This window comes from Homo sapiens, chromosome 2 (assembly GCF_000001405.40).
Source record: "Homo sapiens chromosome 2, GRCh38.p14 Primary Assembly".
NCBI classification, from domain to species: domain Eukaryota; kingdom Metazoa; phylum Chordata; class Mammalia; order Primates; family Hominidae; genus Homo; species Homo sapiens.
The window spans coordinates 219946145-220066236 of record NC_000002.12 but is presented as its reverse complement, the minus strand read 5'-3'; the positions used below and the strand labels follow the sequence as shown (position 1 = coordinate 220066236).

General features: G+C 40.9%; 1 long non-coding RNA gene across 4 annotated transcripts, besides 3 other annotated features; it reads right to left on the bottom strand.

Annotated features, from left to right (window-relative positions):
• Nucleotides 1-31043: 31043 nt before the first annotated feature.
• Nucleotides 31044-118395, bottom strand: LOC105373891 (uncharacterized). 4 transcript variants are annotated; one of them, XR_001739888.2, is made up of 5 exons: nt 118093-118395; nt 52268-52467; nt 41448-41604; nt 34847-34940; nt 31044-31275 (listed from the first exon to the last, which is right to left on the bottom strand). It is a non-coding gene; the product is annotated as an uncharacterized LOC105373891 (long non-coding RNA). The 4 variants fall into 4 exon arrangements; XR_923928.3 differs by lacking the exon at nt 118093-118395 and adding an exon at nt 105454-105577; XR_923930.3 differs by lacking the exons at nt 34847-34940; nt 118093-118395 and adding an exon at nt 105454-105577.
• Nucleotides 96655-97854: an enhancer, noted in NCBI's record as "P300/CBP strongly-dependent group 1 enhancer chr2:220833104-220834303 (GRCh37/hg19 assembly coordinates)". NCBI's record gives its function as "activates an origin of replication core promoter dependent on BRD2, BRD4, P300/CBP, MED14 and CDK7 cofactors, with strong dependence on P300/CBP, by STARR-seq in HCT116 cells {active_cell/tissue: HCT116}" and the evidence as "EXISTENCE:reporter gene assay evidence [ECO:0000049][PMID:35650434]".
• Nucleotides 100244-100909: an enhancer, noted in NCBI's record as "OCT4-NANOG-H3K27ac hESC enhancer chr2:220830049-220830714 (GRCh37/hg19 assembly coordinates)". NCBI's record gives its function as "activates a minimal SCP1, AML or CMV promoter by ChIP-STARR-seq in naive and primed H9 embryonic stem cells {active_cell/tissue: H9 hESC(naive and primed)}" and the evidence as "EXISTENCE:reporter gene assay evidence [ECO:0000049][PMID:30033119]".
• Nucleotides 100910-101575: an enhancer, noted in NCBI's record as "OCT4-NANOG-H3K27ac-H3K4me1 hESC enhancer chr2:220829383-220830048 (GRCh37/hg19 assembly coordinates)". NCBI's record gives its function as "activates a minimal SCP1, AML or CMV promoter by ChIP-STARR-seq in primed H9 embryonic stem cells {active_cell/tissue: H9 hESC(primed)}" and the evidence as "EXISTENCE:reporter gene assay evidence [ECO:0000049][PMID:30033119]".
• Nucleotides 118396-120092: the final 1697 nt, after the last annotated feature.

The following is a 120092-nucleotide window of genomic DNA, read 5'->3' as shown; positions in this document are numbered from 1 at the left end:
AGTGGTCTCTAGGCATTTGGGTGCACCAGGCAGCCCAAAAATTGGGGGGTCACTTCAGATTGATATTCTTTAAATCCAGTATTTATTTAGTGGGGTAGAGAAGGCATTAGAAAGGAGTGTTTCATTTTTGAAGTTCCATTTGGAGGTACTGCCTACTTCTCTGGTTAAGTGTAATAACCTGAATTAATTGACAGGCTGTTTCCAATTTTCCAGTGACGTCTTAACACTTCTGAGCAATTGCCCAGCAGACCTGCCCCTTAATTGGGCTCCTGAGTGATTTTCCCTGTTGAGGGAGTGCCAGGGTGTAAACAGACAAACCAGACACACCCCCAGATTTTGACCCATCCCTCCTCTTCCCCACCTGGAAAGAGGATCTCCTTTCAGGACTAAGAACCTTTAATATCTAGTAATGACTTACACTTCAACGCAACCAAGTGTGGGATCACATCCTACGTTTCTAATGACTCACTTTGGGAAAGGAGGAATGATAAGGCAAAGAGAAATAAAATCTGCATGACTGGGGGAGAAATATTTCCAACAGAAATGTCTATTAAATTAATATACAATCTCATGAGAATGCTGGTGCAATTCAATATTGAGCTGAGGAAGTGACAAGAAAGTGTTTTACTGATGAGGCAACCTGTCTCTGGGAGCTTTCTCCAGGTTGCCTGCTGTTTTGATTCTACTTCTACTCTTCAGTCTTCTGACTGGACAGTTTCTTCTCAGATATTGTGTATGTGCATACGTGTGTGATTATATATATATATATATATATATATATATATATATATATATATATATATTATGTATATATATGTGTGTGCATACATGTGTGTGCCTGGGCATGTGTGCATGTTTGAATTGCAGTTTGCAAAACCACAAGATATTTTAGTATTTCATTTTCCTGGATTGTACAAACCATAAATTCATGTGACAGTGTTTCCAATTCAAGGCTAAATCATATTGAAGGAACAAAAACATTATACATTTTTTTCAGGTGTTTACATCTGATCAGAAGTACCGAAATGGTACAAAATCATTGTAGTGAAAAACATTTTTGTGACAGAACACAAAGACCCAGGAGGTAGAGAAAAACAACTTTAATTTAGAAAACCCACAATGTCTAGACCTGTTCTGTAATATATAATACTTTGAGTCATTCTGTGTAGTTCCTTAGTATTGCAAAACTAAATGGATATTTCTTCCTGAGACTAAAAATATACATATAATTAATAAAATTTAATTCTTTACCCTTCCTCTCTCTCAAAAAAATAAATTACCTGACCTTCAAAACACGTCTGTGTCTAACTTTGTTAAGGGTTGCCTTTGTGTTTTCTTATAGCAGGAGACTGGTGGTTTAGTCCAAGCTGTCACTCAAACTCTGTGGGTTAAAAGGTCTCCATTTATTTATCTTGGTGCTCATATTAACCAGTTAAACGGTCGAATAGCAGTCAACGACTGGGAAAAACAGATATTTGAGAAGCAAAACATCTGGTACTTGGAAAATTACAGAAGTTCTTTGGTGGAATTTATTATTAACCAATTATTGACTAAGCATAAGAAGTTGCATATTTTCCTACCTTTGAAAATAATAAATCATGTGAAGTGACACACATCGTTTACAAATAGTTGGTAAAAATTGTTCTGCAGACCTATCAAAAAAAGAGGCCTCAGGGAGCTTTTATTTTCCGACTACTGACATCCTGGGATGTGAAGCTGACATGTTACCTGCCCTTCCCCCAAAACACACACACACAGACAAGGCAAGAGAAAAGCTGAAATGTAGAACTGGGCTTGGTGACATGAAGTTGCAGTGACTCTATGGAGAAGGAAGGAGCTGTCTACACTTTAATGAGGCCAGAATCTACTCTTTAAAAGCAAATGCACCAGCTGCCCACTCAGCATGGGTCACCTTCCCGGCTTCCTCACATCTGTCAGTAACACTACCAGTCTCCGAAGCAAGAAATCCGTCATCATCGGCCACTCTCGGCCTCCAACCCTACACGCAATCTGTGACCAAGCCCTGTCATCTCCACTCAGAGCCTCTCCATTCACCCTTCCTGGACCACAGGGAAGAGTTGTTTTAAGTATAAACAAACACAAGGGAATGCCGTTGTCAGGACATCCTGCCGGTATCACCACCCTGGTCCCAGCCTTCTATTCTGCCAGTGAAGACACAGGCCACCGAGACAGGATTTGTTCTGGGGATGAATGGAGGGCACGCAACCCCACTGACACCTTGATTTCAGACCTCACGCCTCCAAAACTGTGAGAGAATAAATGTCCGTTGTTTTAAGCCACCTACTTTGTGGTAATGTGTCACAGCAGCCACAAGAAACTAATACAAGGGCAGAGAGAATTATCTGGATCATTCACAGTTTGCCTAAAATAGGTGATTGAGACACAATTAGCTTGAAGATCTAAGTCATCTCCATATTTACCTTGTTCTCCTCTTTACTTTGGATATGTACAGGGATATGTAATAGTCTCTGAGCTATTAATACTAATGATGGTCATTATTTTTATAATTTTATCTATCATTTATTAGGTGCCAAGCTCTGGTGGCTTACAGCAATTATCTCAGTCTGTTTCCTACATCAGGCAGATCTCATTATCAACCCCATCCATTGAAGACCTTAGCCCATAACAAAAAAGTAACCTGGAAATAAATCCATTTATTCCTCTAGATATTTACATAGCTCTTTCTGCTGAAAGCATCTAACCTACGCAAATTCTAGATTTCTGTTCATCTATTCCTCACACCATGGCAACTGGGAGCTCCATAGGTCTCTTGAACTGTATTTTTCTGTAGACTCTGTTCTTGCTTTTGATCTTCACTGAGGAAACACACGGGCTTCTCCAAGGATAGCCTAGCCCCTGGATCACATGCTGTTCCTGCAACAGAGCCCCACAGCTCAGCACCAAGCAATCACTTTCTTTCCTGGGGCCTCTCTCCAAAAACCGATCAGAGGAGATGTCTGATGAAGGATGCCCATACCATCCTTGTGTGCTCCCTGGACATTCCTGCAAATGGCACTGTTGTGACAGGAAATGACAAACAGATGCCCCTCGACCCTTGCTGCCCCCAAGGTGACTGATCACTAGGTCAGCACGTGGCCTTTGCATTTGAGCAGAGCCGAAGCCCAGGCTTTTTAATTGGTGGTGTCGTAAGTTACAGCTGCGATTGATTAGAGACAGATTCTCTTCAAATAAAGCTTTTCTTTTGTTGTTGTTTTTGTTGTTCTTAACCCGAAGTCATGCAGAGGGGAAAAATGGAAACTTATTCAAGTGCCAGGTAGGGAAACAAAGTATCTTTTGTGATTAAATAACAATAAGAGATTGCATTTATAGCTCAGAAGAATGACATATCCAGTAAACTTCCAGAAGGAAACTGGAGTAGAAACCTGTACTCTATCACAAACATTTGCTGTGATCTTTAATGCCAGACTTCAAAACCAAGTTTCTCTCTTATTTTTCCCGCCAAAATTTTACTAAAACAACAAGATTAATTGCACTGTGCTTTTTTCTCCTCTTTAGTTTTTCCTTGGGTAAGGAAGACACTTTGGTGAGAAACAAAACAAACCTGTAATGTACCAGGCCTGGTTTACGACAAACCTACTAGACTGGTACAACAAACGAGCCTGCCAGCTTCCAAGAAGTTATCTTAGGAGACCAAACACTTAACACTTACTCCAGCAATGCCAGGACTTTATTCAAAAGTTCTTGGCATTTCTCTTTGGAGAATTCCTTCAAAGTCTGTTTCTGAACCAACCACATGAAAAGCTGGAGCAGTGCATCATACTCAACCTCAGACTTAGGTCCAAAAATGGCATTGTTGTGTTGGCAGTTCTTTGTACTCAACAGACCAGTGCTTCTCTGCAGAGGTCGGGGGAGGGTGATTTTGCCCCCACCAGAGGACATCAGTCAGTGTCTGGAGACATATTTGATTGTCGCAACTAGGAAGTGAGGTGCTACTGGCATCTGGCGGTAGAGGCCAAGGATGCTGCTGTGCACAGGACAGTCCTCCACGATGAAGAATTATCCAGCCAAAAATGTCAGTAGTACCACGATTGAGAAACCCCACACCAGACTCAGCTGCAATTGACTTCAGGACAGTGAGATCCTCCCTCTGAAGATTGAGATGTTATTAGGAAGAATTTCTTGAGTCTTTTGATAGGATTTCATCAGTTAACAACATATTGAACAAAAGCAACATCATTAGGAAAAAAAAATTGGTTTCCCCAAAGGAAAATTTTGAAGAGGAACAACTCATTTGATCTCTCTGCTCACTCAGGTGGTTACCAAGAGAGCTGCATGTGCTCAGGGATGCCTTCCTGAGATGCTCCAGTTACACTGTCTCCCAGGCTACAGGTTCTTAGCTTTCTTTTTGAAGCTGCTAAATCTCTTCTCAAAATGCAATTGTGGTTATGTGAAGTTCAATATTAAAAACAAAAAAAATTATAGCGTTTCTCTACTTGCAGAAAGGGTAGACAGGAAGGGCTGGAACCTTCCTTGTTCATGGCCACCCGTAACCATCTCTGCCCCTCCCCATTGTACCCCGTTCCTAGGACCCTGCGAGTGTTACTTTGAAGACCACTGTCCAGCAACCGAGCTGTGAAGGCGCAGAACAGTGTGTATCAGGAGAATTCATGCGGTGGTGTGCTGATCCACTTCATGACACCACGTTCTGACCCTTGGGCCCTAAAATATATTCCCTTGGAAATGTTTCTGTCAAGTCAATTTATCTACTAGGTTCTGAGGAGCAACAGCATTGGCTGTCTTTCCTTGAGGACTCCTATTCTAACTAATTAGAAAATCACTTATGCGAATAACACATAAGTATAATTTATAAAGCAATAGAAGTAACCACAAAGCAGGTGATTTTTTAAAATCTATCATTTTAGCATGCCTTAGGCACTTTTCTGCCCTCCCGACACCTACCTTCAGTGTGCTGAAAATAATGCTATGCTTATAAAGCAAAAATTAGAAATGTTGATTCTAATTTGCCATTTGGACTCTAGGAAATAGGATGGCTTAAGGCCAGATTGCATTCTACACTCCTAACTACATGGGATGCTAATCTTTGTTCCAAATAGTCAAAAGCAGCATCAGCTGAAATAATGTAACTGAATTGTAAAAAGTGTTTGGATTAAAACTCCATAACATTGATAAGGAAATGTGTCAGTCCATTTAGTCTGCTATAACAAACTACCTTAGATTTGGTAATTTATAAACATAAAATTTGTTCTTTTTATAGTTCTAAAGGCTGGGAAGCCCAAGATCAAGGCACCAGTATCATCTTAGAAAAATGAGACATTCAGGGAACTTCCTAGCAGAAATTGAAATAAAAACCTATGCTCTATCATAAACATTTGCTATGATCTTTAATGCCAGACTTCAAAACCAAGTTTCTCCCCTATTTGGTGTCTAGTGAAAGCCTATTTCTCATAGAAGGAATATTCTCACTTTGTGCTTACATGGTGGAAGGGGCAAACAAGGTCCCTGGAGCCTCCTTTATAAGGGCACTCAGCCCATTCATGAGGGTTCTGCACTCATGACCTAATCACCTTCTACACGCCCCATTTCTTAATACGATTGCACTGGAGTAGGTGTCAACATATGAATTTGGGGGGGACACAAATCTATAGACCATAACAAAGGAAGAAAAAGAGAAAATTATCCCCAAATACACCAGAGACCACCCAAACTGGGCATCATCTAGGTGGGAATCTCTTAAAATGCTATTTTCTGCTTGAGATGAAAGGCCCTAATTCTGCCTGCGATCATCAGCCTTCAAGAAGCGTGCTCCACCCTCTTGATAGTCACACTTTTGTGTAGTCCCTCCCACACTGCTCCAGGGCTGAGTCTATGTGACCAATAGCATACGGCAAAAGTAGTGATATGAGACTTCCGAGTTTCCATGTTGTAAACTGACCTATGGAAAGGCCCACATGCTGAGGGGCTGATGGGAGGCCCCCAGCCAACAGCCAGGAGCCTGTGAAAACTGAGGCCTGCCAACAACCATGGGAATTAACTAGAAGAGGATCCTCCCTCAGTTGAGCCTTTAGATGAGACTACAGGCCCAGCCAACAACATGGCAGCTCACAAGACACCCTGAGTCAAAACCTACCCAACTGCATCACTTTTGGATTAATATCCCTCAGACACTGTGTGAAATAATAGACGTTTGCTATTTTAAATGGATGAGCTGTTATGTAACAATAGATAATTAATATTCTGCCTCAACCATATCCTCAGGCCTAAGAGAGATGGATTATGAAGGAAGAGTTTTATAAGATATCTAAAAGTAGGATCAAACTAAGGGAAAGATGATCAGAATTGGGTAGAGAGGGCAGTGAGAAATAGCCACTGTGATAACTCTGTAACTACCAGGACCAGCTCGTTATTTTTATTATCTCCTATTTCCATGAAGTAATCAACACATAAACAAAAAGAGCCTGTGAACTTTCACTAGGACAACAACCAGGACTGAACAGAAAAAAATGGACTTCTTCTCTGTAGCCAAGGTTCTAGGGGTAGAAGAATCCCAAGAGAAGGAAGCAGACAGACTCTGGGACCTTCCACATGGAAGAAGAGGAGAAAACGTGGAAGCGCTTTAAGTCTGAAATAGGGGCTGAGAGCTTAACTCCTTGAAGCATTCATTGAACAAACATTAACTGAGTATCTATTATATTTAGTGTGCCAGACACTGTGAGAGCTGCAGAGCAGAATGTTATTCAGGTGGAGGTGTGCATCAGATGCCACGGGAGACTAGTGAAGAGACAATTACATTGTAATCAAGAAGGAGGAGTCAAAAAAGCCTTTCAAGGCCAGGTGCAGTGGCTCACACCTGTAATCCTAGCACTTTGGGAGGCTGAGGCAAGCGGATTGCCTGAGCTCAGGAATTCGAGACCAGCCTGGGCAACACGGTGAAACCCCATCTCTACTAAAATACAAAAGAAATTAGCTGGGCGTGGCAGTGTGCACCTGTAGCCCTAGCTACAGGTGCTGAGGAGGCTGAGGCAGGAAAATTGCTCAAACCCAGGAGCCAGAGGTTGCAGTGAGCAGAGATCATGCCATTGCACTGCAGCCTGGGCAACAGAGCAAGACTCTGTCTCTACAAAAAAAAAAAAAAAAAAAAAAGGCTTTCAGGAGTAGTGGAGAGTTGTGAGTTTTGATGAACTAGTGAACCAGAAGGAAAACTAGAAGAAAAATATTCCTGGAAAATGCAACATGCACAATGACACAGAGGGCAAAACATCATGACAAGCTAGGAGAATTGCAGATAATGCAGGATAGTTGGAGGGAAGAATACATTCAGGAGGCTTGTAGAAAATGAGGATATAAAGAGGTCACTAGGGCAAAATCACAAAGGTATTTATGGATAAAAGTATTGAGTTTCAACTTGGAAATTAAAATCTATGGTTAACCATTGAAAAGCTGTAAGCATGCGTGCATTCACTCATTCAACAAATATTAATGGAGCATCCCCCTGAGCAAGACCTTATACTGGCATAGCACTAGGGATACCTCAGTGGACAAGATAGATGTGGTCCCTGCCCTTGTTGCACTTACAGTTCAGAAGAAAAAATATGCAACTGAATTCATATTTTAGCAGATATGATCCCTTTAGTAGTTTTGTAGGGAATGGGCAGGCATGGGAAGGGGAGGGAAGAATGAAGGTTTTTCAGATGCATTTCCAAAACCATCCTCATAGTCTATCCTTCCCTCTGGCCTCACCTGTCTTCACATTTACCAAAGACACTCTAAAAATTCCATTTCTAGGATACCAACTTTATATGTGCCAAGCAAGGATCTTTCAAACCTATCCTGTTTAAGCTCCTTTCTATTTTCTCCATGGCAAGAAAGACTCACCAAATGTCAGAATTGAAAGAGACCCTAGAGACTCTGATCCAAGCATGTACGAATATGGAAACTGAGGGCCAGAAAGAGCAACGAGCACCTGCAAGCTCCCAAGGATGGTTGCAGCAGAGCCGGCAGGAACTCAACTCTCCCGTGTTCCATTCCAGTGCTTTTTTCACCGCACCTCACTAATGCCATCATCCTTGGACTGCTATGCTTCAGCAGCCGGCAAGAGCAGCATGCAAAAAAAGCCGGGAGCATGGCAGAGATTTGAGCCTCACTGAAACGTGATGGCTTCATTCGGCAGCCATCCAAGGTCCCAGTGAAGGCTGTTTTCCTCCACTCAATTAGACAGAGGACTGGGGGAAGATCAGGCTAGGAAATTCTCTGGGGTCTCATCTGTTAATTGAAGTCACTGTCAGATTTTCCACAGTATGACAGATGATCAAAGATTTCTTCTCCTTTTCTTTATTGCCCTCTTATTTCAAGGCAACATTAGGCCAAATTACAAGTAAGAAATAGTACAATCTATTTTAAAATGGAAATAAAACAGTCAAAGGGGAACGGAAGGGCCTAATCACAGATATTTTCAAAGTCTGATGCCAAGGAGCATCCATTTTTCAAGGGGGAAGAGAATTTCATTTTGGATGATTCTGTGGAATTGTGTGAGCTCCATATTGGCCCAGTCTGTCTCAGCCATGTGCCAATCCCCTGCTGTTTCAATACGTGCAAGGTCTCAGGTCCTTTGGGCACTGGACGCATCAGTGATCAGCAAATTAACAGCCTGTGTCTATATTGACATTCATGTTCTCAACTTAATGGTTAATTTATTTAATGAACCGCTTCTGTCCTCATTAAAAGTGTAGGATGTCAAAAGTGTATTGGACTAGGCAATATGATAAATAGATAGGGAGGGGTCCTCATTCTCAGGGTGAATTGTTTGCATTTCATTCATTCCATGAACATTTACTTCTGAGTGCCTATTATGTGAGTGCCTGGTCCCGGGGTAGGTCTGGGGCCTCCAGCTGAAAGGTGCTCCCTCCACCCAAAAAGAGCTAAGCAATGGTTAATATCAACCAGTTTACAATCACCCAACAATTAGGTGAGTGCCCTGAAACTCTCTGAGCTGAAAGAAGATTGCTGAATAAAGTTACCATCAGACTGAAGACAGAAGTGTCAGCCTAAGCACAAATCTATAAATTTCCTGATTGTTGATAGGTAGTACTCCCAAATAATAGGCGGGGGAAAAAAAAAACTCATCCAACAGGAATAAAACCAAGAATTGCCCATTCCGAATAAAAAGGGCAACAAAAGTTCTATCCAAAACAAGCAGAACTCAAACCAACAATTATCTCTAGGTGAGATTTTCTAATCACTAAAATCATGAAGAAATATCTTTCCTTCCTCCTTTGTGCTGACAAGGCATCAGCTTCTTAGGGCACTGATTGCTTTCTGCCTTTCACTATAGCTATTTGTAGATATGTCTATCTCCCCTACTCCATGGTAAGTTCTTGAGGACTCTGAGTTCCCGGTGGCTAAACCACTGCCGGGTCATGTTGATTTCTCAATTCATGTTAGATGCATTGCAGTGAAATTCCAAAATGAGGGATATGTTTTTTGTCATAGATAGCCCATCCCTCTCCCCTTACTCAAGACCATCAATATATAGAGAAGTGGTTAAAAGCACAGATCCTGGAGTCCAGCTGTCTGTGTCTAGATCCTGGCTAGCACTTACTGGCTATGTGACCTTGGGATAAGTTATTAATACATACTGTATGCCAGTTTTCTCATATACAAAATGAGGATAGAAACATTACTGCCTCACATTGTTGTGAGGTCCGAATGTTTTAACATATGGAAAATAATTTGGGTGGGGAGGGGGGAACAAAGTAGGGAAATCTTGCAAAATTTGTCCTCCCCAGGGGCAAAAAATGTCACTGGAAAACTGCTTCCTATTATAAGTGGATTTGCTATTTCCAGAAAGTTGCCCATTTTAGGGTCTGAGTCACATTTTAGCTGAATCTCAGTCCCAAACTTAAGAAGTTTTCCCTTAATTCTTCTTTTTATTAAAGAGAAGCTCTAACAAAGACTAAGCATGTGTTATATAGCTCAGTGGTTCATACCTTTAAAAAATGAGAATTAAATGAAAACTGACAGCCTCAATAATATTTCAAGTCTCTCATTAATCTACTCTATACCCTTTTAAGTATGTGTTACATGGAAGAGACCGTGAGCCCCATGGAAGTAGAAATCTTATTTTTAAAATCTTTGATGTCATATCACTTAATACAGCATCAGATGTATAGTAAGTGCTCAATAAATATTTCATGAATAAATAGCTCATTTTATTTTGGGTCACATTTTTTATGTATTTCCTTGATATAAATAAAGCTACAAATTACATTAATACATATATACGTGTGTGTGTGTATTAGTCCACTGCTGATAAAGACATACCCAAAACTGGGAAGAAAAAGAGGTTTAATTAGACTTACAGTTCCACATGGCTGGGGAAGCCTCAGAATCATGGCAGGGGGCGAAAGGCACTTCTTACATGGTGGTGGCAAGAGAAAATGAGGAAGATGCAAAAGCGGAAACCCCTGATAAACTCATCATATCTCATGAGACTTATTCACCACCACGAGAACAGTATGGGGGAACCGCCCCCATGATTCAAATTATCTCCCACCGGGTCCCTCCCACAACATGTGCGAATTATGGGAATAAAATTCAAGAAGAAATTTGGGTGAGGACACATAACCAAACCATACCATTCTACCCCTAGCCCCTCCAAATCTCATGTCCTCACATTTCAAAAGCAATCATGCCTTCCCAACAGTCCCCCAGAGTCTTAACTCATTTCAGCATTAACCTAAAAGTCCACAGTCCAAAGTCTCGTCTGAGACAAGGCAAGTCCCTTCCACCTATGAGCCTGTAAAATCAAAAGCAAGCTAGTTACTTCCTAGATACAATGGGGGTACAGATATTGGGTAAATACAGCCATTCCAAATGGGAGAAAGTGGCCAAAACAAAGTGGTTACAGGGCCCATGCAAGTCCAAAATCCAGTGGAGAAGTCAAATTTTAAAGCTCCAAAATGATCTCCTTTGACTCTATGTCTCACATCCAGGTCACGCTGAGCTAGACAGGACTCTAGGTCCAAATCTACCTGTAACAGGAAGCAACTTTCCAGGGACATATTTGCCCCTGGGTAGGACAAAGAGCTACAGATTTTATTTTCTAATTTATGCAATGATTTCAAAACACCAAATCATAAATTGTGTACCTAACATTTATAATGGTTATTTCTAGTTCAAATGACACTGGTAATTCCAAATAAAATGCATCAGGGAGGAAATGCCCCTAAATGCCATATACAGCGACATAGTCACAGGAAAGAGATCAAGCAACATAGTTTCATCAGACTTATCCCCCACCCGGCTTTAGAACCAAAGTGTTCCTGGCTTCTTTGTAGCTTCACTGGGAAATGTAGAAAATTCCCTTCTCATTCTCTCTTGTAGCCCCCATTGGTGGTAAAAAGCAAATCACATGAGATGATTTATCTTTATGAAAGTAACAAAAACTAATTCAAATATTGTTCCCTTTACTTCCATTTTCTGTCTTCTTTGTGGTGTTACCTTTGGTAACCCAGATGCTAAACAAGACTGTTAATAAAGTAAAAAACGATTGTATGCAGATTAGGTCCAATAGGTTTCCAAACTCTGTTAACTTATATGAGGGGAAAATTTTGAAAGAATTCTGAGTGGCAAAATACTATATGTAGTATAACCAGTGATAAACACAGATCTTAATAAAGAGCTACCATTTACAATCTTTTCCTTCAATATTTTAGGAATAAGAGAATAATTTTTGCAAGAAGCTAAAGAGAAAAGTTTAAATTCAGGACATTTTAGATAACCAGGAAGACTAACCGTGTCTAGATTACAAGAGAGAGAGAACTCCCTTACTTGAAAAATGCAATTAAGAAAAAGGGATGTTAATGAGAATGGTTCTAGGAGAATCAGAAAGTGGGAAATAAAGTCTTTTTGCTAGTTTAACATTAAGATCATGTTTTAGCTTCATTATGCTAAAGAACACATGAAAATTATATGATTTGTTTGTATTTTCTGTAAGGCCAATTTTCTTCAGTTTGTATCACATTTTTTTTAAGTAAGCATATCATATTTTTGTCCAATGTTTAGCTTAGGGACTCACACTAATGTCATCAGTGGAAATGCAGGCTAGACTGCTCAGAACATATGCAACTCCACTGCCCCCTGATGCCAATATACTAAAATTGCAGGGGCAGATCTTTAAAGCAAAAATTCCTCTAAGGAGACTTTAAATTTGCATAACAAAAACTGCCTTGTAATTTCACAAAAAATACACTTTGACATTAATGCAAATGAGAAAAATGTAATGATTTTTAAAAGCTAATTAAAAGGCTAAAGGAGGCAAAATTTTTCAGTCTTGATAAAATTAGCAATATAAAATTTTTACATGACTTCACCTCATTGTTATATTATTATACTGTAAAATTTGGTGTTCTCTTTCTCCTTTTGTAAAAATACTTCCAGAGATTTGAACAACTTCTTAAATGGTGGCTTACACAATTGCATTGGTCAGGTTACTGGTACAGCTGCTGTGAGAAAGAAACCCAAAATCATAATGACGCATATAAGATAGAATTTTTTTTTTCCTCATTTAAAAAAACAAAGAGCCAGGCATGATGGCTTACACTGGAACCCCAACACTTTGGGAGGCCAAGGCAGGTGGATTGTTTGAGCGCAGGAGTTGGAGACTAGTTCCCGTCTTTACAATAAATACAATAATTAGCCAGGCGTGGTGGCACGCACCTGCAGTCCCAGCCACTTGGGAGGCTGAGGTGGGAGGATTGCTTGAGCCCAGGAGGTTGAGGCAGCAGTGAGCCATGATCATGCCCCATTGCACTCCAGCCTAGGTGGCAGAGCGAGACTCTGTCTTCGCAGAAATAAAATTAAATAAATTAAATATAACTTTTTAAAAGTAAATAATAAGAAAACAAGGTATGAATATTTGATAATATTAAATAATAACTTTATTTTCTTAAATGGGATAATGGCATGGTAGTTATGTTTTGTTTTGTTTTGTTTTAAGTCCTTAAATTTTAGAGAAGACTGAGAGGAGTGGGGGTGATTAGGTAAGACTGCCAAGGGCTGCTAGGATTCCTTCACAATTATCAGAGATATCTTGTTGATCATTCTCCTTTCCAAGGAGCACTCCTGCTTCCACCAGCACATCCTATAACATACTGCAAAAATGAAAAATAGGAGAAAGGAAAAACACATTCTTTGCCTATAAGGACTTGATCTAGAAGTTGTACACATTACTTCTACTCACTTCTTAACTGCCCAAGATTTTAGCCCCATGGTCATATCCAGAGAAATGTGATGGACACATCTTGCAAATGAAGTCTTTAAGAGGGTGACCATGTACACAAGTAAAAATTCTGTTAGTGTGTAATTCTATTACAAAAATTAAGGGAAAGCTGGTGGCCTCAGTAATATTTTGATTCTTTCCTTTACTCTAGATGCTTGTAAATAGGTATTACTTTGAAGGAAGACTAGTAAACTGTTCCAGAGCAGAGAGGGCCAAAGGGATATGAAAACTGAATGCAACACACACTCTAAAGGACATTATTAGAACAACTGGCAAAATCTGAGTAAGGTTTACAGATCAACTGATTGTATTGCATTAATATTAATTTTATAACTTTGATTGTACTGTGGTTGTGTAAGAGAATGTTCTTATTTTTAGGAAATACATCCTGAGGAATTCACAAGTAAAGAACCATCTGCCTGCAACTTTTTCTTAATTTGTCAAAAAATATAGACAGAAAAAGCAAGAGAGAGAAAACAAAAGCGGTAAAATGTTAACACTGGGGGACTCTGGATTAAAGGCATCTGAAAAAACTTTGTACTATTCTTGCAACTTTGCTCTTCAGTCTGAAAGTATGTCAAAATAAAAAGTTAAAAACAGTACTACCTTAATTCTGACTCAAATTAACTCATTAGATCTTTTTTAAGGTGGTTCATTTACAGTTTAGCCATTATATAACACCTTGGTTGAACTCAAATTTCAGAAAATTGAGTAGACTTAGTTGCCATATTTGGTCTAACTTACCCTCCCACCCACCATCTTACAATGAAGAGGGTTATAATGGAGAAATGATTTGCAGCATTACAAATGGTGAGAGGAAGGCCACACAGGCACAGCTAAAGTAGGCAGGAATCCAGAGGAGGCAACGAGGAGAATTCCTGGACCAGAAGCAAGGGCAGACACTCTACCCCAGCTTCTCCTTCTGCCAGATTTGGGGAAAAAGCAGAATTCTTGTCCATTTATGCTCAGGCTCACATTGCCATGACAGTAGCAATCTGTGCACTTCCATTTCGGGGATGCATAGGAACCTCAGATCCTCCCAGTTCTTAAACCAAATTTGGCATCAGCCAAGGCTTTATCCTTGTCAGAGCAGACAAAGCTGTTCTGATGCCCAGATGTCCCTGTGTGATACCTCCACCTCCAGCCTGCAGTATTGCAGAAAGTCAGTCTTCCCACACAATCTTCAAAGAGTAAGAACCCTAAAACCGTCTGCTCCATAAAGCTTTTTTCTGATGGAGAGATGCTCCTTGCTTTGATCTATCACAAGCAGACTGCCTACAGACTCTTCGCCTTCCCCTAATGGTGATATCTACTTTTAGCATGGGACAAAAATACACATCTAACTCCAGGGTCCTGACAGTCAACAACAACTGCTGATTGGTTATACTTCAATTTTGTTTTAAGCACCAAGCTCCTCCTTCGATGCTTAGATTGTGACATATTTTTCCAAGCGCCCACCTTCACCCCAGTGGTTGAATAGCTCTTAGTAGCACCTCCCAAACGGGACACTTCAAGGGCAGAGCCCAGGTCCAGGGGTGAGTGGAGACTCTGCCACCATTCAGCTGGTTATGTCATGCCAACTTGAAAGCAGGGAGCAAACGTCCTCCCCAGGAGCTCACCAGGCTTTGCAGCAAGGAGCTTCTCTTTTGCTGAAGTTACTCAAAAACAAAACCGTAGGGAGAAACCCTGTTGGGGAAGCAGAGGGGGGCCCTTCTCCCTCTTTATGGCTTGCTGTACTCAAAAGAAACGGGAACTTATTCAATGTTTTTAATATGTACAGCTAGTAATCATGGCCTGCACTTGCCAGATAGCATTCACATCTTCTCCCTTTGGATTTGAAAAACACATACAGATGCTTCTCAACTTACATCCCATTAAACCCAACATAAGTTGAAAATATCATAAGCTAAAAATGCATGTAATACACTTCACCTAATGAACATTATAGCTTAGCCTAGCCCACCTTAAGTATGCTCAGAATGCTTACATTAGCCCACAGTTAGGCAAAATCATCCAACACAAAACCTATTTTATGACAAAGTGTTGAGTACCTCATGTAATTTATTGAATACAATACTGAAAGTGAAAAACAGAATGGCTGCATGAGTACTGGGAATGCTTCACAGGGGTGAGTAAAACGCTATCTCCTCCCCATGTCTTCTAAAAGTGTTGGATAACTAGATAAGTTCAAATGATATTCAGCATCATCACAGACCTGTAATCTATAAAATGCCAAATCATCTTGGGAGAACAAAGGAAATGTTGCATGCTCTAACCCTGAAGGTAGTTTATTCCTACTTGTTTTAAATCCTATTGCTCTACTCTAATTGGATTCATGAGTTCTATAATGCCTTATAATAGCTACACAGAAGCAATGACCTAGATTCTACTCAACCTTTCTCAAGCCAGGAACTCAGAATCCAACACCCGAAGGTTGGCCTGTTTTAACTGAACAGACTATTTCAAGTGGCTCTGATCAGAAGCTACAATGCATTTGAGGCTATGGCTATTTTCTTGCCACTAAATTTGCCTGTGTACCTGTCAAATGTTCCTTTTCTCTGCATGACCACTGATCTGATGAGGGAAAAAAAAAACTGCCTTAGCAAAAAGTATGTGTTTCATTTCCTGATCTTGGCAGCTCTAAGCTCCTCAAGACTCTTGGAGCCACCACTGAGCAAATCTTTTCCCTCCACCAGTGATAAATTTGTTGCAAAGGAGAAGGAAAATTGCATGACACTTGTAAATAAACAGCTTCTGAAATCAATGAAGACAGAGAATTACTTTTGTTCCTAATTTATTTTTCCTCCTTCACAGAAAGCTGCCAGTAACCCTGGCCTGACTCTAACACCTCTCAGGACTGATTCTCCCTCTACCTTCATTGAAAGGCTGAATACCATATATCCCTGGAACTCACTGGTGAAGGAGGGCTTGGAAATGCCACATCCACACTCTTGAGCTCAAGTCCATTGAGACTGGCATATTCTAAATCACAGGAAGAAGTACTCCTTTGTGAGCTTGTGGTTTGCCTAACCTTCTGCTAACTGGTTTTTACAGGCTTTTAGGAGACTAACATATTGGGTATGGAATCACCAGTCTACAAAGTCAGACCACAGAGGGCTTATTCTACCCTGTTTCACTTATTTGCATGCAGTTTGCACCTTGAGCAAGGAACACAGCAGCATGCCTAGAAGCCTCCATGGCACTAGAGAGGCTGAGGACTCAGTCCTTGCTGGAATCATTTAATATTTACTCAGGGTTTATCTATACAGCATAATGACTGATCCCAAGGGCCCTGGTTTGAATCCCAACTGTGCCACTTATTAGTTGTGTGACCTTGAACAAGATAATTCACTTCTTTGTGCATCAATTTTTCTCATCCATAAAAGGAAATTACTTTATAGAGCTGTGAGAATTCAAAGAGCTCAAATGCATACAAGTCTTAGAACAGAGCCTGGCACATAGAAGACTCTCAATAAATGTTAGCTTTGTTGTTATAAGCTCCTCTTAATAGCTATCAGCTGTTTTCATTAATTTTGGCCATGTCTACGGGACCTGAAAAAACCTAAGTGAAAGGTTCACTCATATTGGCTACTACCTTAGGCCATCCCAAATGGAGCAAGGACATAGGTCAATTAAGAGCTGGAGAAAGGGGTGATTCTAAATGCCAACTCAGAGCCTCTGACACTGATCAGATTTACAATGTTATTGTTACCACCCACGCATTCATCATTATTTTCTCTATGGTGACACCAATCATAATTGGAGGATTTGGTAACTGGCTAGTCCCTCTGATAATTGGTGCACGCAATATGGCATTTCCCCAGATAAATAATATGAGCTTCTGACTCCTCCCCACCATTTTCCTACTCCTACTTGCATCCTCAATAGTAGAAGCTGGTGCTGGGACCAGCTGAACAGTTTATCCCTCTTTAGCAGGGAACCTAATACATGCAGGAGCCTCCTGTGGATCTAACCATCTTCTCACTCCACTTGGCAGGTGTTTCTTCTATTTTAGGGGCCATTAACTTTATTACTACGATTATTAATATAAAACCCCCAGCTTTATCCCAATATCAAACACCCCTTTCTTCTGATCAGTCCTCATTACCATAGTCCTTCTACTCCTCTCTCTTCCTGTCAGGGGTTATCTCCCACCCCCAACACTCCAGTAGACTTTCAAGCAATGGCAGCTGGTATAATACCCATCACCACTGTTCCATCTTCTCCTTTTACCCCTGTCTCCTAGGTCATTTCTTCCATTCTTATTCTTCTAAATTCTTACCTTTTTAGCATTCTTTCTTTAATACCTATAGAGGTGGTAGGGCTTTGGGCTTCATGAGTGGCACTGCTTAGCAACACTAGACTGGGATTGCTGACCCTAAACAGTACATGAAAAGTTCATAAGATTCGTGCTCTTCACAGCTCAAATGTCTGTCTGGCTCTCCCCACTGCCACACAGACTCTGTAGGATTCGTGCAGAACATGCCAAGGGGGAAATTCTTCAGATGTGATGGGTTGATATTTTGAAAAAATATTTACAAAGGAAACTTAAAGTAGTTTCCGAGTTGTTGTTTTTTTTTTTAATAAATCCCTATTATCTCAGCCCTTGTTTTCCTGTTTCTTGGAGCAATGCAAGAGCATAAGCCAGAAATGGCAAGACTGGCTTTCGGTAACACTTCTAACATTGACTTAGCATGTGACCTCAGACTAGTACATTTCAGGATTCTCATCTATTTAAAATACAGATAAAAATGTCTGAGTTTATCTCATTGGGTGTTACGAGGGTCCAGTGAGATGATATATATGAAAGTGTTTTAAAAACTGTACAATTTTTTACAACTATAAAATGATATCATTATTTATGACATACTTGATGATGAGTCCTGGAAAGGATAGAGTAGAGATCGTGTCTGAGAAGTAGAAAGGCTGGAATTTTAGTTCCAAATCTGCCACAAATTGACCTGATAACTTTGGGCAAATAACTTTCTCTTTCAGGTCCTGGGTTTTCTCATCTGGAAAACGAGTGGATTGGACTAGCTGAGCTCTAGGTTCCCTCCCAGAAGAATAGTCTATGAATCCAAGCCAAAGAAAAAGAAGGAAACTAATTAAGTTCAAGCGACATATTTTTAAAAAGATTACATTTTAAAATAATAATAAAGAAGATGCAGAAATGCAGATATGGCTTATGATCATGACATTCTCTCCACAAATCCATATATGTCCTCATAGCCTGATTTGCCATTAACAAGTAGTTTTTGCAATGCATTATCTCAAGAAGGAGATTTTAAGATAAATGATTTATGGGCAAAGAATCCTCATTGCAAATGGACTAATCATAGAAGTCTGCCTGCCTGTGCCTATGTACATGCATGTACACATGTACCCACACACACACAATTCATTGATACAGAGGCCGACTCTAGTAAAGGTTACTTTGATGTCCGGGAAGCAACGCCTCTACAAATACTCATTTCTTATTCAAGAGAGTAAGATGAACTTCCAAAAGTCAATGGCTATTTGGTGACCAAGAAGACAGCTCACCTGACCTGGTTATGGCTTGTGTCCTGTGTTGATACCTTCTTGACTTTGACACTATAATCAGTCATAAGTCCCAATATCTTATCCACTGATGTTCTTCCAAACTGAGATGTTTTTCTAGCAGTTTTGCTTTTCTTAGGAAATGCCTAAGATTACTCTTCACCAAGTCTCTCAGCATCCACATCTTTCTTGTGTCACGTCTGTTGGTTGAGGTTGAAAGCTGTTAACTTTTACATGTATAAATTCTTTGTCTCCTATATATCAGTCATCTGCTCACAATTCTGTTTAAATTTCTTTTTAATTGAACTGTAGACATAAATTAAACCTTCAGTTTGTTATTTTAATAGTAATTGTAACAATTAACCCATAATTGTTTTTATCGCTAACATAATTATTAAATAATAACTGGTGTGTTCATTAACATAATAAGTCTCATTAATTGCATGCCATCTCGCAGTGAGATTAACCTATGAAGATCAGGCAGAAAACAGAATGTAAGCAGAATCAGAGACTCTCCTCAGAGCTGTCTGGGAAATTTTTGAAAAAGTTAGGCTTCAGAAGGTAGAGGCAGAGTGTTGAGAGGGCAGGGGGTGCTGCCGTGTCAAGAGTAACAATATCAAACAAAGCAATAAGTGTACAAAGCAGGGTTATTGTGTAATTTTGAAAGATGAGTGTCTTAGGGAAATAATACTAACAAAGAATTTTAGGAATGATTACAAAATAAAGGCCTTGGTCTTCAGAATGAGAGAAAATTCTCTCCCTCTCAGCTACATATGCCCTAGGATCCACATTGATTGGTTTACTGATAACGCCCTGGTGCTGTGTCTTAATCTCTTCAGCTGCTATAACAAAATGCCTTAGACTGGGTAATTTACAAACAATAGAAATTTACTGCTCACAGTTCTGGAGAATGGGAAATCCAAAGTCAAGGTAGCAGCAGATTCAGTGTCTGCTGGGGGCTGCACTCTGCTTCCAAGATGGCTCTTCCTTGCTGCGTCCTCGCTTGGTGGAAGAAGCAAGTGGGCTCCCTCAAGCCTCTTTTACAAGTGCAGGCATCCTATTCACAAGCGCTCCATGCTTCTCATCTAATCACCTCCTAAAGGCTCCATCTTTTAGTTCTATCTCATTGGAGATTAAGTTCCAGCACATGAATTTGCAGGGGGACACCAACATTCAGAGCATAACATGCTGATACTATATGTGCTGAGGTTAAATCAGCAACTACTTACCTTTTTGTGTTTTCATTCTTGACTGTTTTCCTTCCCATCTTTATTTCTACTCATTGTTAACTTACCTGCCTACTCACCCTGCCACAACTCCCATTTGCCTGCAAAATTTCTCTATCTCAGCCCACCATCTTTCTTTTGGACTTCTTTTGCGTTTCATTTTCCTGCCTATTGGTGGTCATGCTTACATCAATAACACATACATTAATGTGTCAGTTTGTCCATTTGATGATAGGATTGAACTTGCCATTTGCACACCATGCCCCTTATTTTCACCCTGCAACTGAGTTGCAACATTTCAGTTCTTGAGACTCTCTCTCTCTCCTCTCTCTTTTTTTCTTTTATTTTTCTTTTCTTCTTCTTTTTTTTTTTTTTTTTTTTGTTGTGAGACAGGATCTCACTCTGTTGCCTAGGCTGGAGTGCAGTAGCCCGAACTTGGCTCACTGCAACCTCCACCTCCTGGGCTTAAGTGATCCTCCTGCCTCAGCCTCCTGAGCAGCTGGGACAACAGGTGCACACCACCATGCCTAGCTAATTTTTGTATTTTTTGTAGAGACAGGGTTTCACCGTGTTGCCCAGGCTGGTCTTGAACTCCTAGGCTCAAGCGACCCACCTGCCTCAGCCTCCTAAAGTTCTGGGATTACAAGTGAGAGCTACTGTGCCCGCCCCTGACTCTGTTAAGGAAGTACATATCTGCGTTCTCTGAAAGATGCTAGGCTTGGGGTTAAACATGATGGGACCTGAATCTTCCTGTGACCAATCCTGATCAAGAGATGTCAGAGGCTCCTCAGGGCATACAGAATAAGTTCCAAACTCCTCAGCCTGTCCTTCAGAGCTCTCTACAGGTCATTGTTAAACTATCTTGTATCCACCTATACCACCCATCTAGGGTAGTCACTTGTTCTCCTGAAAGGTCGGACAGTGGATTAAATTGACATTGCACTATTTTAATTATTTTGTGTGTGTGTTTCTAGAAGTTCTATTTTATCCTTTTCCAAATCTGTTGGTCATTTTGAATGGTCTCCTGTTTTTACTCATACTTTTGACTTACTCTTTTATTTCTTTAAATTTATAAAACATGGCTATTTTATATTCTATATCTGATAGTTCCTTTGTCTGAACCCTGTGTAAGACCACTTCTGCTGTTTGTTATCTGTTCTGACTTCACTCATGGTTTCTTAGTTCCTCATGTGTTTTGTTATTTGTGTGTATATCCATGTGTGAGTTCATGCCTATTGGAACTTTATGTGTGGGAATTATATAAGCCACATGTTGGGTGGTTTATTCCTCCAGAGAGGATAGGTATTTGCTACTGCCAGGTACCTAGGGGCACTATCAACTTGAAACTACTTTAAACTAAATTCTTGGATCACCCTTATACTTTGTGTGCATCCAGGCCCCAAATCTGCATAAGGGCTAGTTTGTGTTATGAATTATCAGGGGAAGATTTTTTCCTTATTCTGAACCAAAGGCCAAGATAGCAAGTTTCTTTCTTATCTCTCCTTGTGTGCCTTTATTTTCTAGGTCAGCCTTTCAGTAACGATGTTGTCCTTCAGGATGTTGTCCTGGTGTTACTGTGAGGGACTGACAATCCAACTCCCTGCTGTGCATTAGCCCAGGGCACTGTCTCCTGTTTCCCCAAGTGATCACCAGGGATCAGAAAATTCCCTTAAGCCAACTGCCAACTTTGGTGCACACTCAGCCATCTGGGCTTGTGTTTCTACCTTGTTTGATGCCTCTGAAAATTACCCTTAATTTTTTCCAGTTCAGCCATGCATTTAAAGAGTGGTTTATTTCTATTTCATGAGGCTGTTTTTTAGCAGGATTTCAAGATGTCAAATTCACATTATTGCAAAAACCAGAAGACCTGCAATTTATAATCTTTTTCAGCACTGTTTCTTGCCCTTAGAACCTTGACATAACTATAGTCATCTTGCTGCCGAAATGAACAACAACAAAACATTCTAGCACTGTGCTTCCATAACACCCCAGAACCAAGGAACTCTAATTCTCACTTCAGTGCTCTAGACCAGAGATCACTAACTTTTTCCATAAAGTGGCAGATAGTAAATATCTTTTGCTTTTAGGCCATATGGTCTCTGTCACAATGACTCAACTCCACCACGATAGTGCAAATCAGCCATAAACAAAACATAAACACATGCGCATAGGTGTGTTTCAATAAAACTTTATTTTTGAATGCTGGAATTGGATTTCATATATTTTTTTACATGTCATGAAACACTATTCTTTAAATTTTTTTTAACCATTTAAAAATATAAAAAAAACATTTTTAGCTCATGAGTCATACAAAAGCAGGCAGCAGGCTGGAATGTGGCATGTGGTTCATAGTTTACAGACCCCTGCTCCAGACTGTTCTCAACTGGGGGTACAAATTAGGGCCATTTATGTAGCTTTTATAAAACAGAAACGCTCAGGCCCCAATTAAGACCTACTAAGTGAAAATTGCTCCTGATAGAGCCCAAGGTTGTATGTGTATGTTTCTTGGTTTCCATAAATAAATCTGATGAGCACCCTTAATTCTGACAGGGTGCTCAAGATTCTGCTCTTGCTTGACGTTCTCAAGGATTTTCACACAATAGTCTACTGTTCACAGTCACCTCATTTTTTTTACTCCAAAGTAGGCCACATAATTGCCTAGTCAAAGGAGCCTACCACAATGCAAATATGTAAATTTTTTATATGTAAATGAAAGTGACTGATTCCAATAGCTTTTGATATATTTCTTATGAAAAATGCCTAAAGCTTGCATGCACACACACACACACACACATACACTTAATGTCTGATAAAGAAGTCATCACAAGGCAAAAAGGAACTCAGTCAGCAAAATAGTTTTGTAATTTGGAAACAAAACTGATGTATACCTATATCTCACACCATACACTAAAATAAATACCAGGTGGCACCAAAGAGTAAAAGGTAAAAGAATTAAGTCATCAAAAGAACCTAAAAGGTAACTGAATAGAATATTTGTCAAACCTCTAGAGTAAAGAGAAATTTCTAAGTTTAAGAGATTAGAAAAAGCCACAAAGAAAGCTACATGGATTTAACTGCATAAAAAGTGCAAATCTCTGAACATAATAAGATAAAATAACTAAAATAAAGAGGTTAATTGAGAAATAAATTTGCATGGTGAAGGAAGTACAACTCATTGACAAAACATGGGGGGAAAGAATCTGAATAATAATCAAAGTAATACGAGTTAATCCCAAATACCATTTTGTGATCTATCAAGTTAGCAAAAGGTTTTCAGATAGAAAAAAAGACCCATGCTGGCTAGGGAGTAGCCAGCATATTGTATATTCGCAGTCTGGAAAGGGAGGAAAAATAGATTTAGATAAGGATTTCAAATCTAACTCTAACTCTGTAACCTGTCCAAAAAAACTGGAAGCAACCTATAGGTCTAAAAGAGAGGATTGGTTATGGGAACTATAATATAGCCACTTAATAACAGATTATGAGGCCCTTAAATATTATGTTTACAAATACCATAAAATAACATGGGCAAAGGTTACAATATATTAGGTGAAAGGAGTAGGATATAAAATTATGTAAATACTGTGGTTACAATTAAATAAAACTTAAATAAATCTATTCATAAGGGGGAAAGGTGAAAAGAAATACACAAAGATATTAACTATGTGTGGGTAGTGTATGTTGGTAAGTTTTTTTTTCAGATTCTGTTTAATAAGACCACATTATAGTTACAATTTTTAAAATACACTTTTAGAAAAAGAAATCGTTGTGTGAGAATCAGAGTGTAACAGACTAGCCTGCAGGAAATGGTAATGTTTCGAAGCCATATTCTGAAATCTCACTATAAAAACCCTGATTAAAGTGAATAGTTCATGTGGCAAAATCCCAGAGTACAAAGCTGAGAAATAAGTATCAACTCTGCCCCGCGCTTTCTTTACATTTGTTATATCATTAGGACTATAAAGTAAATAGCTACTGTTCTCACTGATAACTAAGTAAAGCCTAATTGTGTGGTTTTAGTCTCAATTAAAATTGCTGAAATTGTGGAAGTCTCTCTAACACTCTCACAGATAAATAACACTATAAATGCACAGCCTTTAAAGTGCTTCAGATTGGGACTGGGAACTATTTAAGATTTCCTTAGCTTCCTGGAAATCTCTGCACATAGATCTTCGGTTTTAGGTATTTTCATGACACTAAAATTTACCCTTCTGCTTTGTCTGACCTTCACATAATTTCCCTATTTGTTAAAGGACATTTGAATTTCAAGACAACATACAATTCTTTAAATGACAATAGCATGCAATTTCAGCATCCAACCCACATCTGCCACAAGCCTTTTGTCTTCAATCAAGTTCGGAAGAATCTGCTTGAGTTCACAGTGCTTTCTAGGAGGAATTGGCAAATCATAAACAAGATCTCCCTCGAGAAATTCTCCGTGGACCCTCATTCCCACCCCCACTCTTTTGTGCTTCAGTGCTTTCGAACCTGTCTGCTAGAATGTGGGAGAATCATCTGCCTGCAAGTGAAGGCAGCATTTTTCACAGAAACATGCACGGTCTGGTTTCCTTGTTCCTGCCGCCAATGCCAGAGCGAAGCCTCCTCCTCGTTAAGTAATGTCTGCCTTTGAGGGGATTGCTTTTCTCCAGGTGGTCGAGATGGAAACTGCCTTCACACACAGACTGATAAACACTGTGTTACAAATCTCATGTGGAGTCACAGTCAACTCTTCCTGGAGACCCTGTTTTAGGGCTTTGCAAAGTGAAGGACCGTCCATTACAGCCGGGCATTTATGCCTTCAAAATGCTCATTTCTTCTTATGAGACAATAAAATACTTCCTGCAGCAACAGCAGGTGAGCACAGAAAGCATCTTAAATATCTGACCTGAAGTGCTAAAGATGCTTAATAATCTTTAAAGTTACCAACAATATTGTTTCCTCCTGTTACCAGGATGTTGTAAAATGTCCTAATTAGTCTTTATGATAATGCCAACACCTCCACAGCACATAAAAAGGACTTTTAATTTTTAAAAGGACAACTCTGGTTGGTTTGATTTTTATCTCTAATTGGCCTATAATGTCTATATCCCTCTGGCACTCCAGACAGGCAAACATTAATTTAACAAGAAACTCATACACCACGGGAGACCAGAGAATCGGGTCTGGAAAAGAAGGTTCCAGTGTTCAGGACACAGAATTGGCTCCACTCTCTTTTACCTCCTAGAAGGTGCTAAACAAGCTTGTCTGCTGCTCAAAGGGGGACCTTCTAAGGCAGCAGCTTCCCAAGGACATTCTAAGGACCTCAGCCAAGTCTCTGCTGTGGCAGGACCAGGATTTGGCAAATCCCAGCGACCCAACCCAGGAAAAGCCCCACAGGAGACCCAGAAGGAGCAAGGCAATGGACCAAGCTGAGAAACTGAGGCTAGGAGAAAAGAGGAGAGGTTGGTACAGCCCTTGTTCTGTACCAAGGGCTCTGTGGTCTTAGACGGGTCACTTATCCTCCCTGGGCTTGCTTTCTCAGCAATAAAACAAAAAGGATTACCTAAAAAGAATATCCAAAGTGCTTTCCAGCTTTCACACGCCAAGATTTACTAGTAAGTGCGGCTCTGCCAATAGCACAGATGATGAGCCCAGGTTCTCCGGCAGTGGTAACACAGAGACAGGCTCAGGCCACTGGGAACCAGTAACCCTCCTGCAACATACAACACCAAACACTGTCACAGCCCAGCTCCGCACTGCCCAGGACATTCTAGAGCAGCCCAGAACAGAAGCCAAGTGAAGGTTGGGCACACTACAGGTTTCAGGATTGATTCTCCCCAGCCTCTGCCTAAAGAAATATATTCTGGATTTCAGGAGATTCCGCTGAATGATCCTGATTATGTTGCTCCTGAAGTGGGAAGCTATAACAGTAGACCCTCCTGAGTCAAAGAAGCATCACCTTTGCAATGAAGGATAGAAAATCTTCTGTGTGTTAAAAATTGCTTTTTCAAGTCACTCCTCCAGATATATCTGAGGGTTGATATGTGTTTGGGAGGCCTCAAGGGTTTTTGTTGCAATGGAGCCATAGCAGGAGGTCACCACATACTGACCCCAGATGATTCCAGTTGTTGACTAATGAGGCTCAACTGGCTGCCCCACTTCCACCCCACCCCCTTTCAAGCCCCATTCTCCTCAATGAGCTGCTGGCAAAGAAAGCAGGAGCTGAATTGAATAACATTGCTGTTGAGAGGCTTTTTTCTTCTAAAACCAAGAAAACCATGACAATCTTTTATTTATATATCCAATGCTTCGATTTAAAAGCAATAAGTGCAGTGGTGCTGCCATTTCCCTAGCCACCCTCTCTCATAATGGCATCATTGCCAAGCATCATGCTCAGCTCATCAGCAAGTCCAAGGAGGGCAGGAATAAGCCCAGGGAAGTTGCTGTCTTACAGGCTGGCTACTCAAAATGAAAGGTGCTCAAGCTTGATGTTCTGCCATTGAGAGAGTGGACTCCTGGTCAGTCTCTCCAAGTATCCGTTAAATCAATCATGCTGTTAAACACATTAACACCACACACATACATATTTTTAACTCCAGTACTGTGAAGTCTGAAACAAAACACAAATAAGGTAAGGAAACTTCGAGCCAATTTTTTACTCAAACCGCAACAAGGCCTCCACTCAACTGTTCATCTGTTCTACTCCATTGATATTTCTCCCCTCATTCTCTTAGCCTCAGTCCTAATTAATTACAAGGTAGGAGGAAGATAGAAAAATGCCTTACAGCAGTAGTCAAGGCTAAAATTTTGGTTTGTATAAACTTTGAATAACACTCAAACTTAACCTTTTCCTGCTGAACGTTACTTGTTTTTTTCTTCCTTTTCAGGCCATCTGGTACCCATCAATTCTAAATTCACTTTCTTATGTTCTGTACAGGGTGGGATCTAATCACTACTTTAAAATAGAATTTAGGATATGTTGATTTGACTTCCTCTCAGCCACAAAGCTTGGAGAGAAACAATATTTCTCATACAGAAATGCTGACGTCTTAAAGTGGTAGGATCATTACAGTCCTCTGTGAAAATAAATCAGATTACGTGCTACCTGTGGGGTTATGTAGGAATCCTTAAATTATGAAAGACCAATTTGCATAACCATTGTCCACTAACCTTTAAGTCACCTTGGAGGAGAATTGCAAAGAATGATATGCTCACTTTCCATCCTGGCTCGGTGGGGTAGCATGGTATACTGGGTAGATTGGGGCTTTGGAGAATCACAGATCTGGATTTATTTCCCACCTCTACCATTTACTATGTGCTGTTAGTCAAGTCGCGGAGCCTCAATTTCTTTACTCATAAAATGGGAGTAATAATAACTTGTAGGGTTTTTGTGAGGGGTAAAAAGATGTAATTAGATAGATATAGACATATAAAACAGCACAAAATAGAAGAAAATCAATAAATGATACTATTATTATTATTATTATCAAAGGCAAAATAAAAACAAAGTAAAAGCATACTCATCTAAGAATGTAATGATATTTAGGATTTATCCAAGAGCTTGGTAGTGATATAAACAACTTCCATAAGGAAACCTCATATTAAACTGATCTATTTGCTCACCTTTCCAGAACACAGAGCTGCCTCTCACATCTTCCCAATACAGATCTCAGAGAGAAAGAAAGAAATCAACTTATCCACAAATTCCTGTATCATCCTTAGGAAATGGGCAACAAATGTGCAGCCCCCATGAGCATGACTGTCTAAAGATCTACAAGTCAAATATTCACAGACATAGCCCTGCTGGTCATTACTAGTAGGACTTAAATTTGCCCAGTTTCCTCTTTAGTAACACCCTGTTACAACTCAACTGCCTCTTCCACTCCTTCTGGTATGGTATCTCCATCTGACTGGCCCAGCCTTGGCCATGGATCCCAGACTGGTGCTCAGTTTGATCCTCTCCATAGCACTCCCCACTCCATAGTCTAATCCTGCCAGCAGACTTTATGTCAGTCAACAACTGGTTAGGAATAGGACTCTATGTCTTATAATACAAGCATGCTCATCTAAAATTTTCCATAGGACCCTGCTGGGCAACTGCTAGAGTTTATCTGCAGTTATCCTTGCAGTATTAAAATCTGAGACTCTCCTGAAACTTATAGGGCCACTAAGTCCTTCGGGGACCCCAAGAATCTGCTCTATGAATGGCCACCTCCTCTGACAGCCCATGGCTGGATCAGACTGTCCCGTCTGTCTTCTTGAGATGTTTCATCAACAGAGCCTGATGACAGCATGTGACAAGACTAGCTCACCAACAACAGTCCTGGAAGATTTATCTTACAAAAAGAAACAAAACAGGGCTAAGTGGGAAAACATCCCTGCCTAGAAAGACATATGCAAGGTTGAGGGATGGAGTGGCTGGGCTTGGAAATGAGAAGAGATGCTTCAAACTTCCATTAATATCATCTCCAATGAGGCAGATGTAGCAAAGAGCAGACAGAAATCAAGGCAGAGGACAAGGAGTATAGGTGAAGATGTGACCCTTCTTGAGTAGAAGCAGACTACCTATGCTGCAGAGGTATCACAGACCCAAATCAAGAGGCAGGAACACCTACAAAAGCTGGGTGTTGCCACACCCCTCTGATGCCTGCCTCACTTACCAACTCTAGAACTATAGCAGCTGCATCAGACAGATGGGTACTTTCCCTCTTGGATGCTATTGCATTCAGGATTCTTCTACCAAACTGCTTCCCAGGAGTATAAAAAGAATCCTCCACCTGAACAATAGTAAGCAATACAGCTGATGATTCTTATGGAGCAGCTTTTACAGAAAGCACATTTCAGTGTGTGTAAAACAAGTAAATAATACCTATTTTCAGTGGTAGCTTTTTAATTTAGCCTTATTCTTGGGATGTGTTTAGAATTCTTTCCAAATCATCCAGAATTATAATTACTTCAGAGTCAAAACCTCCTTGGGATTGCTTTGGACCTTAAGCCAACTTAGAATCAAAAACCTCTATTGCTTTTCCCAACTGCCAGCTGTGGTTGTTTCAGTCTAGGAAATTGTGATTTTCCTCTTTTACAGCTTAATTCTGAGATATCACAACTTTCAGCCACAGAATTCTACTTTCCTTCTGTATACTTTAAATAAAAAGGAAACAAAAAAAGTTATGCCAGAATTCTCTACAAAGCTTTGTTGGGATTTTTCTGTCTAAAGGGTGTTTTCCATTTTGTGTGATTTTTTTTTTTTTTTTTTGGAAGGAATGAAAGACCACTTTCCCATGTCATCTCGCTTTTACCATTGCTCCATCATCACCCATTTTGGGTTTTTTTTTTTCTGTCTGGGCTCTTATTTAAGGCATTTTGTATACAATAGTACTCTCAGCAAGGGTTAGCAATTTTCAACTTTTTAAGGTGCACAGTAAGGAGTCTGTTCTGAAAGACAAGAAGTGGATACATTGAGTTGCCTACCCCACCAATTTCTCCCTCTCTTTCCATCCTTTCAGAACTCAAATTTGTTCAAGTGTCTACATGACTCAGAGAAAGGCAACTTCACCCAAAACTCCAGGGGGTAGATCCTGATTTGTTCTTATGCAAGCATGGTAATCATATTCTCCTTTGCCAAATGTTGGTCTATAAATGAGCATATGTCCCAAAATTCTGACCAATGAGACATGAAAGGAAATCTACTTTGAGCTTCAAGGAAAAGCTTCTCATTTCTAAAAAGGAAACACTGGAAGAGGTGTGCCCTCTTCTTCTTTGGGAGAACTTCTACATCCCATTTTCATACCTAGAACTACTAGACTAATAGTATGAGGATGAAATCAACATACAGAAGAGAACAGGGCCACAAAAAGAGAAGTGAAGCCTAGGCCCTGATGAACTGAACCTGTAGCCCATACCCAATCTCTAGGGTCTTCTTAGGTGAGATAATACATTTTTCTATGGTTAGTCCAGACCGAATGGAGATTTTTCTCTTCCTTGCAGCCAAAAACGCCCTAATAGCTACAAGGCCCTATAGCAAATAGAAAAGTTTAGCAAAGGCTTTAGAACACAGATTTAACTTGGTTGCGTATCTCTCTCCTTGTCCTAACACACAGTCTGATTGCTGTCAGAAGTGTCTGTAATGTGATGAGAAGATGTATGGGTAGAAGTGCTTAGTTTGCACTAAACTCTTAACATTGCAATTATATTAAATGTTTGACGGCTTTAGTGAACGACTCTGTGAAACTGGTATGTTGTAGAATTGGAATGAATCTTTTTTTTAAGGCAAAATCGGTGGAGTTTGAAGTCCCAGTGGCTGAAAAAGTCCTAAGAGATAAACCTGGAAGCAACAGTAATGATTTCCAAGGGAAGTAGACCATGGAACAGAAGTATCTCTTGTTCAGGACTAGAAGGTTAGTGATGAATAACTACATAAAATCATAAAATGTGGAGAGAAAAAGAATGTTATTTTGTGAGGATATAGGACTCATGGAAAAATACACGGTGGAACCAGGAATTGGGTTCAGTGACAGCCATGTTTCCTAGGGCTTTATATATTCCTGTTTGTGACTCACATCTGGCCCTTTTTCAGGGCCTGAATTTTTCCTTAGGATTTTGTTTTTTTTTTTTTTCCGAGATGGAGTCTTGCTCTGTCGCCCAGGCTGGAGTGCAGTGGTGCGATCTCTGCTCACCGCAAGCTCCGCCTCCCGGGTTCACGCCATTCTCCTGTCTCAGCCTCCCAAGTAGCTGGGACTACAGGCACCCGCCACCACACCCGGCTAATTTTTTGTATTTTTAATAGAGACGGGGTTTCATCGTGTTAGCCAGGATGGTATCGATCTCCTGACCTCGTGATCCACCCACCTCAGCCTACCAAAGTGCTGGGATTACAGGCATGAGCCACTGCGCCCGGCCAGGATTTTAAAATTAGGAGTAGGATCTGAATTTTACTAGAAATTTACCTGAATCCTCTTAAGCTCTGGCACCACTTTCACGTGTGCGTCTAATAATAATAATTAACATTTATGTAGAATTTATGCTTTTCAAAACACTTTCACTTTTATTATCTCTCTCGATCATCCCCATATCCCTATGAGATAAAATTGTTACCTTCATTTAATCAATGAGTAAACTGGAGGAAGATAAATTAAATAAGTTGCCCAAGATCATACAGCTAGCAAATAGAAGAGATGAGTACCAGTGTCTTCCAACTTCAAGTTCAAAGTTTCCACTTCACTCTGGCCCTTCCTGCTTCCTCATTCCTGTAGGCTGTAACAAATTTGAAGTTATGCTACTGATCAGCAGCAGTTGGTTTGAAAATAAGAAATCTTTGTATTCAAATGTAAACATGAATATTTGAAAATTGCTAATGTGGGCCAAATGTTGGACTCAAAATGATTGCCAACCTCTTTTGTGCACACAAGCTCCCTTAAACCATTTGTTTTCATGTAACATTTAGCTTAAGATGTAATACACAATACACATATAGTGTTTCCCATGTACAATGTTTTCCAGCTTCTAATTCACTTTAGGCCATCAAAAGAGAACATAAAATAACTCCAGAGCTTTAGACTTTTGCTATTACATTGTGGAGAGGGAAAGGAAAGAGTGGGAAGAGTTTTTACAACTGAAAAAATCCAGATTTCTTATTAGTCATGGTCTAAAAATGACAAACCCCTGCCTATTCAGCAGCCTTCCCCCACTCTACCTTCCAGCCCACAGGCTGCAGCTGGCAGAGCCTACTGCAGATCTCATTTTTCTGCCTGGCAATTCATCTATAGACCTGAGCAGGGAACCCATTTTTGCACAAGCTGGACCAGTCCCCGTGGCCTTGGGGACACAGTACCACCCAGGAAGGTGGGAATGAAGCATGCTAGAGTATCCAGCTACAGTTCCAGCCCCCAGCCATGGCACCTGGCCACCCACGGCCCAGCAAGAAATGGAGCCAATACCAAGATCTCACCACATATGCAAGCCCCCTTCCCCTACCAAGAGCACACGGGTAAGCTAAACAAGGTCACCCTGAATACTGCCCTGCACTTCCCGTCCCCCGGAGGCTTTGTTTATTCAAGTTGATGGCAGTCAGGAGAGGCTGGTGAATGAGGTGATGAAGGTTACCTTCCCATCATTGCTGGCAGAAAACAGGGCAGCCACAACTTATAGTTCAAAAGGAAAGGAATGTGTGATTTCTGAGAGGCTGGAAGGGGTCCCTTGCTCCCAAATGTATTTCTCGAACAAAACCTCCAATACAGGCAGCCCAGGATGTCTTTGAAAGAGTTACCTCCTTCCTCTGTTTCCCTCTTTTACTCTGAATTCCTCATCACATGGCCCCTGTTACAAAATGTACTTCCCTTTACAAGAACACAAGTCCAAGTCCTCTCCACAACCCCCAACTCTACCTCCCCTGTTCACAAAACCCACACATTTTCCCCGAGGCACAGAATAACAATCATTCATGAATTTAAACCCCCAACAGAGGCCTGGGCTCCAGATGCAAACAGCTCAGAGCAACATAGTTCAAACTTGTTTATACCCTTTTCCCAGGAGGACAGATACTTTCCATCCAATCAAGGTTCTAGGCCTTGGCTTCAAGGACAAGCACCAAAGAATTGGTTTATGTTTCCACTTCTATTGTGTCTTAAACTGGGGTTCTTGGAAATAGGCCCTGAGATGGAAAGTTGTCTTCTGAAGGTTTACTGGGGAGTGCTGTCAGGATGTAGGGAAGTGAGGAAGGCAGGATCATGCAGAGGAAAAAACTGACCCACAATGTGGTTGCAACACAGATTTCAGACTATCCAGTGGGAGACTCTGATGCTGGGATGGCCCCTGAGAGTTGTCCCAAATTGAGATAAGAGGCCAGGCCTTTTATACCCACATTAGCCAGCTATTGGCCATCAGCTGTCTTGTAGGAAGGGGTGCACACCTTGGATGAGGCAGCTCTCTGGAACTGCAAAGCAATTTCCACTGAGGGACAGAGCCGTGAGCCATTATCAGCAAATATTCCCAGGAGCTAGGAATGGATCCATCTATTCTAAAGAGGGATCTGAATGGAGCAGAACAGTATCAGTTGCAGCCTACCCCTTACAAATTCAGATCCACTCGCTTTTTATAGCAAAGCCTGCCCCCATCATAGGAACAGTTTTTCCAATATTCTGGTTGATCTTGTTTTCAGAAAAAAAAAAAAAAAAAAACTTATAAGACAAAGACTTACAAAAGAAAATTCTTGCTGTTACAGTTGGTCTCAAGGCTGCAACCGATACTTATCATTCTCTTCCACCACATTTATTCTAGATTCCTTTCACTCTTGGCTAGAACTTCTGTTAGTCCAAATGGTGTATCTGGTGGGATGACCCAGACCTTTCTTTCTGGGGGTTCCTAGCTCCTGATTCTCATGTCATTCTCAGGCAGTAGTGGCTTCACTTTTGTTATTATTTTTTTAATTAAAGCCAAGTAAGTTATCCCAGCAAATCACATAGGAGTCAAATATTTTCTTCCTCACCCTCTGTTTATAGCAATAGCCTTCCCTTTTCCTAAAAATGAGGATCAATTACTCGTAACAGAATGGAATTTCTTTCCTTGGCTGCTGGTCTCTTGGCACAAGGAGCCCAAAGTGACTAGGTAGCAGCCACAGTTTAAAGGTCAAAGGGCCACAGCCAGTGGCAGAAGCATCCTTCCTCTGAGAACCAGGACTTCCAGACCCACAGAGCCTACAGTGGTGGGAAAGGAAAGGAGCAATTCCCCAAGTGAGTCATCAAGGGTGATGGTGAGGGACCATTACTACTTCTCCCATGGTTTCCAGACCTATGCATTCTACCTATTGAAAAACACCATACAATGGCCATTGGGTGTCCCACTCCCATCTTAAAAATGGAATGCTGATGGGCTGACCTTGCCTTATGACTTGGGGGGTTAGACACCAACTGCTCATAATGGACAAATCATTTGATGTCCCACAGTCAGATATGCAATCTCTACCAAGGTCCAGCAGTGTGCCAGGCATTGCTTGCTGAGTGGTGTATACAGTACTTCTCTGCTGATGATGAAATGGCCTAGCTTCAAAGTCCTAGAAATCCATATTGATATTTTCCTATTGGCAATTCCCATAAATACCACGCATTTGCTGTCTTTTTTTTCTTTTACTACCACCAGTAGATCTAGTTCCATAGACATGGCCAGGCCATGTGGCCCAAGCAACAGAGCTGCTTCCTTCATAGCCTAGGCCTACTGCAGAGCTCTTTCTTTCTCCGGGCCCCACTTCAACCAGACAGACTTCTATGACCTCATGTCAATAGGTAAGAATGGTACAAAATATGCTGCCCCCAGAACGTGAAGCACTGTGCTTCTTTTTTGTGAGTGAGAAATGCAAGTTGCAATAAATTTTCCTTTACTTGAAGAATATGTCCCAGCATGGCACACACCATTGAACCCTAAAAGCTTCATTAATGAGACAGGCCCCTGAATCTTCACAGAGTTTATTTCCCATACTCTGGAGGACATACAACTTATCAAGATCTCCAATGTGCCTGCCACTTTCTGTTCATCTAATCTGATTAACATAACATGATCAATATAGTAGACTATTGTGATATTCTAAGGAATATTTAGATGGTTCCTGTCCCTTCAGATTATACAGGACAAGGGAGAAAAGTTAACATAGCCCTGGAACAAAATTATAAATGACTATTCTTATGTGTTATACTAAATATAAACTGTATTTTCTAATAAAAATGGAAGAAGACACATTTGTCAATTTGTCAGATTAATGACCACATACCTAGCCCAAGGCTGTGTTAATCTGCTCCAGGGGAAAAAAAAAAAAAAAAAAAAAAAAAACCCTTACCTCCAGCTTGGGACTTCAATTGTGGAAGCTACTTGGTCAAGTTTAGAGTAGCCACTATCATCTGCCATGATCCATCTGGTTTCAGGGAGCTATACTGGAGAATAAAATAGGGAGATGACCAGTCCTGCCTTCTTTAGTTCTTTGATGTCAGAGATGCAGTGTTGTTTCTGATTCATTTTTAGCTCAGAGAGGGAGGAGGCACTAGCAGAGACTTCCACTTGGCTTCTTCCACTAAGATAGCTCTTACCCTTCAGGTCAAGGGGATTTTGCCAACTCCCAAGTAAGTCCATTCCAGTTTCATATTCAGGGACTAGGAAAATGACAAGCAAGTAGGTCTAGATCCAGAGGAACCACCGTAATCTAGGTCTGCCCCAGGATTTCTTTACTACCTGGCCCTGATAACCTTCACTTTAAAAGTGGGGCTAGGCTGGCACTTGGGGTTCCTGATATTACTATCAGTCCAGACTCTCTAACAATCATCAAAATAGCTTATTTCTCTTTCCCCAATGCATAATTATCGGAGTAAATGGGTCCTTTGTGAAAAAAATCTAGGGAATTACTACTGACTACACTTGCCACACTAGAGTCCTTCTTCATAGGGCCCAGCCCAGATTCCATCAATGGGTATGGAACTGAGAAATAGTTCAGGCCTAGAAACTTGACAAGAGATCACAAGTTTTTATTGAGGTGACAACCATGAGCCTCTTAATTCTTGTTTTCTTTTGATTTGTATAAACTAAGCAATATCCTTGTTGGCTGTCCTTCCAACTTCCTTCTAGGAATACCATGTTCCATGATCTGCTAACAAGCCCCTTATCTTTCTATAGGCTGGCCTCATGGCTGTTCTTCTGGCTTTGACTGCTCGTTGTAATCATTCACCCCACTCCTTGATGCAGCCACCTGCCTCTCTCCCTTCAGTAGCCTAGCATCCCTATAATCAGGGAGTCCTGTTCTATTACGACATCTCCTGCCATCATTCCTGGCCTACAGGAGCCAATCCCTATTGATATTCTTATCAATGATGGTGTCCCTCTAGGACTCCCTGTATAACTCAGTCAACCAGTGGGTTTTCTGGTCTTAACGCAGTGTATCTACTCTAGCATGCCCACTTTTTTGAGTCTTTTTATTCCTCCCTCTGTCATTTGTCATATCCTCTACTTCACTTAGTGTAGGTGGACCTTCACTTTCTCCAAGTTTCTAGGAGCCATTTTAGAAGCATATTGGAATCCTTGTACCATCTCTTGGAATCCTTGCTAGTGTATTAAATTATATATTGTAGAATTCCATATTGGTAAACTCTCCCCATCCAAATTTATGCCCCACTTATTCTTTAGGCTCCAGTCCCATGCATAGTCTCCCAGTTCCTGCTGGTACATGTTGGCCAGGACCTGTGGCTACTTTATTGTATGGTCCCGCTCCTCCCTCAGCAGGCCCAGCTCCTCCCAAGCCTGGTTATATCATAACTCAACCCTCATTATTTGTCGAATGGAAAAAAAAAGAAAAGAAGAGAAAAAGAGGGGACATGGAGAGGTAGATGTTGAGACAGCAAGGCATTATCTTATAAGTCATCTGCTTCACTTGAGCCCTCCTCAAGAACCTCAAGCAAACAAAGGGGAACCACTATTTTCTAACAAGGGGGATGTGCCACTTCTGCAGGCCCAGCAAGTTTGGAAGAACCTGAGAGCTCAAAATTCTAAAGTGCATCCACTCACATATTCCCATCACATGAAGGTAGCTCCTTCTCCTTCTCCGTAAGGTCCTCAACTTTAGCATAGGAGACCTGCCAAGGCTTAAGAATTCAACCCTCTCTGCAGCTCCACTACTCTGAAGAATAAGTTCTCTAGTCTGTCTTCCCTCTACCTGTAGATTAGGGTTTTCTTAAATGCTGCCAAGGAGACCTCTAGCTTTCACATTTTGAAATGGTTGATTAATCACCCTGAGCCTGCTATTGCTGCTCTTCAAGGAATTAATGGCACTCAGCAACAGTCACCCAATGCCATAGTCCTTAAAGTTACCACTTTCCTCACACTCCTCAATAGCCAATAATATTGCACCAGCCCCCCTTCCACTAGTATCCCATTTCAGCTCACTGTTAGTGAAAGTTTTAACAATTGCAATAACTCAGTCTGCTAGGGACTATCCCACCAGGGCTAGATATTGCCAGCCATCACTGGCTATAAATGGTGAATAAATGGTGACTCATATCCAAAATTCCATTTTGGAGTCAGCATTCTAGGGACACACCTAGGACTAACTATATTAGATTGAGTTGCCCAAAAATAATCTCTAATATGGAGAATTGCATGCTGAATGTTTATCGGGTTGTGGATATTTTACAAGAGATAAGCCTATAAAGAATAAAAAAAGAATGTGAGATTGGGAAGAGACCTCACAATGCTTTGTGGAGCTAGAATGGTCCTTGAAAGTCACCCCAAATTGAGTCAAGAATCCCAGACTTTCGGATCTCCACATCAAGAAGTCATTGATCATGGGCTCCTCTCAGAAGAGGGGTGATGGATATAACTTTGGGTAGTTGCCTTCTGTAGGGGAAGGGGGAATTCCCAGTAATAGGTACAGCTGTGAACAGTCATATTGCCAGGATTAGGATGGGTACATCAACCCTGGAGTAGAGATCTGCACACAGCACTATCAACCCTGGAGTAGAGATCTGCACTCAGCACTACAGTATCCACAACACATGGATACCGCATATATCCAGGAGGAGTAAAAACATAGGAGCCAAATATTTTCTTCCTCACCCTCTGTTTATAGCAATAGCCTTCCCTCTTCCTAACAATGTGGATCAATTATTCGTCTAGGTCTCTTTTAGAAATGTATCTCCTGGCTCTCTCCTCCTTGCTCAACACCCCTCAGCCATATTAGCCTCGTGTCAACACCCTTGTTGATGCTCTACCTGGAATTCCTCCTTCCCTGGGTCCCCATATGTCTGGCCCTTCCTCATCTGTCAGGCCTCAGCCTAAGTGTCATCCTCTCAGAGGCCTTTCTTGACCCCACTACACAAAGTTGGTTTGCTCTCACACCCACCATTATTCTTTATTATAACACTTTGTATAGTTCCTACTTTGCACTTATCGTAACCTGAAATCTTTGGTATGTTGTTTGCTTATGTATTTATTGTCTGTGTCTCCCTCCAGAATATAAGCTCCATCAGGCTAGGGACCACATCTGGCCATTCATCATGGTATCCCTAGTTCCTGGAACCTAATAGATGGGAGCTCCATACGAATCTGTTGAGTGAATGAATTGAGGAAGAGAAGTCACAAGTTTAATAGACGAAGAAAAATTAGTCATTGACACGAGCAACAGGGCTATAGAAAGCAACTGCCAGGTTGTTGAAGCATCTCTGGGTATATGCGGAACTGTCTAAAGGGACAATGGCATGATAGGCGAAGTTTGATACTAGCACCTCTGCTTCTCATCCCTACTTGTCATTGATACCCCTATGTGGCCAGATATCCCAGAAAAGCCTAAGCTAGGAGCCCAATCTACTTTTGTCTATGCCAGCGGAGGCCATGAGCCAGAAAAACATTGGTCCTAATGTTACTGGGATCTTGTTTGTACTCACTAGCTGGTGAGGTCTGGGTAAATCCAGAGTGCTTTAGGACAAATTTGAGCCAATATTTTTCCCAAGGGTAGTTTTCATAATTAGACATTGGGCTGAAAATTAACAAAAGGGGTATCTCCCTCATTAAAGCAAAACCTAGGAAGATATATATTTGGGAAGATATAGAAGTCATCTTTAGATCACAGGACAGTTTGCAGGGCCCATTGGCTCAGTTCTTTATCAGAATTAGATCAAAACCAGAAGACAAACCTTAAGAGGCCTGCTAGTCACCATCAGCCATTAACTAGCCATCTGACCTTCTTAGTAAGTCACTTAACCTCTCCAGGGTACAGTCTCTTTGTGTGTAAAGTGACAGTTAACATGGATGTGGTGAAAAGAGTTTTGGATTGGGACTGAGCATGATCCTGGCCCTACCAAATTCCTGTGTGATCTTGCACAGGTACCTCATCATTCTCAGCCTCAATTTCCAATCTGTGAATACAAGGCTGGATATGATATCCTCTCAGATTCTTCCTTGTTCAGACGGTCATTATTCCTTTCATGTATGTCCGCAACCCTAAAGCAGGTGAGCCCAAGACTTCCAAAAATGGAGTTAATTTTTATGCCAACAACTTTCTTATGGAAAGTTTTAGGTGAAAGAGAACCAGCTTGTAAAACAGACAACTGAGCATTTCTCAAAATAAACATTTGCCAAAGCTAAGTTAGGGAATTGCCTGGAGTTATGAGCTTCAAATACAACATTAAAAGTCTTAATGGATTTGGAGATTCATTTGGAGATTCAGTATTTATTATTATCCCCCACTGATTCTATTTTCCACTCCAGATTCAATGCAAATGCTATTTTTACCAGCATATTTATTACATTCATTGAATGGCACAAAGGCATCTTGTCGAATTACACAGAAATATCCTGAAGTTGCTTTTAGAAATTGCTATTTTTATTCTGTAGGGTTAATTGAACCTGCTGCTATATATCTAATTTATGCAAAACACAAAGACAGCAAGTTGCTAAACAATAGTGTATTTGGTGCATAATATTAGGAATCAGTCCCTCTAATGTTATGAAATATAGGCTAACAAAATGATCTTTCTCCCCTAAATGGAATAGCTGAACTTTATTTATAGTTGTATATTATATCTATATAGATCTATGTGAGGTGATAAATATGGTGAGATGCAGCAATTTTCTCTACTAGCATTGACAGATAAAGTTACTTAAGTCAATATTTTGGTAATTTAAGCATTGATAATAAGCTCTTGAATATATTAATGATGATCCATTTCACTACACATCATTATCTGGATCAATTTGTCTGTCCCCTCTTTATATAGATTTAACTGGCTCAACTTCCATTCACAGATGTAAAGTATCATCAGTACACATTACTTTTTAGTACGCCTCCCCTCAAATATTGATTTTTAATTTTTTTCTCAAATAGAATGTGTGCTCTTATTTTTTGCTACCAGGATACACACACATACACACTCACACATCGGGGTGAAAGCCATCACGTTCTATATAATCTCCCTAAAATGTAGGTGCTCTTATGCATGACCATCGGTAATTTTTTAAAGTTATTTCTGTTTCAAGAAACAGAAGCTGATTCTGGCCTGTTTAAGGAAAGATGTTTATTGGAAGGATCTCAGGTTATTAGCCAGAATCAAAGGAGAATTGAATAAGCAGGACTCAGAAAGCACAGGCGCCTCAGAGGGCTCTCCTGGCCCCCAGCAGGAGATAAGTAACTCAGAAATGCTCAGTATTTACTGTGTAACGGGCACTGCTGTACACATTTTAAAGATGTTTTCTCATTTAGTCCTTGAATCAATGTCACGAGGTAGGTATCACTGTCTCCATTTGACAGATGAGAAAACTGAGGAAAGGGAAATCAGTAACTTGCTCCAAGTTACAGAGCTGATGAGTGTTGGGAGTCAAGACTCCAAGCGACCTTCTTTTTAGAGCACAGACTCCATGCTGCCTTCTTTTCAGAGCACAACTACAAAGTGATGGCGGCATCCGCTGCCATTCTCCAGGTGTCACCGCTTCAGATTTCAGATTCGTGGGCAGGAGTGGGCAGGAGACCCTCCCCTCAACAGGGAGGCAGGGCCATACCGTACAACCGTGGCCTATGGGATCAATCCCCCTGTGTCACAAGCTTTGCATAAATTAGATATATAGCAGCAGGTTCAATCAACTCTACAGAATAAAAGCAGCAATATCTAAAAGCAAGCTCAGGATATTTCTGTGTAATTCTACAAGACGCCTTCATGCCATTCAATGAATGTAATCAATATGCTGGTAAAAATCCCCCTGTGTCTCTTCCCAGAGAAAGAGAAGTCCTTGCAAGCCAGGCAGCCCAAACAAATGGCATCTATTGCATCATCTCAGTGGGAAAACACTGAGCCTGGCCTCCAAACACCTGGGTTCTAGTCCATGCCCTGGAGCAAATACTGTAACTTTGGCAAAGCTTAATCAACCAGGGTGTCAGTTACTCCATTTGTAAAGTTAGGCAACTGGACTAAACTTACCCTATTATTTCCACCTCTAAGATTCCATTATATTTAACAAAAACATGAGCTTTATATTCTTAGGAGGCATCTCCTTAAGCTGCCATGCACTTGAAAACTCTAAGCTACACAGTTTCCTCACCTCCAAAGCAAATCTCCAAAGTCTCTAAGAAATTGGTCACAAGAGGCTGGGCGCGGTGGCTCATGCCTGTAATCCCAGTACTTTGGGAGGCTGAGGCAGGTGGATCACCTGAGGTCAGGAGTTCGAAACCAGCTTGACCAATATGGTGAAACCCCATCTCTACTAAAAATACAAAAATTAGCCAGACGCAGTGGCGGGTGCCTGTAATCCCAGCTACTCAGGAGGCTGAGACAGGAGAACCACTTGAACCTGGGAGGCGGAGGTTGCAGTGAGCCAAGATCACACCACTGCACTCCAGCCTGGGCCACAGAGCGAGACTCCGTCTGAAGAAAAACAAAAAAAAGAAATTGGTCACAAAAGCCTCTTACCTTTGGTGAAACTCCTATGTCTTCTTCATTCAGACAACATCAAGGCCAGAAATGCTTCTTGTAGTCTGTAGCAACAGGAAGTCATCCTAGAAAGCCATTCCCAGTATGCCATCCAGCCCTCCTTCCACAGGCAGAGATGTCCTAGCAGGATTCTGGCCTGAATATCAATAAAATACAGATTTTATTACCTCTTGTCTGTATCTAGTGGCCCCACGAAACCACTGAAATCAGTCTCTCTTTGACCATTTTTCTATATCTTACCATAAAGGGAATGGTCAAAGGTCAAGGGGTCAGAGACTTAAAGGCAGCTGGCAGGGAAGTTTAGTAGGGCTGTGCAGCTGAGCTGTTAAAGGCTTTGGATTTAAGGCTTGAACACCTGAATGCAAGTGTTTGCCCTAATTCCCAATCTTTCTAATTCCACATAACCAATTAAATTACCAAATATAGTGCCATTCTAAATATGCAACGATTCATCATTTCCAAATACAAGATTTTTATTCTGACCTATACATTTTTAAGAATTGTGGTATTCACAGGCAGAACAGTGGCTACCAAAAATATCAGGTCCTAATCCCTGAAAACTGTAAATGTTGCCTTACATGGCAAAGACTTCACAGATGTGATTAAGTCAATGATCATGAGATCCGTGTGGTTTTCCGAATTGTCCAAGTGAGACCTAAGTGCCATCACAAGTGTCTTCAGAAAAGGGAGGCAGACAGAGATTTGGCACACATGGAGAAGGCGATGTGAAGAAGGAGGAGAGAGAGAGACTTGAAGATGCTTGCCTTAAAGATTGGAATGATGTAACCACAAGCCAAGGAAGGCTGGCAGCCACCAAAAACTGAAGACACAAGGAATGTCTTCTTCTCTAGAGCTTCTGGAGAGAGCGCAGCTCTGCCAGCATCTTGGTTTCAGTCCAGCCACAGTGATTTTGAACTTCTGGCCTCCAGAACTTGGAGATAATAAATTTCTGTTGTTTTAAGCCATCAAGGTTTTGGTAATTTGTTATAGCAGACTTCAGAATAAGTCTGACCCTGCCCACTGATGCAGAACTTGGCCGTGAGACCAACTGTCATCTCAAGGCAAATGGAAACTGTGTCTCTGCCCCTTCACTTTGGACTCAGCCCCATCACTTGCTGGCCAATGGCATGTTAGTGGATAGGACACAGGCAGAGGCTTGAGCTGTGCTTGCATAGTTGGGCTTTATCGTACATGCATCTTACATAGTTGGACTTCATCTTACATGTTTCTACCATTGCCAGAGAAGAAAATGCCTGGGCAGCCTGCTTGTTTCAGAAGAATGAGAGCACCTGACACCAACTTGAACAGAGCCCACATCCTAGAGCCTGGCCCAGAGAGCCTAGGCTAGCCCAGGGCAACCCCAGGAGGCCTGCACACACACACAAGAGTGGTAAATGCATGCCTGTTGCTTATACTACTGAGGTTTTGCAGCTGCTTGTTATGGTTGGAATATGGTTAAATACGGTGGAGATATGGTTGGAATAATTAGATCTAGTTATAATATTTTATTTAGTTATACATATATACTTTAAGATTTATAAAAAATCATACAACACTGCCTTTTCAATTCTCACAATTCATCAAACAATTGTATTAAAATCTTCACAAACAATTCAGATAGCAGTGTGTTTATATTATAGTTTTCCAGAGCAGACCATCTTCACTCCCATCTAGGTTGTGTATGAAATTGAACTGTTAAGTGTTGCACTGGATATTTTATCCCAATGCACAAGTACCCAGTCTCCTAACTGTAGAACAGGATGTGTTGTCGTTCATCAAAATTCCTATAACGTAATATCTATTGCTTTTTCAAGTGGTCTTTAAAAGGCTGGTTGATAATGGCATCCAATGCTTGTAGTTATGAGGCCATCACCTCAGGATTAATTAATAAATTGCACTAAATTTTTTGCCTCCTTCTTTTTTAACCTCTGAGTTAGGTGATCAGCTAGCATTCATCGAAATCATTTCAAGATAATGTGTCTTTTTCAAGCTGTTCTCTCCCAGTCAGTGACATGATCTTTTTGCAATTACTTGGTGAGTTTGTCACAAAGTTCAGTTGAGGATTCGTAGCAATGGTGCATATGGTCAATTGCTTTTTAAAATGTGCAAAAGTAAGATATTTTAGTTGCCGTGTGTTAAAATTAGTAAGGCTTTCTGTTCACATTTACTATCTATCCAGCTTTTCCGTCATGCCAGGTGTTAGAGTGGCCATAGCCATTTTAGAAATCAAGCTAAAAGGAAGTTGAGTTGGGGCACATTTCGTCTGAGTTCAGTGGGTGTATTTTGGTGGTTCACAGTCACTTCTGTGCATAGTGAAATTACTGATGACTGTCCTGGTGTAGGAACACCCCTACCACCCACTCTGCCCACTTATCTGGCACTAGGACCAGGGCCAAAGGCCATATCAAAATACTCAGAGTTCTTACGGCACCCGGGAGGGAAGTATGTGGGTATTAGAGAAGAAATGTAATTTGAAATGTATGGAACCAGAAGCCAGTCTGTGAAAAATTCTTACAATCATCAGAGATTTACAAATGTAAGTGGAAGATTTGGTTCTTATTGCCTAATAAGAACAAAGGTTCTCTCTTACTGAGGAAATACATTCAATAATGTAGCATATATAATTATAAATGCGCCATTGATTTTTTTCTTTTTCATGGGAAACATGTGAAATAAATTTATCAGAATTATTGGATCTACTGGAAAAAACCCATAGCAGCACCACAAACTAAGTACATCGTCTGTAACAGCTCAATTACAAATGAAAATTGCTAGCGGTTTTCTCAAATCCAACAGCCAACCTGAATGTAAATGACATTACCAAGAACAAATTATGAAGTTCCAAGGAACTTTACTCAATTATTTATAATTTTTTTAAAGTTCCAACAAACTGAATTATCTTTATGTTCTTGTTATGGAAAACAATATTATAAAATCCTTGACATGAAAACACACCTTTGTTTCTAGATTTTGTGGTGGTTGTGATATTGATCGGCTTGTTAAAAATAGATTGCTTCCTTTATCATTCTAAGTAACTGTTCACCTTTGGACAAATTTTGTATTCTTTTTCTTCAAATGCATCCATGAAATTTGATTCCCGAAGGTATATTAAACTTAGAGTGATCATCACAACGGGGTTTGAGTCTGAACGTAGCTCTCGGCTCCACCCAATCCTTGGTGCTCTTGGCAGGGGCACGCTCTGCTGTGTGTATCACAGATGTGCTTCACCCACCAAATCTCCTTTCCTTTTACTCAAATGCGTCACAGACCCAGTAGCCTCACAATGAAAGTATCTAAAGCAGAGAGGGAGTAGAAAAGGAGGAAAGAAAGATTTACTAAGCTCTACTATTGGGGTTCAAATCCTGACTCTTCAATTTTCTAGCTATGTAATTTGGGGTAAATTACTTAATCTCTGGGAATGATCACAGTACCTCCATCAAGAAGCCTTTGTATTAAATGAGTTAATTTGTGTAGAGGATTTAAATCAATACCTAGTATGTGGTGATAAACTCCCACTCAAGATTAACTCTTATTATTGTTATAGTTATTCCCACCTGCCAGGCCCTGTGTTCAGTGCCAGCATAATCAGCTTTATCTTTTCCATGTTGCAAAAGAAGAAGTAGGTTTCAAAGAGTTTCACCATTTGTTCAAAATTATATCACATAGCTAATATGAATTAAAGAGGGAAAATTCTTATCCACATACAGCCATCTGACTCCACCCTCCCAGTTTCCATTATACCAAAGACCTCAAAAATTGATTTTGTTCTCATATCACACAAATGAAAAAGATGGATTATGTCAGGCTAAAAAAAATGTTGACATAATTGCTATGAGGAAAATAATAATTGATGGTTGGGCTGTAGAAGGGCTTATTTGTTTTGTAAATAAACAGAATATCAAAAAATGTTAAAGAAAATTTGAGTGTATGCAATACTTGTTACTTCAAACCATTTACAAATCTAGAGCTACTTAATTTAGAAACATAAAAGCACATTTTCTATGGATTGGTTTTCTCTTAAAATTAGTCTGTTAGATTAAAGGCAAAAGCATTTTTATTCAGACAATCCCAACAAATTTTCCAATTGTGCTACTTCTGAGTTGTTTTTTATTTTTGCTAAAAATGGAGCTATAAGCTGCAGAACTTTAAGGAATCCAGCAGTGTTCTGTTTTTTTTTTTTGGTTTTTTTTTTTTTTTGCCAGTGTATAAGGTGACAAACAGTTGAGAACAGAAGAACACAACCACACTAATAAAACAAAGAGCTATTATGTTATGTGGAGTAGGTTTTCTTTACAGTGAGGGGTAGAGACAAAAAGCACTCATTTTCAGAAAAAGAATTCAGAGGAAAAAAAGAAAAGCCCCCTCTTCTTCCAGGCTCCCCAATGGGCTGAACACAACAGTCAAGCTATTTGTGATTTTGGTGATTTTTTTAAAAAGAATATTTTAGCCTCTGCACAAAATTCTGAAATCCTTACCCATTCTTGAAACCCTTACTGATAAATATTATCACCATAGACATACACTATTCTCCTGCAGTAAAGAGATTTGTCAACCCACAAACCTGGACCAGAAGCTGCACCTGATGTCTCACAGGCAGCATCCTGTCCCTGGGTGGATTTCTTTTGGCCTACACACGATGCTAATACTTTCCTGAATGTACGGCCAATATTAAAATCGAGATATTTCACATTAAGGTCTGGAATGTTAGCTTTTCTTTAAAAACTAGAACTTCTGTACATGCCTTACCCCACAGCAAAAATCAGCATGCACTGAAGGATAGCTGTGCTGCTTACACAAAGCATGCATTTCACAGGCTGCCACAAACCCCATCGCTCCCTCATCGCTCCCTGACAGTGAAGCCAAGCCAAGCATTAGCTGTTACTTATCATCATTCTTGAGCTCCTTTACTTCTTATACTACAGTAGCAGTTCTTGAATATTTGGTCTCAGGATCCCTTTATACTCTTCAAAATTATTAAGCACCCAAAAAGCTTCTGTTTATGTGTGTTATGTCTATATTCACTATATTAAAATTAAAACTGAGAAAATGTTAAAATATAAATATATTTCATGTTAAAGGCAACAAATATTTTTAGGAAAAATTATTATTTTCAAAAACAAAAGATTATGAGAAGAAATACATTGTTTTCTATTTTGGAAGGTCCTTTTTAATGTCTAGCTTGGTTGAATGAGCTGGATTGTCATATCTGTTTGCATTCAATCTGTTATGATATGTTGTTTTGGTCCAAACATAAAGAAAACCTAGCCTCAAACAGCTGTATGAGGATAAGCAGTGAAAAAAAAATGGAGAAATGTTTTAATAGCCTTTTCAGATAATTACAGGTATTCTTCTTTGATATTACATTGAAACTCAATTAGTGATAACTTAAATGTTGGTTGCAATGTGGACTCTGAAACCATATCAAGTAATTCATTATGCTCTGTTACATTAAAATCCACTGGTCTAGTTTACACTTTGAATGTATCTTCTATCAGTTAGGCTAGTCAATTCTTGTTTCTAATGCAAATTCCTCTGGGAGCATTAGATGTTAGTAATCTTTTTTTGTGAGTATTAAATTATAACAATTACTAGGTAAAGTAGTCGTACTAAAGTAATGTAACTGTTCCAATCAGGGTAATAAAAAAGGAAAGAATGAATTGCAGCATTGGCTATTGGAGAAAAAAATCAAGAAAGAAAACTATGAGAACGCTAGGTATTTTTATATCCTATCTTAGTTAATCTTCTCAACACTCAGTGAGGTAGGTTTTATTAGCTCTCCTCTACAGGTAAGGACATGGGAGATGAGAGAGAATAACTGACTCACCCAAGTCTATAGATGATAAAGCTCACCCTATCTCCTATAGATGAGGGGTTGACAAACTACAGCCCACAAGCCAAACCTCCAGTGCACTGCCTGCTTTTGTAAATAAATTTTATTGGATCACAGCCATGCCCATTTTTATACTTATTACCTGTGACTACTTTCATGGTACAACAGCCTGAGAGACTGTGAAACAGACCATATGGTCTGCAAAGCTGGAAATATTTACTATCTAGACCTTTGCAGAAAAAGTTTGCTAATAGCTCTAGAGTAGTGTTTTCAGCAGTTGTGCTGTCGTGATTTTTATTGTTATGATTTCTTTTTAATTTGGTCTTGTGGACTCTATTTCTTGAGCATGACCGCAAGCCAAGATAGGCACTCTGTAGGTGAGCTCTGATAGGGGAAAGTTACATTCGGGTGTCAGATGAGACACAATGAGGAAGTGAACAAAAATTAATAAAACAAAAGAAATTTATTACTCACAAGTCTCAGAGAGGTTACAGGTGCCCACAGGGGGAGTCTGGAGGCAGCAGGGAATTCAACCAGTAGGGATAAGTGGGGGAAAAAAGAGAAGACAGAGGGGGAGAGAGGAAACGGGTAGGGAGGGGAGAGGAAGAGAGAGAAAACCTGTGAAATTATCCCTTTATTGAGCTCCACGGGTATTATTATCCTTAAGGCTTTCCTGTGAGGCTCATTGATTAGCTAATTTAAAGAAAACCTCTGTGAAGGCGGGGAACTTATTTACATAAACCTGGTGTTGACCATTAGGTTTTAGTGTGATATATTAGTCCGTTCTCATGCTGCTAATAAAGACATACCTGAGACTGGGTAACTTATTTTTTTAAATTATGCCTTAAGTTTTAGGGTACATGTGCACAACGTGCAGGTTAGTTACATATGTATACATGTGCCATGTTGGTGTGCTGCCCCCATTAACTCGTCATTTAACATTAGGTATATCTCCTAATGCTATCCCTCCCCTCTCCCCCCACCCCACAACAGTCCCCAGATTGTGATGTTCCCCTTCCTGTGTCCATGTGTTCTCATTGTTCAATTCCCACCTATTAGTGAGAACATGTGGTGTTTGGTTTTTTGTCCTTGTCATAGTTTGCTGAGAATGATGGTTTCCAGCTTCATCCATGTCCCTACAAAGGACATGAACTCATCATTTTTTATGGCTGCATAGTATTCCATGGTGTATATGTGCCACAATTTCTTAATCCAGTCTATCATTGTTGGACATTTGGCTTGGTTCCCCGTCTTTGCTATTGTGAATAGTGCTGCAATAAACATACGTGTGCATGTGTCTTTATAGCAGCATGATTTATGTTCCTTTGGGTATATACCCAGTAATGGGATGGCTGGGTCAAATCCATCTAGATCCCTGAGGAATCGCCACACTGACTTCCACAATGGTTGAACTAGTTTACAGTCCCACCAACAATGTAAAAGTGTTCCTATTACTCCACATCCTCTCCAGCACTTGTTGTTTCCTGACTTTTTAATGATCGCCATTCTAACTGGTGTGAGATGGTATCTCATTGTGGTTTTGATTTGCATTTCTCTGATGGCCAGTGATGATGAGCATTTTTTCATGTGTCTTTCGGCTGCATAAATGTCTTCTTTTGAGAAGTGTCTGTTCATATCCTTCACCCACTTGTTGATGGGGTTGTTTGTTTTTTTCTTGTAAATTTGTTTGAGTTCATTGTAGATTCTGGATATTAGCCCTTTGTCAGATGAGTAGATTGCAAAAATTTTCACCCATTCTGTAGGTTGCCTGTTCACTCTGATGGTGGTTTCTTGGATGCCCTCTCTCACCACTCCTATTCAACATAGTGTTGCAAGTTCTGGCCAGGGCAATTAGGCAGGAGAAGGAAATAAAGGGTATTCAATTAGGAAAAGAGGAAGTCAAATTGTCCCTGTTTGCAGATGACATGATTGTATATCTAGAAAACCCCACCGTCTCAGCCCAAAATCTCCTTAAGCTGATAGGCAACTTCAGCAAAGTCTCAGGATACAAAATCAATGTGCAAAAATCACAAGCATTCTTATACACCAATAACAGACAAACAGAGAGCCAAATCATGAGTGAACTCCCATTCACAATTGCTTCAAAGAGAATAAAATACCTAGGAATCCAACTTACAAAGGATGTGAAGGACCTCTTCAAGGAGAACTACAAAACACTGCTCAATGAAATAAAAGAGGACACAAACAAATGGAAGAACATTCCATGCTCATGGATAGGAAGAATCAATATCGTGAAAATGGCCATACTGCCCAAGGTAATTTATAGATTCAATGCCATCCCCATCAAGCTACCAATGACTTTCTTCACAGAATTGGAAAAAACTACTTTAAAGTTCATATGGAACTAAAAAAGAGCCCGCATTGCCAAGTCAATCCTAAGCCAAAAGAAAAAAGCTGGAGGCATCATGCTACCTGACTTCAAACTATACTACAAGGCTACAGTAACCAAAACAGCATGGTACTGGTACCAAAACAGAGATATAGACCAATGGAACAGAACAGAGCCCTCAGAAATAATGCTGTGTATCTACAACCATCTGATCTTTGACAAACCTGACAAAAACAAGCAAATGGGGAAACGATTCCCTATTTAATAAATGGTGCTGGGAATACTGGCTAGCCATATGTAGAAAGCTGAAACTGGATCCCTTCCTTATACCTTATACAAAAATTAATTCAAGATGGATTAAAAACTTAAATGTTAGAACTAAAACCATAAAAACCCTAGAAGAAAACCTAGGCACTACCATTCAGGACATAGGCATGGGCAGAGATTGGGTAACTTATAAAGGAAAGAGGTTTAATTGACTCAGAGTTCCGCAGGGGTGGGGAGGCCTCAGGAAACTTACAATCATGTGGAAGGGGAAGCAAACATGTCCTTCTTCACATGATGGCAGCAAGGAAAAGTGCCAAGCAAAAGGAGGAAAAGCCCCTTATAAAACCATCAGATATCATGAGAACTCATTCACCATCACAAGAACAGCAGCATGGGGGTAACTGCCCCCATAACTGAGTTACCTCCCACTGGGTCCCTCCCACAACACTTGGGGATTATGGGAACTACAATTCAAGATGAGATTTGGCTGGGGACACAGCCAAACCATATCATGTGGTCAGCAGCTGTGGGATGTGTTAGGTTTTGGAGTTGTAAGACAATGAACAAGTGGGCCATATCACAAACAGGAAGAAGGGGTGTTTTAACTAGGCCAAAAATGATAACTTACGTCAAACCTGAAAAACTAAATAACTTCTGTCATGCCTAAAAGTGGATGCCAAGGTAGCAATAATATTAAAAAAAGTATGACAGCAATTTTCTCAGATAAAAATCTTATCAGAATGCTCAACATACACAATAGATAAATAGCCAAATATTGTTAGCACTGCATTTTATAAATTCAAATTTATATAACATTTACTTATTGGAAATTCAATCAACATCTTTGAAAGGTAGCTTTGAGTAACACAACATTTTAAAATAAGGAGTTTATAGAGCTTAATAGCCGTCTCATATCAGCATTGATGTACAGTTAATACTTCTATTTAGCTTATTTTCAGGATATCTTAAACTGACCCAGAAGCTTGAAGAAGACCGCTAGGAAACATTTGCTTTCCAAGTTAAATCTCCAACAATATCAGCATTTCTACTTATAGCCATAAAATTCAGACATGAAGATAATTAACAAGCAATAAGTATTTATTGAATGAGCAGATGGAAGAATTATCACAATGTGATAGTTATGATTTCACTATTATTGCACAACACACTTTTAATTCAATAAGCATCACTACTTGCTCACAATGAATTTGGGTGTTGGCTGGGCCCTTTGCATACAGTGCAGATAAGATTTATAGGTCCCTGTCTTCAGGGAGTTTAGAATCTAATAAGAGATGCAGATGTGCCCGGGCTTGCCTGGGTCTAACTGAGCAAGGAACACACATGCTACAATCATGTACTTGTTTCTACAACTTTGTATGAACAAAAATTTAAACCTGAGTGCTCACAAAATGATGGCAAGAGAGGAGCTAGAGAAATGGCAGATTATACACTAAAGATGAGAAAAGAGAGATGAAAAGACATCAAAGATATAAGCTTTTCACTTTGCATTTTTTTTTCCTTTGCCCTGAAGAAAAATGGAAATTTACCAACAGCAAATGCCTAATATATAGCACATTCTTCTGGATTATTCTTGTATATTATATTTAACCTTCATAATAACCCTTTGAAATAGGAATTCATTTTGCTGTTATATAAACGCAAAGACTGAAACTTGGGTCACTAATAAATTGAAGGACCAGAATTCAAAGCACATCTAAAAAAAAAAAAAAAAAACAACAAACTATACAATCTAGGTTTTCTCTGTTACTATATATGGTGTGCTCACCAGGGCTTTAAGATACACAGGCTTAAGTTAGATAACAAGCTGTTTGGGAAGTACATACCTCTGCCTGAACTAAATTAGGTAAGTCACTGGGAAATTCATCTAGTCATACCCAGTTCCGTTCTGACTCTCCAGTAAACTAATGTCTATGTATTCCTCCTTACCCTAGAGGGGAATAAAAGACAGAAGGAAGACAAAGAGAGAGGCATTGCTCTTGCATTTGCCCCAATAGAAAGACCAGCAAGTGTAAAATCTTACCATGCATAAGCAATGGTAATATTTTAACATTTAAAATGAGCTTTTCTTTTCTCCCTTTCTGAGTACACTACTTTTGCCCTCATCCAACTTTGCGACCAGATTCTGATCTGCAAAGGGGGCAGTCAGAATTTGTTCATGAAAAAATGCAAAGAGCTATGTGAAATAACTTATACCTTTTGCCACTGAAAAATAATATTCTGCAGCAAGCTAATGTCTTTGATGATACCAATCCTGCTTCCTGCCTCTAACATTCAAGAGTTAATTCAGGACAATACAATTCATTGAGTTCTCTCAAGGTATAGAGTCATCACCTATGGTTGTGTATGTTGTACATGGCACAAAGTAACACCTCTGGTTGGGTGACATTCACATTGTGGATCTCATAGCTTCACTTCCTTTTATAAAAATGTCTGATGTTAGCAATCGAGCGTCTTGTAATAGCATAATCATTACAGTAGTCTCCTTATCCAGTTTTGCCTTCTGCAGTTTTAGTTACCAGAGGTCAAACAGTCTGAAAATAGATGAGTACAGTAAGGTATTATGAGAAAGACCACATTCACATACCTTGTATTATAGAATATTATTATAATTGTTCTGAGCCAATTTATAAATTAAACTTTATCATAGGTATGTATATATAGGGAAAAACATGGTATATCCAGGGTTTGGTACTATCTGCAGTTTTAGACATCCACTGGGGGTCTGGGAACATATCCCCCATGGGTAGGGGAAGATAACTACTCTATATGGGAATTTTTGAAGATGGGAAAAAAAGCGTTCTTGGCAGAGGATCACTTTTGTTAATTTTCAAAAAGGTGCTAAATGGGCTAGTAGCATTCTTATGTATAGCATATTCTCTTTCTTTCTATGCTTCTTGGGCTTTGTATTAATTAGCTATGGCTGCAATGATGCTAAGTAACAAACAACTCCAAAAAATTCAGTGACTAATGGCAGAGCTGCTGTTGTAGGTCACTGAATTTTAAAAGAGAGAGAGAGAGAGAAAGAAAGAGAGAGAGAGAGAAAGAAAGAGAAAGAAAGAGAGAGAGAAAAGAAAGAAAGAAAGAAAGAAAGAAAGAAAGAAAAGAAAAGAAAAGAAAGACAGACAAAGAGAGAGGAAGGAAGGAAGGAAAGAAGGAAGGAAGGAAAATTTATTTTTCATATGTCTGTAGGTTTTCTGTGCTCTGCTGGACTCAGCTGGATTTGGACTCACTCACTAGCAGGGTTTAGTTCTGCTCCATGGTCACTCATTCTGAGATCCAGGCAACATCAGCTACAGCTACCTGGAGCATGCTCATCTCATGGCAGAGAGCAGGGGCTCAAGAAGTTAAGCCAAACCACATAAGCGCAGCTAAAACCTTTGTTCATGTCACGTTCTCTTAGCTTCCACTCACCATAACAAGCCTCATGGCCAAGTACATCAGGGGATAGTAGGGAAGTATATGACTCCCACAGAGGAGGAGGGAGAGTGAATCTGGCCACAGATCTACTCTATTGTACTCTATGGTAGTAGGAAGATACGTTGCAGCCAAAGCCCAATTCTGTTACAGCCCAAGGAACATTAGAAACTATCTCCATATTGAGACAAGCCATTTCCTATATGCTACTGCTTTTTGCACACTGAGTCTTATACACTTTTAAAAAAGATCAGTCTGTTTATTTTTCACCTTTTTGTATATTACTGTGATAGCTGATGAGTCAGAAGTCAGCTTATGAAGGACGAGACAGTAAACATTTTTGGCTCTGTGAGCTATATGGTCTCTGTTACAGCCACTTAACTCTGCCATTGTAGTGCAAAAGCAGCCATAGGCAACACTTAAACAAGTGGACATAAATGTGTTCTAATAATACTTTATTTACAAAAATAGATGGTGGGCCTGATTTGGCCCATGAGTCATAGCTTACCAGTCTTATAATAAAGTATAAAGGACATATATATATATATATACACACACACATATATCTTGCTTTCACCACCTATTGCTTCATAACATACATACACCCCAAATTCTAGTGGCTTAAAACAATTATTTTATTGTCTCATGATTCTGTGAACTGACTGGGCTCAGCTGGGTGACTTTTCTGCTCTATGTGAAGTTTTCTGCATCTGAAGGGACATAGGGTATCAACAGGGCTTAAATATTAAAGATGGCTCATTCACCTGTCTGGCGCCTTGGCAGAGGTGAGTGATAGGTTGGACTCAGCAGGAACACAAACAGCTAAGTCCCAGCTGCTGTGCCTCACTTCTCAGTCATGACATGGCCACCTAGGATTCCCCAGGGTGAAAGGGAGGAAACCACCTGGCCTCTTTAAAGCTTAGGCCCAGAACTGTCATTTCTGCTTATTTCAGGAAAACTCACAAGCCATGTTTTTCCTCTGCTCTCACACCATCACAACAACAATCAACCTAGAAGACTTCTGTGAATAAATGGGCGGGGGTTTCTCCCTACCACCAAGCAAGCCACTAGTTCTGCAGCACAGACCAGCTGGGTGTCTTCCAATTAAGTTCCAAAATTATCCACCTGGAAAGAATGTCGGACCTCCCCCCATAGGCTGGGGGCTCAGGCCTCAAGATGCCCTCCCCATAAGACACCAGTCACAAGTTCAGGCCTCTGGAACTTCTGACCAGCCTGCTTCAAGTTGGGGTTCCCAAGACCCCCTCTTTGTGTTCAATTAATTTGCTGGAATGGCTCACAGAACTCAGAGAGGCACTAACTTATGTTTGTTCATTTATTATAAAGGATATTATAAATAATACAGATAAAGAGATGTGTAGGGTGGCATATGGGGGAAAGGGTGCTGAGCTTCCATGTTCTCCATGGGTGTGCCACCCTCCAGGAACCACCAGGTGTTCAGCTATCCAGAAGCTCCCCAAATCCTGTCCTCTGGGGTTTTCATGGAAGCTTCATGATGTCAGCATTCCTTCCCACATGGTATCAGGCAGTGTGGGACCTTCTCTGGAATGAGGGTCTCTTGACTCACAATCAGAAAGGGGAGGGAAAATTAGATTCTGTTTCCTGAGGCCTGCCCCTGACACCTAACACACCCAAAGTTATAACAAAAGACTGTAACAAGGGCTGTGGGAGTTATGAGCCAGGAACTGTAGATGAAAATCAAAATAATAATTTTATATATTAAAAAATATCACCACACTGCCACATCCTACTGCTAAAGTACCTCATCTTTCATCTGTCGTCTGTGACCCATCTCGTCCGTGCTCTACTCTGGCCTGTGTCAGAACGTCAACTTTCTTACTTCTGGACCTTCAAATGTGGTGAAATTCTTTTTAATGCTATACCTTCACACGGCAGAACAGTTTCCTTATTCTATGACACAACAGCCAAACACCCTACTCCAAGGACTTCCCTGCCCAGGAAACTGGTGCCTCAGTCCAGACACAGGTGATCTTAATTAAGGTAAGTTAGCGTAAAAGACAGGAGTTGTCTATGCCTTGAGACACTCTGGGCATCCCCTAAATGAACTGATTGTAAGTGGGTCTCCTCTACACAACATCGGGCTCCACATGCCATGGAGAAGCCCACACAACAGAGCTTGGAAGTAGCAGGGGGTACAAGGGGTAAGCAAATCCCTGAGGCCTGGGCACAGTTTTAAATCCAATTCAATTATAATCAATATAATACCCACGAGGGACAACCGAAGGGACCCTTTGCTCCTAAACCTGAAAACTCCTTGAAAATCATCATTGTAGATTTTAGAGTAGAGCTATCACCCTTCTAAGGCCACATGCGATTCTGATCATGCACTAACCAAAATGATAAACTTCTACACTGGACTTCTGCCTGGTTCCATCAGTCCGGCCATTCTTGAGGTGTCTCAGTCATCATCATCTGCCTCTGCCCAAGACCTACCCTAAGTCATACCAGCAAATGGTCTTGTTGACTTTTGCCTCAAGCCACACCATCTATGCACATTCACTTTCTTGATCACCACTTCCTTCTATCCTGACCTGTCTGCACCTGTGATCTTCATCCAAGTCTCTACCCCAAGACTCAGCCTCTAGCTCAAGACAGGAAGCTGGAGAAGGCAATAAAAGAAACACGAGATTATCACAGATACTTTTTCCAGCTCCACACCTAGAATCATGCAAAGGAGATGACCCAGAAGAGAAGTCAGTCATCAGGCTTTAAGTGTGAATGTCCCAGAATATTCCACTGTACTTTCATTGAGTGAAATGGGGGCTGCCCACTCCATCCCATATTGCATGGAAGGCCTGAGGGATGGTGAGTCAGGACAGACCCCTTCCAGATCATGTACCTTTAGTCCAGCCACTGTGCACCTGCACTGTATTCCATGCACTGTGTACCTGCCAGACCATAAATCTGAGCTGTCAACACCCCAACAGAGCTCACAGCAGGCATCCTGGAACTGATTCCCTCTAATCCCTTTCTGATCTGCTGTTTGTCTGGCAACTGACTCTTGGTTCTATCTCCCATTTATAGTCCTGCTGGCTTGACAGATGAGTGTATTCTCCTGATCTCTCAACTCCCTGTCAAAGGCACTGGCTTGGTCTTACTCACCAGCTCTCATGTTTTTTTATTTTCAGGATAAACCCCCACACACACTCAAAGTGCCTGTGAAGACCCCACTGAGCTCCACTCACATCTACTGGGGCCTCTATGGGGTGGGGGTAGGGATTGACAGAAGTTGAGTCTTTTTATCCTGAGGACATGGTCCAAATCAGGGACTCATGGAAGACTGTTGAATAACTGAGTGATGCATAAGGACCTTGACCTCATAAGCAATTGTCCTTCCAAACAGAGAAAACTGGCCCACAATGAGCTATTTCTGAATGAGTTTGCATAAAATGCTGGTGAAAAGTGATACCCAGAGGAAGACTAGCCAGACTGAACTACTTAAGGAAACAAAGCATCTTTGAGAAATAAAATTAATTAACTGCTTCCAAAGGGAGCAGAAAATAGGAGGCTGGGAGGGGCCGGGAAATTTTATATAAATTTCCAAAGGACTAGGAACTTGAAAGTAAACTAAGGGAATTTCAAGCTCTAAATTAAAAAAATGCCTTCCAACATCATGGCTTAGCAGTATGCGATAGGCACTCAAAACTGGGATTTGGTTATGTACAAAGCAAAGCTCTGACCAAGGAAAACAATAAATTAAATGCAAAAATCGACAGGATTTGGGCTTTTTAAAAGTTACTGCACAATATTCTCTGAGGGTGATTTCAGACTAGACCTTGACAGAGTGAGATTGTGAATATAAAAGTGAGCTTTTGTCAATCAGAAGGCACTTCTGCAGAAATAAGTTTCTAGAGAATAACCAAAGGGGATTTCAAAGATCTAGTTTACATTCTTTGTGTCTTCAGGCCCATTTCCTTGGGATTTAAGAAACCATAAGGATTTTGAGATCATGAAACAGTCATATGAAACACTGCTTAGTATGGGTCTCACTGTATATGGTACCCCAGTCAGGGACATTTTATTTTTGTCTGTACTTTGACCAAATTCCTTTGCCCACCAGCCCCCATTCCTCCAATCTTTTAAGGTTTGCCAGCTTGTTAGTGGAGAGGAAATAGTAGTTATATCCCATCTGTCCTCCATGACTCTCACAAGCAAATCAGAAAGTGGTGGGGACATGCCGATAGATGAGGAGGTTCCAGAACCAAGATACACCCACCCTGGGAAAGAAACATTCTGTAAGGTAAGGTCACATAAACTCCAGGAAAGGGGTTTCTTCTGCCAGTATCTGCACTAAAAGAAGATTCTATTAAAATTAATAACTTTTCTTTATCAGGCACTGTGTGAGGAACTTTATATACATAATCTTAATGTTGCCATTTGATCATAAAGATAATTCAACTTCACAATTTGACTCCAGCAGTATGTTGATCCTGCTATATCCAAGAATTTAGCATCAACAAACCAGAACAACTGTCATCTCCTTGGTATGGGGGGTGTGTGTGTGTGTGTGTGTGTGTGTGTGTGCACATGCATGGACATTTTCCCTGTGTTGCTCTTCCTCTTTGCACCTGTGTTTCTTTCCCTGTCTCCCTCACTCTGTGTGGCTGCCCCTGTAAATCTTCCACTTTCCCTGAGTCTAGTCTATGCCTTTGTCTATGTATTTTCCTCTCTATCTTTGTGTATGTGTGTTTGTGAATGTATTCCTTTACATTTCTCTGCTTCCTTATCCAGGCAAGGACAACAACCTGAGAGGCAGTGGGCCTCTTCCTGTCTTCCTTCTTGTGCTGAAAGTCAACAGAGAAGAGAATCAGTCCTCAGGATCTCACTGAGCCTTTTTTAGAATATCCATCACCACCCCTTCCTTTGCTCCCTGTTTCTCCAGGCTCCCTTCTCCCAGCAAACAACCAACTTCGTTCCACACTCATGTGCATGCATATGCATTCATACATACAGGGCTGCATTTATTCCTGACTTTCTATCCTTCATGTGATAAATAATTGTTAACACTTATTAAAAGCTACTATGATCTGAAAGTTTGTGTCCCCCCAAAATTCATATGTTGAAATGTAATTCTCAACACAATAGTACGAAGAGATGTGGCCTTTAGCAAGTGATTTAGGTGAATGGGATTCGTGATTAGGCATTAAGAGAGCCCCAAGGGAGCTTGTTTGCCCCTTCTGCCACCAAAAGACACAGCTAGAAGGCACCATCTATGAGGAACAGGCCCTCACCTGATGTCAAATCTACCTGCTCTTTGATTGTGGTCTTCCAAGGCCCCAGAACTGTGAGTAATAAACTTCTGTTGTTTATAAATTATCCATTTTTTTTGTTTCAACAATCAGAAAGGGCTAAGACAAAAGCTAACTACATACCAAGCACTGTTTGAAACACCTAATATTTACCCATTACAACCCCTTATAAGGGTTATTATTATCTCTACACTCCAGATGAGGAAACTGAGGCATGGACAATGTAAGTAACTTGCCAAAATTCATACAATAGCAGGAGAAAAGCTGACATTCAAACTCCACAGTCTATGCCATAAACCACTACACCATATTGCCTGTACCTTACAGCCAGTGATTAGCAGATATTAGTAGAGAAAGCGACGTGTCCTCTTTATTCTCTAATGAGCTCCCAGAACTCCATACATAACAAGCTTCTCTCAAGATCAAACAGTTTTAGTATGCTGAGCAGCACAGAAAATTTGGGGTCATTATGAAAGGGGACTAACTTCTTTGAATACTGGGGGAAAAAATCACATTTCCCCCGACTTCGTATTTAGAGAATAATCAAGAAAATGTTCCCCTTTCTCTCTTACTGAATACAATTTATCTTTATCAAACCAGAAAAGAATGTACCTCCAGCTGGAAGTTTCTCACAAAGCCTGTTGAGATGAAAGGTACAGTAATAGATACACAAAGCAGTTGCTTTTTATCTGTGAAGAGCTGGTTTCATATAATTCTTTCATAAAAGTGAAAAATAAGACATTGTGTTTATGTGGAGCATACATTTGTCTGCATCACAAAAAAAGAGGAGTGTGACCGTCTACTGGGACAGCCTAAATCCTTGACTGTTTGCATTTGGTCTGGCCCAGGTGCTCCATTAATAGTGGAAAACCTGCTTTTTCAGCACATGAAGTGGCCAATTTAGGCTCAAAGTCACTGCATTTGTTATCTGTCCTAAACAGGAGCCCAACCCATACTTTTTGCTCAGCTAAAGAAAAAGAACATTGAAAATTTAGTAAACAGGACAATTGATGGCACCTGGCTTTGTGTCAAGCAAAAGCCGGTCTCTGCAGTGAAAAGTCCTGACCTTGAAAAGCTGGTTAAAATGGATGATGCGTGGGCTGCTGGCTGGAGAGCCAGCGGGAAGTAGGTCAGTGAAGCTATAGGCTGGCTTCTGTCACTCCCAGCCTGAGCTTGTGCAACTCAAAGGGGAAAAAAATGTTCTCAGACAGAAGAGGAGACTGTGTGTGGTTCCGGGCAGCATGTAATATTGACAAAACCATCACCACCGAATGAAATCATCGAGGAGAAGCTGTCAGCCCCTGCCACATCCGGGAGCTATTTCTGCTCCTTTAATTAATTAAGGGTTGTCTTGTCTTAGTTTTTATTTTAACCACAGAAACGAACTTTGTTGTCCACTTTCTCTAGGCCCCACCACACTGCCAACTCTTACAGGCTGTCCACCAAGCATTTAATGGCCCTGGCTGGGCTGATAGACAGGAGGGAATAATGAGGAAGCCCAAATTGCAAAGGGACTTTAGACAGAAGGCAGAAGCTGTCTGTGATGGAAGTCAAGCCCTGGACCATCCTATCACCCACCCACCCGCCCTCCTCACTTGCTCTCCAAGGAGCTGCAATGCCTCGTTCAAGAGCAAAGTTTCTGGAACCTCCTGGGCTTCCTTAGCTGTGTGATTTTGGGTCCATTCCTAACTTTCTGTGTCTCCATTTCCTCACATGTGAGGTGGGAGTAATGAATGACCCTCATAGGGTCGCTGTGTGGAACATTCATGAGAGCCCCAGGAGAAAGCAGATGGTGCACTCAAACTGGGATAACCCAAGGAGGGTTTCATAAAAGAACTATTGACAAAGGAGTGTGGAGAGTGCAGAAAAAGCACAAGGGAGGGTGCAGCGCCCGAGGATAGTAAAGTGGGTGCCATTATCAGTCCCGAAGGGGCACCTGGAAGAGTGTGTGTATCCACATCCAAAGAAAGTAGGAGCTCCGTGATGTGAGCTATGACCTTCAATGCAGGCACGCAGCCAGCTGGTAGCAACCTGACAGAAAGGGAGGCTTATGAATAAATGCATCAACCACACTCTCCTCCTCCCCTTGGGGTCTCCATACGTCCCTTCAGCTGAAACCATAAGAACCCAACAGACAAGGCAGCCCCTTAATGCATTCCATATGAGGCACCCAGCAGCAAGTGGATCTGCAGGGGCAAATGGGAGACACTGAGCACCAAGAATTTGATGAGGCAAGGTAGTAGATTGCTTAGTGCAGTGCCTGGAACATGCATTCAGTGTGTACTAACAGCTTCATATGTGTTACTAGGCAGGGATGTCACACAGATGAGGCACCCTAGGGAAGGAAAACTGTGGGCCAGGAAAAGACCACTCAGCCTCAGCCTTTCCTGGTTCTGAAGTTTCTGCCTCTGCAGGAGGATCCAGAACCTCAGGGTTATTGCCCTGCCACTGATTCTGGGATCTTAGGCAAGCCCATTCCCCACTCTGGCCTTTGTTTTCTTGTCTGTTAAATTAAGATGTTAGGGGATAAGATGAGTTTAGGTATTTTCCAGTCTAATGTGCTGTGATTCAAGCACATTTTGTGTTTATAGCCAAATTTAAAGCAATTTATAACCAGTCAATCCTAATTGTATTTGTTTTGGGACACAAGATGAATTGCAGGACTTGGGCAACACAATGGGAATTGTAGGTGCTCTGCACATAAGGTTGAGATATGCCTGGTGCAGCCATTGCCCCTTCCCCATCCTGTTCCAGGGATTCTCCCAGGTTCCTGCCAGCCTCACGGTTTCACACCCACTTCCTAAGAGGAAGCAAAATCCTAAAGTGAGGGGAAGCTGGCCTGAGCTCCTCCAACATTCCTTGACCCCTCTCCCCTGTTGAGCTCACCTTCTCTCAGCATCCACCTAACCAGTATTTTTTTAATTGCCAAAAGATACCTTTAGTAACACTTTACACATAGCTAGTATGTATAATATAGGGAAGAGTTAAGATACCTGGTTCTAGCTAAATTACAGTCAGACCCACTGGGCTAGCACCTTAGCCAATACTGCTGCTGAAGCCCCTCAGTGGAAGCCAAGGGCTTCAGAGAAGACAGTTTGAGGACCCTTCCACCCACAGCATCCTTCTCATGTTCCTCACAACATTCTCGGTCCCTCTGGAGAGTCTCCTCTTCCCTCCTGTGTTCCAAACTAGAGAACCTCAACTAGTCAATTACTATCTACAAGGAGATTTTGCAGCCTACACAATAGTAATGGCATCTTACCATTGTAGAGTGCTCAGCTGATTACACAGCCCTTTCACACACATTATTGTATCCCCAGAACAACCCTGTACTTCCCCAACTTCACACCAAAGTAAGCAGCACAGTCAGGCCCGGAACTCATTTTTTTTTAACTCCAAGTTCACTATTCCCACACCAATGGCCAACCAGAGACCGCAAGCTAAATACCAGCATCTTTTGTTGTGGTGTCCTAAATGATTTTTAAAATTATTATTTGCATTAGTGCCACCATCTTCTTTTCTTAACTCTATCTAAAATCCTTCCCTCTCGTGCATTGTCTGCCTCCTCTCCTAAGCTCCCCAAGATGAAGGGCTGCCTGTCTCACACACGATGGTATCCCCCAATCCCTAACCCAATGTCTGACACTCAAAATGCATGCAGTAAGTGCTTATCCGCTGAATGAAACACAGAATCCCATACTCCTATTCTTTTAGGTCATTTACCCTCATTAGGTTTCAAGGCTCCCAAAACTAAAAATAACCACGTTTGACTCAGCAGCGGGTGAATGTCCAGATTACTTTTAGTTTCTGGGTTAAGGAGGAAAACTGGGCCAGACCCAGACAGAACAGACTACCTGGTGGTGCATCCTTGCTGGAGGAATGTTAAAGACCCTTGTGTAACAAATATTGATGAAGGCTGATTCTACTTTTCATTTTCCCAGGAGTCCCAACCGAAACATCCTACAGTTTCTAGAAGTGTATGATTCTCTCCCACAAAACTATGAGCTATTTGGGAAGAAGAATTCTGCCTGGCTGCTCTTTTTTTTCCCCTAGAAATGAGAAGTGGATCACGCAAGGTTCTGCATAACAGTTTGACGAATGCTTGAGATTGGCCAGCAATGCAAGCCTCAGCACCAGAGTGTGGAATCGTAGAATGTTAGAACTGGAAAGGATTTCAGCAACATCTCAAACTGCTCTGTACAATATGTTAGCCCCTAGCTACATGTGGCTATTTAAGAATAAATCAAAATTAACTGAAATTAAAAGAAGTTGAAAGTCTTCAGACATACTAGCCACTTTTCTAAGACTCAAAAGCCACTGTCTAGAGGCCACTGCATGGGAAGGCACAGATATGAGAATATTTCCATCATGGCAGAAAGTCCCTTTGGATAGCACTGAAAGGATCTCATTTATAATGAGAGAATTGAGTCTCAGAGAAGGAAAGTAATTTCCCCCGAGTCACGCAGTGAGTGAGAAATGAAAACATGAGCTCTGGCTTAGGTTCTTACCTAAGTCTCCCGGTTACTGCTCAGCACTTTTTAACCATTACACTGGATTCACAAATTGTGAGGGCCTTGCCTAGAAGAACAACCACATGTCCTCTTCTTTCAAGGCAGCATAACTCTGGATAGCTAGTAAGAAATCCTAGATGCACATGGCAGAGAACAAATGCTAGACCCAGCAAGCAAATGACAGGAAACTGTAGCTTCCCACAGAAAGCTAAAGCACCAGAGATCTGAAGCAGGCCGCAATGTGGGCTGTCTTTTTTTTTTTTTTTTAAGCTTCTCAAAATTGTTTTCATTTCAATGTTGGAGGTTAATACCCAAGACGGACACTCTTTTTGAAGAGTCCCTTTTGATTTTAATTTCTTAAAGTCTTTATTTTAACTCCCCTTTCTGTTTATATTATACCCATCCCACAAGTTTTCTTTCTTTCTAGGTAACTTGATCCACGAAAATGTGCAGAATCCATTTATGCCCACTGCTTTTAATTAAACATCAACTCGTTCTTTCAACTGGGTCTTTTAGGATTTTACATTGTCTTTTCTAAATGTACGTGTCTTTTTCTGAAATTACATCCAATCAAGTTCTCAAAAATGTATTTCCTAATCTTTAAATAGCTGGGAGTGAGTTTTGGCAACAGCTCAAGAAAACCTACAAAAGGGAAGAAGTCGGCTCTACCCCTCTCTCCTGCATAGGAGCAGGGCTCATAATCCAAGTCAAGGTCTACACACATAGACCTCAGGGCATTTAACATCCAACTGAGGCCTGCAAACCCCAGGGTACAGATTCCACATCTGAAAGAAGCCTACACATCTTGTCACAGAAACAGTGACAGTTTCTATCTGTTTTTATTAAAGTCACATGGTGAGAAGCAGGATCCAAGGAAACAAGCATTTGCTCTCGATGGTCCAGACTTCCAGCAGGAACATTTGCCACAACAGACACACCAACAAATGACAGCAAGCCGGGTCCCCAGAGTCACAGTGTTCAACAGCGGGCCTGGAGGCTGCTGGGAGGACCTGAGAAGTGTGGGGAGCAGTACTCAAGTTCCCAAGGTTCTTGAGCTCCCAAATCCAAGCATCCAATTAGGCTATAGACGTCTTCAGAATCTGCAGAGGAGGCCCTCCTGATGGACAAATGTAGTAGGGGGAGAGAGTATTTAGGAAAATTCCACTGATGAGTCATACTTTTTTCTGGTATGTCTCCTAGGGTTTCTGAAGATTTCATTATCCTCATAAGTGAAATTCTTAAAATTACTGAAAGAGGTGCTTATTGAAACCTATAGCTCTCCATCCCTTGGCAGGCTTTGATTTGAAACATTCAAAACACATCCAACAGCCTCTTCTTCCCTGAAGACAGGGGCTTTAATGTTTAAAAAAAAAAAGAAGAAAGAAAAGAAAAAAGCAGGTCTCCTTATACTAGCCAGTTCCCTCCTCTTAAAGAAAAATGTTACCTAAAAATTAAGGTACTGAAGCCAAAATAGAGTAGGAACCTTTAAAATATACTGCCTGCTCTTTGTTCCTAATGAACAAAGAAACACAATTCCCATAACCTGAAGCCATGTGTGCACACAATTTCAGAGCCAGGACTGGAGTTGTAATCTAGGCCAACCTCTTTATACTGCAAATGAGGAAACTGAGGCCCAGAGAGCTTCAAGAATTTTAACAGCAAGCAGATGCTGAGCCAATACTTGGGCCAGGTGACCAGAGTCCAAATCTTTTTGAACAAAAGAAAAAGAAATCATTCTATTACAGAGTAAGGAGAGAGCCATTTAAAGGTGGAGCATTAACACAAGCTCCTTACCCTCCCCAGCTCAGCCATGGATCTATACAATCAAGGGTCAGTTTCAGACAAAAATATAAAGTAATTAAAGAAGGAGCACAAAGGAAGGTAGTGGGGAGAGCATTCGCGCTTTATATTCCATGACTGATGGAAATAAAACTCTCTGCCTACCTCAGAGGCAGTGAAAATGCAGTCATGCCGGTAAAAGGACTCTGGAACCACACAGTGCTGGGAAAATGGAAGTGATTGCGATTCTAGTGGACCTTGTATGAGTGTCAGGGGCCAGCAGTCTCCTCCAGAAGCTGCCTGTACCCTATGTAATGTGGCATCTACAGGCAGCATCCCTGCCCTCCCTCCCTTGTCCATCCACTAGGAATGACTACCATGCAGGTGGGTCAGGTAAGAACCATGAGGAGTCCAAGGCTTTTTTCTTTCCTCGCGCTTCTTCTCCAGAGCAGGGAGGGATTAACGACCAAGAGGCCAGGCCCCGCATCTTTCTCACTGGCCTTATCTTTTTGAATTGCCTTATTAGTCATGGAGAGTGTTTTGCTGTTTCTGTGTGCCCCAGTGTGTGTGCACCTTTGCCTCCCACATTCACATCAAGGCTCCTCTTGGGAGGACTGCCCTCAGGACACTGGAGCACTTCCCACACACAGACAGCCAGGAGTTCTTGGGAATTTGCTTCTCTCCAGGAGGCCCTTGACCAGTGGTGTGGAGGTACACAGGCCCAGTTCCCTTGGACAACTCGGAGTGCAACTTACACCCCACAGTGCCTCTACCCATCAGAATAAAGTCACTTCTGGGACCTTTGGCCTGAGATTGCACTTGCTCACCTACATCCCTTTCCCTAACCTGGGAGCACTTCCTTAATAAGTCTTTTGCGGCAAATCCTCTCTTCAGCATCTACTTCTAAGAAACCAGACCTAGAACTTTCATCTCCCTTCTCCTCTTTGCAGCTGTCCTTGTGTTTGGGAGGTGCTGCCTAGCTAGGTCTTGCGAAAACAACTCTTCTCCAGAGGCTTAGATACATAGTTGCTTTCTTGTACATTCTTTGGAATGCTTTTCTATCCAGGATTTTTGCTGTGGTCGATTATTAATGTCTGCTGTGGGGTAGGAAGGAGCTGGGGAAGACATATTAGCCCATATGTGAAGTATTTGCCATCCCTGGCCTAGAGGAAAGGATGCAAGAAGGTCTTTTTATTCTAGCCCTTAAGTCAGCCTCTAGCATGGCCCAAAGGAGTCCAGACTTTTCTAAGCAATCCACCTCACTAAGACCTCCAGGGTTTATTGTACAACTAGCAATTGTACATTGACCTGAAGTGATCAACTGTAGGTGCCCCCAGGAATTTGTGGCAGCTGTGGGCAGCTGATGGAAATATGGTATGAGGAGTTCTGGGGCCTATCTCATCATGAGTACCAAGTGTTGGATTAAGGGGGCCGGAGAGTGCGGAAGGCAGGCCCCAGAAAAGCTACTTTGGTGCAGGCAAGCTCTGATAGTATCAGCTCACCTTGAAGTCGGGCAAACCTGAAGTTGAGCATACACTGTACAAGTATCAGAAGTTAGTGTCAATCTTAGAATGCGTTTGAACATCAAGCTGTAGGCAAATAGCAGAGCTGATATTGGGCGATGCTAAAGAGCATAGTCCATCAAGCAAGCTGGTGTCAGGAGTCTGGAAATAGAGGCCAAGTCCCGGAAGTCAAAGACATAGAACATATTACCAGAATGACCCTGAGTCTTTCTCACTCAGGTCCCCTTTTCTTCCTCCTTCAGTTTTATTGAGTTATAACAGACACACTATACAGTGCATAAATCTTACTTAAGTGAATGAGTGAATTTTTACTATTGATGTAACATTTCCATCAACCCCAGAAGGCTTCTCCTTACCCCTTCCTAGTCTACTCCCTTACCAGAGGTAACCACAGTTCTGCTTCTATCACCATAAACTAGCTTTGCCTGCTCTCAGATGTCACATGAATAGAATGCTATAGGATAGATTCTTTTGTATCTATTTTCTTTTGCTGCATATTACATCTGTGAGATTCATCTATGTTGTTGTATGTATAAGTAGTATACAAGTAGTTCATTCTTTTGTGTTGTCAGGCACTATTCCACTGTATGATTATATCCAATTTACTTATCCACTTGGGTAGATCCCAATGTCTTACTATCACTAATGAAACTGCTGTGTACATTTTTGTACATGTATTTTGATGGACATGTGTGCCCCCTTTCCTTGGTGAAAGCTTTCGGAGTAGAATGACTGGGTCACAGGGGAGACAAATATTTACCTCTAGGTGGTGCTGTCAAGTAATTTTCTAAAGTAATTGTACCAATATACACTCCTACCTCCTATGTATAAGAGTTCTACTTGACCCACAGCCTTGTCAACTCTTAGTATTATCAGTCTTTTTAACCCACTAGGGTAGTAGAATCTCACTGCGGCTTTAATTCGCATTTCTTATCTACGGTGCCCAAAAGTTGGCTGTCTCTTCCATGGCATCCTAAAGTTTCTACTTTACCTGACACATAGACAGTCACTCTGAACCCATGGGCGACCCCTGGCACTTAGAAACACAGTTAGCTCAGGACAGAGACAGATAAGGAGTGTGATAAACAGATCTTACTGTAGAACCTTAAGGAAACTGATGGCCACTTGACTCTGACACATCACTGACTTCAGCAGCCACTCTCTGTCCCAGAGTCTCTCCCGCTGAGGTGAAACTTCTAGATGCTTCTCCAGATCAAACTCCAACCAAGCGTTCACCTCACCCAGCAGAGCTGAGGAAGCCAAACTGCCAAGTGAGCTTGGAGAAGGGAGACTGTGAAGATGGCATGACACAGAAAACAATGCCCAGAGCATACAGTATGCAGATGTATGTAAATCATATATAAAAGCCAGAATGCAAGCCTTCAAGTGATAATGCTCTCCAGCTGTCCTAAAGGCTGTCTCCATTCCGGAGAACACCAGGGTGCGCTGGGGAACCAGCAGGCAGCATAGTTCAGCAAGAAGGGTATGGTTTTCCTCTTTCCTTTAATCTGGGAGCATGAGTTCACTAAGTCCCTAAGGATCCATAAAATGTGAAAGTCTGTTTTTTTTTTTTAATTGGTTGTCCATTTGTGTTCAAGTAAATGAGGCACAGCTTCTTCCAGTTGGTCTGCAGCTTGAGTCAGATGGCAAGAGAATGTCACCATCCGAGGCACCTGCTGCAGGCCTAGGAAGGGGCACGGCGGCTCTCCTGAGAATCTGGGATGGTGACCCAAGTATTTAACTCAGAATCAGTAGCCTGACTTGTGTCCCTAAGTGCCACTTATGACCTTGGGCAAGTAACTTCCTCTCTGTGAGCCTCATTTTTCCCATCTGTAGCATGAGCAGATTAGACTAGGATCAACTCTCTAAGGTCTCTAGATTTCTCTGAGCCTGTGATTCCAGGTAGAGTCCCTTCAATCTAAACGCTGATCAGAGTGAGTCATTCTGCCAAAGCACCAATGAATCCATTCCCACGTAGAGCAATTAGAGCTGCGCGAGTTCCTGCCACACGTCCAAGATGATAGAAAGCCCAACCCAGATTCTGTGCTGTATCATTGAGCATTAAGACACAACAAGGGCTCTGTTGCAGCATAATAATGCATGCCTGGCTGATTTATGAAGCATCCAACTTAGAAGCGCATTCTTCGGTAACGCCTTGTAATTTAGGCAGCACTCCATGAAAAACACAGGTAGTGGAGGCAGTTGTGCTCAGATCCGGTTACCTCCCACAACTTCCAACTTCCCTGCCCCTGTGCTGCCAGCCTTCATCTCCCCTTCCACCGTGTTCAGAAGCTTGGCTGCCCCTGCCTTGATCACACCTTTTTGCACAGCCAGTTCTCCCCAGTCTGTGGCGCCCCCTATTGGCTCTGGGATTTTGTCAGACGCTCCAGCTCTGCGTCACCAACTTCTAAGCTGAGCAATGGGAGCTAACGTCACTGTTGCTGTAACCCGTGAAATCTTAGCAATGAGGCCAGGCAGAAGACAACTACTACCAGAGAAACAGAGACATGAGCCTCCACCACAACCCATCTCCCACCCAGCCTAATTTTCTCCATAGCACTTATCTCTACCAATGTTTATATTTATTTTTACTACTTTTGTTGTCTGTCTTCCCCTTTGGACTTAAAGTCCAATGATAGCAAGGCCTTTGTTTTGTTCTTTACGGGATTCCAGCACCTAGAGAGTTGGCTGGCATTAAGGAGGCACTCGGTAATATTTGCCGAAGGAACCATTTATTCATTCAAATAAATAAAGATGTCAGGTGGTAGCAATGGCTATCGAGCAAACTAAAGCAGAGTAAAGGGGATGGGGTGCTAAGAAAATGAGAAGGTTGCTATTTCTGATAAGGTGGTCAGGGTGGGCTCTCTGCTAATGATACTTAAGCAGAAACCTGAAGAAGTAAGAAAATGAGCCGCTCGGAGATAAAGGGAGAAAATGTTTGAGATTGAACAGCTGATGCAAAGGCCAAGCAAAGCCTTGGCATGTTTACAGAGGACAGTGGGCTAAAACAGAGGGCAAGAGCAGAAGGTAATAAGGCCATGTGGTGTCAGGGCCACATCACCTAGAGAGGAGGTCAGCGAATCACGGCCTGTGGGCCAAATCTAACCTATCACCCACTTTTATAAGTAAAGTTTTGTTGGGACATAGCCATGCTTATTTGTTCACATGTTGTGGCTGCTTTCCTGCTGCAGCTGAGCTGAGTAGTAGCCACAGACGCCAATGGTCCACAAAGCCAAAAGTATTTACCATCTGCCCCTTTGCCAAAAAAAAAATGCCAGCCCCTCCCTTGATCACTGTAGGCCACTGTGAGGACTTCAGCTTTTTCTCTAAAGAACATGAGACACCATTAGAGGAGTGACATGAGCAGACTCACAATTTAGGAGGATTGGGATGGCTGCTGAGCAAAGAATAAATTGGAGGGGTGGAAGCAGGGAAATCAATTAGGAGGTGAAAAATGAAGGTGGTTGGGACTGGAAATGTAATCAGATCAGAAGATGCACAAAGTCTAGCCATTCTCACAGCCTGGAGTGAGCAGGGTGTGTTTTGCCCTAATAGATTTTGGCCCAAAGCATCTGGGTTTGTGGGAGGGAGTTGGGGAGTCATCAAACTGAAAGTAGGATGACTTTCATCCAAAACTGAAAGTAGGCAGTTTTTTCCAAGGCAGGAAAGAAGCCACAGCAATGGTGCTAAAGGTTGCAACGAGCTAATACCATTTTCCAGTGATCTCCTTCTGGCTGCATAGTCTGGGCTTGGGCTGGGGTCCAGACAAGACCCTGGTTCACTTCCTGGTACCTTTGGTGCCTCATGGCTTCCCTTACTAAGGCAGACACTCAAATGATTTGAGGGGGCTTGGGTACAGGCCCAGACAGAGGCGTGGGCCAGTGCGTGGAGTGACAACACTGATGAAAGATTCCAGAAGTCAAAAGGAGGTGACAACACAGACCAAAGATCGTAGAAGTCAAAAGGAAGAGAAAAGGAGGTGGTGCCAACAGGAGATGCTCAAAAAGAAAGTGTAAGAGGGTCTCACGTTCTTACAATCAGCCCATGAACTACCAAGACCAGGGACGGGGTTTCGCTTCCCACCATTGCCCTCTGCACACCACACACGCAGGCTGCCCTGTAAATGAGACATGTTTTGCCTGTCAGCTCTGTTCTTGATGTTCTTTTAACCAGACTTCTAACACACACAGTTATTTGAGAAGGGCTCGGTGAGATCATGAGGAAGTCTAAGAAGTCTCAAGAGAAAGGGAATAAAAGAGGAGTTTGGGAGTCTCAGAGCCCTGCACTTAAACTTCATAACTATAACTTATTAGCTGTGTGACCCACTGCAAGTTATTTAACCTCTTTGTCCCTCAATTCCATCACTTGGTAAACAAAGAGGATGAGACAGCAGAGTTGTTATGAGGATTGCAAATAATGGATAAGAAGCCCCTGGCCCATATCAGCAGCTATTATCGAAGGGGTAATATATTATTATATTATAGAAGGAGTAAAATTATAGAAGGAGTAAGCTTCATTTACCAGATGTATAATCCTGAGAAAAATAAATAGCCTTTCCCAGCTTCATAGTTTCCCTGTCTGTAAAATGAAGACGATATCACCTTTACCCTAGAGTCTGGGGATTCAATTCACTCAGAGCAAACTGCAGATATAAAGCACTTAGTGGAGTGTTAGCATAGAACAGACACTCCAGGCAGCCCAGACACCTTTGTTATTTGTGAAAGGTCCTCTGAAGTCAAGACCTTCATCAAGAGGGTAGGAGGGAGACTGACAGAGCAAGCAAGAGACCTCAGGTTCACAACAGGCCAAGGCCAGAGACGATCAAAGGTCAAGGGACCAGGACTGGTAGAGATGTAAGGGTGCCCACCCAACACAGAGCAGCCATGCCCAGTTGAATCCACGTCAACCCAGAACATGAATGGCTCCAATGGGCTTCGGTCCTGAATGGATCTTTCCTTCCCTTGCAAGATCCAGGGTTGTGGGGTGGTAGAGAACAAAGGAGTTGTGGTAGATGACCAGGAATCCCTGGGAGGAAGAGGGAGAAATTCTCCTTCCTTGTTTGCTCCTACTTCAGGCTTCCTCACACCACCGACAGGTAAGGGTTGGCAAGCCCTGGGCATTGCAAGGACAACACAGAGCAGGTGTCTGTGAATTCAAAAGTATTAAGGAATCTGAAGACTAGGAAGGATATATAAGGTCACCTGGGATTGCAGCAGCACAGTGGACAAATCTTTTACTCTCTCTGAGCCTGTTTCTTCATCTGTAAAATGGGGATAAATGGTCCCTGTCTGTTTCATAAGTTTAAATAGTTATGACATTTAGCTATGGTTTGAGAAAAAGGAACTAAGTAATCAAGACCATCTCCATTCAGTCCATTACAAGTTCCATCTCAGAGACAGGAAGATGGAAAAGGAAAGAGAAGGGAATGTGTTTAGATGCCTCCCAAACTCCCGGCCAGCCACAGAGTCAGTGCAACAGCCCAGATTGCCGACCCCAACTCTAGGCATCAGACCTGCCTTCTCCATCATCAAAGGGTGCCTATTAGAGTAGGAGGCTGTGTTGGGACCCTGAACTGCCCCAGTGCATCCTAAAAGAGCAGTTTAGTTGGACCTAATGGGTGCTCTAAGGAGATGTGAGAGGAGACATCATATGGCTGATGAAGGACACACAGCAATGAGCAAGGCAGGAGTGATTAGAAGGCTCAGTCTTCCTGCCTCTGGCCCTCACTGCCAACACCTTGCCAATATCTGAACCCCAAATGGGCCTGAAATTGGCAGAGTCTGCTGAGCCCCTAATGCCTTATAGCACTTATCTAATCGTCCACCATAACATGCTTATGGACCACACAACGAGAGCTCCAAAACGTCCTGCTTTATTAAAGGAGTGAATGAATGAATGACAAAATGAACACTAAATTTTCAAATGCTTATGTTTGATTTCTGCCAACCTCAACTAATACCCGTGTCATGAAAATGACACTCTGGGGCTGAGCGCTGTGGCTCATGCCTGTAATCCCAGCACTTTGGGAGGTTGAGGCAGGCAGATTGCTTGAGCCCAGGAGTTTGAGACCAGCCTTTGTTTTTGGTAGAAACCCCTTCTCTACCAAAAACAAACAAAAAATTACCCCAGTGTGGTGGCAAGCACCTGTAGTCCCAGCTACTCAGGAGGCTGAGGTGGGAAGATCACTTGATCCTGGGAGGCAGACGTTGCAGTGAGTAAAGATTGTGCCACTGCACTCCTGCCTGGGTGACAGAGCGAGACCTTGTCTCAAAAAAAAATTAAATTAAAATTAAAAATAGAAATGAGAGTGACACTTTGTGCCATCTGAGCTGTAGACTAGAAAGTCCCAAAGGACAGATGTCACCTGGGATCAACCCAACCTCTTCTCTTCTCCATAAAATGACAGTGGCAATGGCTTCTGAGTTTACTTCACAAGTAATTGAGAGAGTCAAATAAGAATGGGCATGAACATGCTTTAAATGTAATAGGATGTACAAGGACCTGAAGTTTTCAGAAGCTTCCATGGACCCATTTGAGGTCAAAGGGAAGAACATTACATGTTGGGGTAAAAGGAGGGAGCTTTGATTCTCCAAGCCAGCAAGGCCTTGAATGGTACACAGCCTGCTCCCATGCATTCTTCTCCAGAACTTCATCTCTTAGGCTAAGGAAGGGAGTGTCACAGGAATAGATATAGCAGGAACAGCAGCAGCAGCAGCAGAAAAAAAAAGTTATATTTAATGAGAGCTTACTATATCTAGGGCTCCATGCTAAATGCCCCTCATCATTATCTCATTAAGTCTCCAAAACATCTGTTTCCAATGGGAGTAGTAATTAGATTATGGTTCAGTAAATATTCATTCCCATCTCCCTCCATAGTAGGAATGCATTTCCTACTCTGTAGGAAATTGAACTTGTAGACGCAGGACTTGGCCATGTATCTTGCTTTGGCCAATGGAATGGCAGAAGTGACAGTATAAGAATTGTAAGCTGAAGAAGCATTGCAGGTTCCCTCTCACCCATCTGGAAGCTTCAGAGCTCCACCAGAAGAGCCAGCTCCAGCAGCCACTGCTCTCTAGCTGGGGCCCCAGAGCAACCCACATGGAGCAGACACAAAACTTGGGTCCAAGATTCATGCTTCTGTGATCTGAGAAAGTTTGCCTCCATTGACCAACAGCCCTGTGAGTGAGAAATAAATGCTTCCTGTTGGGCGCCACTGAGATTTTTGGTTGTTTATTATGTAGCAATAGTAGATACTATTAATAATTAAGTTGATAGGTGGGGAAACCAAGGCTCAGAGAGTCTAGGTAACTTACCTAAGGTCAGCTAGCATATAAATGGAAGAACTAGGGCAGAACCCAGTTCTTCTAGATCCTAAAGACTGGGTTCTGCCTCCTACTTGTTGTCCAAGGAGGTGTGTTTTGTGTCGAGCTGTGTGCAGAGAATAGCCAGAGCAATTAAAAGTAAACAAGATAGCCCAGGGCCTAGCCAGAAAGATACTGAGACTGAATCCAGAGCAGCTCTCTCCTTGCTCTCCTTGTACAGATGTTTGTCCCTCTGCACTCTGGAGCCCTGCCCATACCAACTGTCCTTCTCTAAGTCTAGGTCCAAGGCCATGAGGGGGATCCACAGAAACCCCCCAAAGCCAGGAGCAAGCTCAGAGCTCCCTACCTTGCAGTGGGAACCCCCGCTGATACTCTACCCTCCCCGCGCCACCACCAGACCTCACCCCAGCAGAACTATTTCATGAGACCCCAGTAGACTCCTAATTTTCAGACTGAGGTGGTAAATAATTACTTGAACATTCTCAAACCAACTTTTTAAAGTGTAGGGGGGAAGGAGATGATCTAATCCAGCCACATTCCTGCTTTCAGGGAATATATTTGTCCTTAATCAGAATGACTTCTTGTGTACAAAGTGACATTTTTAATTCCCCAAAATGTATCCTGCTTCTCCCCAATTCACTCAGAGGTACACAGTTCTTTCCTAAGGCATACTAAGATATCCTCACCTCAGTCAGAGCTTTTTCTCTCAAGCAATGTAAAATTAGTGAAGAAATGAACAAAGCAGTTGTTCACTAAATGAAATTCCTCAAAGGGCACAGAAACCCAAGGAATTCATTGGACAAGTTATTCAGAACACTAATAAAACTCTGAACCATAGGGTGAAGTGAAATTATGAGAAAAGGCCCAGTCTGAAACACACATGTGGAACACCAGGGCTTCCTACTCTGCTGGGCTTCTCCTCCCTGCCCAACTCATATTTCCTTCCAGCTCCTGAAAACTCTTTAACCCAAGACATCAGCAACACACTAGACTCTTGGAAACCCCCCATATCACCCAGTTATCAAGTTTGGCTGCATGTAATGGAAAACACACTTAACAGTGATATGGATAGAATGGAGATTATTTTTCCTCATGACACTAAAAGTCCAGAGATAGATGGTTCCTGGCATTGGTTTGGTAGCTGAGTGCCTCAGGGCAAGGTCTCTGCAGTTCTGTTGGCCTTTCCTGCATGGTCATAAGATGACCGCTCCAGTTCCAGAAATTTCACAGGCATTCCAAGCAGGAGGGAAGAGAATTGGGCTGGAAAGAGGAAGGAAATACGTCTATATTTGAAGAGCAAAATTTTCCCAGACATCCTCAGCAGACTTCTCATTACATGCCATTGGCCAGAACTGCTGTCATGTCCCACCAAGCTGCAGGGAAGCTGGGAAATGGAGTTTTGCAGATGAGCACTGTATTAGTCTGTTCTTATGCTGCTAATAAAGACATACCCGAGACTGGGTAATTTATAAAGAAAAGAATTTTAATGGACTCACAGTTCCACATGGCTGGGGAAGCCTCACAACCATGGTGGAGGCAAGGAGGAGCCAAGTCATGTCTTACATAGCAGCAGGAAAGAGAGAGCTCATGCAGGGGAACTCCCTTTTATAAAACCATCAAATCTCATGAGACTTATTCAGTATCATGAGAACAGCACAGGAAAGATCTGTCTCCATGATTCAATGACCTCCAACCGGTCCCTCACATGACATACGGGGATTGTGGGAGCTACAATTCAAGATGAGATTTGGATGGGGACACAGCCAAACCATATCAAGCACGTTGGTGGTTCCAATAACTTCATACTTAAGAAAAAAAGCGGTGACAGGTTATTCTAAGGGGGCTAGGAGTCACTGAGAAACTAACCCACCAAATTTTCCAAGTTGGCATGAGCCTTGGTTGTGTCATCCAGATCCAGTTTGAGGGACAGTTTCAAATTCGTCCCATTCCCTATGTTAGTCACGGCCCCATTTTCTTCTTTACTGTAGGGCATTATTTCCCAAATACTAAAGAGGTGTAGGTGGATAGAAGACAATTAATGCAAAGCAGCACTTTTGAGCATCCAGACTATGCTGTTGACGTGAAGTTCAGAAGGAAAGGAGGCCCCGGGATTTTCCTTTTAAGATGACAACAGTTGTTTCTAATAGCAAATGACTTTCATGTCTGGAATAAGCCACTAATAGAATTAACCAAATGAAACTGACAAATATGAAAGTCTAAGGATATGACCCCAGCATCTGTTGGAAAAAGGTAATCAGACAAATTAGGGTCCCCATAGTAAAGGATTTTTCTGGATTATCTGGAGGAGGTTTTCAGAAACCAAGCAAATTGTCTTGGTGCAGCTGCCCTACAAACCCTGCCCCGCTGCCTCATTAATGCTTAGATGCAGCAGGATAAGGATTTCAAAATGCACAGCACTGTAAATAGATTATGATTAACGCAACCAAGAAAAGGAGGTGCTGCTGACTGCACAAAGTGCAGAGGTGATAATTCACAGTGAGCACCAACATCGCTTACTGCTGAATAGGAAGACCAGCATTAGGATAACAATGCCACTAGCAGGAAGAAAAGAGGTAACGTCAATTCTGTGCATACCTGTCTTCTCTCCTTGAAGACAGTTTCGCTGACAGAAGATACAGATGTTTGTTACGCCCCCAATAAAATGAATTTACAGAGAATTCTTTAGTGAATGTTAATTCCCCTACGAAGACTGAATTTCTACATTATTTATGAACTCTGGAAAGGATAATGCCAATAGACTCGCTCTGTTGCACAAGGGCTGAGACAGAGTTGCCCAAAGGTAATGCAATGGGCCTTCTTCTTTGTTGATGGAAAGAAATCTAAGACAAGGCTGCACTTGCGTCTGTGCACACACTCAACTCTCAGCCACGCAGGCATTTTCTATTTGGTAGCTTATTTCTAAGGGAGGGACAGGGTTGGTTTTTGATTTTGAGGTCCTAACTTTCCTATTTTGTCTGTCAATTTCTCTACTGCCCATATTAGTTAGTGTGCAATTTAGATAGAACATGATTCCAAACAAAGGTAAACAAGCAAGATACATTCATTTCCTGTGGCTGCTCTAACAAAATACCTCAAACCAGATGGCTTCAAACAGAAATTTATTCTCTCACAGTTCCAAAGGCTAGAAGTCCGAAACCAAGGCACAGTCATTCTCTTTACAGGCTCTAGGGAAGAATCCTTTCTAGCCTCTACCTCGTTTCTGATGATTTTCAACAATCCTTGGCATTTTGTAGCAGAATAATTCCAGTCTCTGCCTCTGTCTTCATATGGCTGTGTCCGAATACAGACACAGAGACACACTGGATTTAGAGCTCACCCTAATCCCGCATGACCTCATCTTAACTTGATTATACCTACAAAAGTCCTATTTCTAAATAAGGTAAATTCGCAAATACTGGTGGTTAGGACTTCAGCATATCTTTGGGGGAGAGGGATACAATTCAATCCACAACACAAGATAATCCAAAACTTTAAAAATAAATTTTTAATTCTATGAGTTAACTTTATTCCTGCTCCCTTCAGGAGAGGATAAAGATATCAGAAGCTGACACAATAACTCCCAAAAATCCTACTCGTCACTTTAATATGATTAAACACACCAATCCTAAAGGCAGCAAAATGCTCTGGAAATGAACTCAGGTTGGATACATAAGACCTGATGTGTAAGTATCATCTTTGTTACTAGCTAAGTATGAAGTCTGAGTAAGTCACTTCACCTCTCTGAGACTTTAATTGTTAAACCTAAAAGGTGGGGCTTGGACTAGATCGGTGTTTCTTGAAGTATGAGATATATACCATTCATTGTAGACCAAGTGGTTGTACTCAAAACCAACACTAAAGAAATTATACTGATAAATTTTATGCTACGAAATGCCTGGAACAAATCTTAGTTTAGGGTCTAAGTTAACTCTGGATGAATAACAAACCACCCTGACCAGGTGCAGTAACACATGCCTGTAGTCCCAGCTACTTGGGAGGCTGAGGCAAGAGGATCACTTTCACCCCAGGAGTTTGAGACCAGCCTGGGCAACATAGCAAGACCCTGTCTCAAACAAACAAATTTTAAAAACAAAACAAAACAAAAACTCATTCAAGCAAAGAAAATACAAACCACCCTGAAATGTTTTAGTGGCACAACAATAATTTATTAGTGCTCTCATGTCTATGGGATTATTGGTTCTGCTGACATAAGCCAGGCTCAGCTGATCTTGGCTGAGCTCACTTTTGTAGCTGGAGGATTCACAAGCGGTAACTAGCTAGTCACATATCTGGTCATTGGTTGCCTGTTGGCTGGAGTGATGGGGTGATTGGATCATGTGTCTCTCATCATCCAGCAGGCTAGCCTGAGCTTATTCATGTGCTGGTCAGAGGTTCCAAGAACAGCAGGAGAAGAAAAGCCCCAGTGAGCAATCACTTTTCAAGTCACTGCTAACATGACATTTGCTACTGCCCATTGGTCAAAGCTAGTCACATGGCCAAGAATGAACTCAGTGTGGAAAGAGACTGCCCAACGTTGTGGATAAACAGCAGCATAAACAGACTCAGAGGCAATGATTCACCACTGGCTTACTATGTCTTTTACATCTTTCCAGCACTTACTAATCTCCCTTGTTAGCAAACAAAAAACAAAACTCGGGTTCAGACAATCAGTATCTAGTAAGAATTTAATAGCATTATTTTATTTCAGAATATTTATTTTATGGTTTTCTTGTATTCACATCAATTGTTTTATTCATTTATAGCAGTAATAGAAAGTTTCCTTCATAAATATATGATTTTTTAAGTGAGTTATTTTCAAGAAGATAATATCACTGGCATATATATTGCAAAATCGTGATACAAAATGATGGAAATTTGGAAAACACTGGGCCAGATAGAGGCCCAAGTTCCCTGCACCTCCCCCTGTAATCCTGAAAGTGGAAAACAGGCCACGTCTCCACATAAGTCGTAAGCGTTGGTCTAACATGACCAACATGTCACTGGTCATTAAAATAGTTTCACTGCTATTAAAGAAGCTGGCTTTTCACAGAGCTCAAAGCAATAAATTGAATAGTAAAAATCAACTGGCTGAGACCCATTCTAATCAAATCGTGCAGGTGACCATGAAGCACCTACTTATTTGTCCACCATCCCACACACACCCTTGGTGATACTGACGTGCTGGCATAATTCAGTCGTGCAGCTAAGTGTAATAGGTTGAACACATTCATTGGTCCCTTCATAGCTGACACTGAAAAGCCATACACTGAGGGACTGCCATCACCCAAAGCAGCAGTCCCCAACCTTTTTAGCACCAGAGATTTGTTTCATGGAAGACAATTTTTCCATGGACAGGGTGGGTGTGGCTTCAGGATGAAACTGTCCCATCTCAGATCATCAAGCATTAGTTATATTCTCATAAGGAGCACACGACCTAGATCCCATGCGTGTACGGTTCACAATAGGGTTTGTGCTCCTGTGAGAACCTAATGCCACCGCTGACAGGAGGCGGAACTCAGGTAGTAATGCTACTTGGCCCACCTCTCACCTCCTGCTGTGCAGCCCGGTTCCAAACAGGCCACAGACTGATACCAGTCCATGGCCTGGGGTTTGGGGCCCCTGATCTAAAGAGTTTCCAGAAGTTTGCTTGGGAGTAGCCTTTGGGGTCTGTTTGCAAACCACTCAAGAAAATCAATTTTACTACTTTGTGTGTCTTCTTTTTTCTTTTTTTTAACTCCATTTGATCTCACACTTTACTCATAGAATTGGCTCTACATGGTTTTTGGTAAATTTTTAAAAAGCACAAAGTTTGATCACCACTGGATCTTGGACTCTGAATGCACTCCCATAAAAGGAGTAATAGTAAAGTTTGAGCCATGTTATTGGAAATAACTTGGGAATAACACATAGATTTCTGAGGTGATAATTTAAAGGAAACAACATCCCTTTGGAAATTTCTGTATGTTCACTTAAAACAAATCCAGCTCATTGCCATGCCCATTCGCAAATACATGCATCAAATCAGATCTACAAATCACCCATACATATGCCACACATATATTCTACCTTAAGAATAGTATCTATTGTTTCCCAGATGTTTTGGTAGAAGAGAAACCTACTTAAGAGATTAAGTAGCTGACCCAGGCTAGGGAAAGCAAAAGAGAAACCTCTTCTTAGAGCTAGAATTCTAATCCTCAGAACACAAAGTACCATCTAATGTGGTCCAAGTAGACACATCCTAGTAAGATGTACTCCATACACAGCACAGCAGCATTTTAAAGATACCTTTAAAATACACATCCTATATATGTAGTCAGTTCATAAATCCTACATACAGGCTCAGTCCCATTTTTCTTCCCTCAATGTTTAGATTCATTGATAGTCATCAGTTTCTCCCTTCTATGTATAATCAAGAGTTATACTTGGAGAATATGACATTAATTAAATGATTCAGTGATTTTTCCTTTCCTATATATAAAAGAAAACAACCACAAAAATCTAAGCTAAACACCAGCTGCTCTAGCTTAGCCCTAAGACAATAAAAGTACTGCTATTGTTTCATGCTGGCTGGGCAAGGTGGCTCACACCTGTAATCCCAGCACTTTGAGAGGTCAAGGCAGAAGATTGCTTGAGGCCAGGAGTTTAAAACCAGCTAAACATTGGGTACTCATGAACATAAAGATGGCAAAAATAGCTGGGCGTGGTGGCTTACACTTATAATCGCAGCACTTTGGGAGGCCAAGGCGGGTGGATCACTTGAGGACAGGAGCTTGAGACCAGCCTAAGCAACGTGACAAAACCCTGTCTCTACAAAAAATTAAAACATAGCAAGACTCCAGCTCTACAAAAAAAGTTTTATAAAAAATTAGCCAGGTGTAGTGGCACATGCCTCTAGTTCTATCCACTCAGGAAGCTGAGACAGGAGGATCTCCTAAGCCCAGGAGTTAGAGGCTGCAGTGAACTATAATCATGCTGCTGCACTCCACTCTGGGTGACAGAGCAAGACCCTGTCTCTAGAAAAATTAAAATTAAAATTAAAAAACTAAATTAAAAGGTAAAAATAATATAGCATGCAGTCCTAGGCAATTAAAAGTTGAGAAAATAAAGTAGTAAGTGCCTTTATGTTAAGTCAACAAAGTACTCAGATAACCCCAAATCCACAGATTTAACCCAGCACAGTCAAATTGAAAAGTGTCAGGACTGAGATCTGGTTTTACCCTTGTATACAAGTTAATAATTTAGCTAGTTACTGTTTCATGGGTGCTAGCAGAAGGCAAGAGATTCCTGGGTCAGAGACAAAGGACGTTATTACTCATAGCACAGCAAGAAGCATGAGCATCAGCATGTGTATCCATTCTCCTTGCCCCCACATCTTATCGGAGCAATATTGTGGGCCCAGATGGATGCTCTGCACACAGTAGGCTCGCAGCACAGATGAGGAGCACTGAGCTTAGGGAACATGTTGTTTTATAGTAAGTAGTAAGCAACCCTGTTTCCTATCCCAAATAGAGACATTACCATATTTCTCAATCTGCTCATAGTAAACACAATACTAGCAAATGTCCAGGTAAAGAATGGTCAAAGCTTAGCATTGTTAGCATAGCCAGCAAAAACTACAGGGATGCTCAGAGCCCATGGCAGATTGCCTCTTGCAACAATAAGTAGTCTCTGATTGTTAAGAGATAAGAGAGCTGGCTGTTTGTAGTAAGGACAAGCCTATAGCAGGTACAGTTATCCTGAGACATAACATGCCATCTGTCTATCTTTATGAAGAATCTAAACTCAGAGCATGCGTATGTGTGTGCTCTTACTTTTCCCAGATGTATTTCTGTAAACCATATTTGTAAATCAAGTTATATTTTAAATATTCTAAGAGAGAATCCTGTAGGCAAATTCTTTTATAATGGAGATACTCATCCCCTAATTCATAATTCACAATTTATACATTTGTGGGGTTATAAATATTGAGTTTTCTTAAAGCAGTCTATACCTATACTAGTGCAACCCTGCCATTTATAATGAGTTGCAGTAAATTATAAAAAGCAAACATTTCAAGCATGTCTCATTTGACCACACCTGTAAAATAGTCATAGACCAAATGGATCCCATTCCAACTTTAAAACTATTCCAGTTTTCTTTAAAACTTCCCCATAACTATTTTTATATTCCTCAATTCCTGGGTCAAGCCAGATGCTTTGGGTGGATGATCTTATTTGTTGCAATTCAAACCCAGTATAGTAATCCCCCTATACACAATCTTCTAGGCACAAATTAGAAGGGTTGTCATTAAAAAACTTTAGAATTTGTATTCTTTTTCTGTCTCATTTTCCTACATAATTCTTGACCTAGGTTTCCTCCCACAAAAGACTCACTCCCCACACCAAGAATATGCTGTTTTCTTACTGATAGGAATTTGGAAATTCCATCATTATTGCTCAACATGGCAAACCTACAGGCATATCAGGAAGAAAAATGTCTGCTTTTCTCTTGAGTAGATTACATTTCATAAACATGTGAACCATAGTAGCAGTGAAATCAGGTCAAAGTGACATAAAATATCATTTCCCTGCCAGACAAGAAAAACAAAACACTAATAATAAGAAAGAGAATTTGTAGCACCTGCCAATGCTTTTTAATAGTCCTCCAGGAATCCACAGAACAGAGCGAAGAACATAGAAGGTGCAAAACAAATTTTGTTGAAAATAAGAAGGTAGCTAGGCATGGTTGTTCACATCTATAATCACAGCACTTTGGGAGGCTGAGGCGGGAGGATCACTTGAGCCCAGGAGCTGGAGATTAGCCTGAGCAACATAGAGAGACCCCATCCCTATACAAAATTAAAATATAAAAATAAAATAAATTTAAATACATATATATATATATATATATATATATATATATATATATATATATATATCCCACTCAGTATAATCTAATACCAAGTCTTATATTGGCATAACACTTTCTGACTTATACAGTATTTTCACATGTACACTTTCATCAGATGCTCACCACAACCCAAGAAGGAAGGGTAGGCAAAATACTTGGGTCAAAAATACAGAACATACTGCATGTTCTCACTTATAAGTGACAGCTAAATATTGAGTACTCATGAACATAAAGATAGCAACAATGATAGCCGGGTGCAGTGGCTCACACCTGGAATCCCAGCACTTTGTGAAGCTGAGGTGGGCAGATCATTTGAGGCCAAGACTTTGAGACCAGCCTGGCCAACATGGCAAAATCCCATTTCTACTAAAGATACAAAAATCAGCTGAGCGTGGTGGCGCACGCCTGTAATCCTAACTACTCAGGTGTCTGAGGCGTGACAATCGCTTGAACCCTAGAAGAGGAGGTGGCAGTGAGTCAAAATTCCACACTGCAATCCAGCCTAGGCAACAGAGTGAGACTGTCTAAAACAAAAAATTAAAAAATTTTAAAAAGAATGGCAACAATAGATACTGGGGACTAATAGAGTGGGAGTAGGAAGAGGGGCAAGGGCTGAGAAACTAACTACTGGGTACTATGCTCACCACCTGGGTGATGGGATCGATCATATCAGCATCACACAGTATACCCATGTGACAAAACTGCACACCTTGAATCTAAAAAAAAAAAATTTTTTTATTTTTGAGGCTGAGTCTCACTCTGTCGCCCAGGCTGAAGTGCAGTGGCACAGTCTCAGCTCACTGCAACCTCTGCCTTCCAGGTTCAAGTGATTCTCCTGCCTCAGCCTCCCAAGTAGCTGGGATTACAGGTGCCCGCCACCACACCTGGCTAATTTTTTTGTATTTTTATTAGAGACAGGGTTTCATCATGTTGGCCAGGCTGGTCTCGAACTCCTGACCTCGTGGCCCGCCCTCCTCGGCCTCCCAAAGTGCTGGGATTACAGGCGTGAGCCACCGCGCCTGGCCAGCATTTTAAAAAATAGGTACAAAAACTGATTTTCTTTCAAAGGACAAAAACCAACAAACTGATCCCCCTGAGTCCTTTGTTCTTTCCAACGCCTTGACTCCATGCTTGGTCACTGGAAAGTGTCAGGCAATTGTTATTACCACCTACATCCAGAGATGGGACCAAATGACAATACACAGTTCACTCTCATCTCTACAGGGAACATAAAGATGACCACTGAGCTGGCTAACATCAAAGGAGAAATAAGAGAGTCAAATTTGTAGCCGCACATCTTTCCTGAGCAGGACTCAAGAAGCTTTAATCTGCCCCATTGCTCATTGCTTCTTCTGTAAGGTTTTAGAACCACCAAGCTAATGGCCTTGCTTCAAGGTTTGATCTGATATTTTCTCTCAACAACCTAATTTGTTGCCTCTTATGATGACATTTTGCTTCCACGTTTAATGCTTAGAACTGTCTAATTTTCTTACCTATCTAGATTTCCAGGAAAATTGATGCAACCTTGGGTCTGAGTTTATGGTAAGTGACATGCTCTTTAAACAGCCTCTGGGTATTGTGCCTGGTTTTCTCTACTTTTCCACCTTATTTTTTTCTCCTCTTGACCCCACTTCCTCATTCTTAAAAACTCCTGTTTTAGTGGTATTGTGGTTATCTTTAGAAAAACTTGGAGATACATACTGAAGGCACTGTGGATGTAACAATATGACATCTAGGATTCAATTTAAAATAATCTGATAGTAGTCTCAGTTTGGGGGTGGATGAAGCAAGACGGTACATGATCGGCCATTTGCTGTGGTAGATTGCTACACAATTATGTAAAAGCAGCCAGAGACTACATGTATAAGAATGAGTGTGACTGTGTTCCAATAGAACTTGGTTTATGGATATTAATTTTTTTTTAATTGAGATAGAGTCTCACTCTGTCGCCCAGGTGGAGTGTAGTGGCACCATCTCAGCTCACTGCAACCTCTGCCTCCTGGGTTCAAGCAATTCTCCTGCCTCAGCCTCCCAAGTAGCTGGGATTACAGGCATGCACCACCACGCCCAGATAATTTTTTGTATTTTTAGTAGAGATGGGGTTTCACCATGTTGGCCAGGCTGGTCTCGAACTCCTGACCTCAGGTGATCCACCCACCTTGGCCTCCCAAACTGCTGGGATTACAGGCATGAGCCACCAGGCCAGGCCCTCTTTCTTTTTTTTTTTTTTTAAAGACAGGGTCTTGCTCTGTCACACAGGCTAGAGTGCAGTGGCATGAACACAGCTCACTGCAGCTGCAAACTCCTGGGCTCAAGCCATCCTCCTACCTCAGCCTTCAGAATAGCTGAGACCACGGGTGTGCGCCACCACACCTGGCTAATTTTGTTTTTTAATTTTTGTAGAGATGGAGTCTCACCATGTTGCCCAGGCGGGTCTTGAACTCCTGGGGCTCAAGCGATCCTCCTGCTTCAGCCTCCCAAAGTGCTGGGATTACAGATGTGAGCCACTGTGCCTGGCTAAAAACAATTCTTAGCTCACAGGCTGTACAAAAATAGGTGGCAAGTTGGGTTTGACCCTTGAGCCATAGTTTGCTGACTCCTGATCTAGCTATATATCCTCCACTCTCACCCTCCCTAGCTATTTCCTCAAGAAGGCCCCACACCCTTGTTCCCCGTAATAGTTCTCTATTTCTTCTGTACAAATTACCCAGAATTTAGTGGATTACAACAACATAAGCTTAATCTCTTACAGTCCTAGTGGTCAGAAGTCAAATAGGAGTTTTATAGGGCTAAAGATCAAGGTACCTGTAGATAATGATTCTTCCTGGAAACTCCCGGGAAAAATCTGTTTCTTGCTTCTTCCAAGTTCCAGAGGCTGCAGGTATTTATGGCTGCATTACTCCAACTTCTGCTTCTGTCCTCACATCTATGACTGACTCTCTTGCCTCCCTCTCTTTTACTTATAAAGACCCTTGTGATTACATTGGGCCCACTGGATAATGCAAAATAATCTGTCCATGTAAAAATCCACAATTTAATCACATCTGCAAAATCTCATTTGCCATGTAAAGTAATATATTCACAAGTTCCTGAGATTGGGACGTCTTAGACATCCACGGAAGGCAGGGTATTGTTCAGCCGACTACACTCCTATTTAGATTTTCACAGTGTCAGTGCACACAAAAGAAGGTGGCCCCACTTAGCATGCAGAGACCTTGTGTTCACACAGAAGGTGATTTCCCTTCTCTCCTTATTGCCTCCAATAAGAGGCCCCTTCTCCCCACAGAGCAAGGGGAAAGCTGAAGTCAATATTTTCTCTAATCTCATCCTGTGAATCATGACCATTAAACAAGACACTGCTCCAGTAAGTGATGTAACTCCTAAATCTTTGAAAACTCTCTCAATTCTAATACAAAAATTAGCCAGCTGTGGTGGCATGCACCTGTGGTCCCAGCTACTCAGGAGGCTGAGGTGGGAGGATTGCTTGAGCTCCAGTTAAGGCTGCAGTAAGCCATGATCATGCCACTGCACTCCAGCCTAGGCAACAGAGCAAGACACCGCCTGAAAAAAATAAACAGAAAAATACTAGAAAACTCTCTCAATTCTGGCCTTGTTTTCCTCTGAGTTATTTTTAAAGTTACACAAATTCTTCTCAAAGGCATGCCAGAAATTTGCTTTCAGCTTCTTATCTATGCACAGCGCAAACAATTGCATTATACCTAAGAGAATTAATGTGATTTAATTATATTATATTTGGGGGTATTTTAATATCAAACTTCTTTTGTATGAGGAATTATTTCTGGGTGAAGTTAAACTCATTTATTATACTCATTCTTTATTCATTAAACTCATTAAGATCAGTGGGATTTGCTTATAAATAACTATGCTACTGATTTGAAACATAGCAGATAAGTGAGGATATTCTAAGAGTACGAGAGCATGATGCCTCTTAGTTATTTTCTTGGGAATTCATATATTGGGATTCTATGTGTAGCACTCTTGCAAGACTAAATATGTAACATTTAAAGGTTCTCTCTTGTCTTACAAGGGGAAGATGGACAATAAAGAGAATATTGTCTTTCTCAGGAATCTGTTAAAAGGTGCTAAAGCCAGGGCCAACACGTGATTATATACAATATTCACTGCACAGGGTTATCCCCCAAAAAGGAAAGTGAGGCTGAAATCTGACCCATGCTCTGCTACCAAACCGTCCATCCTGGGACAGCACTATCAAAAGGAAGGGAACCTTTCTTAAATCATACAAAGTCACTGTGTCATTGTATGTCTATGGGCCTAGGCAGCCCCACTCATAAGGTGTGCCCTTTTCTACTTTGCAAAGTCACCCCATGGACTAGCACAGGCCTTGGCTAAAATCCACTTGGGCTAGCTTAAGCAAAAAAGGGAAAATTATTGCAAGATTATAGGTATTTTCTTGAAACCCAAGAGCAAGCGGTATAGTAGATATCATGTAAGATTAGAACAAAAAAAAACAGCTGTTAGTAGAGGGAGGCGATAACCAAACAAATCAATATTTAGTGGTATATGTAGTCCTTACAACAACCTTGTGATATGAGAATAATCTCATTCCATAGATGCAGTCCCAGTTGGTAAGCGACAGAACGTTCCAATCTAGGTGCACCTATTGACAATATCCTTGTGCTATCCACTATTTGACACAGCCTCTCTTGCCCTGGACATACAGTTGGTGTTTCTTAGTCTGTTTGTGTTGCCATGACAAAATATCTGAGACTGGGTAATTTATAAAGAATGGAAATTTATTACTCGTCATTCTGGAGGCTGGAAAGTCTAAGATGAGGGCATTTGGGGGCTGGTGAGGGCCTGGTCTCAACTTTCAAGATGGTGAGCCTTGTTGCTGTGTCCTCTGTAGGGCACAAATGCTGTGTCCTCACATGGCAGAAGAGGGGAAAAGGAAGAAGCCTAAGCTAGTTCCTTCCAGCCCTTTCACAAAGCACTAATCCTTTCATGACAGCAAAGCCCTCTCTCATGACTTAATCATTTCCCAAAAGGCTCCATCTCTTAAAACTACCACATTGGGGATTGTTTTAACACAAGAGCTTGCGGGGACCGATGCAGACCATTGCCGTGCTCTAAGAGATACTCTGCGGTATTTCCTGTACTTTTTCTTGCAGGAACAAAGGAGAAATCCACTTCCCCCTTGACATTAAGCTTATACATGTGATTAGCTTTAGCCATGGACCTAAGAAGCTGCATGTGTCATATCCAGTTAGAAGCCTGTAAGAGCCAGTGTGTGATTTTCTCTTCTCTCCTTCCACCATGGTGACCAGAGGCATTCCAGGGAGTGGTGACTCTCTCAGCCTGCATCCCTGAGAGAGGACAATGTAGAGTCCTCAGCCAACCTAAATTTGTAACTCGAATGAAAAAGAAACTCTAGTTGATTTAAGCTAAGATTTGGGCTTGTTTGTTTCTGAAGCATAACCTAGACTATCCTGGCTGATACAGCTGTTAAGGGCCTTCTCTCTATGTCTAGTAGCTGGTAAATCTTCTCACCCAGTGAGCCACACAAGTTCTTCCCTTTTACTACTTGCCCATATCCTGCCCATCTTTTACAGGGCAGCTAAAATCTCTGCTGCTCAAAAGGATTTCCTTAACCCCCACAGCTGGCATTAATCCTTACTATTAGTAATTATAATCATACTCATTATCAACATCATATAAATTAGAACTCAACCCCATCACACATAACATATATTCCATCATATGCTGTTTTAACTTGTTTCTTTCTTTGGGAGATGTCTTAACTCTCCAACTAAATGAAACAATGAAACAGCCTTTTGTGGGCAGCAATCATATTATATATTTCTGCAGCCTCCAGCAGAGTGGCCAGAATGTTGGCAGGTAGAGCATAGAGACCCAATAAATAGCTATGTCATCAAACTGTCCCAGAAAAGAAACACAGGACAAAAGGAACAGCAATTCTAATCATTCTGTGCCCTGCATACCTAGGCAGATTTGAACAGTGGAGCACTCTTCCACATGGAGGAGAGAAAGAGTTAAAATTTAGTACACTATATCCTGAGACAGCTAACATCTTTGGAGGTTATATTTCTCATTAATATAAAAGAGTTAATTATATATCTTGGAAATTCTATTCACACCAAATCTTCCTTTAGGGTTAAGTCATGCATGATCCATTTATATTCAGGCATTAGCTTTGACAGTGTCTTGTTCTGTAGGGCTGTCTTATGCGCCTGCCCTAAAGATCCATGGGGGCTTTAGGAAGCTGTTCTCAGAGTAGAACATTTTGCTGAGAAGATGACCTACACTGCAAAATACTGTATATAACCAAAGGCAGGGCATAAATATTTTATAGCATAGAGTCCATGAAAACACATCTTCATTTCTGTAATGTGCTATCTCAGGACATATCACTGGGGGAACAGGACTTGCCTGAAAGATTCAACAGCTCCAATTTGCCATAGCTCATTAGAATGCCCTAGAGAACAAGCACAGCAAATAATTCTAGATCCCTGCTGCTCGTGGGGTAGTTAATGTGGACTGACCGCACAAAAACCACCTTGTGCTTGCAAAGCACATTCAACAAGGAATCAGACAATGTAGGCTGGGAGGAGCCTCCAAGACATCCTTTTCCTGTACTTGCAGAAAGGAGGCCCAGAGAGATTATATGAATTCTCTGAAGTAACACAGTGAATTGGGGTTAGACTCACTGTTAGTCCTTCCTTTTTTCTGACATAACCACAAAATAAAAACCCGTGGGTAAAGCAAGAACAGTAAACTCATCCACTGATTAGACACATTCTCGACTTTGAAGTCAAGTATCACGTTACCATTGTGGCTTTCAGCAAGTGGTGCTGTGTGTGAATATCTGCAAATAACTTCAAATTTCTCATTAATAAAATATGTTTCCATAAATACCATGCCTCATGGAATCCCTCTTTTGGCATTTGTACATCAACATCTATCATTAATGCGTCAGTGAGAAAATTATTTCCCAGTAAGTGCTCTATAGTGATGAAGTAAATTCCATTAAATTCCATTTCACATCATTTTTTTTCCAGTGATTTCCCACTTTGTTCAAAATTAGGTATACCCACCCAGGTCTCTTGAACCAAGATGTCACTACACTGTGTAATTAAATTCTAAAATAAATAGCAAGTCCTCAATACAAAACTGACCTTTTTGACTCGGAAAGTCCTTCAAAACTTCAACAGAAAAACTAGAAAATTCTTGTTGTGAGTTGCCAGTGAGACTAACAATAGCTTTGTTATCCCTTTGTCAAGCCAAGGCAGACAAGGAAAGAAGGATTCACTTTTTCACTTGCTATCTGAGGTTTCTTTTACGCTTCCTTAGATTTGAAGAAATCACTCTATAACCCTGTTTTCAAATGGTCCTTTCAAATGTGGTTTGAATTGTACAGAGATGAGAGAAAAGGGTGGCCCCATTAAAGGCAAACCTAGGCAGAAGCCCATTAAAAGCAAAGCTGAAATCATGGAGCTTCTCAGCAATGCCACTGCTGGCTTTGGAAGGAAGAGTGATCAAATGATAAACAACACAGTTGCCTGAGAAATCCTAATTTAGAAAAAATAAGTCAAGCATTCAGCTGAAAATATTATTGAGCTAGCAGTCACCCACCTGACACAGCCTCTCCTAACTTCCCACTAAAAGACTCTCATGGCACTGGGAAATGCCAAAATTCCCAACAACAAAAACCAGCAGGGAGGTCAATCTAATTCCAGAATCCAGAAAGAGTCTCTAGTGTGCATTAAACTAAACTGGACACCCAAATTCCCCATTGTACCATATGAAGGATCCACCTTTGTATTAGTCTTTACTCATGCTGCTAATAAAGACATACCTGAGACTGGGTAATTTATAAAGGAAAGAGGTTTAATTGACTCAAAGTTCCATGTGACTGGGGAGGCCTCACAATCATGGTGAAAGGTGAATGAGGAGCAAATGTCTTACATGGAGGCAGGCAAGAGAGCATGTACAGGGAAACTCCCATTTATAAAACCATCAGATCTCATGAGACTCATACACTACCACAAGAACAGTATAGGGGAAACTGCCCCCATGATTCAATTATCACCACCTGGCCCTGCTGTTGACAGGTGGGGATTATTACAATTCAAGGTGAGATTTGGGTGGGGACACAGCCAAACCGTGTCAATCTCTATGAAATAAAAGATGACAGATTAGAAGAGAAGGGGCTGAAAGACAGAACACTATGCTGTAGATCCTACCTTCCTTCCTATTAGGAAATTAAGTGCGTATTAAGTGTGTGTGTGAACCAGAAAACTGTGTAGGTGCTGCTCCTTCACGGGGCTACAATGTGGCCTTCTTATAACTGTACATATTCCTTCAGAAACAGTGACTTTCTATAATCACTTCAGAAGCTGGTTTTCTGTCTCCCCTCAAAATAATACGGGCAACCTGTGGCGCACTGCATACTGGGAAGTGTGGTCTCCATAGGTAAAGTAGTGCTTTAGGGTCAAGGAGGGTGAGACAAGAGCATTCTGGGAATTGTGGTTTTCTTTGTGCATGCACTGTTTCAAAGAATCAATGAAATGGGCAGTGGACTCCCAGGAGCTGAGTTGCCTGTTCTATATGGGGATTTTCACTCATAGAGTTGTACCTTCAGCACACCTCCACTCAAGAAATGAGGAGCATTAACCATCAGCTAGATGGATGGAGAAAAGGGTGAAGGGCAAGTGAATAGACTAACATGGTCATTTGGCAAACTCTGGGTCTATATAGATCTTGCTTTATTCAAGGAAGGAAAATAATAAACATCATAGGGTCTATGGGGAAATGCAGCGAGACAAGAGAAAGGGGACAGTGTCTTGAAGACTAAGAGATAGGATATACTTCTGAAAATATATTACCTAGGGATAAAGAAGAAAAGCTGAAATTTAAAAGGATACAACACAAGGCTTCTATTAAAAAGTCAACATACAAAAGAAAACAACAGAATGATATGAAAAAAAAAATCAGGTCAGATAAGTGATATGGTTTGGCTGTGTCCCCACCCAAATCTCATCTTAAATTGTAGTTCCCATAATCCCCACGTGTCATGGGAGTGGCCCGGTGGGAGGTAATTGAATCTTGGGGGTGGTTACCCCCATGCTGCTGTTCTCATGGTAGTGAGTGAGTTCTCACCAGGTCTGATGGTTTCATGAGGGGCTTTTTCCCCTTTGCTTGGCACTTCTCCCTGCTGCCTCTATGTGAAGAAGGTCATGTTTGCTTCCCCTTCCACCATGATTCTAAGTTTCCTGAGGCCTCCCTAACCCTGCAGAACTGTGAGTCAATTAAACCTGTTTCCTTTATAAATTACCCAGTCTCAGCTATGTCATTATTAGCAGCGTGAGAACGGACTAATACAGTAAGAAAAGACTGCCCCAAACTGAAAACAGTAATACCTTCACAGTGACAGTGACGAAGGTAATAAAATACAATAAAAAGTCAAATCAATGAATCACAGGACCAATTTGAGATGCTATCTGAAAATGCAATGGGCAGACATGAAAACAATGAGAGTAAATACAGAAGGAAAATGGAAGAGGAAAAATAAAGAATAAAAAGTAAAAAATAGGGATAATTGATGTTTTTGAAGAAAATACCAGAATAAATAAAACTAAAGCAACAATAAAAGATGAAGGGAAACTATCTTAGGTGAAAGAAATATGGATATGCTGTATTCTGTTTGAAAGGATTTATCATAAACCAGAAAAAAAATCAATGAAAAGGGGCATCTCACCTAGATTAAATTTTGCAATTTCTAAAATGTATGTGAATAAAGAAAATATCCTTCAAACATCCAAATAAGGAACAATAGGTTATCTATGAAAGAAAAAATAATTGAGTCAGCCTCAGACTTCTGTTCCATAACACTAATTGCCAAAAAATAATTAGATAGTATCTAATGAGTTTGAAGGGCAGAAGTCCATTTGTCTTTTATGTGTAAATACAATATGAAATTATTCTCAGATATACAAAGGCTAAAAATATATATTACTCATCTAGCTTTTCTTTTTTAAAAAAAAATCACTTGATGTAATTCAATCAACCAAGAGATTAAACAAAGATAAGGTTTTAAGAATGAAGAAATCAAGATATGAAAGAACTGGTGAGACACACTAAACCCAGCTGACCATAAAGATAAGTCTAAATAATTGTGGCAAATGTGACTATAACACCAAACACAAAGGTCAAAATTTATTCTTGAATGCAAAATCATATAATGTAAAAAAAATGCATTAAGTCACAGTTATCAGGATTTGAAACCCAGATTATATAAACAAAGTTGGAGAAGAAAAGAAGAACACTGACAGTATGCTAAATTTCAAATATTCGCTAGAAGTGACTCAAAGATACTGGTTTGGCTGGATTTTTACAATTAGAGAAATATAATCTAAAAAAAATGCATTAAGTTACAGTTATCAGGATTTGAAACCCAGAATATATAAACAAAGCTGGAGAAGAAAAGGAGAACAGTGTGACAGTATGCTAAATTTCAAATATTGGCTACAAGTGACCCAAAGATACTGGTTTGGCTGGATTTTTACAATTAGAGAAATACAGGTTAAAGAATCTTTTTGAAGACCTTAAAATTACTCATTAATAGAATGTAAAAGAGAATGCCTACTTGGGAAAGACAAAACAATAAAAACTTAGCATTTAGCAATAACTATAAACAGTCCAAATATCTATCCATAGGATATTGATGAAATAAATTACTATTACTCCAGAACCATAAAGGAATAAAATACAGCCATTAAAAAAGTCAGATCATAAAATACTTTGCCTTGGGAAAGAAAATGTAGACAGTATAGGAAGTAGGAGTGAGAGTTTCAAAAAGTTTGTGCCCTGTAATCCCAACTTTGAAAAACATAATATTTTATATATTATGTATTTTATATTTTAAAAAATACAACCATGGTGTGGGGTGGGGAGAAGACTAAAAGGATATCTGCCAAAAGGTTAACAGCAATTATTTCTATTTTCTTCCACTCGCTTTTCAGAATATAGGTAGAGTTTTTGACAAAACACACTTAAAATAAATATTAACACCATAAATACAAATCAGTTTCATGCTATGTATCAAGGATCAGCAATTTTTTTTTCTGTAAAGGGCTAAATAATATTTTAGGATTTTCCATTCATATGATCTCTGTTGCAACTATTCAGCTCTGCCATAGCACTGCAAAAGAAGCCAGACACTATGTAATCTAATCAGCATGACTGTGTACCAATAAAATTTTATTTACAAAAACTGCATTTAGGGCCACAGTTTGCCTACTGCATATCAATATCTGATATTGAAGTTTTAGAAATGATTTAAGTGTACTATTTTTCTGTTTTCTGTAATTGTTTAGCGCAAATAGTGTGTTTCTAGATCAGTACTGTCCAGTGGAAGTTTCTCTGATGTTGGAGATGTTCTATATTATTTGTGCCATCTCATACAGTAGTCAGTCACATGTGGTGTTGGGCACTTGGAATGTGGCTAGCACAACTGAGGAGTTCAATTTTAATTTATTTTAATTAATTTAAATTTAAATAGCCACACGTGAACAATATTGAACAGTGCAGGTCTAGATCACATGCTATTTGTCTATACTTTCCATTGTGCACACATAGAAGGGTACAACTACTGATTTTACCACTCTGCTTTCCTACCAGACAACATCGTCTCAGACTCATTGCTTCTTAATTCTTATCAAAACTCTCTTGTGAGGAATGAACATGGTGAAGATTGTCTGAAGGACACTTTTTCATCAATGTACTTATGCATGTGTCTAACAGTATTGACTCAGCTCCAACTATGTGCAAACACTATGCCAGGCTCTGAGAAAAAAAAAAATGTGAGTGGCCCTACCCTCACATTTTGTTCCCCAAATGATTTAAAGATGCTAAAAAATAAAAATGAATAAAAATGAGCACATGTTCCAAATACACACTGCCTCCAGGGGAAACAACTTAAATGTAAGAATAATGGCTGGGCACAGTGGCTCACACCTGTAATCCCAGCACTTTGGGAGGTGGGAGGATCATGAGGTCAGGAGTTCCAGACCAGCCTGGCCAATATGATGAAACTCTGTCTCTACTAAAAACACATAAATTAGCTGGGCATGGCAGTGTGCACCTGTAGTCCCAGCTACTCGGGAGGCTGAGGCAGGAGAATCACTTGAACCTGGAAGATGAAGGTTGCAGTGAGCCGAGATCACGCCACTGCACTCCAGCCTGGGCAACAGCACAAGACTCCATCTTAAAAAAAAAAAAAATAGCAAGGCCAGGCATAGTGGCTAATGCCTATAATCCCAACACTTTGAGAGGCCAAGGTGGGAGGACTGCTTGAGCCCAGGAGTTCAAGACCAGCCTGGGCAACTTACCAAGACCCTGTCTCTGCAAAAAAAAAAAAAACAATAGCCAGACATGGCATGTGTCTGTGGTCCCAGCTACTCAGGAGGCCAATGCAGGAGGATCCCTTGAGCCCAGGAGGTCAGGGCTATAGTGAGCCACATTCACACCACTACACTGTAGCCTGGGAGACAGAGTGAGACCCTGTCTAAATAAGTAATAAAATATCATAATAATCAGGGCTATGGTGAGCCACATTCACGCCACTACACTCTAGCCTAGGAGACAGAGTGAGACCCTGTCTCAATAAGTAATAAAATATCATAATAATATATAATAAGTTTTTTTTAAAAAAGAATAGTGAGAGGTTGATTGTAAAAAGGTGAAAAGGAGCCCATAATAATTAAGTTATCAGGGAATCTGCAGAACTAATGAGGGTTGCCCGAAGGGCTAGTCCAATTCAAATCATGTATGCTTAACACTCTGTAGGCCAAGTAAAACCTATCTGCAGGCAAGAGCCAGCCCACCAGTGGCCAAACAGTAACCATCTAATTTCTACCTTGTTTAAACCCAGAGGAGAAATTTCTATCCTGAAAATCTGGGTTTCAGCTGATTGATAAATACACATTCTTTATCTTACGTGTAAACTATAAATTTTTTTAAACATAATTTACATTATGCTTAAAATTAAGTACAAAATAAACACAAAAATTTAGACAGTAATTTGATGAGTTTTACAGATGGATATTCCCAGGTAACAACCACCCTAGTTGAAATTTAGGATGGGAGCTGCAAACTCTGGCCTGCCACCTATTTTTGTATGGCCAGAAAATAATGGATTTTATATTTTCAAATAGTTGAAAAAAATTAATAACATTTCATTGCATGTGAACTATATATGAAATTCAAGTTTCAATGTACAAATAAAATTTTATTGGGACACAGCTATGTTCATCGTTTACATGTCTATGGCCACTTTTTGGCTATAATGGTAGAGCTAAGTAGTTATAACACAGACCATAATATGAAAAGCCTAATATGTTTACTATCTTACCCTTTGCAGAAGAAGTTGGCTGACTCCGACTTACAACAGTGCCATCATACCAGCAAATTGTCTCATGTCTCTTTACAGTAAATTTTTCACATATTATACCCATCCCCTGCGACCACTGATCTGATTTCTCTCCTTGTAGATTACATTTACCTATTCTAGAACTTCATATGAATTATATAATATATATATCTTATTTCTCTGGCTTCTGTCTCTCAAATAATGTCTGTGAAATATATCCATGTTGCATATACCAGCAACTTGTTCATTTTCATTGTTGAGTACTATTTCATTGTATGAATATACCACAATTCAACTGTCTGTTCACCCTGGGACAACTAAGTTGTTTCCAGTTCTTAGCTGTTATGAATAAATCTGCTGTTGTCATTCACGTGCAAGTCTTTTGCGTACAAGTCATGAATGAGTCTCTCAGTTACTTAGTGGAATTGCTGGGTCACAAGATAGGTATGTGTTTAACTTCATAAAATACTGCCAGACTTTTATTCTCTTACCGGCATTGTGTCAGAGCCCAGTTGCGTTATATTCTAATAGCACTTGATATTGTCAGTCTTTTTCATTTAAACCAATATAGTGAGTATAATGTGGTAACTCATGATTTTAACTTACATTTCCTTCATGACTAATCATGTTGAGCATCTTTCAATGTGCTTATTGGCCTTACATACATCTTCTTTCATGAAGTATCTAAACCGAACATTATAACCATTCCTGTTTTTTCTCCTTTGCTTTGGTACTTAGAAGCTTAGAGCTTAATTAGAGGCCTAAATATAACAATTATACAGGATTTCCTGGCATGTTGGGGCTCCAACTTGAATTTTTATTTCATCATCTCTTTATCCCCTTATTTCCTTTCTCTCCTAAATTTTCATCTACTTAATTGTTATCCTGTGTTTTCAATTTTTTTTTTTTTTTAGCATGACTCAATCTTATCTTGGAATGAAGCCGGTTACAACCAAAGGAAAAAGGGCTGAAATCGGCTGGCTTACCACTTACACACAAGGAACTGTGTTGGGCCCTGGGAATATGGAGAAGAATATATCCCTGCCCTTCAGGAACTCATAGGAAAAGAAGCCAGAAATTAAAAAACAAGGCAACAAGTGCAGCAACAGAAGGTGCTCCTGAAGGACCCTGGGGCGTGTGGGAGGTGAGGGGGCAGGAGCTTTCGGGAGAAGATGATTCTTGACTGTGTGTTGACTGAAGAATGAGTCAGCAGTGCCCTGAAAGAGTGTGGTGCCCTCGGGGTGTGGTGGATGTGGGGATGCATGAGAGAATATTGTAGAACTATTAATAGGAAATATGTGATGCCAAGGTGTGTGATGTATTCCAGGAATGCACACGATTTAGCACAAGTGGAACACCAAGTAGGGAAAGTCAGGAAGTGAAGAATAAGTCATGTGACATCTAACAGCCCAAAGCAAGTCACATGGCCAAACCCAAAGTCAAAGGGCAGGGAGACATCACTCCTCTTTAGTGGCAGGAACTGCAACGTTACATTGTAAAGGATGTAACCAGGGCGAGGATGAAGGATTGGGGCCATTCATATACTCTATCCCAGCAGCTTTCCATGGGAGAAGTGTTAAGTGCCTACAACAAAAATCTGGACAACAGCTCAGACAAAGTGGATTTCTGAACCACATTTGGGTACAAAGGGTAGGCCGGATGATGTAGTTTCATTCCTCTGGGATAGTACAGGGAAATATGAGAACAGCACAGAAGATTTAGACTGTTCCAGAAATCCATTTCTAAATAGCTACAACTCAGGTACCAACCACAGAGGACAAAGGGAACCCGAGCCTCTTCTAACAAACTGAAATCTACCAAATGCTGGTAGATATCACACTGTTCTCTGGATTGGATTTTTGTATTTAAAGCTAAAAACAGAGATTCTGCCTCAAAAATTCATGTCAGCATTCTATTGCTCAATTATCATTATGCACGTGAGTATAACCATCCGATGGTTAAACTATAGCTGGCACTAATGCAATTGGATTGTTAAAAAATATTCCTGAGCACCACTCTTATCCCAGTACTAGTTAACTGCTATGCTAATGTCTTGGCACATGAGACTAATAATGAAATGAGTTATAACTGTGTGTTTGGATCACATTACATTGCTTCAAGTGTATCATAATATTTTATAGCTTAATGGAGAATCTGGCTTATAGCAATACAGGAAAAATAAATCTCAGCCAATCATCATCCATTAAAAAAAGAAATCTACGGTCAGCAGCCGACAAGATTTTAACCATCAATAACAATTACCCTGAAACCTTTTTGACACAATAGGTAGATATTTAATAACAATAACATAAGATACACCCTTGCTAATGGAGATATATTAAGATATTGATTAGTTATGCAAGAAAGTTTATGCTTATTCCATTGCCACTAGTAATTATGAGCAGGCTGTTGACTACTCCTTGAACCACATCTTTTAGTCCATTTCCCTTTTTCTACCCAAGAGTATACTTGGCTGGCAGATAATCAGAACAAACAGACGTTCCTAGAAAATGTGAACCATATGTACAACCTAATGCAGCAAGCGTTTGCTGAATGCCTACTACGTGCACCCTAACTGTGCTGGAGGTGCCAGGACTACACAATGGAAAGGGACAACCCCTTTGCTCAAGAAGCTTATGGTCTAGTGGAGGACAGAGAGAGGACCAGAGCACACAGAAAGATGGGAATGGGGCATGCAGAGAGGCAGCTAAGCCAGCCAAGTGGGGAATTGGAGGAGCAACTAATGACTGTACCAGAAGGCAGAGGAAGCAGAGGAAGGGCTGGGAGGAAGCAGGGGAGCTGGAGCACAGGCTGTAAGAGCGGTGCCTTTTCAACATTTTTCTCAGGTTAATTTGTAGACATGACAGTTGCTAGGACACTAAGGGGAAAAATGTTAAAGGAAGTAATGGGAAAGCAAGATGTGTGGAGATGTATACAAAGGCAGCGGAGGACTGGGGGCTGCCTAACACATTCACTAACCCAACCAGAGGGCCTAGCTCAGTTCCCCGCAGGGATGCTGGGGCCCAGCTGCTCCTCCCAAGCTGGAGGTCAGGCCCTCAAAGGAAGCACAAGTGTAACCACCTATGGGTTCTTCCTGCCCATCTCACAGACAAAAACAATTCATTGAGACCATGACATTGCAATAAAGGAAAAGTTTAACTGACACAAGGCCAGCCATGCCACTTGGGAGACAGAGTCATTACTCAAATCAATCTCCCTGAAAATTCAGAGGCTAGTGTTTTTCAAGGATAGTTTGGCAGACCAGGGAATTGACTTCGGGTGGGGACAAAGGACTGGCTGGCGGTTCCAGGTTAGAGCCATTGGTCACCAGAAATGCAAAAACCTGAAAAGACATCTCAAAAGGCCAATCTTAGGTTCTACAATAGTCATGTTATCTTCAGGAGTAATTGGGGATGTTACAAATCTTGTGACCTTTGGAATAATGGCTGGTAAGACTCCTCATTCTCCTAACCTGGTGGTCTTTCATTAGCTTTACAAAAGTGGTTTAGTTTTGGGGAAGGGCTAATATCATTCAAATTATAAACTAAGTAGCTCCCAAAGTTAGCTTGGCCTAAGCCCAGGAATGATTAAGAGCAGTTCGGAGGTTAAAAGTAAGATGGGGGTTGGTTATATTAGATCTCTTTTACCGTGATAATTATCTCACTGTTAAAATTTTTGCAAAGGCCGTTTCACAAGGGTTCTAGGGCTTGGAAGGGGAAAGTTCAAGACCAAGGGTGAGGAGGAACAGACAATGGGAATTCAGAAGAGGATCCATGGAGGAGTGGCATTCGGGAACAAAATAACTTGAAAATGATTCAGAAAACCAATGTGCTTTTTTTGTATTTCAATCACTATGGATGATTTCAAAGTAAGTTTCATAGTCTCTGTCTCTTTCTCGGAAACGCCTGCCTTGTAGTTTCCATGCCTACATTTAGAAGGGGTGGTGCCAGCCCCCATGCTGACCCTGGATCCTTACTTCCTGCATGTGTGATGAGCACAGAGGTCTAGAAGAGTCTCAGAATTGACCAAGGAGCCAGAGCTACCACTTTCTGGCAGCCAGTATCTTATCCACCAGCCACACTGGACTTCATGAATCCCCATATCGCTCTGGGCATCAGGAAACCAAATGGTGAAGGTGCCACCCCTACTCTGTCAGGTCTTCCAAGAATGAAGCTCATTTGCAATGCAAAGCAACATGAAAAGTACATTCTTTTAGCATTGAAGACATGTGCCAATTCCCCAGGCACTGGAAAATGGCAAAGACTGACGTTTTGATGTTATTTTTTAAGGCATTTTTAAAAAAATAAAGATTCCCATTTTTTCATTCTCCTGAATAGAACAGAGGTAAATGGAGTGAGAGAAAAAAAGACTCTTAAAATATGATCTGGTTTTTTTGTGTGCAGGCTGCTTAGAATGCCACTGCCTGCAGGCTATAGGGGAATTCAGATGAGAGCATTTCCTTCATTCCAAATTAAAAAACAAGGGAACTAGACCTCAAGGCTATTTCTGCCTTGAAACTCTTCCTCAAACGTGGTGTTTCACAATTACAATACAGCGATTAACAAAGAATGATTTTCTTTCAACTAGGAGTTGAAGTAAAACACAGACACCCTGCCGGTCACTCTTGGTGGCAAAGTTGCTGCAAAGCAAATAACAAAGAACTGGGGGCTTACTATGGCTTTCTTATCAGAGCCAGTCAACAAGAGGTTTATATATAATGGTTTATACAAAACCTAATTTTCTGCTTTGATGCCCAGGGAGGGGGTCTCTGCCTCACTACAGGGGTTAGTAAAGTACTCCCTGCACACAGAAGGTAATTCCAATTAGATCATGGTAACCAAGACCTCTAAAGCTCACCAGAGCCCCATAATTGCCTCTACCTAAAACTGTTGTAACTCAAGGCAAATGTTAATGCACCTTTGTACTGCTGAGTCCCTGATGCTCTAACTAAAGTTTCATCCAGCCCTTCTAATGCCTATCCAACACCTTGGAGTATCTGTCTTCTTCAACTAACTGGTGAGCATCTTAGAGCTGGCCACATCCCATTCATCTTCCTATTCTCAACTCCTACTGCAAGATCTGCCTACTGGTAGGCAACTACTATGTGCTTGTTAAATAAACGATGCAGACCTTGACCCCCAGCAAGTTTGTCCCTTGCCCAAGATCACAGCTAATTAGGAACAGAAACAACCCAAGTCTCCCAATTCCCAGGCCCTTGTGTTTCTTTCTCAATGCCCAGAAATGAAGTAGGATATTTCCCTGACCCCTTCACAAGTGGGAACTGGAGAGCACAGGCACTAGAACTAGCCACTGCTTTGGTGCCAGCAGGGGTGGACTCTACTCGCTTGGTCCCACTGTCTTCCACCCTCGTGGGAGGAGGGGAAGCACAGGTGAACAGGTGCAGGAGCCAGGGCAAGTGTTTTTGGGTGCCAGCAGGAGAAAAACTATGTGGGCCCCACAGCAGTGTCTAGTGGGGTGCCTGTGACCCCTAGGGCCCCAGAAGGAGTGTTACAGTGCCCTTTTAGCTTTGCCATCTGCAAACAGCTTAAGTGTTAACAGCTCAGTGGAGGATCACTGTGACAGCCTTTTGCACCCACACTTGTGGCACCCGAATTCTTATCCAGCATCCAGGAGGAATGAGGTCGCACAAATGAATTGGAGATGGGCAATGCAGGGAATTTTATTGCCGATGAAGGTGGCTCTCAGCTGGAAGGTGAGCTGAAAAGGGGACAGAGTGGGAAAGGAAATCTCCGAAGTTACGACATCAAGCTGTCCCTCTGAAGTCAAGCCGCTTCTATCTGACATCCAACTGTAGTCTCTGACAGTCTCCAACAGTCTCCTACATCCAGCTGCTTCTCCTCTCTGCTGGCTAAGCCTGGGGTTTTTATGGGCATAGGATGGAGGGCAGGGTGGGCCATGGGTAGTTTTGGAAAAGGCAACATTTGAGCGGGAAAACAGGGATGTAAGTTCTCACTTTGGGCTACAGTATCAGGCTTTTCAGCTTGAGGGTAGGGCCCTTGCCAGGGACTCACCCTTTTCTGCCCAGAATTTCCCTGAATCTTGTCCCTATCTGAAGGGGGTCAGAGATTATTAATAATGGCTTCCACTTATTGAATACTTACACACCACATCCCTCCTCCGGTACTATGCATGCATTATTAATCTTTGTTACAACCCTAAATGATAGACAGTCCCTATTTTACAAATGCCCAACCAAAGGAGGCATTTGTCCAAAGTCACAGACCAAGTAAATGGCAGAGCTGGTGAGTGGGCCAGACCAGCCTGTCCCCACATCCCATGCTTTCTCACCCCAGCATCATCTCCTCTCTAATGAACAGAAACCAAAAACATTTGTTGAAATGAATCACAAATGGCAAAAAACCCTGGTTACCAAACCACACTGAGGCCTGCTCGCCCAGTGCAGTAAGGCCAAACATTTACACCTGAGATTTTGCAGAAAAGGAAAGAGAAAGGGAGGTGTTTGTTTATGGGGCACTATGTAAGAGAACTAGGTAGTTCATGCTTAAGACCCCCCTCCACAGTGGCTTATAACAGGGGTGCCCAATCTTTTGGCTTCCCTGGGCCACATTGGAAGAATTATCTTGGGCCACACATAAAATACACTAACCCTAATGATAGCTGATGAGTTAAAAAAATAAATAAATAAATAAATCACAAAAAAATCTCATCATGTTTTAGGAAAGCTTACAAATTTGTATTGGTCCACATTCAAAGCCATCCTGGGCCACACGCGACCCACAGGCTGTGGGTTGGACAAGCTTGGCTTGTAAGCAAGGGTTTTTAAAGTCAGGGCTAAATTTCAGGGAAGCGGAAGTTACAGGCAAAATTATAAATCAATACATGAGGTTAAACATGGGTTTGTCCTGAAAGGGTGTGTGGTATCTTGAAGTAGGGACTTACAGGTCATAAGTAGATTCAAAGATTTTCTCATTGGCCAAGGAAAGGAAGCTTTCTTTAGATGCTAGCAGAAAAGAATGTTAGATCTGGCCCATGGATCTCACTTCCTCCAGGCCCCTCTGGAAGAAATTTAGGACAAAGAATGGTTCTCAGAACTCAGTCCTCAGTTCTCCCTTATCTGAGGTCTGTGTGCCAGTGGATTCACTAGGTGGGGGTCTGGGTTTCTGAAAAAGAACCCAAGGACTAACTAAGATGTTATCTTTAGTTTCTACAGGGGACCAAACGTCTCCTGACTCTAACTTCTTTGGCTATTGTTTTAAGCTATTATTACTTTCTTTCTTATCAAGTCACTCACCAACTTCTCAGGGCTAGCTAGATGCCTGGAATTTCCCTTAACGGAACTCCAGGTACTTCTTCATTTTCATGCCTGAGAAGGAACCAGCAGACCCCTAAGAGGGGTCCATGCTCCATCTCACCCTGACATGACTCAATAAATAGTTGATGAATTTTTTTCAAAGGTATGAAAAACATTGGTTTCCTTTCAGTGAGTATGTTATGAAAAAAATCAGAGTCAAATTAAAAATAAGAAAGGAGAGAAAAAAGTGTTTGAATAAGTTGTTGTACCTGTTTAAATAGTAATAAAACACAAACTAAGGTCCTTTCGGTACAAAAACATGAAGAGGTAAAATCTGCCTGAGAGTTGGGAGGACCCACAGGATTCTGGGAGCAGCTGTCTGCTATGTGCTTTGGTCCTGAGAGGTTAGTAATTTAAGGGGTTCATAAAAATAAGCAAACAAACTTTCAAAAGTCTGGACCTACATCTTCCTCTAAAAAGCCAACAAAGAGTTCCCGCTAAGAGATTGTCACAAACATACAAAGAATCATATTACAACCTCAGCAGTCTTACCTACAGCTTGGAAATGTGATCTTTTCTGCTCAAATGTGGTTGAAGTTTGTTGGGACTGGAAAATAGATTACTCTTTCCTTAAAAGGGCACGCTGACTGCTCTGTGGCTAACACAAGCAGGTTATATCTTGGCTGATTTAGACTTTACTTGTGTCAGATCGGACCCAAACACGTGTCTGGTCTGATTCCCCCTCTTATCCAGACAGCTGGGATCATGTGGGCTTTGGAGATTTGAGCCCCAGGATACTGAATGCTGGTCATGAGACTCAAGCTCCACATGCAAGAATAAGAACTGCAATCAATTTAGAATACTGACTCCAACACCTTGGACTGTTTGAACAAAACAGAAGCAGGAAAGATATAGTCCAGTCTCCTCATTTTATAGATGAGGAAACTGAGACCCAGAGAGAAGGAACCTGTGGACTTACAGACTGTTCTGGAAAATGCCAGTCTGGAGATCACAAGGCCAGTCTAGCAGAATGGCTATGTTTGTTGTTGCTGTTGCTGCTTCAATTGGAATTAATTACAAACATTTAAAAATTAGAAAGCTCAATATGGTGGTTCCTAAACATAGAATTACCATATGCTCCAGCAATTCTACTTCTAGGTATGTACCCAAAAGAATTGAAAGCAGGTCAGTCAAACAGATATTTGTACACCCATTTCCATAGCAGCATCATTTACAATAGCCAAAAGGTGGAAGCAACCCTTGTGTTCATCAACAGACAAATGGATAAACAAAATGTAGCGCATACATTCATAAGTGAAATATTATTCAGTTTTAAAAAGGAAGGAAATTCTGACACATGCTGCAACGTGAATGAACCTTGTAAACATGATGCTAAGTGAAACAAGCCAGTCACAAAAGGGCAAATACTATGTGATTCCACCTACACGAGGGACCTAGAGTAGTCAAATTCATAAAGACATAAAATAGAACATTGGTTACCAGGAGTGGGGAGTTATTGTTTAACAGTTTGGGTTTTTCTTTTGGGAAGATGAAAAAGTTCTGGAGACGAATGGTAGTGATGGTTACACAGCAATATGAATGTATTTAAGGTACACTTAAAGATGGTTTAAATGGTAAATTGTATGTTATGTATATTTTATCACTGTTTAAAAATTAGATGTTTCTATGTAAATACCCAGACTTCCAGTGTCATTTGAAAAATAGAAGGGCTGGTGACAGTGGGCCCGCATCCCCACAGAAATCTGCACAGCAGCTGCCCCCTTAGAGAAGATGCTCTCCCATTTTTTGTGGCCACCCCCTATGCCCTCTTCATCCCTCTCCTTTATCAGCTGGGCACCTGAAGCCACCAGTTCCCAGACTTGGCTATGTGAAAGGAAAATATCCTGGGCCCCCAAAATCACTAAGCTAAAGGGAAAATTCAAGCTGGGAACTGCAGAGGGCAAACATGCCTCCCATTCTATTCAAAGCCATCCCTCTGCTGAAATAAATGCATATGTGACTGCCTCCTTTGGAAAGGCTAATCAGAAACTCAAAAGAACGCAACCGCAACCGTTTATCTCTCATCTACCTGTGACCTGGAAGCCCTCTTCCTACTTCGAGTTGCTTCAAGTTGCTTTGAATTCTCCTGCTTTTGCTTGAGTTGTCCTGCCTTTCTGGACTGAATCAATGTTCATTTTATATATGTTGATTGATGTCTCATATATCCCTAAAATGTATAAAACCAAGCTATGTCATCAGAACCTCCTGAGGCTGTGTCATGGGTGCACGTCCTCAACCTTGGCAAAATAAACTTCTAAATTAACTGAGACCTGTCTCAAATTTTGGGGGTTCATAGCTACACACTGGAATCAGCTGGAGAACTTTCTGAATACCCCAAACCATACCCCAGGCTCCACCTCAGATAAGTGAATCAGAATCTCGGAAGGGTGGGGCCCAGGCACCAGTAAGTTTTGAGAGCTCTTGAGGTGATTCTAAGAGGCATCTGGAACTGAAGACCGCCTGGGTTCCTGCTCTGGGACTTGGCTGCACATTGATATTACCTGGCGAGCTTTAAAAATGACTGACGTCTCCTCCTACGGGTTCTGTATTAATTGGCATAGGGTGTGGCAGGAGATCAGGATTTTTAAAAGTTTACTGGGCCATTGAATATATGGCAAAGATTGAGATCCACTGCTCTGGGCATTTGAGTTTATATCCCATGCTGCAGACACACAGCACTTATTTCACCTCCACCCCACCACCCTGCCAAATTAAATACATAAATAATACATACAATTATGTTATATGTTTTATATACATATATATACTTACATACACACTGTTGGCTAAAGGAAAAAAATGTCAAGCTTTTAAAGAATTAAAGTTAGTTTCATTCAAAAGTCTGATGGAGGACAATAAGACTGTAAATCAAGGCCTCCAGCCACGGAGCAGTCCTGGCAGACCACCAAGGCAGTGTTTCAGCCCATTACTTACATACAGGTGGTGGAGGTTCTGAATGTACAAATTCATCTCCAACTTGTTCAGAAGTTACATCGAAGTAAGGATCATATCAAGGCTTCAGTGTGAGAGTATATCTGGTCATAGATTACAGAAGCATAGTCACCAACCCCGTTGGACATTATCTTCTGTGTAGCAAAAGGCAAAGCTAAGTAGTGACTCAGGCAAGAGACATGGGAAGCACGTGCCTTACCCCATTTTGTCTTCAAAGCATCTTTCCAGAGAGCTGCAGGTTGTCACTGAGTCAGGGGGTTTGGGAAATTATGCTGGCAAGCAGAAATGAACAAACATGGCTTCTTACATTTGTTACTTTGTCTACAAGACACACACACACACACGCACACACACACACACACATCCTATGAGATCAGTAATTTAAGAGCTCATAAAAATTAGAAAACAAATTGCGGCATGCACACACCCACCACACACACACACACACACACACATACACACACAGAGTCCATTAGCCCACCACCTTACTCTCCATGGTTGACTCCAAATTCATCCCACAGACCAGAGATAAAGCTTCATTGGAACACACAGAATAGTTTTCACATTGGAGTTCTAGTGATGAATGAGTAATTGTAGTTTCTTTGGAATTGAAGACAAAACCTACTCTTTTCTTGAGCATTTACTGCACCCATGCATTTTCTTAGCTATCTCGTGTAAACCTCTAGGGCAACACTGTGAGGGAGACACTGTCATCCTCATTTTCAATGAGGTAAGTGTAAAGACCCACATGGTGATTACTTTGAAGGGAACACCACTCCTTTGAATGTATAAGTCCTGGAATTTTTCTTCAAATCAGCCACAATCTTTTACAATCACACCTTGTATGTTCCCAGAATGTTCTGTTAAATAGGATTTTTGTAATGTGATTCTCACTTTAAAGGCACCAAGGGAATTTGGTATTTTTAGGGAACACTTCAGAGAACCATTTTATAAAAACAAATAACCCTTTAGTGCTGTGAACACTAAATTCTTAATGTAGCTGTTTTGTGAGTTAGGTGTTTTTTCAGAGCTGATTTTTTTCCAGTACACTGAATCTGTTTTCAATGCATATCCCAAAAAGTGTATGAGTAAGTAAGAGAAGATTTAAGAAACTAAGTGTTCTGAGTAGAAGTCGTAAGCTTTCAAAGTCTGCCCTCTAACATAATAATGATAAAGAAATTTTAAGCTCCCTCCCTCTCTCAATTTTCCAGCTGCAAAATTTGAGTCATTTCTTCCTAGAAGAATGTCTAATAGAATTTAAGATCACGTCTCTCCATTCTACCTAAGTGGCCTTTCTACCATCAATTTTCTGTCATTGTGGCGGACGGGCTGACTGTCTGCTGAAAGGCTGGGGTGACTTGGTTGGCTAAAACAACAGCACGGACCATCCCTAACCCAACTGTTCTGTACTCCACTGTTAGTAACATGAGAAAAAAACTAACTCAGTTGCAATGGTCTACTTGGTTGTACCATAGGCAGAGAAACAAACAGAGGCATAGGACTTTACAACAGAGTGTTCATTTTAAAAAGAGAACTGAAAAGTCAAGTGTTTTACAAGTTAGCAACCAAGTACAGCAGTTATATCCTAGGGGCCTAGCAGAGATAACCTCTCAGGAGCTACTGGTAAAAGAAGGGGATGGAACACAGAACAAACCCCTGGCACTGGACTGAAACTTAGAAGAAGTTGCATGTTGAAGTATGGGCAAGCTTTATTCAGAGGCTGGCTTCTAAATGTTCAGAACCCAAATTCACAGGCGGTGGTTACATTCCCCAAGTAGCCTAGAAATGCTTATTTAGTCCTTAGCATTCTTGGAGAGTAGCCCAGACACTAGCTTTGCTAAGGTCTGGGCCCTAAAATGAGGTAGATGACATGATACTGGGGAAAGAGGAGGAAGTGAAAAAGGTAGACATAGAGAAAAAGTAAAAGGTAGAGGTAGTGAAATATGTTGGCCTGAAACAAAATTCTGAAGTAATAAACATTTAGGTTTGACATTTCTCAATCTCACTTTTTGAACTACATTCCCAGTACTTCATCAAATTAACACTCAGGCCTATACTCTCTCCACCCAGTGCTTAAAACTCATCTTTATCTGCTTAAATCAGAGCTCCATTGAGAGAATAGAGGAGATGTTCCCACCAGACTAACCCTCTCATAGAAAACAGCTATAAACTCTTTTAAAAATATAAAAATTAACCCTAAGGCCCTAAAAAGTCACCAAAGCAGTGAGAAAATGGAGGAGGGTAGAGGGAGTCTTGCTTAGGAGAATGCTGAGTGCTTTTATAGTTCTTTGTCTCTGGACTCAGTCAACACTAGGCCAGACAGCTAAAACTGGGATCAAAAATCAGCAGCCTTTTAGCTTGGATAATGAGTAGACAGTGGTGTGACCACCACTGCTGGAAAGCCAGAGGGGAAATCCTGGAAAGGGGGTGACCAAGGAGAGTGCTAAATTGTTCATATAAACTAAGCCCAAATCTCTGGCTCATCCCTAAACTATGCATAGCACAGGGCAGACCCCAAGAAGCCCAGCCAGGGCTAAAAGATCTGAATAGATATTTCATCTGCTGCCTACCTCAAAGGAAAAAGAGTTTGAGTCTGAGCCCAGCTAATGCTGCTGAAACAAACAAGCAAAAAAATCAGTACTCTTCAGAGGAACATAACAGAATTCAGAGCCTCAACAACATATTTCTTACAATATACATACAGAACACAATCCAAAATTGCTAATCATATATTGATACAGGAAAATGTGACCTATACTCAAAAGAAAAGGCAATCAATAGTGACTAACCCCACGATGGCCCAAATGTTAGAATTAGCAGGTAAGGATTTTAAAGCAGTTTCTATAACTTAAGAATGAAAAGAAAAACTGGCTCATAATGAAGAAACAAATAGATAATTTCATTAAATAGAAACTATTAAATGATTGAAATTCTAGTACTAAAAAAAAACATCTGAAATTTAAAAATTGACTAGATAAATTTAACAGAAAACAAGATAACAAAATAGAGCACCTGTGAACTTGAAAAAAAAATCAATACAAATTATTGAATCTGAAAAATGGGGAAGAATTGTTTTTTAAAAAGGAGAGTATTGGCCAGGCATGGTGGCTCATGCCTGTAACCCCAGCATTTTGAGAGACCAAGGCAGGTGGATCACGAGGTCAGGAGATCAAGACCATCCTGGCTAACACAGTGAAACCCCGTCTCTACTAAAAATACAAAAAATTAGCCAGGCATGGTGGCAGGCACCTGTAGTTCCAGATACTCGGGAGGCTGAGGTAGAAGAATGGCATGAACCCAGGAGGCGGAGCTTGCAGTGAGCCAAGATTGCGCCACTGTACTCCAGCCTGGGTGACAGAGCAAGACTCCATCTCAAAAGAAAAACGGAGAGTATCAGCATTCACTCACACCTGTAATCTCAGCACTTTGGGAGGCTAAGGCAGACAGATTGCTTGAGCCTAGGAGTTCAAAACCAGCCCAAGCAACACGGCAAAACCCAGTCTCTACAGAAAAATACAAAAATTATCCAGGCGTGGTGGTACACACCTGTAGCCCCAGCTACTCAGAAGGCTAAGGTGGGAGGATCACTTGAGCCCAGGAGGTCAATTCTGCAGTGAGCTGTGAACACACCACTACACTCTAGCCTGGACAACAGAGCAAGACCCTGCCTCAAAAACAAAAAGGACAATATCAAAAGATGTAACATATGTATAATTGGAATTCTAGAAGGAAAGTAGAGAGAAAATGGGATAAAAAAAACATCTGAAACAAAGTAGGGCACAGTGGCTCACACCTATAATCCCAGCATTTTGGGAGGCCAAGGCAGGTGGATCACCTGAGGTCAGGGGATCGAGACCAGCCTGGCCAATATGGCAAAACCCCATCTCTGCCAAAAATACAAAAATTAGCCTGGCATGGTGGTGGGTGCCTGCAATCTCAACTACTCTGGAGGCTGAGGCAGGAGAATCACTCAGGAGGTGGAGGTTGCTGTGAGCCAAATCACACCACTGTATGCCAGCCTGGACAACAGAGTGAGACTCCATCTCAAAAAATATATATATATTTGAAACAATAATGACCAAAAATTTCCCAAATTAGGGGAAAGAAATTAAATTTGCAGATTCAAGAAGCCTAGTAAGGGCTGGGTGCTGTGGCTCACACCTGTAATCCCAGCACTTTGGGAGGCCAAGGCAGGCGAATTACAAGATCAGGAGATCAAGACCATCCTGGCTAACACAGTGAAACCCCATCTCTACTAAAAATACAAAAAATTAGCCAGGCGTGGTGGCGGGCACCTGTAGTCCCAGCTACTCAGAAGGCTGAGGCAGGAGAATGGCGTGAACCTGGCAGGCGGAGGTTGCAGTGAGCTGAGATTGTGCCACTGCACTTCAGCCTGGGTGACAGAGTGAGACTCCGTCTCCAAAAAAAAAAAAAGAAAGAAAGTAAGAAAAGAAAAGAAAAGAAAGAAAGAAAGAGAAAGACAAGCCTAGTAAACCAAAACAGAATAAATAAATAGAAAAATACAGCTAGGCACATTATAATCAAACTGCTAAAATCAAACAAAGAAAAAATCTTGAGTCCAGACAGAGAAAAACAACACATTATATACAGGAGAATAATAATAATGAATGACCATTGACTTCTGATCAGAAAAAAGAATGAATACCAAAGGACAGTGAAACAACATCTTTATGATGCAGGAAGAAAAATCTGTCTACTTGAAATTGTATGTAAGAAAAATATCCTTTAAGAATAAAGAAAAAATAAAAACATTTTCAGATACACGAAAACTTAGTGAACCCATTGCCATCATACCTGCACTACAAGAAATGTTAAAAAAAATTATTCAGACTGGAAGGAAATGACCAGTTGAAACTTGAATCTTTAGGAAAGAATTAATAGTATGAGAAGTGGTAAAATATGCATTAAAAAATTTATATTTTCTATTTATTTAGAAGACATATGAGCACTTAAAGCAAAAATTTAACGTCCTATTTATTGTGCAGTTTATGACACATAGATGTAATACATACGACAACTACAGAATAAAGGATGGAAGGTGAGGATAAAAGGGACAAAGAATCTGAATAGTTCTTGTATTTTTTATAAAATAGTACAATTTCAACTCTATATGAATGAACTATGAAAAATTAAGGAATTAAGGTTATATATCATAATCTCTAGAACAGCCAGTTTTTAAAAAACTGTCAGGAAGTATTCATTCCTATTAAAAAAAAAAAAAAAAGCCTTAAGTTTACAGAAAGAATTCCAAGAAAATGTTCACAGCAGCTTTATTCATGAGTCAAAAATTGGCATGCATTAACAGGACAATAGCTAAGCATCCTGTACTATATTAATACAGTGGACACATACAACACTATATAACAAAAGAGAAGAACTACTCATACGTGCAGCAACAGGAATGAATTTCAACAACATTAAACTTAGTAACAATGTTCTAGAAGAGATTCAATTTACCTATAGTGAAAAATTACCAAACTTGGAATAGGACAAGATTTGCTTAAGAAAAAATGAGGGAACTTTCCAGGGAGAGAGTAATGTTCCATATCTTCTTTTTTTTTTTTTTTTTTTTTTTTTTGAGACAGAGTCTCGCTCTGTCACCCAGGCTGGAGTGCAGTGGCGTGATCTTGGCTCACTGCAAGCTCTGCCTCCCGGTTTCACTCCATTCTCCTGCCTCAGCCTCCCAAGTAGCTGGGACTACAGGTGCCCGCCACCACACTCGTCTAATTTTTTTGTATTTTTAGTAGAGATGGGGTTTCACCATGTTAGCCAGGATGGTCTCGATCTCCTGACCTCATGATCCGCCCTCCTCAGCCTCCCAAAGTGCTGGGATTACAGGTGTGAGCCACGGCACCCTGCTGTAATGTTCCATATCTTAATAAGAGTTTGTATTACACAAGTATATGCATTTGTCAAAACTCATTGAAGGGCATGAGTAAGATTTGTGCAATTCATGATATGTAAATTTACCTCAAAAAAATAATGGGGTCAGACGCAGTGGCTCATGCCTGTAAGTCCAGCACTTTGAGAGGATGGGGCAGGAGGAGTGCTTGAGACCAGGAGTTTGAGACCAGCCTGGGCAACATAGTAAGAGCCCATCTCTATAAAAGTTTAAAAATTAGCTGGGCATGATAACACACACCTGTAGTCCCAGCTACTTGGAAGGCTGAGACAGAAGAATCACTTGAGCCCAGGAGTCTGTACAGTGAGCTATGCTGCCACCACTGCACTCCAGCCTGGGTAACAGTGCAAGACTCTATCTCTAAAATTAAAAAAGTAAAAATTGAACAATAAACAAACATCAAACTCTAGTTAATGATATATGTGTTAAGATATATAGGGAAAAGTGCTCTGGTGTCTTCAATTTATTTTGAAATGCATCCAAAAAAATGAATTAATGGATGGTGTATTAGTCCATTTTCATGCTGCTGATAAAGACATACCAGAGACTGGGCCATTTACAAAAGAAAGAAGTTTATTGGACTTACAGTTCCATATGACTGGGAAGGCCTCACAGTCATGGCTGAAGGCAAGGGGAAGCAAGTCACGTCTTACATGGATGGCAGCAGGCAAAGAGAGAGCTTGTGCAGGGAGACTCCCATTTTTAAAAAACCATCAGATCTCTTGAGACTTATTCACTATCACGAAAACAGCATGGGAAAGACCGGCCCCCATAATTCAATTATCTCCCCCCAGGTTCCTCCCACAACACATGGGAATTCAAGATGAGATTTGGGTGGGGATACAGCCAAACACAGGAATGAAGAGATAGCTATGTAATAAAGAAAAATGCCAATGTTAAAATATAGGAGGTAGCTTATAGTAAGCTGAATAATGATCCCCAAATGTGTGCACACCCTAATCCCTAAAACCTGTGAATATGTTACCTTACACAACAAGAGGTATTTTACCAATGGGATTAAGAATCTTAAAATGCAAAGATTATCCTAGAGTATCAGAATGGGCCCAACGTAATCCCAGGGTCCTTAAAGAGGGAGGACCCTGGCAGAAGGCCAGAGGCAGAAAAAGTGGTATGACTGCAGAAGCATAGAATGATGTGACCACAGCCAAGTAATATGCACATCTTCTAAAAGCTGGAAAAGGCAAGGAATAGATCCCCCCTAGAATTTCCAGAAGTAACACATCCTGCTAGTACCTTGATTTTTTATAAGCCTCATTTTAGACCTTTGACCATCAGAATTGTAAGATAATACATTTGTGTTCTTTCAAGCCACTAAATTCATGGTAATTTGTATAGGAGCAACAGGAAACTCATACATAACTATAACATATATATGGCTGTTCACTGCATAATTCTTTGGATTTTTCTGTATATTTGAAAATTTTCATGTTAAAATGTTGCAATTTTTAAAAAGCTTCCATTGGCCAAAGGTAGGAATAGGTCAAATAAAAGCTAACTGAACTATTTTACTCCAATATCTGCTCAGCTAACAATTTCTCAACCCTGTCAAAGTTACTTAAAGGTTTTAAGTAGGACCCCTGTGAGTCATTAGAATTTTAATTGTCCTGATTAATAAAATCGATAAAATTCTATTAATCTTATTTATCTCCTACTGATTGATAAAATTACTATCAGTAGGAGAGAAAGTGAAATAAAATTTTCTGGAGAATGCAGAAGAAATCACTGTTTTTATTTAAGGAATCCATCACACAGAGAGGTGGGCCTGGCCTGGAAATTCTCCTGGATCCCATTCCCTCAGACGTTACCATTGTTTATTTCTTCCTCTACTTCTGAACCCACAGGTCCAAATACCCAAGATGTATTGTTATATCAGGTTGGTGCAAAGGTAATTGAGGTTTTTGTCATGACTTTTAATGGCAAAAACCACAACTACTTTTGCACCAACCTCATAGTTTATTGTTTCTCTTCTTCCCAGGAATCCAGGAATAGAAGGAAGAAAGTAGGATGTGGGTAGGGGCCAGCAGCAACTCTTTGATTAGGTCAATGACTTATATGTAAAGATTATTTCTAAGTTAAGTGCTTATGAATCAGAAATCAGCTTTATTAGAGAAAACTAGTCTCCTTTTTACCCAAATAATGATCAATTTTGGTCTTTTCCCTTTTTCTTCTTTTTTTTTTCCTTTTAGATTTTAGTCACCCAAATCTAGAAGTTAGCCTTCATTATATTATTCTAAAAGTATTACTGCCTTTAAAAAGAACAGTAAAAATTCATACTAATGAGAAAACAAAAAGCAGGCAAACCTTAAGTTGATCTTATAATTTCTGGTTCCAAATGGCAAACAAAAACTTAAACAAAAATTTTACACCAAGTTGATAGGCTAAGCCATGAATAAAAATAGTTATCATAGTCATGCATGAAAGAACTTGTACACACCCTCTACACAGTTGTGTTCTCAGAAAGGGGGAGATCTGACTTCTCAAAATCTGTTTTTCAAGCAAAATGAATAAATATCTCCAATATTTTATAAGTGCCAAATATGGCAGATGGCATTTGCATGGGGATTACATAATCACACTGAAAACCAACCATAAAGTTCTAAGAATATACACAGAGTGAAAATACCTCTAACTCATCCTCTCACTAACCAGAAGAGCTGTCCTTCAGGAAGGGCCCACAGTCTTTGAAGGCTACATGGAGAATTGCAATCAGGGGAGAATTCCATTTCTCTGGCTCAAGAATGAAACTGAAATCAAGAGTTCAGTCAGTGCCAGTGTTTTCTCATTATCACAAACAGCCCAGTGATTTGAACCTAACATAGCCAGTGAATTCAAGGAGGATCTACTTTGTAAACCCTTGAATTATTTTCATGAAACATCCAAATTTTTCCATTTTTTAGTTTTTCGAGCAACAGATATATCTTCAGAAATCACTTACATCCTGTTTAGTACTAAGCTTTAATCATGTCTCAATATACATTTTGGATAAATGAATTTGTGAATATGTGAAGTTATGTTTTAATACATGGTCTTGTTCTGTAATGAAACATGAGGGAAAATCTTTCTTCCCCTCAATCAGACCATAACCTCTTTCTTTTTAGAAAGGGACACAACATTTATCCCATTGCACCTAGCAAAGGTGGCACATTTAGCCTCTCTACAAATACACGTTGACTGGTTAATATGGCTATAGATAGGCAAGTACAAATCTTTGTATGGTCATATGTTTTACGTTTTTTTGAGTAAATTCTTAGAAGTGGAAATGCTAAGTCATGTGGTAAGTACATGTTTGACTTTATAAGAAATTGCCAAGCTCAGGATTTACAAGTAGCTATGATTACAAGTGGCTATATTGTTAAACTAGCTTTATTGAGCTACAGTTTTACATAAAATTCACCAATTTTAAGAGTACAATTGGATGAATTTTAACAAAGTTTACAATCATGTAACTACCACTATAATCAAGACATAGAAAATTGCCATCACCCCAAAAAGTATTTTCCTGCTCTTCCATCTCCCTACTCCCTAACCCCAGGAAACCACTGTCTATCACTATTGTTTTATGTTTTCTAGAATTTTATATAAGTTGAATCATACGTGTCTGGCTTCTTTCACTTACCACAATGCATTTGATATTTATCCACACTGTTGTATCAATAATTCATTTTTTTAACTTTTTTTGAGATAAGGTTTTGCTCTGTTACCCAGGCTGGAGTGCAGTGGCACAATCACAGCTCACTGAAGCCTCAACCTCCTAGGCAGAAGCAATCCTCCCACCTCAGCCCCCCAAGTAGCTGGGACTACAGATGCCAGCCACCATGCCCAGCTTTTTTTTTTTTTTTTTTTTTTTTTGTAAAGATGGGATCTAATGATGTTGCCCAGGCTGGTTGCAAACTCCTGGGCTCAAGTGATCCTCTTGCCTCATCTTCCCAAGGTGTTGGGATTACAGGCATGAGCCACGGTGCTTGACCCATTCTTATTCCTGGGTAGTATTGTATGGATATATCAAAGTTGATGGATATCTGGATTGCTTTCAGTTTCGAGCAGTATGAATAAAATGGCCATGGACAGGCAAATATAAGTCTTTGTGTGCTCATATGTTTTATGTTTTCTTGGGTAAATTCTTAGGAGTGGAATTGCTAAGTCATGCAGTAAGTATCTGTTTGAATTTATAAGAAACTGCATTCCCACCAGAAGTATATAAGCATTCTGGTTGTTCCACATCCTCATCAATACTGATGGCTCATGGTGGTATCTCATTGTGCAGTTTTAATTTGAATTCCTCTAATGACTAAAGTCATGAAATACCTCTTCATGTGCTTAACAGATTAATTCCAGTCACTAGGTTTTGTGCATATTATTAAGAACAGCATCAGAAGGGTCAAACATTTTCTTCTAGAACATAGCCACTTGTAAACCCAGAGCTGGGCAGAGTCTTGAATGACTGTCTTGAGATAAACCACACCTAGAAAAAGATACACGCCTAAAAGGGAGCCATACTTTAGAACAATATTTCAAAACTAAAGTTGGATAGTTAAGGCCAGATTAATTATCCATTTCTTCTTCCTTAGGAGAGAGAGGGGGGAAAAAAAACTCTCATCTCACAAATAGATCTGGAAATGGTGCAGCAGTTCCTTCTCTAACAGTCTTAACTAGACACCCCCACACAGCACATCACTAGCTATCAGATGGCCATATGAGATGTGAAGCCTTCAGAACACTAAATTTGCCTCTCAAAAGAACCAAATGTTAAGCTGTACCACACATGTCGTTAGTCTCTTGTAGTATTCAATTTTCTCTTCATCTTATTATTTTTAGGTGGAATTCAAAACACCCACCAGGGATTTTTTTTTTTTTCTTATGAGCGAGAACGTTGTTTTGGTAGAAAATGTGTTTAACTCCTAATCATTTGTCAGGGTTTTTTTTTTTTTTATATGAGATGTAACTTTCCATCTACTTAAAGTACAGTAAATTACTCATATTCAGGACATCAAAAAATGTTACCTCTTTACTTAGGAAAAGAATAAAATCAGTCTATACAATTACCTCTCCATCACTAACAATCTTGAAAAAAAGTTCCAGGGAACTACTTCTCTCTATAACCCTTCCAAATTCTTCACTAGAAATTAGTATAGGCCCTGGGTCTCTCCTCCCAATTTTTGTCTTCACTCCAACTGTATACTGTAAAGCTTGCTCGCCAACCATTAAGTTGGAGAATCAAGCTCAATAAATTGGATTTTTTTCCAAAACAAGAAGTCTCTTCAGAAGTAACTTATATAATAACCTTATTGCTTTTCATCAGAAAAGAAGAAAAAAAAAGATTTGAGGCAAAAATCCATTTACAGCTGAGATCCATTAATTTGCATCATCTCCTTCTGTAATCTTAATTTGTACTTATATCTGCTTGGTGATTACAAATTTAGTTGGCCAGCCCACACTTTGACTCTGTGGGTACAAAAGTATGGCCAGGATGAAATGAATATATCTTTCTTTCAGGGACTCTGGATGAATCTATTCTCTTTCATAAACCGTGGGTGATGGTAACTACATCTGTATCAATCTAGATTTCAGTTTCCACCTTTAGGAAAAAGGGACTATTCCATTTTTATAAATATTAAATGCTTGATTTATTTCTTTAACAAGAATATTTTCCAATGTGACACATGACATTTTAAATAAATATAAGTTTAAATGAAACATAAGCTTAAATGCCTAAGATTTAGCTAAAGAAACAGACCGGGTACCAGATGAGAACAGTGTGTTTCATTCACTTACGTGTTAATTACTCCAACAAGGAATAAGTCCCCAGCGACATTTTTCTTGACATCCATCCATCAGCTCTTTTGTGGAAATTGAAGTTTCAAAATTCAAAAGGATTGATAAACACAATTACAGCTTGCCTCCTTTTCTATTTTCTCATAGTAGTCCTTTGCCACAATCCATCTCTATATCCAGCGCCAGGACCTTTTAACTCCCAAATAGTTGCCCCTGCTGCCACCCCCAGTATACTCCAAAACACCAGCCCCATACCATTCATGAGCTAACCTTCATTCCCTTCATCTCTGCAGTCGCAGGAAGAAGAAAAACATGGTCTAACCCATTTTTGTAGTTGTGCCCTCTTGTGACTAAAAGACTTGGTATGCTTGAAGCCAAATTCACAATGCAATGTGCAGCAGAGGCATGAGGGAATCTGAAAATAGCATTCTTACAGCTCAAAGCACCATCTTAATAAGAAGAATCACTGATTTTGCTTTATAAAAAATTCACTACACATGGTAATTATTTAAACCATGCATTAGTAATGCCTTCCCAATATCATATATATGTCCAAACACGGTTATTCCCTTTAACAATAAGTCCACTTGTGGGTATAGGATAAGGGGAGAAACTCAGCTCATGCTGCCCTAGTGAGCTACAGATGCAGAGCCCAAGAAGGGTTACAGGCTGGGGCACAACAAAGGTGGGCCAGTGCCCTAGAATTCTCAAGCTACCTGTGCCAACGGCTCTCTTCCTCCTTGCCTCCTCCCCCGACTAGAGCAGGGCTGTAACTATGCCACTTTGGAACAGTTCTTCCATGAGGTTGCTGCAATAAACACTTGCTGGTGGGCCAGTTGATTGAACCTGCAAAGCCTTCCAAACCCTGAAGGCTCACAGACCTCAGGCCTTGGCTAGAATTTGCTCACCACAGGAGCCCAGGGGAGTTTCCGGGGTCCCCCACTTTCACTCTCATGCCTGCCAAGTGGGACTCTCAAGTAGAAGGAATTTAAAGGAAAGGAAGAAAACCAGCTCAGAACATGGTATTCCAATAAAACTGGTCCTTTACAGATCTTCACAGCATTTACTGTTGCACCATACATGAGGCTTTCCCTCCACTTGTGCTCTAAGGATGCATGGTTTCCATAAGCTGAGAAATGAAGTGAGAAGGCCAAAGGAGGTTAGAGAATGTGTACCCTGGAGTCATCAATTCTTAGAGCCAGAGTGACCTAAAAGTTCCTCTAATCCATTCATTTTGTTTTACAGATCAAAGTATTATGATCAAGAGAGGGTAGGTATGGCTTACCCAGGATTATAGTCTGGTGATCAATAAATTGATCTAATGCACCCTCTTCCCTTTACAGTGCTCACTGCTGCCACACACTGTGCTGAGTGCCTCACTTCAGAGATTATTTCATTTAAACCTCACAACAATCCTTATAAGGAAGGTACTCTATTCTCATGTTACAGATGCAACTGAAACCCATTTAAGACACTGACCAGAGGTCACATAGCAGGTGGATGGAAGAGCCCATGCCTTTAACCATACATCTTATACTCTGACATTCAATATTCCTGCTGTGACCCTAGGCATTTCCTGAATCATCACTACCTACATTATTTTCAGGATCCTTGTAGAATCATACGTAGTCATAGAGAGCCAGGATAACCCATTTCTCCAAAATATCAAAAAACAGATTGATTGTAGCTGCTTCCCATGAGTAGGATCTGATAACTGTTTCAGTCTTCTCCATGCTCCAAGCAAACTGGAGGATTTACAAAAAGGCCAAGTCCACTTGACAAATCTTGAGAAAACAAATCCTTGTTTAGTTTTTAAAGGGCTTCTCAATATTTTCTACATTTCTCACTACCCAAACACTTTTTACCCCAGCACTTCCAGCAGTCACAGGCATCCAACTCTGCCTCTGAACACCTAACATCAACACATTCACCCAGCTGGCAGCATCCCAGAACCTGGGAGCATGTACCACAACCCCCAGGGTGTGTAGGCATTTAGTGAG